At 45.0% G+C, this 135,440-nt stretch overlaps 1 protein-coding gene across 1 annotated transcript; it reads left to right on the top strand.

Annotated features, from left to right (window-relative positions):
* The first annotated feature begins 27,182 nt into the window (after nucleotides 1-27,182).
* On the top strand, nucleotides 27,183-88,321 carry BAZ1B (bromodomain adjacent to zinc finger domain 1B). The gene is made up of 19 exons (XM_069761392.1): nucleotides 27,183-27,561; nucleotides 30,608-30,724; nucleotides 34,223-34,367; nucleotides 37,866-38,058; nucleotides 38,934-39,055; nucleotides 46,029-46,226; nucleotides 47,779-49,432; nucleotides 51,166-51,304; nucleotides 51,556-51,674; nucleotides 52,752-52,863; nucleotides 52,975-53,073; nucleotides 56,429-56,606; nucleotides 56,686-56,871; nucleotides 74,288-74,435; nucleotides 80,430-80,577; nucleotides 82,802-82,926; nucleotides 84,997-85,136; nucleotides 86,242-86,345; nucleotides 87,074-88,321. Exons 1-19 carry the CDS (start codon nucleotides 27,443-27,445, stop codon nucleotides 87,396-87,398), a joined length of 4,371 nt encoding a protein of 1,456 aa, XP_069617493.1. The 5' UTR covers nucleotides 27,183-27,442; the 3' UTR covers nucleotides 87,399-88,321.
* The last annotated feature ends 47,119 nt before the right edge of the window (nucleotides 88,322-135,440 follow it).

Genomic DNA, 135,440 nt, shown 5'->3' with positions numbered 1-135,440 from the left:
TCTGGGTTGCTTAACAACGATGGAGTTACTGTCGGCTCTCTATCTTGCCACGGCTTGATAAGGTTGACATGGTATACTTGGAATGGTTTCCGTCTTCCTGGTTGGTGAATTTTATAGTTTACTTCACCAAGTTTCTCGACAACCTCATATGGCCCTTGCCATTTGGCCAAGAACTTGCTTTCCACTGTCGGAACTAACACAAGAACTCGGTCTCCCGGATTGAATTGCCTCACTCTTGCAGACCGGTTGTAGACCCTGGCCTGAGCTTCTTGTGCTTGGAGAAGGTGTTCTTTCACGATAGGCATCACCTTTGCAATCCTCTGCTGCATCAGGGCCACATGCTCAATGACGCTTCTGTGGGGCGTGACTTCGGCTTCCCAGGTTTCCTTGGCTATATCCAGGAGTCCTCGTGGATGTCGGCCATACAGAAGCTCAAACGGTGAGAAACCTGTGGAGGCCTGTGGAACTTCACGAATGGAAAACATCAAATAGGGTAAGAGACAATCCCAGTCTCTACCGTCTTTCTCTATAGCTTTTCTCAGCATGCTCTTCAGTGTCTTGTTAAATCTCTCAACAAGGCCATCTGACTGGGGATGGTACACCGAGGTCCTCAACTGGGAGATTTTCAGGGCTTTGCATAGTTCCCTCATCACCTTGCTCATGAAAGGTGTCCCCTGGTCAGTCAGGATCTCCTTCGGCAGACCTGTCCGGGAAAAGACATGGACCAACTCGCGAGCTATACTCTTTGAAGAAGAATTTCTCAAGGGAATTGCCTCAGGATAGCGTGTGGCGTAGTCCAGGATGACTAATATATACTGATGGCCCCTGGCTGATTTAACTAAGGGACCGACCAAGTCCATGGCAATTCTCTCGAATGGCACCTCAATAATGGGCAGTGGCACAAGGGGGTTCCGGAAATGAGGAGTGGGAGCAGTTAGCTGACATGTAGGGCAGGACCTGCAATAGTTCACTATTTCCCGGTGGCACCCAGGCCAATAGAACCTCTGCACAACCCGTTCCTGCGTTTTTTCCACCCCTAGGTGTCCACCCAAGATGTGTGAATGGGCCATGTCCAACACCTTCCGTCTATATGGACCCGGCACTACCAACTGCTCTACCAACTCCTCCCTTATTTTCGTGACCCGGTACAACAACTCCCTGCTCATTAGAAAATGGGGAAATCTTGTGTCTGCCCCCGGCTCCTGTACCACCCCGTCAATAACTGTGACATTATTAAAGGCTTCCCTCAGAGTGGGGTCCCTATGTTGGGCAGTCCCAAAATTTTCACCGGATACCTCTAACTCCAGAATGTCAGATGCAGGGGACACTTCCTCATCATCTCCAGCCAGGACACAAAAAGGAAATCTGTCTGACTCTGGGTGTGGCACCACCCTTCCCGGGTTCACTGGTTCCCTACTCTTGCTAGGGAGCTCAGAACCTTTCCCCCACAAATCCCAAAACAAACAGAAATCCCGGCCAATAATTATAGGGTGCAACAAGTCCTGAACGACGCCGACTATGTGGGACTCCGTGCCACATGTCGTTTCAATGTTCACACTGGCCACAGGGTAGTCCTTTGCATCACCATGTATGCACCGCACTCCGACCTTCTTTCCCGGGAGCAGGTGGAGAGGAAAAGTGGCCCTCACCAGGGTCACTAGGCTCCCCGAGTCTAACAGTGCCGTTACTGCTTGACCGTTCACCTTCACGGGACATGCTTGAGGTCCCTCGTTGGGCGGAGAGTTCACACTGCAAGCTGGATACGCATAGTATGAACAACGGCGTCCCATGCTGCAGTCCATCTGCTCAGTGGTTTGGGAACAACGGGCAGCTATATGTCCTGGCTTGTGGCACCTCCAACAAATAATATCACCCGTGGGGACCTTGGGCACCACCTCCCCCGCCCTTTGTGACCTTGGACGCACCACCCCTTTTTGGGACTCAGCTGCCTTCTGGGATCCCCAGTACGGCATGGGCTGCCTCCCGAAGGAGCCTTCCAACCCTTGGTACCTCTCAACCAGTCCGATCAGCTCGTCGGCATTCTGGGGATCACCCTGGGCAACCCAAGACTGTATAGGCCTCGGGAGGGAATGGACAAACCGATCCATCATCACCCGTTCTACCATCTGTGCAGGCGCAGAGGATTCTGGCTGCAGCCATTTCTGGACCAGGTGCAACAGATCAAACATTTGGGAACGAGGTGGTTTGTCCCGGTGATAGCCCCAGGAGTGAACTCGCTGTGCCCTGACAGTCAGTGTCACCCCCAAACGTGCGAGAATCTCGGCTTTCAATTTGTGATACTCTTTGGCATCCTGCAAGGTCAAATCATAGTACGCCTTCTGGGGTTCTCCCGTCAGGTATGGCGCAAGTACCTCTGCCCACTGCTCTGGCGGAAGTTTTTCCCTCTCAGCGACCCTCTCAAACACCGTCAGGAAGGCCTCAACATCATCCCCGGGAGTCATTTTCTGCAACGCGCGTCTTACCGTTTTCCGGACGTGGGTGTCATCAGCCAAACCTGGGGTTGGGGCGCTCGCCTTGCCCTGGATGGCGGTTGCCAGAAGCTGCATCTGCTGCTGATGCTCCTGCTGGCTCTGCTGCATCTGCTGCCGTTGCTCCTGCTGGCTCTGTTGCATCTGCTGCCGTTTCTCCTGCTGTGACTGCATCTGGACCAATTGTTTCAGCAGGTCCTCCATTTTCTCCGGCAATGCTTGCTGGCTTGCAACAGCCTTGACCCAGGACATTCAAAATAAACTCACGTCTCCGCTGGGAACGCTGCCCGCATTCTCCACCAATTGTAAGGATTTCACTCACTCAGCTGCGACGGCTGACACTCAGGAGACGTGTTCCTTTAAAGTTCACTGGGTTTATTGCTTCATAAACCATGTTGCAAACAACAGAAAACAAATAGCCTTTGGTTCAGGTAAAGAAAAACAAGTGTCCAGTTCATCCGGCTCAGTCCTGAAGCCGTAACACACTCAGGAGGGTTTCACCTCCACACATCTCTGCTGTGTAAAGGATTAGCCAGTCTTATAAAGAGCTAACCCCACCCAGTAACCCATCACATGATTAGCCATGTGGTCTGACATTACCACAGGTCCTGAAACACATATACAAGATTATGTGCAAGAAAGGAATACTCCGGGCTACATTACAGCAACCAGGCACTTATGTGGCACATACCTCCCATCGACTACAAACCCTTTAGCCATGCTACAGTATCCATGGTCACGACCACTCATATAGTGACTGTTAGTTGCTAGTGGTCGTAAACATGGATACCTAAGCTACTACAATGGCGGGCACATGGGGTAAGAGCCATAGGTTATCAGAACTATACTACATTTCTGATTGGAAATAATAAAAAAAAAATATGCCGGAGTGGTGCTTAAACATTTTAAGCAATTGGATGTGTGCTCATAAGCAGAGTAGATTACGGGAGAGGGCGACATGGCGCTATCTAAGTGCAGTATGAAGATGCGAGCAAACAGATAAGTTGTGACTGGACCAATAGATAGTGAGGCTGTGCTCTCACCTTAGCCTCTGCATTACACAGCAATTTTCGTTTTATTTTTGCTCTTCTGTTTTTTTTTTTTCCTCCCTATTTTTCAAAAACCAAACCTTTATTTTATGCCGACTTAGCCATATGAGCTTGTTTTGTGTGGGCCAAGTTGTTTCAATGTCACCATTCAATTTACAATACAATGTACTGCAGTTTACTTCGAGTGTATTCACGGGCATTTATACTGCATGACGTTTCAATTAGGGATTTATTTAGATCCATTTAGATATTGTATTATAATGATTTGATAATCCTGAATATTATGGGTTTTGACCCGGCTATCGCAATCTCATTTGCATTCATCATCTTGGATCTAGTCCTGTCTTCCTAAAGTAAAATACAAGAATACAATGTATACTAAAGTGTACCTGGCTACTTGTAATTTTCATTACCTGGCTACTTAATTTTAATATGAAGATTTCATTAAAGATACAATTTTAAAAAAAAATCAACAACAACAAAAAACTAGCAAGTAGGTATTTCCTTCCCTAGCATCAATTTCCTGGGTTTGTGTGTATATAAGTGATGAGAGCCCACCTAATTTACGGATGTGTTTCTCCAGAATCATGAGCTGGGCATAACGTACTGGTCACTACATCTTACTGGGCACTGCAACGTACTGGTCACTACATCTTACTGGGCACTGCAACGTACTGGTCACTACATCTTACTGGGCACTGCAACGTACTGGTCACTACATCTTACTGGGCACTGCAACGTACTGGTCACTACATCTTACTGGTCACTGAAACTTACTGGGCACTGCAACGTACTGGTCACTACATCTTACTGGGCACTGCAACATACTGGTCACTACATCTTACTGGGCACTGCAACGTACTGGTCACTGCATCTTACTGGCACTACAATGGCAGTTTGCAATTTACTCAGTAACATCCATTGCTTCTAGTTTCTGGAAAACACCCATGGAGTCAAATCATCACTGCACCTGTAGATAAATTTCCGAAGAGGTATAAATTCCAAAATGAGGGTTTCTACTCTTCTAGCACTTAGGGGCTCTGTATAAGGAGTCTGCAAACTATTCTAGTAAAATCCGGGCTCCAGTAGTCAAATAGCGCTCCGTCTCTCCTGAGTCTCGCCGTATGGCTAAGTAGTACTGTAGAGCCACACATGGGGTATTTCCACATTCAGCAGAAATTGTGGGACAAATTTTGGTGACATTTTTAACCATTTCTCTTTGTATAAATGTAATTATTCTTTCTTCCCTGCCAAATGGTATAAAATTGTGACACACCTGTGGTGTCAATATGATCACTGCAACCCTAGATTAATTCACCAAGATGTATAGTTTGTAAAATGGGGTCACTTATGAGTTCTGCTGTCCTGGCACCTCAGGGGCTCTCCCAGTGGGTCATGACACCCGCAAACCATGACAGTAAAATCTGCACTGTAATATGGCGCTCCTTCCCTTCTGATCTTTGCACTGTGCCTGAAAAGGATTTCCCATTTACATGTAGGGTATTGGCACACTCAGGAGATGTTTTTACAACAAACGGGTCCATTTTTTCCTATTAGCCCTTACAAAAATTTAAAACTTGAGGTTTAAAACAACATTTTAGTGGTAAAAATTTAATTATTCCTCTTTCACCGCCCAATAGTATAACATTTTGTGAGACAAATGTGGTGTCAATATGATTGCTGCACCACTAAATTAATTCATTGGGGAGTGTACTTAGTAAAATGAAGTCATATTTGGGGGTTTCCACCCTCAAACCAGTCCAGCAAAATCTGAATATGGCCCTTCTTCCCATCTGAGCTTTGCACTGTGCCTCAAAAGTAGTTTTCAACCACATATAGGGTATTGGCGTACTCAGGAGAAATTGCACAACACATTTTGGGGTTCATTTTATCTTGCTATCAATGTACAAATTTGAGGGGAAAACAACAGTTTTGTGGGAATTTTTTTTTTTCATTTTCACAGATCAATGTTGTAAAATTCTGTGAAGCACCTAGGAGTTCAAGATGCTCACCACAGGTCTAGATAAATTCCTTTAGGGGTCTAATTTCTAAAATGGGGTCACTTGTGAGGGTTTTCCACTGTTTAGGCACACCAGGGGCTCTCCAAATATGACATGACACTCGCTCACAATTCCATCAAAGTCTGCGGTCATATTTGTCATTCCTTGTTTACTGAGCTATGCCATGCACCCAAATGTAGTTTTCCCCCACATATGGGTTATAAATTAAAACAAATTTGATTTTTTTTTTTATTTTCATGACTTAACGTTACAAACTTCTGTGAAGCACCTGTGGGTTCAAGATGCTCACCACACATCTAGATACATTCCTTGAGGAGTCTAGTTTCCAAAATGGCACCACTTTTGGGGGGTTTCCACTGTTTAGGCACATCAAGGGCTCTCCAAGTGTGACATGGCATCCGCTAATGATTCCAGCCAATTTTGCATTCAAAAAGTCAAACGCTGCTCCTTCCCTTCCAAGTGCTTCAAACAGTACTTTTTCCCCAAAAAAATTTTTAGTATCCATTTTTCTCATGTTACCCTTGTGAAACTCTAAAAATTTGGGGCTGAAAGAACATTTAGAATTTTTTTTTCCATGGCTCAACATTATAAATATCTGTGAAGCACCTGTGTGTTCAAGGTGCTCACCACACATCTAGTTCCTTGAGAGGTCTAGTTTCCAAAATGGGTCTCTTGTGGGGGGTTTCCAAAATGGTCATGGCATCTGCTTTCCATTCCAGCCAATTTTGTGTTCAAACACTCAAAATAGTGCTCCTTCCGTGCTCCCAAACAGTACTTTCCCCCCACATATGGGGTATCATTTTAGGGTTCATTTTCTTCTGTTTCCATTGTGAAAATAAAGTAATTTGGGTCTAAAGTAAAATTGTGAAAAAAGTTAAATGTAACCTAACTTCCTAACAAAAAAAATAGTTTCAAAAATTATGCTGATGTAAAGTAGACACGTGGGAAATGTTATCAATATGGTTTAAGGGCATACAAATTAAAAGTTTGAAAATTGCTAAATTTTTGCCAAATTTCATTTTTTTTCCCCCACAAATGATTGTGGAAATGATACTGATTTTTGTACCGCTTGTTATGAAGTAATTATGATTTTCCAATGATGTGGTGAGAGCCGTCATCTTCACAACTACTACTTGGTCCTTTGCTGTATGATTTCAAGCAAAGGTGCTGTTAGTCAAGCAGGAGAAGTTGGCGCTAGGTGGGGAATAGAACTGGAGAGATAAAGGTTTGGGAAGTGCTTTGCACTTAAGCCTCATTTGTATATTGATTCAAGCAGCGATGTTCTGGTAACATAGGAACAGACTTGCTAGTTATAGGTTAAATGGGCTTTTCTTTGCAAGACCTACAGCACACTTAAACAGTTTGTGGATAAAATCATGCTGAGAGATACCCTTTGGGGCAGCCCCGAAACAATTTTTTTTGCTGCCTACACCCAGGGGCAGGCCAGGCTGGGTGGCGGCTATCATCCAGGCTGGCACCGTGTCTTCAAATGTGTCAGGTGCCATTGTGGCTGCACAGCATGGTTGTGTATGCTGAACAATGTCACGCAGTGTGCCCTGAGCTGTCTACACCTGCCAGATAGGATGGAACCGCACGGCAAGAGGTAAGTGTTAAGGGCGTATTATACTATATGTAGGGAGGCTGTAGGGCATTATATTCTATATAGGGGGGCTGTGGTAGCCATGATACTGTGTACAGGAGCTGTGAGACCATACTGTATGTAGGAGAGCTGTGGTATCATCATACTGAATGTAGGGGGGCTGTGAAGCCATCCTATTGTGTACAGAAGTGCTGTGGGGCAATGAGACTGTATATAGGGGGCTATATGGCCATCATGCTGTATATAGGGGATATACAGGGCCATCACATTTTATATATGGGGGCTGTGGGGTTGCAGTGCACTAGGCATCACAATTTGAAGCCATTTACTTGTATGACACTGATTAATCAGCTACACATAGCAATCTTTGGCCATGTAGCCCCACCCTAAATTTAACAGTGCAGCCGGGGTGTCCTAAGGGGATTTTCTCAAGTGGCCTCAGACCCCATTTTAGTTTGAGACCCCTGCTTTAAAATCTTCTAATCTCCCTAAGGCTGTTATAGGGCAGTGACAATAGCAAGGTGAGTGACAGCAGCGCTGCCCCATCGCTTCCATCACTGTCCTCAAATGAACTGACATCAGGGGCCAGCGCTGGTATCACTCACACTACTTCTATCACCAACCATGGATGATAATTCATTTCAGGGAAAGAGACTGCTTTATTAGAAGTGGTGACTATGACCGCAGCGACTGGAAATGTGGTTATTTCTAAATGAGATGTACTGAACCAGGATATCATTAATGGACGGCGGTGACAGTAGCTGTCGTATGTGACTACAGCACCATCCCGCTTCATGAGGGGTGATAGACTCTGCAGGAACTAAAATAAAAAAAACACATATGAGAAATAGGATAGGTAGAAGTGCAGGGAATAAAGCCAATTACAAATGTGACTTAGACTATGTTCACACTAAGGAGTTTTTTTTTTATACAAACTTTCAGTGGTGTTTTATATTACCAGCAAAGTCTTGAGATTTCACAAATCTCATGAAGACACCTTGTTTTTTTGTTATCAGAAATTACTACTTTGCATGATTTTTTTTTGCATAAAAGAGCTTGTCACTTCTTTCATTGCTTTTTCAGGGTTTCTCCCCCCTTTGAAGGTAAGGGTACGTGTCCACGATCAGGAATAGCAGCGTTTTGGACACCGCACAGTTGTGCTGTGCTCAAAATGCTGCATTGCACAGTACAAGCACAGTGGATGGGATTTCTATAAATTCCATGCCCACTGTGCATCTATATTCTGCTTCGTAAACTCTCCCACGGTGCGGGTTTACGAACCGCAGCATGTTAATTTCTGTTGCGGAGATGCTAGTCTCTACAACAGAAATTTCCACGATAGAATGTATTGAATGCGTTAAATCCGGACTGTTTAGTGAACAGATGGGGATTTACCGGCATGCTTAGAAATACGAAAATACGCTGTGTCCAAAGCGCTGCTACCTCCTGATCGTGGGAACGTAGCCTAATGGGTGGTCAAAAAAATGCAGGCATCATGTTTTGCAGTGTTTTTTTTGTGCTAAAATCTGATTAAATAGAAAGAGTTTTTGTTTTGTTTTTTTTTTGCACTAAACTTTATCAGCATGCACAAAAGAGAAATGTAGCATGACAAAAACGCAGCAAAAAAAACAAGCAAAACCAGCTTTCTTTCTGCAGCTTATTTCCTGCCAAGAGAGGTTTTGCTGCAGAAATAAAACGCTGAAAAAACACCCAGTGTGAACTTACCCTTAACCCCTTCCCGACCTTTGACGCATACGCTGCGTCATGAAAGTCGGTGCCATTCCAACCCATGACGCAGCATATGCGTCATGGCGGAATCGCGTTACTGCAGGCCGGGTGAAAGGGTTAACTGTAATTTCACCCGGCCTGCAGGGACAGGAGGAGTTGTACATTAGCTCAGGGGGGGGCTACGATCGCTGATTGGCTGTTAATATTTCACCTAAAAAAACTGGTGAAATATTACAATCCAGCCATGGCCGATGCTGCAATATGATCGGCCATGGCTGGAAACACTTATGTGCCCCCCCCCCCAGCCCTCCGATCCGCTCCCCTCCGTCCTGTGCTCCACTCCCCCGTCCTCCTGTCCGCTCCCCCCGTGCTCCAATCCCACCCCCCCGCACTCCAATCCCACCCCCCGCACAGCGATTCCCCCCGTGCTCCGGTCCACCCCCCCGCACAGCGATCCCCCACCCCGTGCTCCAATCCACCCCCCATGCTCCGATCCACCCCCCCATACTCCGATCCACCCCCCCGTGCTCCGACGCCCCCCCCTCCCCCCCCCCCCGTTCCCTGATCTCCCCCCCCTTATACTTACCTAGCCTCCCGGGGTCCGTCCGTCTTCTTTCCTGGGCGCCGCCATCTTCCAAAATGGCGGGCGCATACGCAGTGCGCCCGCCGAATCTGCCGGCCGGCAGATTCGTTCCAGAGTGAATTTTGATCACTGTGATAAAACCTCACAGTGATCAAAATAAAAAAACAGTAAATGACCCCCCCTTTGTCACCCCCATAGATAGGGACAAAAATAAAATAAAGAATTTATTTTTTTTTTTTCCCCCCACTAAGGTTGGAGTTAGAACTAGGGTTAGGGGTAGGGTTAGGGGTAGGAATGTGCACACGTATTCTGGTCCTCTGCGGATTTTTCCGCAGCGGATTTCATAAATCCGCAGTGCTAAACCGCTGTGGATTTATCGCGGATTAACCGCGGTTTTTCTGCGCATTTCACTGCGGTTTTACAACTGCGATTTTCTATTGGAGCAGTTGTAAAACCGCTGCGGAATCCGCAGAAAGAAGTGACATGCTGCGGAATGTAAACCCCTGCGTTTCCGTGCAGTTTTTCTGCAGCATGTGCACAGCGATTTTTGTTTCCCATAGGTTTACATTGAACTGTAAACTCATGGGAAACTGCTGCGGATCCTCAGCGTTTTCCGCAGTGTGTGCACATACCTTTAGAATTAGGCTATGTGCACACGGTGCGGATTTGGCTGCGGATCCGCAGCAGTGTTCCATCAGGTTTACAGTACCATGTAATCATATGGAAAACCAAATCCGCTGTGCCCATGGTGCGGAAAATACCGTGCGGAAACGCTGCGTTATATTTTCCGCAGCATGTCAATTCTTTGTGCGGATTCCGCAGCGTTTTACACCTGTTCCTCAATAGGAATCCGCAGGTGAAATCCGCACAAAAAACACTGGCAATCCGCGGTAAATCCGCAAGTAAAACGCGGTGCCTTTTACCCGCGGATTTTTCAAAAATGGTGCAGAAAAATCTCACACGAATCCGCAACGTGGGCACATAGCCTTAGGGTTACGGTTGGAATTAGGGTTGTGGTTAGGGTTAGGGGTGTGTTGGGGTTAGGGTTGTGGTTAGGGTTACGGCTACAGTTGGGATAAGGGTTAGGGGTGTGTTGGGGTTAGTGTTGGAGTTAGAATTAAGGGGTTTCCACTGTTTAGGCACATCAGGGGGTCTCCAAACGCAACATGGCGCCACCATTGATTCCAGCCAATCTTGTATTCAAAAAGTCAAATGGTGCTCCCTCCCTTCCGATCCCCGACGTGTGCCCAAACAGTGGTTTACCCCCACATATGGGGTACCAGCATACTCAGGACAAACTGCGCAACAATTACTGGGGTCCAATTTCTCCTGTTACCCTTGAGAAAATAAACAATTGCTTGCTAAAACATCATTTTTGAGGAAAGAAAAATTATTTTTTATTTTCACGGCTCTGCGTTGTAAACGTCTGTGAAGCACTTGGGGGTTCAAAGCGCTCACCACATATCTAGATAAGTTCATTGGGGGGTCTAGTTTACAAAATGGGGTCACTTGTGGGGGGTTTCTACTGTTTAGGCACACCAGGGGCTCTGCAAACGCAACGTGATGTCCGCAGACCATTCCATCAAAGTCTGCATTTCAAAAGTCACTACTTCCCTTCTGAGCCCCGACGTGTGCCCAAACAGTGGTTTACCCCCACACATGGGGTATCAGCGTACTCAGGAGAAACTGGACAACAACTTTTGGGGTTCAATATCTCCTGTAACCCTTGGGAAAATAAAAAATTCTGGGCTAAAAAATTATTTTTGAGGAAAGAAAACGTATTTATTATTTTCACGGCTCTGCGTTATAAACTTCTGTGAAGCACTTGGGGGTTGAAAGTGCTCACCACACATCTAGATAAGTTCCTTTCGGGGTCTAGTTTCCAAAATGGGGTCACTTGTGAGGGGTTTCTACTGTTTAGCCACATCAGGGGCTCTGCAAACGCAACGTGACGCCCGTAGAGCATTCCATCAAAGTCTGCATTTCAAAACGTCACTACTTCACTTCCGAGCCCCGGCATGTGCCCAAACAGTGGTTTACCCCCACACATGGGGTATCACCGTACTCAGGAGAAACTGGACAACAAATATTGGGGTCAAATTTCTCCTGTTACCCTTGGGAAAATAAAAAAATTGCGGGCTAAAAAATCATTTTTGAGAAAAGAAATTTCTTTTTTTATTTTCATGGCTCTGCGTTATAAACTTCTGTGAAGCACCTTAGGGTTCAAAGTGCTCACCACACATCTAGATTAGTTCCTTTGGGGGTCTAGTTTCCAAACTGGGGTCATTTGTGGGGGATCTCCAATGTTTAGGCACACAGGGGCTCTCCAAACGCGACATGGTGTCCGCTAATGATTGGAACTAATTTTCCATTTAAAAAGCCAAATGGCGTGCCTTCCCTTCTGAGCCCTGCCGTGCGCCCAAACAGTGGTTTACCCCCACATATGGGGTATCTGCGTACTCAGGACAAACTGGACAACAAAATTTGTGGTCCAATTTCTCCTATTACCGTTGGCAAAATAGGAAATTCCAGGCTAAAAAATCATTTTTGAGGAAAGAAAAATTATTTTTTATTTTCATGGCTCTGCGTTATAAACTTCTGTGAAGCACCTGGGGGTTTAAAGTGCTCAGTATGCATCTAGATAAGTTCCTTGGGGGGTCTAGTTTCCAAAATGGGGTCACTTGTGGGGGAGCTCCAATGCATAGGCACACAGGGGCTCTCCAAACGCGACATGGTGTCCGCTAACAATTGGAGCCAATTTTCCATTCAAAAAGTCAAAAGGCGCGCCTTCCCTTCCGAGCCCTGCCGTGTGCCCAAACAGTGGTTTACCCCCACATGTGAGGTATCGGTGTACTCAGGAGAAATTGCCCAACAAATTTTACGATCTATTTAATCCTATTGCCCATGTGAAAATGAAAAAATTGAGGCGAAAAGAATTTTTTTGTGAAAAAAAAGTACTTTATTCGGATTCCCATGACAGCACTACGAGAGAGGGGATCCGCCCTTCAGGAACAGGAAACCTACAGATACAAAAGGGCGGCACCTCTCCCTATGCATCAGTTGGTTTCCTGTTCCTGAAGGGACAGGATCCTACAGATGAATCTCGTAATGGATCCCAGGCCGGCCGGACCGAATCAGGTAGCGGGGGGGTCTCCTACCTCGGCCGGTGCGGAAGCCCCTGGAAGACGTCACGGTGGTCCTGGCTGGACTGCACGTCAGTGATGTAGACAGCAGGGAGCAGAGTCCGGAGGATTCCTGATCTCCTTCAGCGCCGGCGCCGGTAAGTATAGTGCTCTTTCGGTTCATGTGGTGGTGCAGCGCGGTGGTGAGGTAGCGGTGCCAGGAGGAGAACGCTATCCGGAGCGCTGCTGCGTGCTCTTCGGCGTCCTGCATCGCTCTCAGCGTTAGCTGGAGCGTTTCCGGGTGCAGTGACGTCGAGGGGGCAGAGTCAGCAGGCGCTTCCGGGTCACTGGGGAACTGCGCATGCGCAGTTCATCCAAGATGGCGGCGCCCATCGATCCTGAACGCCGGACTCCTCACACACTGCGCTGACCCCCCAGCTGTAGCCTCATCAGCAGGAACCAATGAGAGTGGCGCCAGGCAGCCTGCTGACCGGATCTGAGGGGGATTTAAGCAGGAGCTGGATTTAGAGCTCTGCCTTTGGTCACATCCACATCATGGAGAGTGATGGTGAGCGGCAGCTTCAGCTGTCGGAGGAGGTGCGACAAAAGCCCACGGAGAAGGAGCATGCCAGGAGTGACCAGTCCAGCTGTAAAAGCTCGTCCGAGCAGGGATCTAGAGCATTGACTGGCAAAGAACCCCCTCGTGTTCCGGTACCTTTGTTGGCGTACACTGGTAAGAGATCTACGTGAATGCTCACTCAGTGACGCGGGCCCCTTATACTTTGTCATTCTAGGGGAAGAAAAATGCAAAGTCGAAACATAAGGAGTGTGCCCTGTGTGAAGTCCCGTTACCAGATTCTTATACTAAAAAATTATGCGCCTCCTGTATACAACAGACGGTGAGGTCTACAGGAGTGGAGGGGTTGAGTGACATCAGGCTAGATAGATGGTATCACCCTTATTGTCCTCCCCTAGGTAGCGGAAGAATCTGCTTCTACGGCTAATCTACATGAGATGATCCGTACAGAAGTAAGGGAATCCCTGCGGTCTATGTCCCAGGCGGGAAGTTCAAAACAGAGAGCCTCGGTGATCTCTGATTCGTCAGAGGAAGATAAAGAGGAAGGTTCTTATGGCTCAAATCTCTCTTCCTCGTCATCAGAAGAGGAATCTGGCCGATTCTGTCTGCCTCTGGACCGGGTGGATAAATTAGTTAAGTCGGTCAGAGGTACGATGGGCCTAGAAGAACCTAAGACTCAGCTTTCCCGTCAGGAGCTAATGTTCAGTGGCTTGGAACACAAGAAATGTAGATCCTTCCCGGTGAATGATAAAATTCAAGACCTGATTCTCCGAGAATGGAAGAAACCGGAGAAGAAAGGCTCATTACCACCAGCTTTAAAACGCAGGTATCCCTTTGAGGATACGACTGTGGATACCTGGGACAAGGCCCCTAAATTAGATGCCGCGGTGGCAAAGGCATCAAAGAGAGCCGCATTACCTTTCGAGGACATGGGATCCCTTAAAGACCCTCTTGACAGGAAGGCGGATACCTTCCTTAAAGGTACTTGGGAGATGGCAGCCGGATCCTTGAGACCGGCAGTGGCTGCGACTTGTACAGCCAGATCCCTAATGGTCTGGCTGGAACAGTTGGAATCCCAGCTTAAAGAAGGCGCTTCCAGAAGTTCTATTCTAAATGCGCTTCCGGTGATTCAAGATGCTGCGGCTTTCCTGTCGGACGCGTCGGTCGATTCGGTCAGAATGGCGGCCAGAGCAGCAGGACTCTCCAACGCGGCTCGTAGAGCCCTGTGGTTGAAGTGTTGGTCGGGTGACATTCAATCAAGGTCCAAATTATGCGCTATTCCATGCAAAGGGGAATATCTCTTTGGGCCAACCTTGGATGAGCTGCTGGAAAAGGCCGGAGATGACAAGAAAAAATTCCCTAGTTTGTCATCAGCCTCTTATCGGCGTCCATTCAACAGGAGGAGATTTGGTCGCGGAAGGAAGCGCGCATCCTCGCCCTCTAGAGAGAATTTTAGATGGGAGGATAGACGCAGGAGAGGTACGGGTTACATGTTCCGCCGTTCCTCAAAAGAACGTAAGAAACCGGACCAATGACTAGCAATCCCTGTGGGAGGGAGATTGTCAGCCTTCTCTTCCGCATGGACTAACATCTCAAATAGTGACTGGGACCGAGGTATTATTTCAGAAGGTCTGAAATTGGAATTTATTCACTGGCCTCGGGATAAATTTATGCTAACCCCCTTACGCTCCTCCACTATTGAACAGACGGCTTTAGAGGCAGAAGTTGTGAGTTTATGCCTTAAAAACGTGCTGATTGAGGTCCCAGAGTCAGAAAGAGGGAGTGGATTCTACTCTCCTCTATTTCTGATTCAAAAACCAGACAGGTCATTTAGGACTATTATTAACCTTAAATCCCTTAATGAATTCCTGGTTAAGGCCACATTTAAAATGGAGTCAATCAGCTCTGCAATAAAAATGTTGTTCAAACACTGCTTCATGGTAGTTGTGGACTTAAAAGATGCGTATTATCATGTTCCTATCCATGAAAACTTTCAGAGGTTTCTACGTGTGGCGGTGTCTATGGGGGGTATTGTTCGACACTTTCAATTTAGAGCCCTTCCCTTCGGCCTCTCAACGTCTCCCCGAGTATTCACTAAAGTTGTTGCGGAGGTCATGGCGCACTTACGTGAATCTGATATCCTCATAATCCCTTATCTGGATGATTTCCTGATAGTTGGAAACTCAGCAGACCATTGCCTTGCTCAGGTAAAAACAGCTATGTCTAAACTAGAACATCTGGGCTGGATTATAAACTATGAAAAATCCCGATTACAACCCCTAAAAACCCAGAGATTTCTAGGGCTGCTGTTAGATTCCGAGTCCCAACAATGCCGTCTTCCACCTGATACACTGCTCCATATCCAACAACAGGTATTAAAAGCAATTAATAAACCAACCATGACTCTTAGACAGGCTATGTCTTTATTAGGTTCCCTAACTTCCTGTATTCCCGCCGTCTGTTGGGCACAGTTCCACTCCAGACCTTTACAGTTTGAAGTACTGAATTATGATAGAGTCTTACAGGGTTCCTTGCAGGGTCAGATGACATTGAGTCCAGAGGTTCTGGCATCTCTTAAATGGTGGCTAGAGGAAGACAATCTGTCAGAAGGAGTTCCCTGGGTGACTCAAGTGACTCGGGTAATTACGACGGACGCCAGCCCCACGGGGTGGGGGGCACACATGGGTGACGTAGTAGTCCAGGGGTTATGGGATCCCCAAACATCAGCCTCTTCCAATCAGAAGGAGTTAATGGCAATTGAATTCTCAATTAAAGAACTCCTCGTATATCTACAGGGTCACCATGTCAAAATCCTCTCCGACAACCAGGTGGCAGTGGCCTATGTGAATCACCAGGGTGGAACACGCTCCAAGTCCCTGATGGAAGTAGCGGATCGCCTGCTCCAGACAGCAGAAAACCATTTTCTATCTTTATCCGCAGTTCACATAAGAGGGAGAGAGAATATAAGAGCAGACTTTCTAAGTCGAAGCACCTTAAAACAAGGAGAATGGTCTCTGAACACAAAGATCTTCAACCGGATTGTCCGCATGTGGGGTCATCCAGAAGTGGACTTATTTGCCACCAAGCACAACAGAAAGACGATAAATTTCTGTTCCTTAAATCCCAGGGAATATCCACTGGCAGTGGATGCCTTCCTGATCAGATGGGATTTCCGATTGGCATATGTGTTCCCCCCGCTCAATCTATTGCCGCTGGTGGTCAGAAAGATAATGGAGGATCAAGCGAGAGTCATACTGATCGCTCCGTTCTGGCCCAGAAGAGCTTGGTTTTCCTGGCTCAGGACCATGTCCGTGAAAGACCCCTGGGTGCTGCCGGACATTCCGGACTTACTTCATCAAGGTCCGATCAACCATCCACAAGTGAAGGGTCTCCATTTGACGGCATGGTTTTTAAGAGGTCATTGTTAAAAAGCAGAGGTTTTTCTCCAAACCTAATTGATACCCTTATGAAGAGTAGAAAAAACATAACAACTAAGATCTACTCTAGAACTTGGAGGAAGTTTCTGGCCTCTTCAAATTTTAATATTGAAGAGGGTATACCAATCAACCAGATTCTAGAATTCCTGCAGAGGGGGCTAGAGCTAAATCTATCCACAAGTACACTAAAAGTACAAGTATCAGCCCTGGGGGCTCTATTTTCTTGTAACATTGCGGGTAATTATTGGGTATCAAGGTTTATCAAAGCATCTAGTAGATCCAGACCTATACACAGGAATAGGTCAATGCCTTGGGATCTCAATCTAGTCCTTTCAGCCTTTACTAAGGAACCATTTGAGCCCTTACATTCAGCCTCAGTTAAATTACTATCCCTCAAAACAGCGTTTTTGGTGGCAATTACATATGCTCGTAGGATAGGAGACATACAGGCTCTTTCTAGGCTGTCCCCTTATACAGAATTTCTACAGGACAGAGTAGTCCTCAGACCAGATCCAGCTTATTTACCAAAAGTGGCCTCAGATTTTCACAGATCTCAGGAGATAGTGTTACCGTCATTTCTCCCTAATCCTTCTAATTCCAAAGAGGAGTTACTCCATACATTAGATGTTAGGAGATGTCTATTAGAATATATATCAGTCACTGATGCTTGGAAGAGAGAGGATGCGTTGTTTCTATCCTTCCAAGGTCCCAGGAAAGGTCTTAGAGTTTCAAAGTACACGCTAGCGAAGTGGATTAGGGAGGCTATCTCTCTGGCTTATACTGCAGGTGGAGGTCCAGCTCCGCAGAATCTGAGGGCACATTCCACCCGCGCCATGGCTACATCCTGGGCTGAAAGATCTGGAGTGTCGATCGACCAGATATGTAAGGCACCTTTTTCAAGCACTATAGGTTGGACTTGGGGTTCTCTTCTGATCTCACCTTCGGGTTAAGGGTGCTGCAGGCTATAGTCCCTCCCTAAGGTAGTTTACATCTCTGTAATTCTCTCGTAGTGCTGTCATGGGAATCCGAATAAAGCATTAAGCTACTTACTGGTAGCGGCATTTTTCGGAGGCCCATGACAGCACCCTTAGTTCCCTCCCTGTTCACGTGGGGGTTGCACTTCCTATAGTATATATAATGAGATAGATAGATCTCACGTGTGGTATATAGTTCAATATGATGGATTATTTTTGTACATAAACTGTATATAATGTATATTTGTGTGCTACTAACCGCGGTAGTCCTCTCAGGCTCTGAAATACAACTGATGCATAGGGAGAGGTGCCGCCCTTTTGTATCTGTAGGTTTCCTGTTCTTGAAGGGCGGATCCCCTCTCTCGTAGTGCTGTCATGGGCCTCCGAAAAATGCCGCTACCAGTAAGTAGCTTGATGCTTTTTCATTTTTACGGATCAATTTGTGAAGCACCTGGGGGTTTAAAGGGCTCACTATGCATCTAGATAAGTTCCTTGGGGCGTCTAGTTTCCAAAATGGGGTCACTTGTGGGGGAGCTCCAATTTTTAGGCACACGGGGGCTCTCCAAATGTGACATGGTGTCCGCTAAAGAGTGCAGCCAATTTTTCATTCAAAACGTCAAATGGCGCTCCTTCCCTTCCAAGCCCTGCCGTGCGCCCAAACAGTGGTTTACCCCCACATATGAGGTATCAGCGTACTCAGGACAAATTGGACAACAACTTTCGTGGTTCAGTTTCTCCTTTTACCATTGGGAAAATAAAAAATTGTTGCTAAAAGATCATTTTTGTGACTAAAAAGTTAAATGTTCATTTTTTCCTTCCATGTTGCTTCTGCTGCTGTGAAGCACCTGAAGGGTTAATAAACTTCTGGAATGTGGTTTTGAGCACCTTGAGGGGTGCAGTTTTTAGAATGGTGTCACTTTTGGGTATTTTCAGCCATATAGACCCCACAAACTGACTTCAAATGTGAGGTGGTCCCTAAAAAAAATGGTTTTGTAAATTTCGTTGTAAAAATGAGAAATCGCTGGTCAAATTTTAACCCTTATAACTTCCTAGCAAAAAAAAATTTTGTTTCCAAAATTGTGCTGATGTAAAGTAGACGTGTGGGAAATGTTATTTATTAACTATTTTGTGTCACATAACTCTCTGGTTTAACAGAATAAAAATTCAAAATGTGAAAATTGCAAAATGTTCAAAATTTTCGCCAAATTTCCGTTTTTATCACAAATAAACACAAAATTTATTGACCTAAATTTACCACTAACATGAAGCCCAATATGTCACGAGAAAACAATCTCAGAATCGCTAGGATCCGTTGAAGCGTTCCCGAGTTATTACCTCATAAAGGGACACTGGTCAGAATTGCAAAAAATGGCAAGGTCTTTAAGGTCAAAATAGGCTGGGTCATGAAGGGGTTAAAGGGACACTGTCACCTGAATTTGGAAGGAACAATCTTCAGCCATGGAGGCGGGGGTTTTGGGTGTTGGATTCACCCTTTCCTTACCTGCTGGCTGCAATATTGGATTGAAGTCCATTCTCTGTCCTCCATAGTACATGCCTGCACAAGGCAATCTTGCCTTACGCAGGCGTGTAGTATGGAGGACAGAGAATGAACTTCAATCCAATATTGCAGCCAGCATGCAGCCAGCGGGTAAGGAAAGGGTGAATCAAAAACCCAAAAACCCCGCCTCCATGGCTGAAGATTGTTCCCTCCAAATTCAGGTGACAGTGTCCCTTTAATGACAGGCATTTATAAAGGGCTTTATAGGTATCGGACCAGCCTTCTAATGCATCAATATAAAGCTTAACATTTTGTTACACAATTATACTGGTGTAAACTTTTAGGTTCAATTATGACACTGCTGTGATCCATGTGTCTCCTAGTGGAAGCTATCAGATTCATAAGGCCATTGGTGGAAGTAGCTTCCTTGGTGTCTCTGATTAATAAGGGTGAGTCTGGTGAGTCCTTAAAGTGAGCTGGATTAGAAACTGTAGTGATGTTTTTCTAGAAAATGCAATGGGAAAGGCCAGGATAAGACGGCCATGTGTCAGTCTGTATATGGACTGCAGTGTAAATTCGAGTTGGGAGTCCCCTTCAGCCTATACGGTCCATATTCAGACTGTGAAATAATACGGCCTTGTGAACCTGACCTAAAACTGACGTACTTACTGAACCCTACAGTCCGCCCCATGTATGATGTGGTCCCTTCAACAGGGACCCTGTTCTAGTTGGCCTATGTGCAGCTCTAAATACTAATAAGGTTTGGGATACATCTAATTACTAATGGCAGACAACTAAACTTCTACCTGTGCCCAGATGGCACTAACCATCACAGCTACTTGAAGGCTGCAGCCACAGAACCTATTTATGTTGTATGTCATGTCAAAGACCATGAGCCACCATAATGGAATATAAATAGTAATTGTATTACAGTTTGTCCTTTCAGTCATGTGGAGCAGGTTGAGTCAGGTAATAACTCAGTGTGAGGATGACACAGTGACAGCTGCAGTGAAGGAAGTGCGGCCGATCATTGCAAATATCAGCGAGTTGTTACGGCTGCCAGATAGACATGTAAACGCTCCATGGTCCTCACCAATCGACTACCTCTGTTTATAACAAATCTGTTGCCTCTTCTTTGAATATAGAAACCATTAAAGGAACTCTATCAGCACAGAATGACTGACCAAACCAAGTACAGGCGCTCAGGACATCAGGGCGGGGCCAAACATTTAAACCCTTAATGACTGCCGATAAGCCTTCTAACGGCAGTGGTTAAGGGTACTTATTCCTCAATTACGCTTTGTAACGGCGCTGAGGAATGAGTATTGTGTTCCCAAGCGACGGCGACTCACAGCTGACATCAGCGGATGTGACAGCTGACACCCTGCGGTATTAGCCCCTGGTTTTGCTACCGATCGGTGCCGATTAACACCTTAAATACCACTGTCAATCACGATAGCTGTATTTAAGTTGTTACAAGGGGGTCACCAGACCCCCTTATTAACCATCGGTCCCCCGCAATGAGACTTGTGGGTCCCAATGGTTACCATGGTACGCTGAGGTCAAGTGATGACCCCAGGGTACGGTGGCCTATGAGATCCAGCTATAAGCGGAGTCTCATAGGCACCAGTAAGTGAGTCGCTGACCGTCTGATACAGCAGTGTATGAGACAAGTGATCAAAATAAAAATTCTACATGTCCCACAGTGTGACTAAGTAAAAAAAGAAAGTGCACACAAATCACTAAAGTCCGTTTCACCACTCAAAACGCAGCATTTGTGGTAAAACAAAAAGTACACAATTCCTATGGCCGCGTCCATAATGACCCTTCTAAACTTTAACAAGGATAAAACAGAATTCATCATCTTTCCCCATCTTATTCAATCCCCAACAGACCTATCCATCAAATGCATTGGCTGCTCTCTCTCCCCAGCCCCGCAAACTTGCTGCCCCTAACCATGGCATACCAAGCCATCTACAACCTGTCACCTCTATACATGTGACCTAGTCTCCCAGTACTTACCTGCACGCAACCTCTGTGCTGGCGGCTATGAGATTACAATTGCTAGCCCAAGCAGTGTGGTCCCTGGGAATAGCCTCGGGCCGGAGAAAAGGTCAATAAAGGCTGAAAACGACCCGTGGACCTGAGGTTCTCCATCCCTGCTCTACCACAATAAATCAGACTCTTGCCTACAGTGGAAACCTGAAGACCTAACTCTTCCAACAAACCTACAACGTGCAGTAACCATTGCTAAACTATACCGCTATACGACCTCACCTACTGTATTCTCACCCATCCCTTGTAGATTGTGAGCCCTCGTGGGCAGGGTCCTCTCTCCTCCTGTACCAGCTGCGACTTGTATTGTGTAAGATTATTGCACTTGTTTTTTTATTATAATACCAAGAAAAAAAAAGCGCATGGACAGTGCCTCCCAAAAAAAAAAAACATACACGTTGATCTAATGCCGCTAGGCAAAAGTGTATATTACTCAACAAGAGTTCTTAGTTTAAAGGGAACCTGTCACCCCCAAAATCGATGGTGAGGTAAGCTCACCGTCATCAGGGGCTTATCTACAGCATTCTGTAATGCTGTAGATAAGCCGCCGATGTTACCTGAAAGATAAGAAAAAGACATTAGATTATACTCACCCAGGGGCGGTCCCGCTGCGGTCTGGTCAAATGGGTGTCTCAGGTCCGGTCCGGGGCCTCCATCTTCATTCCATGACGTCCTCTTCTGGACTTCACGCCGCGGCTCCGGCGCAGGCGTACTGTGTCTGCCCTGTTGAGGGCAGAGGAAAGTACTGCAGTGCGCAGGTGCCGGAAAGGTCAGAGAGGCCCGGCGCCTGCGCACTGCAGTACTTTGCTCTGCCCTCAACAGGGTAAAGTACGCCTGCGCCGGAGCCGCAGCATGAAGACCAGAAGAAGACGTCATGGAATGAAGATAGGAGGCGCCGGACTGGACCTGAGATACCCATTTGACCAGACCGCAGCGAGACCTACCGACCTACCTACCGACAATCTGCAAAGACTTTGAAGAGTTGGGGAAGAAAGTAAAGGAACTGGATGCACAGGTAGTTTTTTCTTCTATCCTTCCAGTAGACGGGCATGGCACCAGGAGATGGAACAGGATCCTTGATGCAAACAACTGGCTAAGACGATGGTGCAGACAACAAGGATTCGGATTCCTGGACCACGGTGTGAATTACTTGTACGATGGACTCCTCGCCAGAGACGGACTACACCTCAACAAACCTGGGAAACACACATTCGCCAGAAGACTCGCTACACTCATCAGGAGGGCGTTAAACTAGAAGAAGAGGGGACGGGAAGAAAAACATTAGACTTGAACAAAGAAGATCCAGGAAAACATACTCAGAAGGGAGGTAAGAACATTTCTAAAACAATCCACAGCGAGGAGATTGGAACAAAACAAAATCCTCTAAACTGCATGCTCGCAAATGCCAGAAGCCTGACAAACAAGATGGAAGAACTAGAAGCAGAAATATCTACAGGTAACTTTGACATAGTGGGAATAACCGAGACATGGTTAGATGAAAGCTATGACTGGGCAGTTAACTTACAGGGTTACAGTCTGTTTAGAAAGGATCGTAAAAATCGGAGAGGAGGAGGGGTTTGTCTCTATGTAAAGTCTTGTCTAAAGTCCACTTTAAGGGAGGATATTAGCGAAGGAAATGAGGATGTCGAGTCCATATGGGTCGAAATTCATGGAGGGAAAAATGGTAACAAAATTCTCATTGGGGTCTGTTACAAACCCCCAAATATAACAGAAACCATGGAAAGTCTACTTCTAAAGCAGATAGATGAAGCTGCAACCCATAATGAGGTCCTGGTTATGGGGGACTTTAACTACCCGGATATTAACTGGGAAACAGAAACCTGTGAAACCCATAAAGGCAACAGGTTTCTGCTAATAACCAAGAAAAATTATCTTTCACAATTGGTGCAGAATCCAACCAGAGGAGCAGCACTTTTAGACCTAATACTATCTAATAGACCTGACAGAATAACAAATCTGCAGGTGGTCGGGCATCTAGGAAATAGCGACCACAATATTGTACAGTTTCACCTGTCTTTCACTAGGGGGACTTGTCAGGGAGTCACAAAAACACTGAACTTTAGGAAGGCAAAGTTTGACCAGCTTAGAGATGCCCTTAATCTGGTAGACTGGGACAATATCCTCAGAAATAAGAATACAGATAATAAATGGGAAATGTTTAAGAACATCCTAAATAGGCAGTGTAAGCGGTTTATACCTTGTGGGAATAAAAGGACTAGAAATAGGAAAAACCCAATGTGGCTAAACAAAGAAGTAAGACAGGCAATTAACAGTAAAAAGAAAGCATTTGCACTACTAAAGCAGGATGGCACCATTGAAGCTCTAAAAAACTATAGGGAGAAAAATACTTTATCTAAAAAACTAATTAAAGCTGCCAAAAAGGAAACAGAGAAGCACATTGCTAAGGAGAGTAAAACTAATCCCAAACTGTTCTTCAACTATATCAATAGTAAAAGAATAAAAACTGAAAATGTAGGCCCCTTAAAAAATAGTGAGGAAAGAATGGTTGTAGATGACGAGGAAAAAGCTAACATATTAAACACCTTCTTCTCCACGGTATTCACGGTGGAAAATGAAATGCTAGGTGAAATCCCAAGAAACAATGAAAACCCTATAATAAGGGTCACCAATCTAACCCAAGAAGAGGTGCGAAACCGGCTAAATAAGATTAAAATAGATAAATCTCCGGGTCTGGATGGCATACACCCACGAGTACTAAGAGAACTAAGTAATGTAATAGATAAACCATTATTTCTTATTTTTAGGGACTCTATAGCGACAGGGTCTGTTCCGCAGGATTGGCGCATAGCAAATGTGGTGCCAATATTCAAAAAGGGCTCTAAAAGTGAACCTGGAAATTATAGGCCAGTAAGTCTAACCTCTATTGTTGGTAAAATATTTGAAGGGTTTCTGAGGGATGTTATTCTGGATTATCTCAATGAGAATAACTGTTTAACTCCATATCAGCATGGGTTTATGAGAAATCGCTCCTGTCAAACCAATCTAATCAGTTTTTATGAAGAGGTAAGCTATAGGCTGGACCACGGTGAGTCATTGGACGTGGTATATCTCGATTATTCCAAAGCGTTTGATACCGTGCCGCACAAGAGGTTGGTACACAAAATGAGAATGCTTGGTCTGGGGGAAAATGTGTGTAAATGGGTTAGTAACTGGCTTAGTGATAGAAAGCAGAGGGTGGTTATAAATGGTATAGTCTCTAACTGGGTCGCTGTGACCAGTGGGGTACCGCAGGGGTCAGTATTGGGACCTGTTCTCTTCAACATATTCATTAATGATCTGGTAGAAGGTTTACACAGTAAAATATCGATATTTGCAGATGATACAAAACTATGTAAAGCAGTTAATACAAGAGAAGATAGTATTCTGCTACAGATGGATCTGGATAAGTTGGAAACTTGGGCTGAAAGGTGGCAGATGAGGTTTAACAATAAATGTAAGGTTATACACATGGGAAGAAGGAATCAATATCACCATTACACACTGAATGGGAAACCACTGGGTAAATCTGACAGGGAGAAGGACTTGGGGATCCTAGTTAATGATAAACTTACCTGGAGCAGCCAGTGCCAGGCAGCAGCTGCCAAGGCAAACAGGATCATGGGGTGCATTAAAAGAGGTCTGGATACACATGATGAGAGCATTATAATGCCTCTGTACAAATCCCTAGTTAGACCGCACATGGAGTACTGTGTCCAGTTTTGGGCACCGGTGCTCAGGAAGGATATAATGGAACTAGAGAGAGTACAAAGGAGGGCAACAAAATTAATAAAGGGGATGAGAGAACTACAATACCCAGATAGATTAGCGAAATTAGGATTATTTAGTCTAGAAAAAAGACGACTGAGGGGCGATCTAATAACCATGTATAAGTATATAAGGGGACAATACAAATATCTCGCTGAGGATCTGTTTATACCAAGGAAGGTGACGGGCACAAGGGGGCATTCTTTGCGTCTGGAGGAGAGAAGGTTTTTCCACCAACATAGAAGAGGATTCTTTACTGTTAGGGCAGTGAGAATCTGGAATTGCTTGCCTGAGGAGGTGGTGATGGCGAACTCAGTCGAGGGGTTCAAGAGAGGCCTGGATGTCTTCCTGGAGCAGAACAATATTGTATCATACAATTAGGTTCTGTAGAAGGACGTAGATCTGGGGATTTATTATGATGGAATATAGGCTGAACTGGATGGACAAATGTCTTTTTTCGGCCTTACTATGTTACTATGTTACCTCCCCTTGGTGAGTATAATCTAACGTCTTTTTCTCCTCTTTCAGGTTACATCGGCAGCTTATCTACAGCATTACAGAATGCCGTAGATAAGCCCCTGATGACGGTGAGCTTACCTCACCATCGATTTTGGGGGTGACAGGTTCCCTTTAATATTCTGGTCAGTGTATGAAGACCACGGCTGTGTCTCTGTGAACCTCTCAGTGGGTCTTTATCGCCTTAAAGGAGCAGCGTTGTGCACCAGCAGGACAGATGGCCTGGTTCCTCACAACGCCCATGCTTCTAGACTGAGTCCCCATGACTCCAGACCGCACAGCCCCACCAGCCAAATCCACAGCAACAATGGCCGCCACACACCACCAAATAAATGGATCACTGACAGCAACTTCCTCAAGTGAGAGCAATAAATTGGCTGGAGCCCTTCCCTTGCAGCCTCCTGCTAACTTAAAATGACCTGTGCCGAATGGGAGGAGTGATGGTGCAAGAAAGGGGAAAGAACATGCAATACACCAAAAAAAGGGGTCTTATTATGTATATACCATACCTTTTCACATGTACAGCGCCATGGAATGAATGTCGCGATAATTACGTGTTCTGGCACCTGCTGCCTCCTTAGGGTATGTACACATGTAGAATGGTCCACTGCAGTTTTTCCTGCGGATTTATCGCGTTTTCTATTGCGGATTCCGCTGCGGATTTTAATCTGCAGTTTTCTATTGGAGCAGATGTAAAAACGCTGCGAATTCCGCACAAAGAATTGACATGCTGCGGAAAATAAAACGCTGCGTTTCCGCTCGTTTTTTCTGCAGCATTGGCACAGCGTTTTTTGTTTCCCATAGGTTTACATTGTACTGTAAACTCATAGGAAACGCTGCGGATCCGCAGCAAAATCCGCAACGTGTGCACATACCCTAACAGCCCCACAAGGCAGTCACAGGGTGCCCATAGGTTTCCATAGTAACAAGGACCTACTGCCAATCCCCATTGTTCCCATATTGGCCCACAGGCTGGGCTTCAAATAAAATCAGCAATTTAAATTGCAGTTTATAAGACAAGTGATCAAATGATTGAAGGGTCAGGTCTCCAGGGGGTATAAAAAAAATGAATACAAGTTGTTTTTTTAAAGTTAAAAATAGTTTGTCATTGGTGTAATCGCACAGCTGGTGCCAGAGCGTTTTTACTGCTGCATGAATGGTGCCAAAACGTCAGCCCGCCCCGCGCACAACAAGCCCCAGACTGTCCTGTGGGAGAAAAATGTTAAAAAAAAAAAAGTTATGGCTCTTGGAAGAAAAAAACGAAAGTGCAGAAGTGAAACTCGTCCGCAGTGTGAGAGCGTGACGTCACTCCCAGCAATGTCACCGGAGAGAGCCTGACATCTGTGTGCCAATGGCAGCACGGGAGGCCCCGCCCCGCCGCAGGCTGTCATTGTCCCTGACAGTTGGGCAGCAGGCCCAGGACCGGCCTGTAAGTAGCCCGTGCGAGGGAAGAGGCGGCCTCACCGCCAGCCAGGAAGACAACTGTGAAGAAACAAGACCCGGCGCCGAAATACCCGGATGTAATTGTTTTCAAGATTTGTCCACAGCAATAAAGTTCCTCGCATTAAAAAAAAAAAAAAATCAATATTAATGACATCTGCGACTCCGTTGCGCACGCTGCAACCAACCTTGCTAAAGAAAGGTAACAAGGAAAGAGGCGTGCTCAAGCGGTCCTGATAGACCAATAGAAAGCGGGGACACAAACCCTGGGCTTCATTAACGTCCAATAGAAATTCTGGTTAGCGTCGTTGTAGGCGGTGTTTAATGTGAAGCGTATTCATGGTAGTATGCGCTTCTAGGAGGAGGCGGAGGGAGCCGGCGGCGGAAGGGATTCTCCCGCCATTTTTCAATCCGTGCTGTTCTTCTGTGTGAGAGGAGTCAAAGGCGGGAAATCGGTGGGGCTGCTTGTGTCGGGCAGCTCTACCTTCACCTCTGTGCTGAGGGGACAAGGATTGGGCCGACCGTTAACTCCGGAGCTGCGCACTTTTCTCTACGCTCGCTCTCAGGATGGCGCCGTTACTGGGCCGCAAACCGTTCCCGTTGGTGAAACCGCTGAGTGAGGCGCCCGGCGAGGGCGAGGAGGTGTTCGTGGTGGAGCACAGCAAGGAGGCGTTCAGGAGCCGGGAGTATCCTTATTGCTGTGTACCGGGTGGTGTGTCATCCGTGTGACGCCATCGCGGGCCGTGTCACTGGCTGAGCGCGGTGACTGGCGGCGGCGCTGCTGCTGCCCATCTGTCTCAGGCTGGTGTCAGTGGGGGCGGCCATTGCCGGCAGAGTCAGCCCCATTGTTCTGGTGGACGGGTGAGGAGTCCCGGGGTCCGCTGCTGTACGGCTGGGATAGTCTACGGGGCCGTTACTGTGACGGCAAGCACCGATCGTACGGGGGACACGGTGTGAGAAAGTTCTCACCTCATACAGTAAAGGCAATCTGTCAGCAGGTTATTGCTGTCCCATCAGAGATCAGTATGGTGAAGGGGCAGAGACCCTCATTCCAGTGATGTCACTTACTGGGCTGCTTGCTACAGGTTTGATAAAATCACTATTTTCTCTGCTGCACCCCAGATTGGCAGCTTTCTGTGGACACTGCATAGGCAGAAAGCTGTCAATCAGGGGTGGAGACGGGGCTATGCAGAGCTCTTGTATATGGAGACTATATGGCGGCAAGTTTACTAGTCCTCTAGTGAAAAAATGATCGAACAGACTTTATTGAAACTACAGCAAGAAGCCCGGTAATGTCACCTGTATCAGATTATGTAGTGAAAGCCTGATGAATGATTTCCGTTAAATGCTCTCCCCCCCCCCCCCCTTTTCAGAAAATCCTGGTATCAACTGCACTTATTAAAAAACAAGTCAGACTTTACACCCTCCCTCGTTGTAATGCAGAGTCACCGCCGCTCCTGGTGTCCTGTTTTATATATAAATAAATATTTTGTTTTTCCCCAGGCTGTTTGTTTTCTTAAAGGGGGGGCTACTCCTTTAAACAAGTCAGATGTCCCCTTTAATTCATTCTGATGATTCTAGATGATTTACCTTGGCTTCTTGGCCTTGTTGTTGGTGCATTGGTCGGTGTAACATGGAGGGAAAGCTCTATTTGTGCTCAATCTTAGGTTGCGTTATGTTTAATTGGTGAGAAATGCTTTTCTGTTCTCACTGTGTTTGCTGCCTTTACGTTGGAGAGGTGGTGAAGATTAGAGGGGGCAGCTGTGGTTATTGGGTCCTCTGCATGTAGGTGTATGAGGGAGGGCACAGGGCCGGTACTTGCCCCCGGTGAGTGGTCCTTTCATCAGCTTCTGTGATGTGCAGTGGCTCAGTACGATGGGCCTCGTGACATGAAGGAAATGGCAAGACCAGCAAAAGAGACTCCTACAATTTTGAGTCAGTTACCATAGGTCTTAATGAAGAGCTTGCTGAATTAATTCAGAGGTGCACACCATTTAGTGTGTCCAGCGTATTTCCAGTGGCATGCGGCTCCCCAATCTACTTTAGTGAGAAACCCAAGTAGCTTTTTGCATTTGAAAAAGGCAGTATTTTTGCAGAATATGACTTGAGCATAGACACGTCCGGCCCCAGCTCCACACTCCGGCGGTGTTGCTTCAAACTGGCGTGAAAACAGCAAGTGTTGCAAACTTGGTGACTTTTCAAAGTGTTTTATGCTAGTATTCTGGAAAAGTGTTGAATTGCTCACTTAGAATCCAAATGACAGGTCCCATCAGGCAATAGCCTGTGGTTGTAAAGTAATACTGGGATTTGTAGTTCTCAGAAGCTCTAGATTATCTGACTACTCCTTTTTATTTTTCTGTGACTTGTTTCTGACAATGTAACGTGTGGGAATGGTATGGTATCTTTCCGTTTTATCATAGGATTTCTATAAAGGGACTTAATATTTTATTGAATCTCCACACGTCCTGGGTGTCAGTCGGCCTGCTGCTGGATATGCTATCAAACACTGAAGCTGCCCATTTCACATTCACGATGAATTAGATGCTTAGTTCAGTGAGCGCCACACGATGTGTATGTGAGGAAGCCCAAGGATCGGACATGTTTGATTTCTTGCTCAATCCTTTGTGCCCCTGTTCTATGCCATCATTCCTTTTCTACTGCTGCGGTTGGGTGATGCCCAGCTACCAGCCAGAGAAATGAGAAACTGTCACTAATGTTGATTTGTAGAAAATTAGATTTCTAGTGTTCGGTCTAGTTGTGAAGTTTCTCTTCTACTTCCTGGACACTGATGTCACAGCCCTGAAGCTGATGAGTCACAGGGATGTGCAGGTAACAATATTGCTGTGTGCTGTTGCTTCAGTCTCCTGTTGTTCTGTGCGCACTTTTAACCCCTTACTGACATCGGTTATATTAGTACGCCGATGTCAGTATTCCTCCCTTTGATGTGGGCTCCAGCAGTTACACCCACACCTTTCCCGAGACATGTCAGCTGTTTTGAACAGCTGACTTGTGCCTGCAATAGCTGCTGGTGGAATCGTGATCCACCGCGGCTATTAACTAGTTAAATGCTGCTGTCAAATTCGTGACAGCGGCATTTAAATCGGTCCGGATATGCATGTACCAGTGAACCCCCTCACGTGATCGGGGAGGGGGTTTCATCGGCATGACAAATAGAGACCTGTCAGTGCCAGATTGCTGTGAGCGCCACCCAGTTGTTGGCGCTCATAGCAACTCAGCAATTCTACATGGAGGCAATCTTACCATCACCTCTATGTAGCAGAGCCGATCAAGTTGTGGCAGATTCTAGCCTCCTATGGAGACTGTTGACCCATGGTAAAAGTAAAACAAAAAAGTTAAAATCGCCCCATTCAAAATAAAACAATAAAAATAAAATCAAACCTACACATATTTGGTATCGCAGCGTTCATAATCGCCCGTACTATCAATAAAAAAAAGCATTAACCTGATCGCCAAACGGCGCAGCGAGAAAGTCAACGCCAGAATTACTTTTTTTTTGTCGCTGTGACATTGCATGAAAAGTCCTGGGAAGGAGGGGAACGAAAACGCAAAACTGAAAAAAGCTCCGGTCTTGAAGGGGTTAAGTCTTTTAGATGTCTGCATGGCAAAATACTAAAATGTTGTCTCTGTATATACACTGAAAATGAACTTGACACATTCTGCATTGTTATACACGGTATCACTGGCTGTTTTTCCTTAACCGCGGAATTGTAGAGAATATGAAGCTCGATTGCAGCACTATGCAGAGCGGGTTTGGACATGTAAAAGCACAGGTAGCAGTCAGCTGACTCACAAAGAGGCCTGGGATGAGGAACAAGAAGTGGCAGAGCTGTAAGTAGCGCATTTCTCTTATTTAACACTTTCAGTTTGTGTGTGAGGCTTTCATCACTGTGCATCTGCCTCTTAATGTTCTGACACTGCATTTCGGCACCTGTTAGGCTACGTTCAGACTAGCGTTGTGCTAGTGTGCGTCGCGTTAGCGTCGGGCGACGCACGCGTCATGCGCCCCTATGTTTAACATGGGGACGCATGCGTTTTTGTTTGTTGCGTTTTGCGACGGATGCGTCTTTTTTGCCGCTAGCGTCGGACCAAGAAAACGCAACAAGTTGCATTTTTCTTGTGTCCGATTTTCGGCAAAAAACGACGCATGCGTCGCAAAACGCAGCGTTTTTGCGTGCGTTTTGACGCGTTTTTCGTTGCGTCGCTGACGCAGTGGCGCACAACGCTAGTCTGAACGTAGCCTTAGTTGATCTGATCAGGGCTTATGTCTGAATCCCCCACAAAATGGGATTCTAGCTTATGCGGACACCCAGACGCAGTGTACTATGTCAGTGTCCACCCCCAGTAGGCATGCACGCCCGAAAATGATGCACGTCAGAGCACAAGTTCTTCTGTAGGCATTAATATAATCTATGGCCCCATATCCCGCTTTATGGGGGGAGGAGTGGAGGGTTTCAGACGTAGGCCCTGACTGGTATAATGAATGAGTGCCAAAATGCAGTGTGAAAGCACGCTTATTTATTCAATGTCCTTGACTTCTCTGGTTTTAACTTGCTACACAAATGGGGCATAGACTAGAGATGAGCATGCATGTTCTGATAAGGTGTTCTCCGAGCATACTCGTGTACTAATAGAGAACCTTCGGCGTGCTTGAATACTATGTTCGAGTCCCCGTGGCTGTGTGTCTCGGCTGCAGGGATTCTGTGTTGCATCCTCTGTTGCACAGCCATGAGACATGCAGCCACGGGGATTCGAACATAGCATTCGAGCACACAGGATACTCTTCACACACGAGCATGTTTGCTCATCACTGATCGAGACGCCACTGTATGCAGGTGACACACCCGTTGAGGCGACAGTCCGATGCCCAATGTGTAACAGGTATGCAACCTGTTCTTATCTATAAGATATGTGCATGATACACATTGTGTGTTGGACATTTGCCTCCTTGTACTGCTATTATGCTGTTGTCTCTACTTATGTCTGTCTGATCAGGTGTGAGTTTATGCCCTGCTAGGATCAAGTGGCTTAAATTCTCACTAACAGCAGCTTTGAAGGAGTTAAAGTGGCCCTTTAAGTTATGGCTTTTTTGGTTTCTTAATTACATGGAGTATCTCCTCCAATGGTCACTGCTCCCATTCTTATTTTTCAGTTCCAAAGTTATGACCTGTAGTAATGGTGGTAAATTTCCCACCAGTCATCTGGGCATATAGCACAGAACGTCTGTGGGTGGTGGCTTTTCTCCCTCTAATGCTGACGAATCGAAACAGCCTCACCCACAACAGTTCTGTGGTATACGCCCAGTTCATTGGAGGCAGAATTTGTGCCGTTTTTGCTGGGGCCACAACGTATGGACTCGGGGGCACAACAAAAAAGAAAAGGAATTACCAAAATCAGTAGAGTAGTGCTAATTAGGGTTAAAAAAAAAAGAGTAAAAACCTCCTAAAAATAACTTGTCACCATGATACATGATAATGCACTCTAATGTGCAGGCACCATGTTACAGAGCAGGAGGAGCTGAGTGGACTGATGTGTAGTTTTGAGAGAAGATTCAGTATATCCTGTCTTAATCATGAAAACGTCTATTTCTGTGATTTTTGTTCCTCTGGTTAATCCTATCAGTGACTGATTTCTTTGTATACCGTATATACCCGAGTATAAGCCGACACCCCCCCCACCCTAATTTTGCAACTAAAAACTGGGAAAACTAATTGACTCGAGTATAAGCCTAGGGTGGAAAATGCAACAGCTACGGGTAAATGTTAAAAATAAAAATAGATACCAATAAAAGTAAAATTAAGTGAGGCATCAGTAGGTTAAGTGTTTTTGAACATCCATATTGAATAAAGAGCCCCATATAATGCTCCATACAGTTCATTATGGCTCCATAAAATGCTCCATATACAAATATGCCCCATATAATGCTCCATGCGGTTATGGCCCCATATAATGCTCCATGCGGTTATGGCCCCATATAATGCTCCATGCGGTTATGGCCCCATATAATGCTCCATGCGGTTATGGCCCCATATAATGCTCCATGCGGTTATGGCCCCATATAATGCTCCATGCGGTTATGGCCCCATATAATGCTCCATGCGGTTATGGTCCCATATAATGCTCCATGCGGTTATGGCCCCATATAATGCTCCATGTAATACTATTACATACTCTCCTCTCGTCGCTGCTCCTCAGCGTCCCGTCTCTCCGCACTGACTGTTCAGGCAGTGGGCGGCGCGCACACGAATACGTCATCGCGGCCTCTGACCTGAACAGTCACTGCAAGAGGACGGGAAGACGAGGCGGCGGCGGAACGTGGAAAGGTGGATATGACATACTTAACAGCTCCTGGTGCGGTCCCTGCATGTCCCACGGTCTCGAGGGAGCGGCTGCTTCTTCCTGTAGTGAGTGGTCACGTGGCACCACTCATTACAGTAATGAATATGCGGCTCCACCCCTATGGGGGTGGAGGCCATATTCATAACTTTAATGAGCGGTACCAGTGACCGCTGAACAGGGGAAGAAGCTGCAGGCGCCCGAAGACCGTGGGACATGCAGGGAGCGCCGGGAGCAGGTGAGTATTTTGACAGGCGTCGCACCACCTCACCCGTCGACCTAAACCTCAGAAAGAGAAGATTAAAACACAAGTTAGACTGTTTTTTCACAAAACTATATATCCATCTACTCGGCTCTCTTTGCAGTTTAATCTGCAGACATGTTATAGCGCATTTTCATGGTGACGGGTTCCCTTTAAGAGTATCGCTTAGTCTGCTTCAGTAGCTGCTGTTTCAGATGGCATCTGTGTAATACAGCCAGTATCTGCCTGGTATGGAGCTTGCTCAGACTGAATACACAAGCTGTAATCTGCTGTGGCACCTTCTGAGGATCCTTCCATCTTGTGCCTAGGAGAAGACTAGTGAAATGCTGACGGTTTCCTGCGCCTCTGCTCCCTGTATGCATGAAGGCCTAGGGCATCTCGCTCAGCTCTCGTGCTGCCGCCTCTGGCTCTAGTTGGTGCGTTGTACAGAATACACATAGGTCATCTGTACAGCCATGGGCGTCTTAAAACTTGATTCTATAACTTTTGTGCGATGCAAGTCTTAGTACCTGTAAGGCTGTTTCCATTTGTCACAGATTCTGGCAGATGTAGTGGTAAGAATACTGCTGCTGCTCTGTTCTTATTTAAAATGCTGTAATTTGCTCATATAAGATGATGTTGGATGGTGGTTCACAAAAAACAAGATGTCAGTCTATCCCAATGGTCTGCAGTAAGAACAATTATCGCTGTATGCTTCCATCTGACTTTACCAATCTTTGCTCTTATAACAGATTAAAAGAAGAGTTCCCAGTGTGGTATGAGAAGCAGGTTTTGGAGATCGTGCACCATAACACCCTCTCCTTAGACAAGTTGGTGGACCAGGCCTGGATGGATATAATGACAAAGTATTCCATTGATGAGGAGTGTGACTTTGAGGTATCCTACACTTTGACTATACCCTGGAAATTAATCTACGGATGTTGTGATGCTTTCGACTTCCTGGGTGTTTTCCAGAAATAAGCACACAGTGAAAATTGCAAATATGCCATTGTAGTGCCCAATACATTGTGCCCAGCTTATGCTTCTGGAGACACGCACCGTGTAATCTGGGCTTCTACCTGCTTCAGTAATGTGAAACGTGGACTCTAAGAGTATGTATCCACGGTCCGGAAGCTCTGCACTTTGGACGCAGTGTAAACCCCGCTCCGCCCAAAGCGCCGCCCCTGTTGTACGTGTGGTGATTCCGCATGTGCTCATTGAACACATGCGGAATCCCCTCATCCTATACATAGACTGTGTTTATCTTGCGGAGACGGCATCACCGCAAGATAGACATGCTGCGGTCTGGAAAGACGCGCTGCATGTCTGGTTACGCAGGGCTGCCGGATGCGGCCCTGCACACATAGTGGAGACGGGATTTCATAAAATCCCCTCCACTATGCACTAACATTTGGACGCTGCGGCTGTACACCACGTCCCATCCACAGCAAATCCTGAAGGTTTCCTGACCGTGGAAACATACTTTAACTGAAGTTTAGGCACACAGACGTGGATTTGGGAGCTGATTTTTGCCGGATTTCTTTTGGAGGGAGTTAAGGGGGCAAGGAGGGGACTGCTGTCGTTTTCCTGGGACACTGAAATGGCAGTTTTGTGGAGACCTCCTATATTTCTGTTCACATATGACATACCTGAGTGGAGAACTTGTTTTTTGCTGGATATATTAAAGTTGTGGACTCTTTATTTTGGGGGTACATACCATATTGGATCAGTTTTAATACTCAGATTACATTCATCCTGTGCTTTACACTGAAAACTTGCATTGGGGTTTCCATCTAAATCCAAATATAGCCTCTGTTCAGAAATGTACAAACTGTGATTGACTGTGCTGTTGTACATACCATACAAAAAGCGGACATTGCTGGACAAAGGACATATACAGTCCAGAGCGTCTCCATCTGCCTCAATATAGTGAATGGATTCTGTGGTGGTTCTATTTGACTCGCATGTTTGATAGATTTACATTAACAATGATGTAAGTGCCCAGCACACAGGCTAAAGGTACCGGCACATTAAGCGACGCTGCAGCGATATAAACAACGATGCTGATCGCTGCAGCGTCGCTGTTTAGTCGTTGTGTGGTCGCTGGAGAGCTGTTACACAGACAGACAGCTCTCCAGCGACCAACGATGCCGAAGTCCCCGGGTAACCAGGGTAAACATCGGGTTACTAAGCGCACTACATACTTACATTCCAGTGTCTGTCGCGTTCCCTGCACTGTGTAAGCGCCGGCCGTAAAGCAGAGCGGTGACGTCACCGCTGTGCTCTGCTTTACGGCCGGCCGGCGCTGACACAGTGCAGGGAAGCTGACGCCGGGGGACGCGACAGACACCGGAATGTAAGTATGTAGTGTTTTTTTTATATATTTTTTTTTACAATTACAATGGTAACCAGGGTAAATATCGGGTTACTAAGCGCGGCCCTGTGCTTAGTAACCCGATGTTTACCCTGGTTACAAGTGAACACATCGCTGGATCGGCGTCACACACGATGATTCAGCGACGAAATAAAGTTCCGGACTTCTAGCTCCGACCAGCGATGTCACAGCAGGATCCTGATCGCTGCTGCGTGTCAAACACAACGAGATCGCTATCCAGGGCGCTGCACGGATCGTTATCATTCTAAAGTTGCTCAGTGTGAAGGTACCTTAAGTGTGAGCCGGCATTATTGTGATCTGTGGGAGGCAGAATGAACTAACAAAATCAACAGTTGTACAAACATTGCGTTTAATTTTTCTTTTCTATTTTGTTCACCACCCGGTCTAAGTGATAGGAAGGCATTATGTTGAGTCAGTAAAATACCACATTTTCTTTTTTTTTTTTTTCTAACTTCGCACAATAGAATCTTTTAGGTCACATTCCTACATTATTGTCACAATCACACTATCTGTATTTGGCGAGGTTTTTTTTACCTCAGTATTTTTAAGTCAGAGCCAGGAGTGGGACAATCAGAGGAAAAGTATAATAGGGACACATCATCACTTCTGTATTTATCACCCACTCCTGGTTTTGGCTTACAAATACTGAGGTAAAATACTGAACGTGTGAACATGGCCAAAGTGTGACTTTGGGTTGAAGGCAGTTTTATGAGGGCAAATTTCTGCTACAATAAGCTCCCATATAACAAATTGATTTCAGAGGGTTAAATAGCCAGCTTGTTACAGCAGGAGCTTGGTTAATGGTTATTCCCAGTTGAAAATTAGTGTGTGTGTATATGTGTATATATGCATGCATGTGTGTATGTATATATATGTGTATATATATATATATATATATATATATATATATATATATATATATATATATATATATATATATATATATATATATATATATATATATATATATAATTTTTTTTTTTTTTTCCCATGCCTGCTTCTAGCCAAAGGGGTACGTCAGTCTTCAGGCCAGTATGTCTAGTCTCAGAAGGAAGTTAAGAAATAAAATAATGCAGAATAGAATTTTGTGCACAATTTTTTTTTTTTTTTTTTTTTTTTTTTTTTTTTTATCAATTTACCGTACTTGAAGCAAAACATCTATCTTCTAGAAATCCACCAATGCAAATTAGCTGCAAGTGCCTTAAAGGCATTTTCCCACAAAGTTCATTTTAATCAATAGATCTTGGAATAATTTCACAATTGGATGTTTATTTTTTAAAATGTTCCTGTGCCGAGATAATCTTATAAATGTGTCCTGGGTACTGTGTAATGGCCGTGTCTGACCGTACAGGAACATGGTCTGATCATACCACAGCTCCTGGGCATGGGGGAGGAAGGAAAAGAAATTATACAGACAGGACAGCAGGGGATCACAAATAATTGTGGTATGATCAGACCATGGTCCTGTAGGTGAGACACAGCCATTACACAGTAGGGACACATTATCTCAGCACGGGAACTTTTTTTTTTTTTTAAACACCAAATTGTGAAGAGTATTTCTATTCCAAGACGTATTGATTAAAATCAACTTTTGTGTGAAAACCCCTTTAAAGTGTGTCGGCCACCTTACAACTGTCCATCACTCGCCCCTTATTCCCTACCCATCTTCTAGGACGGGCAGGTCAGTCCAGCCTTTGGCATCTTCTGTACATTGCCAAGAAACTCATGAAAGCACCATTGTTGCTTGATGAGGGGCTGGACTGATCTGTCAATCATGTGCAGGAAATAGGGGTTGAAGACCGGAGAGATGTGCTTTGACATGCCCCCCAAAATAACTTGTAGATTATTTGCATATAACATCAGTTGATTTCTACAAGAAGGGGGATTTTACTCAGTAACAGCACATATCCACCTATAACTATATGTTTAGTTTTGGGTAGAAACTGCTCCCGACAGGTTCCTTTTAATAGCTAACTATTCTTCTTCCACCCCACCCTCAGATTGCTCCTGAAAAGTATACACGAGTCAAAATTGTAAAGATTCATCCTCTGGAGCAAGATGAACAGTCCAATGTGGAGAAGAAGACTGATGGGGCTTGTGACTCTCCATCCAGCGACAAGGAGAACTCCAGTAAGATTGCCCAGGATAACCAGATGAAGGAAGAGCCCACCCGGAGAGACAGTCTGAGAGACAGTAGGTTTTCAGTTATCTTACCTGCTATACCTTGCTACCATCAGATGCTATAGATTTTTATCCCAATGTAACAAACTGACTTGTCTGCAGGAGGCCTTTTGTCACCTTCTCTAATTATGAACTTATAAAAGGGAGTCCCGATTTTAGATGTAGATTTAAAAAAGTATTAAGAAAATCCATATGTTTGCCATAATTCCATTACTATTCATGCTACTGTGGTTTTTCGTGTATTTTCAGCTGTTCTGGGTTTTGAAGGATTGTTATACAAGAATCGGCCAAGGTTGAGTGACTGTTAGACCTCTGTATTGTAATGTTATATACTTAATTTTGCTCTGGAGGGAGGTTTATTAACTGTACTGAACTTTGTCATGGGTTGTGCCAAAGTAAACTGTCTTTTGACTTGCACCATATTCATGCCATACCCCCAATGGACGATGACTTGCCATGTCAAAATGCACCAAAACTTGGCTGCAATTTTCAGGCATAAAGTAAGCCAACTAATAGGTTGGGTAAATGTATTAAACAGCAGATACCACTATGGTAACTCTGGTACATTTAAGATGGTCTCTAGTTTGTGTGCGCTGTCTAAGAATTTGCCATTAAAAATAAATCTGCCCCCAACCTTTGTGTGTTGAGAATTGAGGAGTATAGGCAAAACCTCTCGCCAATAGCTTCCATGTGGGAGCAAAGTACGCAGATAAATATTGAGCAACAGAGCCAGGCCGGCTAATCGGATGAGCTGTGGACGCTGTCAGGTACAGGGTGGTCCTCACGGCTCCCGGCCAGCCGTCACACCTCTCTAGGCTATGCACAACTCTATTGAGCAGTAGTGGTGTTTGTTCCTATTCTGGCTAAAAAAAAAATGTTTCCTCCAGGTGACAGAGCAAGACGCTCACCTCGTAAACTCCCTGCAACCCTGAAAAAGGAAGAGAAAAAATGGGCTCCACCTAAATTTTTGCCACACAAATATGATGTGAAATTGCTGAATGAAGATAAGGTGAGGCTGCACTTCCATACATCAGTTGTTTCTGTGCTATGTACCAATTGGGCTTGGTGGCACTTTTTTCCTTAGAATGTGTAAACTGACATTCACCATTGGTCTGAATTGCTGATGCATTGATTTTTGTGTAATGGTTTACCATGACGTTTGGTTAAAAGGGTGGTCCGAAACTCCCTGATTTTAATCCTGTAGTTAACGTAATCTTTTTTTTTTTTCTAATTTGGTTTAAATTCCCTACTTTCTCTGTACTGTAATATATTTAAAAAAAAAAGTTCTATTTTAGAAACTTCCTGTTTCATGACATTTTTGTTTGAGAAACTCCAGTACACGCTGGTATACTCAAACAATATCAGTGATAATTATTTTTCTTCATATCCTTGATAGGGACAGGAACACAGAAGAGGTTAAATAGCCCCTCCCAACCTCCACCCCTCAGTGTTTTTCCTGTCCCTATCAGGGACAGACGCAGGAGAGAGTTCTCCAGAAGACTAGGTTTTTTTTTTTTTCTTTACCTGATCCGAGGTCAGGTCTTGGAGCAGGAGCTCCGGAGTGCGGTCCATCCTCCTGGAGGGGGCTCTGGCCGTGAGAGTCTGGCGACTCCTGAAGTCGCACGATACCGCTGGAGGTCCCTCTGCGACTAGGTCGAGCTGTCTGCTCCCATGCGCTGCCTCATCCCCTCATCAAAGGGGGCGCTGAGGCTGCGGCGGCGGTGTCCGGCGCTCCCTCAGGCTCCACGTGCGGCCGGTGCTGGCGTCGCTCCCCTAACTTCCGGTCCGGCGCTCCAGCCGGGGGTGACAACTTCCGGGGGGCGTGGCCGGATTCCGGGGGTCGGCGGCGCCGGTTGTTTCCGGGGCGCCTGGGAGCTGCAGGGGGAGATCGGAGCGCAATGGCTGAGATTATGCGCCGGTTTCCAGGTCCCAGGCTGGTCTGCATGTGTTCCAGATGACGCATGCGCAGTACAGCTGGGAACCTGAAATCACCGTGGAGGCCAGCAGCTGAGCTCGGAAGGAGGACGAATCAGATGTCTTGAAGCTGGGTAAGATTGCTACTTAATGACTGACATCTGACAGCACACTTGACCCAGTAACATGGAAGGTGCTACTCGCCCAGACGTCCAATCCTTAGAGCTGCACACGGACCATGTGAGTAGTATGTGGTACGGGATGCATTCCAAAAAGTTAGTTCTGTACCTACAGGGATCTCCTTTACATTTCAGGATAAGGACATTCCCGAGAGGTCAACTACTAAAAAAAGGACTATTAGATGCCCACTGTGCGCCACCAAACTCCCAGAGGGCTATAACAAGAAATTATGCGAAAAATGCATCGCTAAACTTCTCAAAGACGAGCAGGCTTCGCTGTTAGATAATATTAAATCTATGATTAGAGAAGAAGTCCAAGCTACAGTGTCTACTATGGTGCCACCCCAATCTCCGCGGCCTAAAAGGCCTAGATGGGATATGGATGTGAGTTCCGAGGAAGGAGAGGTCTCAGGTTATTCCGATCCGGGCTCGGACGAAGAGAACAATACATTAACTGTGCTTCCGGAAGAACGGAAGAAATACTTGTTCTCATCCGAAAATACGGATATACTGCTAAAAGCAGTAAGAAGCACTATGAAAATAGAAGACTCGTCTGAGCCTTTATCAGTTCAAGACGAGATGTTTGGGGGCCTGAGAACTCGCAGGAATAGAGTTTTCCCGGTCAACAATCACATAACTGCAATGATAATGGAAGAGTGGGAAGATGTGGGGAAAAAATTAGTAGTCCCGAGAGACTTCAAATACCGTCTTCCCTTTGACCCAGAAGAGACTAAAGTCTGGGAGTCGGTTCCAAAGATCGACATTCCGGTGGCCAAAGTCACAAGGAAAACGGCTATTCCCTTTGAGGACTCGTCAGGGTTAAAAGACCCAATGGATAAGAGGTCAGAAGATCTTCTTAAAAAAGCCTGGGAATCGTCAGCCGCCATTATGAAGACGAATATAGCGGCTACCTCTGTAGCAAGGTCCATGAGTCTTTGGGTGGACGAGCTGGAGAGTCATATTAAAAATAGAACTCCAAGGGAAGAAATCCTTAAATCCTTTTCAGTTTTAAAGATGGCGACTGATTTCATGGCAGATGCTTCAGCGGAATCCGTACGCTTTGCTGCCCGGAATAATGCACTGTCAAACGCAGCAAGAAGGGCCTTATGGCTGAGATCGTGGACGGGAGATACCCAATCCAAGAACAAGCTGTGTTCGATTCCATTCTCAGGTTCTCACGTCTTTGGTCCAGTCCTTGACGAGCTACTTGAAAAAGCATCTGATAAGAAGAAAGGTTTCCCTGAGGAGAAGCCAAAGAAACCGCAATTCTTCCGAAAAACTCGCTCCCACCCAAGACAGGACTACAGAGGCAAGTGGAAGTCCGGTAGGTGGAGCTACCCTAAAGGAGGCAGAGGAAGAGGTTCCTTTCGAGACCAATCAACAGGACCCAGCAAACAATGACGCCAACAATATAGGAGGGAGACTACAATACTTCCAAGAAGGATGGCAGAACATAACTCAGAATCAGTGGATTCTACAGACAGTGGCACAAGGTTACAGGATAGAGTTTACTCATCTACCCCCCAAGAGATTCTGTGTAACACAGACAGAGTCATCGGCAGTACATCAAAGGCTGATAACAGACATACAGGAACTCTTAGAATTAAACGTCATAATACCGGTACCCCATCATCAACATTTTCAGGGGCATTACTCCAGTCTGTTCTCCATAAGAAAACCAAACGGAGATTACCGAACAATAATAAACTTAAAACCATTAAACAAATGGGTGGCGTACAAACGCTTCAAGATGGAATCTCTCAAATCAATTACACCGCTAATAAAAAAGAACTCTGTAATGTGCACGCTAGATCTCAAACATGCTTACTATCATGTTCCCATCCATCCCTCAGATCAAAAATTCCTCAGGTTCGCAATAAGAAACCACAAGAAAATACTTCATTTCCAGTTTCAGTGCCTACCGTTTGGTCTCTCCTCTGCCCCAAGGATATTTACGAAGCTCATGACGGAGGTCATGGCCTACTTAAGAGAGAAGGAAGTTCTCATCGCACCATATCTGGACGATTTGTTGCTGATCGCAGATTCATCCCAACAGATGGAAGAATCCTTAGGAATTACCACGTCACTCCTGAAACGTCTGGGGTGGGTAATAAATACAAAAAAATCGAGTCTCGAACCAGAGACGCAGAAGATATTTCTAGGGGTACTACTAAATTCCGAACTAGAATACTCCTTCCTGCCAGACCAAAAACAACGGTCAATAAAAAAAGAACTTCAATCAATAAAAAAACGGAAATACATCTCCATCAGGAAAGCAATGAGGATTCTAGGTCTCATGACCTCATGCATTCCCAGTGTACAGTGGAGCCAGTTTCACTCCAGAACGCTTCAAAAGGAAGTTCTTTCGGTATGGAACGGAAGAAAAGATTCACTAGACAACAGGATGTGGTTACCCAGCAGGGTAAAGCAGTCCCTCTCATGGTGGATCAACATAAAAAACCTCAAAAGAGGAAAACCATGGAAAATATCTCCATGCATAAATATAACCACCGATGCAAGCTCAAGGGGCTGGGGAGCCCACATAGAAGGTCGATACCTTCAGGGGACATGGCCACCATTGATACGCGACAGTTCCTCCAACTACAGGGAACTCAGAGCGGTCTGGGAAGCACTAAAAAGGTGCCAACACGAGCTTCAGGGACACCACATCCGAGTCTTCTCAGACAACTCGACCACGGTAGCTTTTCTCCTACATCAAGGAGGACCAAGGCACCGTCCACTTCAGGCACTAGCAGAAGAAATATTCTCCTGGGCGGAAAATACCGTAAAGTCCATCACGGCAGTACACCTAAAAGGTTCACAGAACCAAATAGCGGACTTTCTCAGCAGAGAGAAGGTACAGCCGTCAGAATGGTCTCTAAACGAAGAAATCTTTACTCAGTTAATCCAACAGTGGGGCACCCCACAAATAGATTTATTCGCCTCAAGGAGCAATACAAAAACGAAAGAATTCTTTTCGCTAAATCCAAGAGACAATCCAACTGGCATAGATGCATTGGCCCAACATTGGGATATGGAACTCGCATACGCGTTCCCGCCACTAGCCCTAATTCCCAGAGTTCTGAGGAAAATCCAGGAAAGTCTAGCGGTAGTGATCCTAATAGTGCCATATTGGCCCAAGAGGAGCTGGTTTCCTCTGCTGAAGTGGATGGCGGTGGAGGACCCAGTGTTACTACCACTGAGACGGGATCTTCTAATACAGGGACCATTGGTCCATCAAAATCTAAAGATGCTACAACTCTCAGCATGGATCTTGAAAGGGAGATCTTGAGATCAAAAGGACTGTCTGAGTCAGTTATCTCAACTATGAAAAAAAGTAGAAAGCCGGTGACCTCGGCTATATACCAGAAGATTTGGAAGAAATTTTGTGCACAGACCAATACTCCAATATCCATTCTCCAACAACCAGATATTCCTCAAATACTAAATTTTCTCCAAACAGGTTTTGATATGGGCTTGAGACCTAGTACGCTAAAGGTACAAATCTCAGCTTTAACTGCCTTTTATGACTATCCACTAGCAAATCATCCCTGGATAATGAGATTCATCAAAGCTACACAACGTCTTAGACCAACAATACGAAGCTCAGTACCCTCATGGAACCTCACTTTGGTGCTAAATGAGCTACGGAAAGCTCCGTACGAGCCACTTGATCAGGCAGACTTAAAATCTGTGACATTCAAGACTGTTTTCCTCGTCGCAATAACGACAGCAAGGCGAATAGGCGAAATTCAAGCCCTGTCCATAACAGATCCATACTTAAAGATACAGGAAGATTGCATCGTTTTAAAGTTGGATCCTTCATTTCTTCCAAAAGTTGTGACGGACTTTCACAGAAACCAGGAAATAGTTTTGCCTACGTTCTGCCAGAACTACAATAACGAAAAAGAACGTTCTCTTCATTCCCTGGATGTTAAGAGAACAGTATTGCAGTATCTAAAACTTACAGACAGCTGGAGAATTGACTCAAATCTCTTTATCCAGATGTCTGGGAAAAATAGAGGCAAAAAAGCCTCAAAAGCGACTCTGGCTAGATGGATCAAATCTACCATTTGCGCTGCGTATATTTCAGCCGGTGAATCTCCTCCAGATCACCTAAAAGCCCACTCACTGAGAGCAGTATCTGCTTCATGGGCAGAGAGTGCGGGTGCATCCATGGATCAAATTTGCCGGGCGGCAACTTGGTCTAGCTCAAATACCTTTTGCAAGCACTACAAGCTGGACGTTCTCTCAAAGCAGCAGACTAGCTTTGGGAGAAAAGTCCTCCAAGCTGTAATCCCGCCCTAATAGGAGTTATTTGGTATTTCTCCTGTGGTGCTGTCATGTGGACGACCTGGAAACTAGGAGTTAGTCATACCGGTAATGGTATTTCCAGGAGTCCATCATGACAGCACCCATTATTTGCCCCCCCTTGAACTCTTGTCTAATATGTGATACGAACATGTAGAGAGGAAGTTCAATAAAATTGTGTTGTATCCATCCTGATGTGGTACTTTGTAAAATCACTGAGGGGTGGAGGTTGGGAGGGGCTATTTAACCTCTTCTGTGTTCCTGTCCCTATCAAGGATATGAAGAGCAACCTCCTGTGGTGCTGTCATGATGGACTCCTGGAAATACCATTACCGGTATGACTAACTCCTAGTATTATGTGACCAACTGAAAGAATTTGGCCTTCCGTGTATCGTGCCTTCTGGGGTGCTCTTGTCATTGTGCTGCTATTAGAATGCCTGAAACTACGACACTTTCTTCTGAGTTTAATTATGGGCTATGTTGAATTGGCTGTTGGGTATAATTTATAGGTGAAAAGTACTGACTATCTCTTAAACATAGGATATTTATGCCCACATTTTTGTAGTGGATATATATTATAGAAGGTGACTTCTTTGGTATGCCCACCATATATAGAAACCAAGATGCGCCTATGCATGTGAAATGAGACATACTTTCTGATATGGTGTATGCTTTAAAAACTGCTGTGTGCTATTTAGCTGCTTGTATTCCTTGTATGCACAAAAGATTTCTTTGGATAGAAGACAAAGTAATATCTGTGGCTTGAACATAAACTGTGAATTTGACACGGTGTATGCTTAAAATTGCTTTGTGTGATATAGCGCATTATATTCGTTACATTCATAGAGATTTCTCTGATTAGTAATATCTTGACTAAATTTCTAGTATTGATCCATTTCCTCGACACAATAGTGTAAGATGCAGACTATTTAGCTAACATCTGAGTGTGGGCACTGACTCTACCATTTACTGACAGCACACCCAGCACCTTAGCTGTTACGAGAAGTTTTTTTTCACACGATTTGAGGCATTTTATTGTCTCCCCAGTAGGGGTTTTTCCTCGGTCATTTGTGTCTGTTTTTTTTTTTTCGGTGTCCCATTTTTTTTGGTATGCTAGGGTGACGTAGGGACTTGAGGGACACCAACATTAAGCGGGGGTGCCATATCGTCAACAGCTAGGGTGCCAACCTCCACAGGCAGGTAGGGCTTTTTTAGGGTCTACTAGGGTGAAAAGTCCCCTTCTTATATTAATTTTTTTGCTAATTGAAATGTCATTTAACGCCTTGTTAATACATGTGAGTGTCACTGTCACCCTTGTTTCGACATTTTTTTTTTTAACTATATCAATAAAAAGTATATTAGAGGTTTTTTCTTTTTGTGGTGCTTAAATTGATTTGAAAACCTCTACATTTTTCTTGGAGGTGTTTTTTGTATATCGACAGGCAATCTGATGCAAATATTATGTGCAGTTTTCTTCTCCATGAAGACTTTTGGCTATAATAGTTCCGCAACATTTAGAAATGAGGACAAACCCTGCACATGCAATATTGTGACTTTCTAATAATTTGTCGTCTTCAGATTATCAGCATGGTTCCTGTTGACAGCCTATACCGCTCTGAGCGGCCTCCCAATAAAGAGATACTTCGATACTTCATTCGCCATTACTCGCTGAGAATAGGCACCGGAGAGAACGCTCCCTGGGTGGTTGAGGATGAGCTGGTCAAAAAGTACTCTCTACCCAGCAAGTTTAGTGACTTCTTACTGGATCCTCATAAAGTAAGTAACAGAGGCCCACGTATTAACGTCATCACACAAGAGTTTGACGTTAGTCACATCAAAACTTAAAACAAATTACTTTCTCTTTTTTTGTGTTTTTAATTTTATAAAAGCAATGCCCACTCCAACCCTCCCCTGTCTCGCTGCTTACATAGTTTTGTCAGTAGTAAGCTCCAAATGACATGTAATATATCTGCCATGGGACCATTGCTTTTCTCTCTAAAGGAACTGAAACATTTGGTAAGCTACATGAGTCAAAAAAACATATTCTGCGTCACCTTCTCAAAGCCAAGTTTGCACTTTTATATGAAGGTCTAAAGGTACTGTCACACTAGACGATATCGCTAGCGATCCGTGACGTTGCAGCGTCCTCGCTAGCGATATCGTCCAGTGTGACAGGCAGCAGCGATCAGGCCCCTGCTGGGAGATCGCTGGTCGGGGAAGAAAGTCCAGAACTTTATTTCGTCGCTGGACTCCCCGTAGACATCGCTGAATCGGCGTGTGTGACACCGATTCAGCGATGTCTTTGCTGGTAACCAGGGTAAACATCGGGTAACTAAGCGCAGGGCCGCGCTTAGTAACCCGATGTTTACCCTGGTTACCATCCTAAAAGTAAAAAAACAAACACTACATACTTACCTACAGCCGTCTGTCCTCCAGCGCTGTGCTCTGCACTCCTCCTGCTCTGGCTGTGAGCGTCGGTCAGCCGGAAAGCAGAGCGGTGACGTCACCGCTCTGCTTTCTGGCTGCCCGGCGCTCACAGCCAGACCAGAGAAGCAGAGCGCCGAGGACAGACGGCTGTAGGTAAGTATGTAGCGTTTGTTTTTTTACTTTTTAGGATGGTAACCAGGGTAAACATCGGGTTACTAAGCGCGGCCCTGCGCTTAGTTACCCGATGTTTACCCTGGTTACCGGGGACCTCGGGATCGTTGGTCGCTGGAGAGCTGTCTGTGTGACAGCTCTCCAGCGACCAAACAGCGACGCTGCAGCGATCCGGATCGTTGTCGGTATCGCTGCAGCGTCGCTATGTGTGACGGTACCTTAAGTGGACATGGTGTAATTGGAGTCAGAGAAAGGTGGCATTGTTTGGTTGGCGAATAAAGCCACCTAGGCTTTTAAGTGCTTTGCTGCTCCCAGAGCACTTAAGCCTCATTTCAATATAAATTCAAGCTGGATTTTTTTTTTGTTTGTTTTTTTTCAATCCTCTGTTGGAATCTATAGATTTCATTTTTTCCCTCTCAATTGCTTGGCTTATTGCCTGGTTGTGACATGACAAATTAGCTTTGCACTTCCTTGGATTTGATCCAAACTACCAAGGTAGGTGCTACTTATTTGCTTGATCTCTATTGTGTGGAAGTCAGTCCGTCTTTATGGAAGCTATGCAATTAAAATACCTTTCTGCGATTGTTGCTGATCTTTATACTGGCAGGCATTTTTGTCCCCATGTAACATTGTGAGAACACAAAATGATTACTGTAAATAAAATCTGTACATGTGTAAACCACCATTATCTCTGTAATATGATGCATATTTTTTCCTTCTTGCTTTTTAGTATATGACTTCGATTCCAACTCCAGCAACTAAGAGGAAGAGTTTAGCATCTCCTGAACAAAGGTCATCAAAAAAGGCCAAAATTGAAGGTGCAAAACATGCTTTTAAAGGCATAAAATCCCCACTCGGTCCAACTTTATGGTGTCAAGTAAACCTAAAGAAATTATCCCCAGGCTCTCCCCTAAAAGGGAAATATTCTGAAGAGGAGCTCCAAAAGTTAATGAAAATAGTGAGTCCTTCCAAAGTGAAAGCCAATTTCAAGAAAAGTCTCATGGGCAATAGGAAAAATGCAATCAATGGGCAGAAAATGTCTGGCAGCGCTTGTTCCTCGAAAAAGAACCTGAAAAATTCTAAACTTAAGCAAATGACCTTGCTGGATATGGCAAAGGGTAGCCCAAAAGTTGCTCGAACAGCAAAAACTGGTTCCTCTACTCCGAAGTCTGCAAGCAAGTCGCACAAGCGATTTTCTGCTACAGCTCTCCACCTTATTTCTTACTACCGTGAGAACAAGAATCGTGAAGACAGAAAAAGTGCGCTTTCTGCTCTCATCTCCAGGGCGACCAGACTTCTTTCTGATGACGACCGAAAAAGACTTCCTGATGAGCTCCGAGAATTGGTGCAGAAGCGGTACGAGCTCCTTGAGGAGCGGAAGCGCTGGGCTTTGATGTCTGAAGCAGAAAGAGAGGAGCATATGCGGATGAAGCGAGAGGCATTAAAGGCTCGTATCAAAGAAAAAGCCCGCGAACGAAAGCAGAAAGAAAGACAAGAAAGGCAAGAAAAGCGGAAACGGTTTGAGGATCGTGAGTTGTCTGGCAAGAACCTGCCAACTTTTAAGCTGGTTGATACTCCTGAAGGCTTACCCAATACCCTCTTTGGCGACGTAGCTATGGTGGTAGAGTTTCTGAGCTGCTACTCTGACCTGCTGCTTCCAGATGGCCAGCACCCAGTCACGGCAGTTTCCCTAATGGAGGCCCTTGCAGCCGAAAAGGGTGGATTTATGTATCTGAACAGAGTGCTGCTTGTGCTTCTACAGACCCTCCTGCAAGATGAGATCGCAGAAGACTATGGAGAACTGGGTATGAGGTTGTCTGAAATCCCACTTACCTTGCATTCTGCTTCTGAGCTTGTTCGTCTTTGTCTCCGGAAGTCTGATTCCCCAGCTGGAGAAAGTGACGTTTCTGACAAAGGAGACGAGGACAGTGAAGGATCTGCTGTTTTCCAGGATGATGAAGTTGAAGATGAGTTCCTGGAGAAATTGGAAAACTCTGAGTTTTTTGAGCTCACAACAGAAGAGAAACTTCATATCCTGGCTGCTGTCTGCCACCGTATTCTCATGACTTATTCTGTTCAGGACCATGTGGAAGCTCAGCAGCAACGCACAGGTGAGCTGTGGAAGGAGAGGTTGGCAATGCTGAAAGAAGAAAATGATAAGAAACGTGCCCAGAAACAGAGGAAAAAGGAGCAGGGAGTCAAAGGCAAAGAGGACGATTCTCAGGCCAAACAGTTAGCTAAAAAAATTGAGAAGGAAAAGGAAACTGAACAAACAGCAGCAGCAGATCCTGAATGTGAGGATATGATAAGTGCTGTGAAGAGTAGGAGGCTACAGGCCATGCAGGCCAAGAAAGAGAAGGAAGAACATGAAAAACTCACAAAAGGTAACCATGCTGCTGTAATGGGGTTTGTCACGCTCTCCTAATTTTCCAGTTAAGATGTCCATTATTTTACTACAGCTCTACCACTCTGGGATAGTAACATCGTAACATAGTTAGTAAGGCCGAAAAAAGACATTTGTCCATCCAGTTCAGCCTATATTCCATCATAATAAATACCCAGATCTACGTCCTTCTACAGAACCTAATAATTGTATGATACAATATTGTTCTGCTCCAGGAAGACATCAAGGCCTCTCTTGATAGTAACATATGTGTGCATAGTATGTGTGCATAGTAAATATGGCATTGAATGGGGTAGAGCAGAATTTCATGAGATTTTTTTTTTTTGTCTTCACCATTTTAAAACCAATGTATCATTAAAACAGAAGCTAAATTTCTCTCAAATTTTTAGTTAAACTTGCATTTAAATTGACCATTTTATAGGGCTCCTATAATTTTTAACACGAAACCTGGGAGTTATTCCACAGGATACATCATTAACAGTAAGTCATGGTCACAGCCCACTACCTCCTCCTTTCTGCGCAGGTCAGAGTAAGCCTAGAAAACTCAATAAGAAGCTGACCCCAGAGATGACTTACTGACTCCTGTAGTCTTATGTCTGCTGTAAATCCTACCTCTGGCCAATCCTACCTACAATCCTACCATGGCCTCCCCTAAGATACTGTCTTGAAATAGAATAAGGCTATGTGCCCACGATGCAGAAATGCTGTGGAAATGTCCACAGCATTTCCGCAACTCCCTGCCACGGGTAAAACCCATGTGGAAATCTTATGCGTTTTCCCACAAAACACAAGCATTTTTAGCTTGCAGAATGCTTGCGCTTTGCAAGCTATTTGAAGCATCGCTTGGAAAAGTGATTGACAGGTTGGTCACACTTGTCAAGCATAGTTCTTGACCAGTGTGACAAACTTTTTACTATTGATGCTGCCTATGCAGCATCAATAGTAAAATGTTTAAAAAGAAAAAATAAATAAAAATATGGTTATTCTCACCTTCAGACGGCCCCCGATCTCCTCAGCAGTGCTCCCGGTATGTTCCGTTCCCAGGGATGCTTTGCGTGAAGGACCTCAGGTGATTCGCACACAGCATCCCCTGGGAACGGAAGCCACCGCATGCACCGCTGAGGCGGGAGGGCTCCGGGGGCCATCAGAAGGGAAGTATATCCCTATGCATATTTGCAGGAATATGGTACCCAGGGCCTGGAGGAGGTTCTCCTCTCCTCTAGACTCGGGTACCATTCACACACAAAGCGCTCACTTTACGCATGGTGTGCATAGCCACATGGGTAAAGTGAGCATTTCAATGCAATCCTATAGAGGCGGAGTCGCTGCGCTTCTGCAGAAATAATGAACATTCTGCGGGTTTTACTGCTATGCAATTCTGCAGCGGGAAGAACCGCAGCATGGGCACAACTGCGGAACCCCATAGGATTGCATGGGAAAGCGTTTGTTTTGTTTTTTTTTTAAAGCCTTTCTGCTGTGGCAAAAACACGGCTGAAGCGCAGAAAACAATGCACCGTGGGCACACAGCCTAAAGAATCTGTCATTTGCTGGCACACACAAAAAGTAGGATGAGTGTTTTTATTTTTTTACTTTTGTGATTAAAAACATTGCTGCATGTAAAGTTAAAGATCTGTGGTGTGGATCCTTACTACAAATCTACAGTACAGTTCATGTGTCAGGTGGCAACAAACATGTCACTTTGGATTGTTGCAGAAAGATTCCAAAAGGAGGCAGAGGAGGAGAGGGTGCGCAAACATCGAGCCTCTGCAGAGAAAGCATTTCATGAAGGTATAGCCAAAGCCAAGAAAGTACTGAGAAGGTCACCACTTGGCACCGATCGCAACCATAATAGGTATGTTTTGGCAAATGTTTCATGGATTCAGACTTGGGCTTCATTCACACAGTGTTAGTCCGTAATGCCCGAACTTGTAAACGTGTTTGGGTTGGGGGACCGCCATCTGCCCACCTTTCAGCCCAGACATCACTGTTTGTATATTGATCACGGAATATGCCATGTAAACCTGACCTTACAGATAGCTTTTAGAACGTGATTTTTCTTGTAGTTACTCTTCATAGCTCATCTGAATGAATGTTCTTTTACAGGTACTGGCTTTTCTCTGATGGAACTCCCGGACTTTTCATAGAGAAGGGCTGGGTGCATGACAGTATTAATTACAGCTTTAGTCCTCCTAAAGAAGAGGATGAAGAGCAAAATGAAGATGGTATTTTATTTCTTTATATATCTTCTTTATACTGTATTTTTCGGACTATAAGACGCACTGGACCATATGACACATCCCAAATTTTCAGAAGGAAAATGGGGTGGGGGGTGAATGCGTCAAATGGGGGGTCCGTCTTACAGTTCTGAATTCAGCTTACCCTGGGGGGGGGGGGACAGCAGCGCTGGTAGAGCGGCATCACTGGGTCTTTGGTGGTCCAGCGATAATATGACCCAGACTGGTGCGGGGGCTCCGACAACATTTCCTGAAAGCCTGGAGCCCCTCACTTCCATTGCCTTGATGCTGTGGCCTCTGGAAAAATCGCCGCTGGAGGCAGCACATGCGCAGATTGAGATCTCTGCAAAGATCTCGTGCACCTGCCGAGATCTGTCCGGCACCTGGCAACAATAGGAAATTGTTCCTATTGATACCTTTGGATCACTGTGATAGACCCTGTCAATGATCAAAATAGTAGATCAAATCCCGCTTTGTCACCCCCTTAGTTAGAAGGAAAAAAAGACAATTTGATTTTTCTCTTTGGGGTTGTTAGTACAAGGTCATGAATACAATTTTCGACTCTGTGGGAACCGTTGACATGTTCCAGAGTTGGTACCTCATAAAGAACAGGCTCAGGGGTGTGTATATATTTAGGTGATATGTAAATATGCAGTTTGCAAATTTCACCACATGATGGCAGCATATACATTCTAATTTAAAACAAAAACTGCTAAACCTTTTTTAGTTTTTTTTTTTTTTTTTTTTCCTTTTTCCTGATCACAGTAAAAATAAGTGTCACCATACTGACGCACTGTATCTTTCTGATTCCTCACTGCTTTGTCTATCTTTTCACCATAACAAACTCTTTAAGTATTAGATGGCGCCGGTTTTTCACTGGGTATAAATAAGAATATTTCCATTCACTGACAACATAGTGGTAACAAATTAAAAATCTAATTCACAAATTTCCTTTTTATACAACGTGTATAAACCCTTGAAGCAGAAAAAAGGTGTAACTGGAGATATATCAAAGTATACTTTGCTATAAATGTTTAGAGTAAAGCTTCTCTTAAACTTTGCCAGATAACGTGGAGAGCGAAGATGCCAACAGCAGTGTTGGTGGCCTAGATGATTCCATACCAAAGGAAGATGCACAAGTGGAAAGCACCGTACCTAAGCAGGGCCAGAACCTTTGGTGCGTATCACATGTTTTTCTTCCCTATTGGAGCTTTTGTTTGAGCTTTGCCCCATCAATCTCTGAGCTTTTGTTTGCTTACATTGAGTGAATATCCTTGTCTTTCTTTAGGTTTCTTTGTGATTCTCAAAAGGAGTTCGATGAGCTGATAGACTGTCTGCATCCTCAGGGTTTTCGTGAGAGTCAGCTGAAGGAACGGCTACAGAAAAAGTAATTTTATTTTGCTATACAGAGTCTTCATTTTCACAAATATTGGCATTTACAAGCCAGAACACTGAAGTGCCCCTTTAATTCTTAGCATCCCAAACATCGGACCGCTCCCACCAATTCTCGACTTTAGGAAGTGGGTATTCTCAAGTTAGTAAGTTATCCCTCATCAAAGAAAAATTACTAATGCTGCATAATCTACAGAAAAATCACAACTTTACAGGTATTAAAGTAAAATGGCTTGTCGTTTTTTTTTTTTTTTATCACCTGAAAGAATGGTTCTGGGTCAGTTTTGCCACTCGGTAAAGCCATGAAAACAAAGCTTTCAAAGCCATGGAGGATTTGAGGTTTTATTTCACCGCACTTGAAATTTTCCAGTACATCATATGGTACAGTAAATGTCTACAGTTAAAGGCTCTTTTGGTGACTTCAGGGACACATGACCATGATGTCATGTAAGGCCCTTAACCTCTAAATAGAAGCGTTAGGGATCCCACTCTTCGGGACCTCCAAGAAATTGCCCAGTTTGCCTCTCCACCCTGAACATTGGCCCTACATACTTGCCTGTCTATCCTCTAGACTCCTGCAGTTAAGGTGACATCATGATCACATTACCGTGATCTCACCAAAGATCCTTAAGCAGAGTTAATCTTAGAATAGAAATGCTGGGGGGCCCCTAAGGCCGGCCTCACACTCAGCGTATAAAAATACGGTCCGTTATTTACGACCGTAATACGCAGAAAAGTCCCCAAAATATATATATTTCATACAGCGCTAGATAGCTTAAAAGCCGGTAATTCAATTGCCGGCTTTTCCTATCTCCTTCACAAATCCGACATGATAGGAGTCATGGTTTACATACAGTAAACCATCTTATATCCTTTTTTTTTTTTTTTTCATATTCCACACTAGTAATGTTAGTAGTGTGTATGTGCAAAATTTGGGCGCTCTAGCTATTAAATTAAAGGGTTAAATTGCAGGGGGGGAAAAATGGCGTGGGCTCCCGTGCAGTTTTCTCCGCCAGAATGGTAAAGCCAGTGACTGAGGGCAGATATTAATAGCCTGGAGAGGGTCCATTAATTAGCCCCCCCGGCTAAAAACATCTGCCCCCAGCCTCCCCAGAAAAGGCACATCTGGAATATGCGCCTATTCTGGCACTTGGCCACTCTCCTCCCATTCCCGTATAGCGGTGAGATATGGGGTAATGAAGGGTTAATGTCACCTTGCTATTGTAAGGTGACATTAAGGCTGTGTGCACACGTTCAGGATTTCTCGCAAAAAATTCCTGAGAAAAAACGGACATTTTCTGTAAGAAGTCTGCATGCATTTTTTACGCGTTTTTGCTGCGCTTTTTTCCGGACACTTCCCAATGCATTTTGTAGTAGGAAATCCGCAAAAAAACACGCAAAATTAATGAACATGCTGCGGTTTTTACCGCAATGCGTTTTTTTCGCGGGAAAAAAACGCATCATGTGCACAAAACATGCGGAATTCATTCTAAATGATGGGATACTTATTGTATGCGTTTTTTTTTGCGGTTTCATAGCATATTTATCGGGAAAAAACGCAAAAAAAAAGCGAAAATGCAACGTGTTCACACAGCCCATGCCAGATTAATAATGGAGAGGCGTCAATTGACACCTATCCATTATTAATCCAATAGTATGAAATGGTTAAAAAACACACATTATACCAAAGTATTTTAATGAAATAAATACACAGGTTGTAATATTTTATTATACTTGTAATCCACCTGAAGACCCTTGTCACCGTGAACAAATGTAGAAAAAAAAGCAACAATATTCCATACCTTCCGATCAGTCTTGTCCCACGCTGTAAATCCATCTGAAAGGGTTAACTAATTTTACAAGCAGAAGCCTGTTAATGCAGCCTTTCCTGTCTGTAAAAACCCGGCGAATGAATGGAAAGCAGGTGAATGACCTCTAGTTCCCTTGAGTTGCAGTGATGCGCCCTCTGCTGGATGTCCTGATATGAACTCGAGCGTGGGAAAATATTCTGAAAAGTTCCCAGGCTCGAGTATCGTGCCCCTACACTATGTATAGACATTTATTCTACCTATTCTATTCTAACCTGTCAGTGTGATTTTACTGTACACCGCACTGAATTGCCGGCTTTTCTCTAACACCGATGCATTCCGTATTTTTCTCGCTCCATAGACTTTCATTGGCATATTTTTTGCGCAATATGGTGACAAACGCAGCATGCTGCGATTTTCTACGGCCGTAGAAGACCGTATGATACGGATCAGTAAAATACGGCAGATAGGAGCTGGGCCATATCAATCATTGTACCGTATGCAATCCGTATTTTCTGCACCTCTCATACGTCCGTAAAACTCGCTAGTGTGAGGCCGGCCTAAGAGTGTCTCCAGGTTGTCAAATGCCAGCCATGACTAGCTAGGGCTTATTTTTGGAGTAGGGCTTATATTTCTGGAGTGATGTTTCTTAGGTTGTTTCACTATGCTATGGGTATGTGCACATGATGACTTGGAAACGCGTACAAACATGTTATGTCTTTGGGAGGAAACCAAATCCTGATGGCAGCTTTTCAGATTTTTTTTTTTTTTTTTTTTGCATTGTCTTTAATCTCCAGATGTATGTGTATAATTTTTTTTATTTCTCCTTGTATTAAATGGAATCTGTCACCTGTGTTTTTTTTTTTTTGCTACCTCATCTAAGAACAGTCTGATGTAGGCAGAGAGAAGCTGAATTCGGCAATATATCACTTAGATTGCTGGTGCAGCCGTTCTCCTACAATTAGATTTTATCTTTAGCATTTAGCAGAGCTGAGAAGGCTAACCCCATCCATACCAGGTTCCTTATGTACATAGTCTATAGAGAGTGAGCTGCTTATCGCAACATGGGGAGTGGTCAGACTTGCATGTAGTCCAGTCAGTGATAATCTCCAGGTGATAAAACCTGCACAGTAAGTATGCAGCTCACAACCTGACATATTATTGAAATCTGTGTTTTAACCCCTACCTCATCCTGCCTCAAATTGCCTAGCAAAAACCTGCTGAGATTCCCTTTAAGAGTGGCTTCCAAGCAGAAGCACTTAATGGCTTCACGTCTTTGGAAACCTGAAGCGCTGAAAATAAGCTCAAAGGACTGAACATATGCATTACAGTGGAGATGAGACTTGTTGTACTTATGTTCTTTTTGGCACTTTGAGGCGTATCGGCATGAAAAAGATGTCATCTGCTCATGTCCTCTCCCTCCCAACCTGTTAGAGGTTTCAGGAGGTCTGTGTGCGATTACTGTAAATACTGCATATTCATTCCGTATCTGCTTTGTGGTGTCTCCGTTCAAGATGGATATCCATTCTCTCCTGTGTTCAGGTATCAGGACATTTTGCACTCTCTTCATCTGGCTCGTAAGCCGAACTTGGGATTAAAGACGTGTGATGGACACCAGGAACTGCTAAACTTTTTGCGCAGTGATATAATAGAAGTAGCGACAAGACTACAGAAGGGAGGATTAGGCTATCTGGATGATACCACAGAACTTGAAGACAAGGTAAGAGGTTATTCCTATGCACGTCAAGAACTTGACTGATCCCTTTTAAGATGTATTAAGTTCTCTTCTTTACACGCAGGTTCGTACATTAGAAAACCTCAAAGACTTTGGGGAGTGTATCATCTCTCTACAAGCAGCTGTTCTCAAGAAGTTCTTACAGGGTTTTATGGCTCCAAAGGAAAAAAATAAAAAACGTAAATCAGAGGAGACTGCGGCCAAAGCTGAAGAACAGAGTGAGGAAAAGAAAATGGCTGAGGCGGCAAAGGTAGGATAGACCGCCTAATTCTAACTTTGTCAGAAGGAACGTTATATTGCTTTAATACTTAAAATAAAAGCGATGGATGCTACCCCCCCCCCCCCCCCCCCCCCCCCATATGTCGATGCCACTATTTGTAGCAGGTGGCACTGGCTGCAGCAGACCTGTGATAACAATCAGTTTTCTGTCAGCTGACGCTCGCTTTCTAGAAAAGACTGCAGCCTTTATCAATCAGTGACACCACAGTCTCGTGACCTGCTTGGAATGCAGACAGTTAATGGCGCTGCGTCGGGAGGTGACTATCCACTGTTTCTATTGTAATAGGGGCCATGAAGTGACCAACCCTGACCTGCATTAGGATGTGAGTTTGTCTTGGATAGGGTTCAGTGTGTTTTGCAGGGGCTCATGATCCAAGCTCTTAATGCACAGCTGGTAACAGCCACTGCCAGGGCTGAACTGTAGCTGCTGCTATTAACAATTTAGATGCTGCTGTCAGGTTCTCACGGTCATCTAAATGGATTGAGCAGCAGTTCTTAAGCCCATTTTGGCTTCCATTGGCGTTTCCATGATGTGATCATACACTCGGAGGGTGACGCACAGCTCCACGTGATGGCCAACGATTCGTTGACTGCTGATATTCCATCCTGGTACCTATTGGCTACCATCAGATCTTGCAGTGGTGGATATTTCATCCTGGTAACCAGTGTGCAGTTCTAGAATGGTAATGCTGCCACTGACTAAACTGTCGGGTTACCCAGACGTCTTCCAGTCGAGAATCTATGGGACATGTATCCGAGCATTCGAGGCCTTCAAGTAGTGCAGCAAGGTCTGCAAAGCGAGACACACACACACACACACACACACACACACACACACACACACACACACACACACACACACACACTATACAATCTATTTAGGTAATCATTTTCTTTCATTTGAGAGCTGATGTGTGTTCCTTCCGTTTTTTGGGAGGCACAGTAGATGAATGCTTATGTACTGTACTGACTGTACTTCAGGGTTGAAATCGCACATGCAGAGTTTTTTTTTTTTTTTAGTCAAACTAGCCTAAGTGATTTCTACCAAAAAAAAAGTTTAATAAACTGGCTTATCTCTAGGAAATGCTGTCACTTTTACGATAAAAGGGCTCTGAATTATTCATTCTGCTCTTCCCAAGTATTTCTGTTCTTACGGAGATGTGCCTTCTGTAGGAGGACACGCTCATCATTCTCTTCACATTTCTGCTCACCGGGTGACTTTTGTCTCTGACTGCGATACAGATTGCATGAGGTTAATCATATTCTAATCTGCTGGAGTCCATTGTGCCGAATACTTCTGTATGAATGTTATGGGCCACACAGATTGGAAGCTGTCGGGTTATGTCCTTGTCAGGATGCTGCTTGGTTTACATTCTCCCTTGTAGGACACTTTCCGAGCCCCTTTGATTTTGCTCCAAACATTTTTCCATTCTAACATCCGTATCCTTGTGAAGGTGAAAATAACATTTGTGTGTTTTGGATGGGAGTTCCCCTTTTATGGCCATCCCAAAGTCCGCCTTTGAAGCTGTAAATATTTCTCATGGTTGGTGTATTCTTGGAATGTCCACAAGGTGGCAGTACATGGGTATTGCATCCTGTCTTTGCCCATGGAGAGTGAAGCCTTTTCTACTAAAGGTGGAAATGGCAGAAACTGCAGATATGATTCATTGTTAAGTCTGAGCACAATGCTTACTACAGGCTTTTGGTTGAGGTGGCATTAACTAGCTATCACTTTACAGGAAGAGATTTGAGAGGCTGAACATGCTTTTTTCTTTCTTGGATCTGTTATTTTAGTTCAGTGTCCATGTGCATTGCTTGCATGGTTGAGCTTGACAGATAGTGACAAGATAAGTCCATACTCTCTGGGTATTTCACCTTAACCCTGTCGAGTAATTCATTTTTTTAATTGTTGCTCGTAATGAGAAGGAAGAATATAATTATAGGCTTTCTTGCTCCTTTTTGTCATTACTTTCTATTATGAGTTATTCTCATCCTTGTTTACATTTATTGGGGCATTTGTGCAAGAAAGTCAATAATAAAGAAATATCCGGGTACTGTATAGCAGCACTGAGGCGTTCCTGTCCCATATCGAGACCAAATTTTCAGTACCATTGTATAATCCGTACACTGTCTCTGTCTTTTAGAGGACCCTTCTTTCCTTTTATAAATCTGATAACTTTTCTGTTTTTAAATACAAACCTTAATTTTCCAATAGCAAACATGGAGAAAATATTACGAATTTTAACTCCTTTTAAGACCCTTGACATACCCATTATGTAATGGTCGGATATGGGTTCCTGACTCATTTATGTGGGACATGAGAGCTGTGCCTGTGCGATCATCGCCAGGAGCTTGGCTTAAGTTAAAGCAGATACCCGACCATCACTTTTAGGAGTGGTATGGGCACTGCCCGGGCATTTTAGCCCCTAAATGCTGTGATCGACATTAAGAAGGCTGTGGGCAGGGCTGTGGAGTCGGAGTCGTGGAGTCGGAATTAGTTTTGGTTGGAGTCGGTAGAAATGTCCCGACTCCGACTTAAAAAAAAGTGTATTAATATTTATTCAGTCGCCATGACAGCACAACGAGAGAGGGGATCCGCCCTTCAGGGACAGGAAACCTACAGACACAAAAGGGCGGTACCTCTCTCCCACGTCAGTTGGTTTCCTGTCCCTGACAGCGGAACCTCTTCAGACAGGCCTGTGAAGAAGGTCGAAGGTATGACACGTCCCCACCCCTGGCAGGCTGATACTGGTAGCGGAGGCCCCCTACCTCGGCCTGATCAGGGGGCAGGAAGCACCACACGGCAGGGGGACTGTTGGTGTAGGTGGTAGCAGGAGGAAGCAGCCTCACACAAATAGGCTGGCTTCTATGGTGTCCGCAGTAAATGGGTACCTGTGGAGGATCTGGAGGAGGGAGTCTACGCTTGGTGCGGCTGCTGGGTCCTTGGAGTCCGTCTGTGCCTAGCGGGGGTCGGTGTCGGTCCGGTGAGGTGTCTGCTGCCGTCCCGGTCCGCGTGTCTGCTTGGCGCCGCTGCCGCGTCCGGAAGGGGCGTGTCCGGATGACGCGGCGAGCGGCGCGGCCGAATGACGTGGCCGGGCATGCGCAGTAGCGCTGGTTTCTTCCGACCAATGGCGGCGCCCAGCTGGGGGCAATCCGGGCTTCGGGGATGGTCTGACGGAGGTTTTTTCTGTCGGGCGGGGGCGGCGCAGCACGGAGCGGTGGCGGTCCCTCATAGATTAAGGCGGCACCTTGGATTCCCTGCTAACCCCCATCGGGGGCGGTACCCTGGGGACCTTTTTTTAAACGCTGCACACATGGTGGCTGGTGTTCCTGTTCCATTCCGTAATGGAGTCGCCAGAAGGAACACAGAGCAGCCAGCAGCAGCAGCAGGAGCTTCAGCAGTTAGAGAAGCCTCGGAGGAGCTCCCAGCGTCGGTCTAGTGGCAGTAGCCGCGCTGGTGGAGCTAAGGAGGCTCAAACTTTAAGACCAAAGTCCTCAAGCCGTAAGGAATTGCCGGCTGCGAAGGACCCCCCCCATCTACGGTACCACTCATTACTGGCGGGGTAAGTGATCTTCGTGAAAGTTCACTTAGTGATTATTTGTTCCCCTTATTTTCCCTCTCTCCTTATTAGGGGAGGAAAAGTTTAACTAAGGCCAAACATAGGCAGTGTGCCGAATGTGCAGAGCCACTTCCAGACGGGCATTTAAGGAAATTGTGCAAAACATGTATACAACGTTTACTGGAGGAAGAGGCTCCTGATCTGACCTCCACAATTAGAGAGATGGTTAGGCACGAAGTGAGAAGTTCTGTAAAGTCCAAGTCTCGGGTGACGGAAGTTGAAAGGTCATCCCCTTTATCTGATGAAAATTCGGACTCGGGTGAGCTGAGCTCTGGGTCCCTCCCGTCTTCCTCCTCCTCTGAAGATCTGGAGTCTAGTCGGGCCTGTTTGTCCTTGGATAGGGTTAACCATCTTGTTAAAGCAGTTAACAGTACAATGGGGATAGAGGACGCCCAATCAGAATGCTCCATTCAGGATGTAATGTTCAAAGGTATTGAGCGGAAGTCCCGTAGAGCCTTTCCAGTGGTGGACAAGATAAAATCACTAATTTCAAAAGAATGGAAGAAGCCCGAGAGAAAGGGGTCACTTCCGCCTGCATTTAAGAGAAGATATCCCTTTGAGGAGGAGGCTTCATCCTCATGGGATAAGGTTCCGAAGCTGGATGCGGCAGTCGCCAAAGCATGCAAAAAAACATCTCTCCCCTTTGACGACTTGGGGAACCTAAAGGACCCATTAGACAGGAAAGCTGATACTTTTCTTAAAGGAGCTTGGGAGACTTCGGCTTGGTCCTTGAGACCAGCTATAGCAGCCACCTGTACAGCCCGGTCCTTGATGGTATGGTTAGGACACCTCGAAGATCAGCTCAAGGATAAGGTTCCCAGAACTGAAATATTATCCTCTATGCCTATAATCCAGGATGCCGCAGCTTTCCTTTCGGACGCATCAGCAGACTCGGTCATGTTGGCCGCCAGGTCCTCAGCGTTATCTAACGCAGCCCGGAGAGCGCTATGGATAAAATGCTGGCCAGGGGACTTACAAGCCAGAACAAAGTTATGTAGCATCCCCTGTGAAGGAGCTCACTTATTCGGACCGGTCCTAGATGAATTATTGGAAAAAGCAGGGGATAATAAAAAACGCTTCCCTTTCCTAGGAAGACCCTTTTACAGACGGGACTACAATAGAGGATGGTCTAGCCGTAGAAGGCCGTATAGAGATTCTAACAGGGAATCTACCAGATACGACAGCAACAGAAGAAGGGGTAAAGGATTTATGTTTAATCCTTCACGAGAATTTAAGAAACCGCAATGACTGGCGGACCAGGTGGGGGGTAGGCTTTCGGCCTTCTACCCGGCCTGGGTACGGATCACGAGTAGCCCATGGATTCTAGGCATCGTGGAAAAAGGCCTAAAGTTTGACTTCTACCATATTCCTCGAGACAAGTTTATGTTGACACCTGTTCGTTCCTCCTCTACAGAGCAGTTGGCGCTGGAGTCTGAGGTCCGGGAACTTCAACAAAAGAAAGTTTTGGTCAGAGTCCCTACGGGAGAGGAAGGTAGCGGGTTTTATTCCCCTCTATTCCTGATCAAAAAACCTGACGGTTCATATCGCACTATTATTAATTTGAAAGGCCTGAACAATTTTTTTGTTGGTTCCCTCCTTCAAGATGGAGTCGGTTAAAACGGCAATAAAGTTACTCTTTAACCATTGTTTTATGGTTGTCTTAGATCTCAAAGACGCCTACTACCATGTTCCAATACATGTAGATCATCAAAAGTTTCTTAGGGTGGCGGTTTCACTAGCTGGCACGATAGAACATTTTCAATATCAGGCACTTCCCTTCGGAGTCGCAGTTGCACCCAGGGTGTTCACTAAAATCATGGTGGAGGTTATGGCACACTTACATGAACAAGACATATTAGTAATCCCATACCTAGATGATTTACTAATTGTAGGTCACTCAGATTCACATTGCAAGGACCAGCTAGAGAAAGTGATGAGAGCTTTGAACGACTTGGGCTGGATAATCAATCTCAAAAAGTCACGTCTTCAGCCCCTAAAAATACAAGAGTTTCTGGGATTTATTGTAGACTCTAGTCGGCAGGAGTGTCGCCTGCCGGACGCAAAGGTAGCTAAGGTTCAACAGCTGGTCACCAGGGCGATTGGCAATCCCTTAGTGTCAGTTAGAAGTGCAATGTCTCTTGGGCACTCTTACGTCTTGCATCCCGGCGGTCCTCTGGGCCCAGTTCCACACAAGGACACTACAATGGGACGTTTTACACAATTCCCGTCGTCTAGGGGCTCACCTCGATAGTAAATTTACACTTTCTGCGGAGACTACACATTCACTTGTTTGGTGGACTCACACTTCAAATCTACATAGGGGGGTCCCTTGGATAAATCATGTTTCTAGAGTTCTGACTACGGATGCTAGCCCTAAGGGATGGGGGGCTCACTTAGGGGAGGATTGGGTTCAGGGGCTATGGCCTCAGTCTGAAGAGGACTCCTCCTCCAATCTAAAAGCGCTTTTGGCTGTAAAACATGCCTTAAATAAATTCCTTGTACCCCTACAGGGTCGACACGTCAGACTATTATCGGACAATCGGGTAACTGTGGCCTACATTAATTGTCAAGGTGGTACACGATCCAGTTCTTTGAAGGTCGCAAATCATATTTTTCAGGTGGCCGAAGAACATCTTCTCTCTCTGACGGCACTTCATATAAGAGGAAGTATCAATACCAAAGCCGACTACTTAAGCCGCAACAGACTCAGACAGGGAGAGTGGTCGCTAAATCCAGCCGTCTTCAAGCAGATCATTCAGTTATGGGGTTGTCCAGAGATAGACCTTTTTGCCAGCAGGGGGAACAAAAAATTGCACCAGTTCTGCTCCCTAAATCCAAAAGACAACCCATATGCGGTGGACGCTCTACTAATATCTTGGCGCTTCAGTCTCGCATATGCCTTTCCCCCTCTAAACCTAATACCATTAGTTCTGAGGAAGATTCGGGAGGACAGGGCCCAGGTAATCTTGATAGCCCCATTCTGGCCCAAGAGGCCATGGTTTCCTTGGCTGAGGAAGATGTCTGTCTGCCAACCATGGATTCTCCCAGAACTGCCAGAGCTACTCTCCCAAGGCCCAATCCTCCATCCACGAGTAGCCAACTTACACCTAGCGGCATGGAACTTGAAAGGTCTTTACTGAGGGGGAAGGGATTCTCTCAGAATTTAGTAAATACACTCCTTAAAAGTAGGAAACCCTCTACAACAAGCATCTATGTTAGAGTGTGGAGAAAATTTCTGTCATGTTCAGGGGCTCAAATTGACCAGAAACCATGTATAAACCAGATTCTTGAATTTTTACAGAAAGGACTAGAGATGGGCTTGGCCACAAGTACTCTCAGAGTACAAGTGTCAGCTCTGGGGGCACTATACAATCTTAACTTAGCCAGTAATCACTGGATATCCAGATTTTTCAAAGCAGTCACTAGGTCCAGACCAATCATCAAACAAAGGTTAGTCCCATGGGATCTGAATCTGGTTCTCTCAGCCCTAACGCAAGCCCCATTCGAGCCTATCGATACCATTCCTATAAAAATCCTTTCAATCAAAACAGCCCTCTTGGTTGCACTCACATCTGCTAGAAGGGTGATCTGCAGGCACTTTCCAGACATCCACCATACATTTCAGGGAGGATAGAGTAATCTTGAAACCCGATCCCCTCTATCTTCCGAAAGTTGCGTCAAAATTCCACAGAGTACAGGAGGTAGTCCTACCCTCATTTTGCTCCAACCCTGCTAACGATGAAGAACGTAAATATCATTGCTTAGATGTAAGAAGATGCCTCCTTAGATATATTACAGTTTCAGATGCCTGGAAAAAAGATAACTCTCTGTTTGTAGCCTATCAAGGGGTGAGGAAAGGTCTTAGAGTATCTAAAAACTCTCTAGCTAGATGGATCAGGGAGGCAATCTCTCTCGCTTATACAGCAGGTGGCAACGAAGTTCCAGATGGTATAAAGGCACACTCCACGCGGGCTGTAGCATCTTCCTGGGCGGAGAGGTCAGAAGTATCGATCGAAGACCTATGTAAGGCGGCCACATGGTCTTCTCCTTCTACCTTTCTTAGACACTACAGATTAGATCTGGGTAGTTCCTCAGACCTTACGTTTGGGAGAAGGGTGCTGGAGGCTATTATCCCCCCCTAGTCTTCCTTGTTTTCTCTGAAAGTCTCTCGTTGTGCTGTCATGGCGACTGAATAAATACGTACGCTACTCACCTGGTAGCAGTGTTTTTTCAGGAGCCATGACAGCACCCTTAGATTCCCTACCCTATTTTCTGGATGATTCAATACCCTTTCGGTTTTCCTTATAATTTCTTGTTCACTTACATAATAAAATGTATTGGTTTATATGCTGCATCTGTGTTATTAACCTTGGTGGTCCTCTCATGCTCTGGAACCAACTGACGTGGGAGAGAGGTACCGCCCTTTTATGTCTGTAGGTTTCCTGTTCCTGAAGGGCGGATCCCCTCTCTCGTTGTGCTGTCATGGCTCCTGAAAAAACACTGCTACCAGGTGAGTAGCGTTCGTATTTCATAATTGAACTTTCATATGAATTTTATAAAATGTTACTCAAATATATATGTTCTATCAAACTATGAACAGTGATAAGCAGTTCTGCTGGAGATAGACATTTCTTCTTGCGTGTCACTGTTCTCCACTGCCCTTATCTAATCTTATACTTGGTTAACCTCATGCTGCCCCAACACCCCTACTTACAATGTATGAAAGTGTTGCAAATTCTCAGTAGTAAAGCTCCTCCTCTAGACTAGATGTTTGGTGTGAGTCTTCCAAGCAGCTCACAGCTGCTACTCAGAAGAGGAAGACTGTAAGAAGTATTATCCTTTCAACAAACTTTGCATCAGTTAACTGTGAGTACATGAGAAATAACAGTATTACTGACCACTATATCAGTTGTACGACTGGCAATAATTTTGTACAATTGTTTTTAGGAAAAACAATTGTCATTTGGATTGTGAATGCAGAATTAAAAACCTGAGTGTCAAAGAAGCGTCACATTAAATCAGCTGTATTTGAACATTTCACCGTCACTCAAGATAGAAAACATTGTCTGTCAGTGTATGACAAATAATCCAGACGAAAACAAATGCTGTGAAGCCAAGATCAGTGCATATTCAGGCAAAGATAAAAATGCTCCTACCAGAGCTTCTAATTTAAAGAAACATTTACAGCACTTTCATCCAGATGTACTGAATTGTACTGAAAGCAGTGGATGAGAGACTGCATCCAAACCAATGAACCAGTGCCCAGCTCTTCCAGCCAAGCAAAGGAGCAGAGAACTTTGCAGCCATCAGTTGCAAGATATTTTGTCAGTGACAAAGTTACTGTGACAATGACAGTAGATACATTTAAAAAACAGATCATAGAGCTTTTTGTAAACGATAGTGTGCCTATTTCATTATTTTCACGACCAGCTTTTGTGTCTGAACGGGGAAATGGCCCGCAAGCTTGGTGTTTCTCTGGAGAGGGAGAGTATTAGAAAATTAGTAATCGAAGAAGCTTTTAAACAAAAGGAAGAACTTAAAAAAACTCTCAAGGGACGCTTTCTATTTCTTAAAATGGATGCCTGCACACGTCAGAGTGAACTATTTTGCCATCAATGTCCGATTCGTTTGTGACAAAAACAAAATGGTTACCAAGACATTGGCAGTAAAAGACACCAAAGCTCATCACACCAGTGAGTTTCTCCAGGTCTTGGTGGAAAAGGTTCTGTAAGACTATGAACTTAAAAAAGAGCAAGTTCTTTCTGTCGTAACGGACAATGCTTCAAATATGATAAGTACTATTAAGCTAATGAATGAGAGTAATGATGGTGACCAGCAGCTAGAAGAACATTCTGGGTCCACAGACACAAATGTTTGAAATAGAGGAACACAGTATTATAACTGAGGAGCAAACTGAAGTTGCTTCAGATGAACAGCAACATGATAGTTTAGATCTTGCTGAAACTGTCAATACGTTCTTTCCTTCATCACATGCGCTGTGTTGTGCATACGCTACAGCTGGCTATAAGAGACAGTCTGCAAGAAGGACATGCTGCTGCACTGATTGGCAAGGTGAGATAATTGGCTACTGTTGCCAGAACCCCTAAAGTTGACTCAATTTTGAAGAGACGTGCTGGAAAAGGGGCAATTATTCATCAAGCCACATGATGGGGCAGTACTTACTTAATGATTCAGCGCTTGGTTGAACTGAAAACCTTTCTTGTAGACATGGCTAACCCTCAACTGATGCTAAATGAAAGTCAGTGGAATCAGGTGACTGAGCTGGAAAAATTGCTAGAGCACCCATTTACAGTGACTAAAAAATTACAAGCAGAGGACTTAACTCCAGGTATTTTCTTAAAGGAGTGGAAAAACCTGATGTTTCGCCTGTTCCCAAAGAGGAGGGTTAATTGCAAGTGGCATTGCTACATCAATGAAACGGAGAGAGGAGCTACTATTACAAAATAACATTCTTTTGGCAGCTGTTTATGTAGACCTAATGCATCGGATTCTTCTAGATCAGAGGTCCCCAACTCCAGTCCTCAAGGCCCACCAACAGGTCATGTTTTCAGGATTTCCTTAGTCTTGCCCAGGTAATAATTGCATCACCTGTGCAATGCAAAGGAAATCCTGAAAACATGACCTGTTGGTGGGCCTTGAGGACTGGAGTTGGGGACCTCTGTTCTAGATGATCAACAGCTAACTAAAGGAAAAGAAGCTCTGAAATAGCAGTAAGGATGAAAGGGTTGCAGAACAGTCAGGAGGAACAAGAAGAATTTGGTCGTCCTGCCACATCTTCACCCTCATCAACGGATGAAGAATTAAATTTCGAAAAATATTTGGATCACAAGGACCGTGCAAAGCGTTCCCGCATAGAAGTCATCCCCATCAAAGAACACAGCCAGTACATTTCAGCAGAATTTTTCATGTGCACTAAAAGAAATTGAGAAATTTGACAGTTCATCAAAAATAACAGTGCAACAAGCGATTCCTCTGTATCCTGACATTGTCAGAGATGTTGCCCGAGTGGTTACTGCTTTGCCACCAACCCAAGTTAGTGTAAAGAGGTTGTTCTCTGCTCTCAAAATTAGATCAGATTTGAGGGCATCCATGAAGGAGGATCTGACTGAGGCAATACTTTTTTTCTGTGGACAAATTTATAGATTTCTTCTTAACTGCATAAGGGTATGTTCACACGTTCCTGATTTCCATCCTTTTTTTTTCAGGACTGAAACCGCAGCTCTTGGCAGAAAACGCAGGTCCTTTTTTTTGGTCCTTTTTTTTGTGCTTTTTTGGTGCGTTTTTTGATGCGTTTTTTGATCCTTTTTTTTTTTTTATGCAGTTTTCTATGCAGAGTCTGTGTGTTTTCTAGGAAGTTTTTTTAGGGTTTAAATGGCTGAAAATACCCTACCCCTAACCCTACCCCTAAGGCTGGGGTCACATTGCGTTTTGGTCAGAGCGCTAATGAACAGCGTTGCACGGCGAAATTAACGCCATGCAACGCGTCCGTTAGCGCTCCCATTGCCCGCAATGTACCAGCGCATTGCTAGCGCGTGTCATTTTCGGCACGCGCTAGTCTTTTGTAGCGCGCCTCGGACGCTGCTTGCAGCGTCCGCGGCGCGCCAGAGGTCCGTTCCCCGCTCTCGCAGATCGGGGATCTGCGAGAGCGGGGACGTTAACGCGACCCCGAAATTCGGCCCTTTAAAAACATTGCGTTAGCGCAATCCGCTAGCGCTAAACGGATTGCACTAACGCAATGTGACCCTAGCCTAACCATACCTCTAACCCTACTGGAAAAAAAAAATTCTTAATTTTTTTATTGTCCCTACCTATGGGGGTGACAAAGGGGGGGGGGTGTCATTTACTATTTTTTTATTTTGATCACTGATAGGTTATATCTCAGTGATCAAAATGCACTTTGGAACGAATCTGCCGGACGGCAGATTCGGCGGGCGCACTGCGCATGCGCCCGCCATTTTGCAAGATGGCGGCGCCCAGGGAGAAGACGGCCGGACGGACACCGGGAGGCCGGGTAAGTATAAGGGGGGGGGAGATTAGGGCACGGGGGTGGGGGGGGGGAGGGGTGGCATCGGAGTACGGGGGGTGTGCATCGGAGCATGGGGGGGTGGGATCGGGGCAGCCACACTCCGCCCACGCACTTCCGCCCGCTTCCCCGCACTTCCTGCTGCAGCGGTTCGGCACCACAAACCGCAATAAAACCCGCAGATATATTTTTGATCTGCGGGTTTTACTGCGGGTTTGACCTCACAATGGAGGTCTATGGGTGCAGAACCGCTGCGGCTCCAAAAAAAGAAGTGACATGGTACTTCTTTTTTACCGCGGCTATTCAGCGCGGCTTTTTTTCCCGATTCCCGCATCATGTGCACAGTGGTTCCTGTTTTCCATAGGGTACAGTGCACTGTACCCTGCATGGAAAACAGCTGCGGAACCGCAGTGGCAAAAACGCTGCGGTTCCGCAGAAAAAAACGCACTGTGTGAACATGGCCTAACGGTGTTTATTGCATATTTAGAAAAGTTTATAAAAGTTATTTGCTATATTATAATTGTATTCTAATATAGTTTTTGCTCTAAGTGGTCTGATTACTTATATGATGGTGAGAAACTGAATAAGCACGATGTTAATATTTGACAACAGTAAATTTATTGTTACGAATTGGCCATTTATGAAGGAGTCGGAATTTGATAAAATCCAGGAGTCAGTCGCAACTGTGGCTTACCGACTCCACAGCCCTGGAGCAGGGGGCTCCCTCATTTTACGATCGGCACCCTCGTGATATCATCGTGAAGACCAGATTTTGCCATGGCCTCTGGGTCAGCCAGCTATGGCAGCGAAAAGCTGTAAGTGCAGCACTGATGGGTATAATGCCTTATACCAAAGGTTAGAGTTAAAAAAAAAAAAGTTAATCCCATACAGGGACTCGGTAAAGGAAATGAGTGAAAAATTGTAACAATACTTTAAAAAAAAAAATTCATAAAGACCAAAGGATAAAAGCAATTATACTGAAATGCTTATGTAAAACAAATAAGATACTTTAGTATCTGTCAGAAACGAGCCAACCTAGAAGTCATGCTAGTTAACCCCTTCAGTGAACACCATAAAAGTTAAACATGGCAAAAAAAAAAATGCTTTTCATCATACCCTTGAACAAAAAGGAATAAAACGCAGTCAGTCAAATGAAATTAGAAATGGTATCCCTGAAAACATAATCTGGTCCCACAAAAAACAAGCTGCCATACAGCAGAGAAATTATAGCTCTCAAAAAAGAAATGCAAAACAACTTTATCAAGTTTACTACACTGAGCGGCATAAAAAAACTCCAAAATCGATTCCCATGTCCTACCTCCCAAAAATCTGACTAGAAAGCAATCAAAACATGTCATGTGCCCTAAAATGGTGGCAATAAAAATGTCAACTCGTCCCGCAAAAAAGCTTTATATACGGTAACTGTCGGCAGAAATATAGAAAAATTATAGTTGCCTAAATATGGGATGCTTGGGGCTAAAGCAACATTTTAGTGGAAAAAATGGTAACGTTTTATTGACTCAACCCATGTTATACAATGTCAATCGCTTGAGTAAAAATGCTCACTAAACCTTTTGAGGAATTCATCTAGGGGTGTAGTTTGCAAAAGGGAGTTTCTGTTTTGCCATGTCAGGGACTCTTCACATGGCATCCGCAGTCTATTCCAGCCAAAGTTTGCTCTCCAGAATTCAATTGGGGCTCCTTTCCTTCTGAGCCCTGTTGTGGTTTTCCACCACATATGGGTATCTGTGTAGTCAGGAGAAATCGCACATCATATATTGGGTCTATTTTCTTATGTTACCCTTGTGAAGATTAAAAATTTGGGCTGAAGCAGCATTTTTGCAGGGAAAATGTATTTAATTTATTCATTAACGTTAAAAAAATTCTGTATAGCCACTGCGGGTTCAAGGTAATCACCAGGCATCTAGAGATGTTCCTTGATTGGTATAGTTTCCAAAATATGGTCACTTGTAGGGGGGTTTCCACAGTTACATAGTAACATAGTTAGTAAGGCCGAAAAAAGACATTTGTCCATCCAGTTCAGCCTATATTCCATCATAATAAATCCCCAGATCTACGTCCTTCTACAGAACCTAATAATTGTATGATACAATATTGTTCTGCTCCAGGAAGACATCCAGGCCTCTCTTGAACCCCTCGACTGAGTTCACCATCACCACATCCTCAGGCAAGCAATTCCAGATTCTCACTGCCCTAACAGTAAAGAATCCTCTTCTATGTTGGTGGAAAAACCTTCTCTCCTCCAGACGCAAAGAATGCCCCCTTGTGCCCGTCACCTTCCTTGGTATAAACAGATCCTCAGCGAGATATTTGTATTGTCCCCTTATATACTTATACATGGTTATTAGATCGCCCCTCAGTCGTCTTTTTTCTAGACTAAATAATCCTAATTTTGCTAATCTATCTGGGTATTGTAGTTCTCCCATCCCCTTTATTAATTTTGTTGCCCTCCTTTGTACTCTCTCTAGTTCCATTATATCCTTCCTGAGCACCGGTGCCCAAAACTGGACACAGTACTCCATGTGCGGTCTAACTAGGGATTTGTACAGAGGCAGTATAATGCTCTCATCATGTGTATCCAGACCTCTTTTAATGCACCCCATGATCCTGTTTGCCTTGGCAGCTGCTGCCTGGCACTGGCTGCTCCAGGTAAGTTTATCATTAACTAGCATCCCCAAGTCCTTCTCCCTGTCAGATTTACCCAGTGGTTTCCAGTTCAGTGTGTAATGGTGATATTGATTCCCTCTTCCCATGTGTATAACCTTACATTTATCATTGTTAAACCTCATCTGCCACCTTTCAGCCCAAGTTTCCAACTTATCCAGATCCATCTGTAGCAGAATACTATCTTCTCTTGTATTAACTGCCTTACATAGTTTTGTATCATCTGCAAATATCGATATTTTACTGTGTAAACCTTCTACCAGATCATTAATGAATATGTTGAAGAGAACAGGTCCCAATACTGACCCCTGCGGTACCCCACTGGTCACAGCGACCCAGTTAGAGACTATACCATTTATAACCACCCTCTGCTTTCTATCACTAAGCCAGTTACTAACCCATTTACACACATTTTCCCCCAGACCAAGCATTCTCATTTTGTGTACCAACCTCTTGTGCGGCACGGTATCAAACGCTTTGGAAAAATCGAGATATACCACGTCCAATGACTCACCGTGGTCCAGCCTATAGCTTACCTCTTCATAAAAACTGATTAGATTGGTTTGACAGGAGCGATTTCTCATAAACCCATGCTGATATGGAGTTAAACAGTTATTCTCATTGAGATAATCCAGAATAACATCCCTCAGAAACCCTTCAAATATTTTACCAACAATAGAGGTTAGACTTACTGGCCTATAATTTCCAGGTTCACTTTTAGAGCCCTTTTTTAATATTGGCACCACATTTGCTATGCGCCAGTCCTGCGGAACAGACCCCGTCGCTATAGAGTCCCTAAAAATAAGAAATAATGGTTTATCTATTACATTACTTAGTTCTCTTAGTACTCGTGGGTGTATGCCATCCGGACCCGGAGATTTATCTATTTTAATCTTATTTAGCCGGTTTCGCACCTCTTCTTGGGTTAGATTGGTGACCCTTAATATAGGGTTTTCATTGTTTCTTAGGATATCACCTAGCATTTCATTTTCCACCGTGAATACCGTGGAGAAGGTGTTTAATATGTTAGCTTTTTCCTCGTCATCTACAACCATTCTTTCCTCACTATTTTTTAAGGGGCCTACATTTTCAGTTTTTATTCTTTTACTATTGATATAGTTGAAGAACAGTTTGGGATTAGTTTTACTCTCCTTAGCAATGTGCTTCTCTGTTTCCTTTTTGGCAGCTTTAATTAGTTTTTTAGATAAAGTATTTTTCTCCCTATAGTTTTTTAGAGCTTCAATGGTGCCATCCTGCTTTAGTAGTGCAAATGCTTTCTTTTTACTGTTAATTGTTGCCTGTCTTACTTTTTTGTTTAGCCACATTGGGTTTTTCCTATTTCTAGTCCTTTTATTCCCACAAGGTATAAACCGCTTACACTGCCTATTTAGGATGTTCTTAAACATTTCCCATTTATTATCTGTATTCTTATTTCTGAGGATATTGTCCCAGTCTACCAGATTAAGGGCATCTCTAAGCTGGTCAAACTTTGACTTCCTAAAGATCAGTGTTTTTGTGACTCCCTAACAAGTCCCCCTAGTAAAAGACAGGTGAAACTGTACAATATTGTGGTCGCTATTTCCTAGATGCCCGACCACCTGCAGATTTGTTATTCTGTCAGGTCTATTAGATAGTATTGGGTCTAAAAGTGCTGCTCCTCTGGTTGGATTCTGCACCAATTGTGAAAGATAATTTTTCTTGGTTATTAGCAGAAACCTGTTGCCTGTTGCCTTTAAAGCACATCAAGGTTTCAGTAAATGCGCCATGGCGTCCGCTATCTATTCCAGCCAATTTTGCATTCCAAAAATTGAAGGGTGCAACTTGGCTTAAGAGCCCTGCCGTTCTCCCAGTTTTCCACCACATATTGGGCATCTGCATACTCGGGAGGAAATTGCTCAACATATTGTATTGTCCATTTTCTCCCATTACAATTTTGAAACTGCAGAATTTGGGGCTAAATCAATTTTGCTGTAATTCTTGTGCAGCCCCTAAAGGGGTAATAAACGTCTTGAATGTTGTTTTGAACCCTTAGAGGTGTAGTTTTAAAATCTTCACTTTTGGGTATTTTCTGTCTCATAAGGCCCTCAGTCACTTTAATAGGGATGTGGGCCTAAAAAAAAAAAAAAAAAAAAAATTCCAAGTGATGATGTAAAAATGACATTTGATAAGTGTTAAATTGTGTGGTATAATGTTCTGGTTAAAGGACATAAAAATGTTCAATTTTTTTTTTTTCACTCGTTTTTTTTATTTTCATGAACTCGGAAAATATCAGCAAATTTACTATTAACATTAACTACAATGAGTCACAAAAAGACAAACTGAATCACTGGGATCCATTGAAACGTTAGGTACCACATAATGTGACACAGGTGATAATTGAAAAAAAAAATTGGGCTAGTCAGAAATGTCTTAAAGACTAAGGGGCGAAGTGGTTAAATGGGGTGCCACATAAAAAGGGTAACAAACCTGCGTACAGCACATATCCAGTAGCAATGGGAAGGCTCTGGTCTACAATCGTGCATTCGTTCTTGCTACTATAGAGATGCTGGACGAACACAGAACAATGGACAGTGAGTGAAGGCGCCATCTGATACTTTATTATTCCGACTTTCATAGAGATCGCTTGGGCAACTGTAAAGCAACTTGCATTGAACCAGACTACACCTTGTTCCTAATTTAAGCAATTAGTCGAATGATCCTGGAGTAGGATATTGGGTGTTAGACCCGGTGTATCTCTTCAGATATTTGTGCGCATCTCATTTTTGGTGTATTCTTTTTTTTTTCTTTTTTTTTTTTTTAAATGTATATATTTATCACCCCTGGCTCCTGAGATTCCACTATAAATCTTATATTTGTAGTTTATCCTCTTTGTTTATAATCTACAAGGTTAGTGGACCAGCTGTGAGAGCTGTGTGGTCAGCTGTCCCTCTCCTGATATGACATCCTTATGACAGGGATTATGCCTTGCTCATTTTATTATATTTTTGTTGTTAATTTCCTCACATGAGTGATTTGTGCCCATGTGTTTTGTCTCACAGGTGGCATCAGCGGTGGAGAAATGGAAAACTGCGATTCGGGAGGCCCAAACCTTCTCGCGGATGCACGTGCTGCTTGGGATGTTAGATGCGTGCATCAAATGGGACATGTCCTCTGCAAATGCCCGCTGTAAAGTTTGTCGCAAGAAAGGTATTGTAATAGGCTTTGGGAAACACTTTTTTTTTTTTCTCTCTCTATGCGATAGAGGTTTTTCCAGAATAAGAAGGTCTCGCTTATTCATAAACGAAGGACAACTTACTGATTTTTGTCAGGTCCTGGGACCTCTAGTAATCCTGAGATCAGTTCCAGACCAGGGTATTGTGGAGCCACGGTACACATGCTCTGCATCTGCCATCCTCTACTCTGCAGTCACAACGCTTTCTCTATCGCCTCTCATTGGGGGACACAGGAACCATGGGGTGTATGCTGCTGCCACTAGGAGGCTGACACTATGCACAAAAAAAATTAGCTCCCCCTCTGCAATGTACACACCACCGACTGGCATTAAGAACCTCAGTTTAGCTTAGTGTCAGTAGGAGCTGGACACGGGTCTTTCATTAGACCCTTATCTACCTCAATGTGCGTCGTTTTTTTTCTACATGTTTTCCGGAGGGATACAGGGTGAACAGCCACACCTGTTGTCCCACAATACGGACTATGAGTACAGCGTGTACTGCCACCCCGTATCCTCATAGATCCGACAGCAGGATCCTAGCAGGACCATAGCACACAAGCGTGTTTTAGAAGTTCGGTCCTAGCTCCGTTCCCCCACCCACTCGCCCACCAGAGCCTGTCGGTTGGAAGAGACGAGGACATCCATCACAGCTCCCTGAACGTCTGATACCTTCCCCAGTATGAGGTTAGTAATTGACGGCGTGGGATGTTTAGGCGAGTATCCCACTTCCCCTTACCTCATTATGGGGGGGTCCCTAGGATCTCCTTTTAATATCGTTTTCAGCGGGCGGGGAAATATGGTGCGAGTGTCTTTGCTCCGTTCGGGGCCTTCTGGGCGTCCACGTTGCTTTCCCTGGTGGCCTCATTGTTTCAGGTGGCCACACTGTTCCAGGCAGCCACACTGCCTTTCTCGCAGCCGCACCTTGCTCTGAGCGATGCGGCAGCCCTACATGTAGCCGCGCTGTTTTTGCTGCGGCCGCATCTTTCTCTATCTGTGCGGCGGCCTTGCAGGCAGCCGTGCCGTTTTCCCGGCGTCCGCACCCTTCCAGAACCGCGGCCCTCTCAGGCGGTCGTCGACTTCTAATTTAGGCCCCGGCTTCTCCCGGGGCCTACTTCCGGCGACGCGACCCTACCCACTTCCTGTTTCTGCGGGCTTTTCTCCCGCCCGCTCATCACTCCCTGACCACCGGCGCCATCTTAATGCTCCACACCCATGCGACTAGCTCCGCCCCCTTCTTCCACTGTGCGCTGCTGAGTTGCATTTCAGCGCCACACTCGCCCCCTTTTCAACGCACAGTCGGGCGTCCTTCTGCCCTCCGGATGACATCTTGACTGGATTGCTGCAGGAATCTTCCCTGGGGGATCATCTACAAGCTGGGCAGCTTATTCTGTCTGGAACCACTTAATCTGCCGTGAGTAACTCTGCTCTGCAGACTGACACTCCCCTGCCCTCCTGTCCCCCAACCTTCTGGCATTACTCAGGGTTTCGTTTCCGCTACTCCCAAGGTAGATCTTCCAGGTCTAGGACTGGAAGATCCACCTCAGCATGACTTTCGGCAAGGCCCCAGCGCACTTCCCAATCTGGGCGTTCGTCTCCTCTTTTTCAGGGACGTCTGGATCTCCTCAGTGGAAGGACGCATGGGTCAGGGAAGTGATATCCTCAGGATACAAAATAGAGTTCATTTCTCAGCCCCGAGATAATTTCTTCGAATCCTGCCCTCCAAGAGACCCCGCTCTAGTTCCGGGTTTCTTTGCGGCCATCGCTTCCTTACTCGAATCCGGGGTAATTGTTCCCATTCCAGAAAAAGAGCGGTTCACAGGGTTCTATTCGAATCTTTTCGTGGTACCGGAAAAAGATTGTAAGGTTCGTCCCATTCTGGATCTCCAATTGCTGAACAAGAAGGTTCGCCTGAAACACTTCAGGATGGAATCCCTTCGTTCAGTAATTGCTTCCATGGAGGCTCAGGAATTCCTGTGCTCCATAGACATCCAGGACTCCAACCTCCATGTCCCGATCTTCCTGGGACATCAGATTCCTGCGTTTTGCAGTACATCAGGAGCATTTTCAGTGTGTCACCCTGCCGTTCGGTCTCGCAACCGCCCCCAGGGTTTTCACGAAGATCATGGCAGCGCTGATAGCCATCTTGAGGGTCAGAGGCCTGGTTCTCTTTCCGTACCTCGACGACATCCTCATCAAGGCCCCGTCTTTTTCTCAGGCTCACAAGTGTCTGTCCATCGTCCTCGACACCCTAGCCCGTTTCGGGTGGCTTGTCAACTGGAAGAAGTCCTGCCATATTCCTTCTCAGCACCTCGTTTTTTTGGGCATGCTCTTCGACACTCGTCAGACCAGAGTCTTCCTTCCTGAAGACAAGAGATCCATTCTTCGTCGGGAAGTTCGCTTGCTCCGGGGCCCTCGGCTTCCCTTCTTCCGATTGGCCATGAAGGTTCTGGGAAGGATGGTTGCCACAGTGGAAGCGATTCCCTTCACCCAATTCCACTCAAGAAGCAGGCCATCCTGTCACAGTGGGACAGGTCTGTCATCTCCCTGGATCGTCTGATCTGACTTTCTCATCGGGTCAAGCGGTCACTCAACTGGTGGCTGACATCACCTCTCATCTCCCAGGGCAGGTCCTTCCTTCCAGTTCACTGGCAGGTGGTGACAACGGACGCCAGCCTGCTCGCCTGGGGTGCTGTTTCGCCACCTGACTGTTCAGGGTCATTGGTCGGCGCAGGAATCAACTCTGCCGATCAATGTCCTCGAGATCTTTCTGTCCCTTCGTCACTGGGAAAAAATTCTCAGGGGTCTACCAATCCGAATCCAAACGGACCAATTCCACAGCGGTGGTATATGTCAACCATGTGGGGGGGGGGGACCCGGAGTTCTCTGGCCTTGGCCGAAGTATCCAGGATCCTCCTCTGGGCAGAGGCAACGGTTCCGGTGATATCCACGGTGCATATCCCCAGCGTGGACAATTGGGCCGCCGACTTCCTCAGCCGCGGGGACCTCGTGGCAGCGGAGTGGTTCTTGCATCAGGAGGTCTTTGTCTTCAATGGGGGACTCCGGACGTGGACCTCACGGTGTCACGAATGAACAGGAAGGTCCCTCGGTTCGTCTCCAGGTCTCGCGACCCTGTCGCAGTGGGCGTTGACACTCTGGCCATTCCTTGATCGCAGTTCGTGCTTCCCTATCTGTTTCCACCCCTTCCCTTGCTTCCCAAGCTGTTGAAAATGATCAAGGCGGAAGGGGTGTCGGTCATTCTGATTTATCCGGATTGGCCCAGGAGATCTTGGTTTGCGGACATCGTCAATCTTCTCGCGGATGCCCCCTGGCGCCTTCCAGACAGACCCGATCTGCTGTCCCAGGGTCTGATCTGCTACTCGAATTCTCGGTTGCTCAGTTTAACGGCGTGGCTGAGACCGCAGTTCTAAGAGCGTCCGGCCTTTCGGACCGGGTGATTCATACTATGCTCCAGGCTAGGAAACCTTCGTCTTCCAGGATCTACTATCGTACCTGGAAGGCTTACTTCCGTTGGTGCGTGTCTAACCGCGTTTCACCCATCCCTGCCTTCCACTCTGGCCTTCCTTCAGGCAGGGCTGGACTCTGGCCAGGCTCTTAGTTCCCTAAAGGGCCAGTTTTCTGCGCTTTCTATCCTTTTTCAGAAGTAGTTGGCTTCTCGGCCACAGGTTACAACCTTCCTTCAAGGAGTAGCCCACGCTGTCGCTCCTTACAAGGCCCCTGTGGATTCATGGGATTTAAATCTTGTGGTCCTCAGGCCTCCGCCTTCCTTCCTAAGGTGGTTTCTTCCTTCCACCTCAACGCGGACATCATTCTACCTTCCTTTTGCCCAGCTCCGACACCTCCTCTGGAGCGATCGTTGAACAAGCAGGACCTTGTCAGGGCAGTGAGGATCTACCTGGCTAGAACGGCCGCTTTCCAGAAGACTGATTCCCTTTTCGTCATTCCTGATGGCACGCGTAGAGGCCTGCCAGCTTCCAAGGCGACTATTGCTCGCTGGATTAGATCGGCAATTTTGGAGGCTTATCGGGTCAAGAACAGAGTACCCCCTCCCGGGATTAAGGCTCTACCCGGGCAGTTGGTGCCTCCTGGGCGGTGCACCACAGGGCTTCCGCCCTACAGCTTTGCAAAGCGGCAACCTGGTCTTCCATCCACACGTTCGCCAAATTTTACAAGGTCCATACTTATGCTTCGGCGGACGCCAGCCTAGGCAGAAGGATCTTGCAGGCGGCAGTGGTGAGTCCTCTGACCTGATGGAAGTCTGTTTTTCCCACCCCAGAGACTGCTTTGGGACGTCCCATGGTTCCTGTGTCCCCCAATGAGAGGCGATAGAGAAAATAGGATTTTTGGTTGCTTACCGAAAAATCTGTTTCTCGGAACCTTCATTGGGGGACACAGCACCCTCCCATGTTATTCAGTTTCTGTTGTTCGGTGTTCTATGACTGTTCTCATGTTTACAGATCTCATGTTTTGTGGTTAGGGTTTAATCTTATTGTTTTGTCTCCTACTGCTTTCTCACTAACTGAGGTTCATAATGTCAGTCGGTGGGGTGTACACTGCAGAGGAGGAGCTAATTTTTTTTTGTCAGCCTCCTAGTGGCAGCAGCATACACCCATGGTTCCTGTCCCCCAATGAAGGCTCCGAGAAACAGATTTTACGGTAAACACCCAAAAATCCTGTTTGCTCCACCAGACTCTGTAACAATGAAGGAAGCTGAAGTCGAGCATGTGTTCATCAGATCCAATTTAGATAGATCTTTGCAGAGCTTATTCTTGGTGACTGGGGGATTGTCCACTTGAGACCCCAAGCGATCAAGAAGTTATTCCCTATCCTATCTGACCTCTCCTCCTTGCTTACCAAAATCCCGCACTGTCTGTCTGCCATTTCAGCCTTCTTTTCTGCTCGCTTTCTACAACTGAACATGGACAAAACAGAATTCATCATCTTTCCCCCATCTCGCTCTACCCCTCCACCAGACCTATCCATCAATGTCAATGGCTGCTCACTATCCCCAGTCCCACACGCCCGGTGCCTCGGGGTGATCCTCGACTCTGCCCTCTCTTTCAAGCCACATATCCAAGCCCTTGCCTCCTCCTGTCGTCTCAAACTCAAAAATATTTCCCGGATCCGTGCTTTCCTTGACCGCAACACTGCAAAAACGCTAGTGCATGCCCTTATCTCCCGCCTCGACTACTGCAACCTCCTACTCTCTGGACTCCCCTCTAGCACTCTGGCACCACTCCAATCCATCCTACACTCTGCTGCCCGACTAATCCACCTGTCCCCCCGCTATTCCCCAGCCTCTCCCCTGTGTCAAGCCCTTCACTGGCTTCCTATCGCCCAGAGACTCCAGTTCAAAACCCTCACACTGACATACAAAGCCATCCACAACCTGTCTCCTCCATACATCTGTGACATGGTCTCCCGGTAGCTACCTACACGCGACCTCCGATCCTCCCAAGACCTCCTTCTCTACTCCCCTCTCATCTCTTCTTCCCATAACCGCATCCAAGACTTCTCCCGTGCTTCCCCCATACTCTGGAACTCTCTACCCCAACACATCAGACTTGCGCCTACCATAGAAACCTTCAGAAAGAACCTGAAGACTCATCTCTTCCGACAAGCCTACAGCCTGCAGTGATCCTCAACCTACTGAACAGCCGTACAGCCAGCTCTTCCCTCTCCTAGTGTATCCTCACCCACCCCCTGCAGACTGTGAGCCCTCGCGGGCAGGGTCCTCCCTCCTTATGTACTCGTGTGCCTTGTTATCTGCTCATGTTTAATGTATTTGTCTATATTTGCCCCGTATTCACATGTAAAGCGCCATGGAATAAATGGCGCTATAAAAATGTATAATAATAAAAAAAAAAATAATAATCCTATGCATTTTAGGCTAATTTTGCATTATGTAATTTTTTGACTAATATTTAAATTTTGCCTTTGGCTCTGCCCAGGTGAGGATGACAAGCTGATCCTCTGCGATGAGTGTAATAAGGCATTCCATCTCTTCTGTCTGCGACCTGTGCTGCTAAACTTACCTGAAGGAGAATGGCTGTGTCCCGCTTGTCAACCAGCTACATTTAGACGCAGCTCTCGGGGCAGGTAATTTACCTACAGATAACCAAAGTTCTCACATTTCGTAACAGTTACAATAAATCCCTTTAAAGTGGTATTCTCAAGTTGTCTATTGTGCAGCTCAGACCTATTCAGTTTCCTTATGCCCTGGTTTCTAGCAGGCCAGGTTCTCCTTGAGTGACAAGTCTGATACGTAGCTTATCTTTAGTATTGGAACTATAAAGCTCAGCACAAGTTCTGCTTTAACAAATTCAGCTTAGTGGTTTGTCCTGGAGTCGTCACTGCTATCACTGTATTTGCACATACATAACTGGGCAATTGAGCAAGCAGAAAGCTCTGGACAGTGACTTAAGACATGCCATGAAGGGTGCGTGATGGTGACTTTGCAAGATTACCGTATATACTTAAGTATAAGCAGACACCATAACCCCCCCCCCAAATTTTGCCACAATAAAATGGGAAATCTTAATGACTAGAGTACAAGCCTAGGGTGGAAAATGCAGCAGCTACTGGTAAATTTAAAAAATAAAAATAGATACCAATAAAAGTAAACGTAATTGAGACATCAGTAGTTTGTGTTTTTGAATATCCATATTGAATTAGCCCCATATAATGCTCCATACAGTTCATGATGGGCTCCATAAGATGCTCCATATTAAAATATGCCCCATATAATGCTGCACAAATGTTGATTTTGGCCCCATAAGATGTTCCGTAGACACATTTGCCCCGTGTAATGCTCCACAAATGCGGATTATGGCCCCATAAGATGTTCCGTAGAGATATTTGCCCCATATAATGCTGCACAAATGTTGATTATGGCCCCATAAGATGCTCCATAGACACATTTGCCCCGTATAATGCTCGAAAAATGCGGATTATGGCCCATAAGATGCTCCATACAAACATGTGCCCCATATAGTGCTGCACATGGCCCCATAAGATGCTCCATACAGATATTTGCCCATATGCTGTTGCTGCGATTAAAAAAAAAAAAAAGAAATCACATGATCACCTCTCAGGCCCCCGGCACTTGCTATATTCACCTTTCCCGTTCCACCGTCAGTGCCGCTGTGTCTTCACCGTCCTCTGCACTGACTGTTCAGGCAGAGGGCGGCGCACACTAATTGCGTCATCTCGCCCTCTGATCTGAGCATCCGTGCAGAGGACTGGGAAGACGCAGCGGCGCGGACGGTGGAATGAGGGACAGGTGAATGTCGCGCACTGTGTTATACTCACCTGCTCCTGGCGCGGTCCCTGCATGTCTGTTCCCTGGCGCCGGCAGTTTCTTCCTATAGTGAGCGGTCACATGGTACCGCTCATTACAGTAATGAATATGTGGCTCCACAGTAATATTCATTACTGTAATGAGCGGTACCATGTGACCGCTCACTACAGGAAGAAGCTGTCAGCGCCGGGAGGAACAGGGACCGTGCCAGGAGCAGGTGAGTATTATTAGACAGCTGCCGCTCCCCCTTCCCTGCTGACCCCTGGGAATGACTCGAGTATAAGCCGAGAGGGGCAATTTCAGCCTTAAAAAATGGGCCGAAATTCTCGGCTTCTACTCGAGTATATAACGGTAATATCATATTTTCAGAAGGTGACGGGCTGACAGCTGCATAGAAGCTCTATGGAAACACTCTGGACCATGCTCCATGTGAATGAGTTGTACACCATAAAAGCTCTCAATGAAAGAGTGACTGGAGTTGACTTGGTCTTTCTATCTGCTAGCTTGCTGCCTTTCATGCTGTCTAATGCAATAGAAGAGCTTGAGAATACCCCTCTAGGTTATAAAGCCTTCCAAGTAAGGGTAGGCTTCTAAGTACATGTGGGAGTTTGTCTTGTAGTCCTCCCCCCTCCACATAGTGTGTGAATACGGTTTGGTACCAGACCATTCACTAGTGCTTTACAGCCCTGAAACAGAACATTTGCAACATGTAAGCCCTGTAGGGACTTATCACTACAGTACCTTCACCAGTTGTGTAGTGGCTGCATTTGGTGGTCTGACTCGTCTGCGGTTCCCGGCCCAATGTTGGTCTCTGAACCTGAGCCAACAGCCTCATGGATAAATGTCCCTCCACACAGAGAACCGCTGTGTGTCCAAACAAAGCATATTCCACGCCATTTTTAACTGAGTACCCAGGTTAGACAAATCCTGCACTAACTATATTCTGGGATAGGCTGGGTTTTTTTTTTTTTTACTTTTGTTTTTTTTATTGGCACAAAAAAAATCTTTTTGCTTTGGGTAAAGGAACTATGCTGAGGAAGCCACTGATGAGGAGGAGGAAGAGGAAGATGAAGAGGACGATGATGAAGAGGAGGATGATGAAGAGGAAGCAGACAGTGAAGATGAGCAAGAGGTGGTTGGACTAAGGTGTAAGTGTACATTATGTTTTATGAAGAGAAATGGCTTTTTATATTTCCACAGGGAGTTATCACTGAGATTGCGTATTTGGTTTTCAAGAACTATGGAGGTTTAATAATTACAGTATTGACAGACTGATACAAAAGTCTAACCAGCAACACAATCATGACTGAGAGATCATATAACCCTTACACCAATGTTGGAAAAAAATAAAATTAAAATTATGTTATCATGACCCAACATTAAGTTCCTGTGGTAAACCTGCTCAGTTATACATGATTATAGATTATATGTTGCATTATATATTGCTTTTTTTTTTTTTTTTTTCTTCCCTCAATGCTGGTATTGGCCCACGTTACATGAAGAATGAATCTTCCTGGCTCTTCTGCAGGGCTGGAGTATGGTAGCACCCAGCATCTGCTAGCGCTTCCTATACTATATAGACCTGGCCTGGTCCGTGCTGTGTATAGAGCGCTCAGGAACGCAGAGATGGTAATAAACAGTATCTGCCTTCTGTGGGTACCCACTCCTGCAGCTGCAGAGTCGGCTATTATGTTTTCAAACATCATTGCAGAGTAATAGGCAGAGACTAATTCCCCTATCCCCCTCACCCCCCTCTTTCCCCTTACTTTAGACTTTTAAGTCTATAGCCAGCCGAAAGGACTTGGAGCCCAGGGACAAGTACTTGTATTTCACTGATGGGGTTGATAACTAGTCCTTGCTATTGGATGTTTATTCTTAAGGCTCTTCTCTTTTTTCATAAAAGCCACACTTGTGTAGTGTTCTCTGGTTCTGGGTTGTTGGTTAAGCCTGTTGTATACATAAAATGGCAGTCGGCTGAGGGCTCCTATGTTCTGAGAGCTGTTGCCAGGTGTGTGTCTCCAGGAGATGATACAATCGGCAATGTGACATCCTGGATTCATATTCTTCGCCTCCCTTCACAAATGGTCTGGGGCTCCAGTACACACTAGATCATGGCAGACTTGGCAAAATCTCTGTGTATGGAGAGGTATTAGTGTGTTTAGCATTTAGCATTCCTACGCTTGTTCACACAAATCATAGTGTAAACCAGGCTGCCCATCACCCACTGAGCAAAACACTCATTTGTCTGGTGAAATGATTTTTCTGCTTTGTTCTTTGCACCATATTGTCCTGTATTGGGCTAGGCCTACATGGCGACTGTCTTTCTCTATATTTATTTCTGATGCTGGATGGTTTCAAAGTTGGTAGCAAGTGTGTGGTATCAGCGACTGATCCATGCAGAGTGAAGGATAAGGGGGGCAATAACCAGTACATGGTGTAGAGAATATATCGCTACATCTGCTCTTCTGTAGCTCTTCTGTAGCCATAGGCTTGATGTGGATATGCTCTGGATGCCCAGTCTCCGATTATTGTTCCCGATTATACTTGTGCTTCTTTCTTGCTGAGAAGGAGTTAAACCAAGCAATAAGCTTTGCAATCCTGTGGGCTTTTGGAGAATGGTGAATTGTTGGCCCTCGCACACACGGAGCGCCTGCATGGCATGCTGTCGGCCGTCGTTTCATTTACAAGAGACACGTTTGTATGCGAGTGTGGGACATGAAGATGAAAGCAGAGTGATCGAACAGGATCAGCATTTGTGACAGCCGCCCCTGTGTAGAATGCAGTTACCGGGAGGCAGAGACGTTAAAGTTCACTGTTTAGACCCATGGTAGTAACCCGACACGTGTTTGCCCCCCACTCTGTCAGTTACGTTCTCAATGATTAACTTGGCAACTGTGACCTCCCGCTGTGTGGCCCTCTTTTTGTTTTGCTGCCTACTCATCTCTCACCGGCAGCAGCTGTGTCACAGCCATTAATTCAGGAGGGGATAATGTGGGGAACAAATGTGTTACATTTATTTTTTTTTTCCCCTCCTTCTATTCCTCCCATTCCCAGTTGTCTACAAGGATCAATTGTAATTCTATGGAAACTTTCAGCTCCATCTACTGTGATGCGTTTTAGTGGTAACGTTCTTGCTATTTCAAGTGTCTGAAGTGACTTCGGTAGCCATATTGAATCTATTATTGACTGTATTTTTTTTTTTTTTTTATATATTTAAGTGAGATCACACAAAGCAGCGAAAGCAAAGTCTAAAAAACCTATTCCCCCAAAACGTCGTGGGCGTCCACCAAAAAATCAGTCCGTCAAAACGTCACGGCAGAGCACTGCACAGGAGAATGGAGCAGATGTAGATGAGGTGGTACGTAAAATCAATTTACTTCTATGCTTTAGGTTCTTTGTCAGATGGACCTTATGAACTTGGTAGAAGGTGTGGAGGTACAGCACCTCGTATGTGCTGTTAGGCACAAAAATTACTAACAGTGGAGGAAATAAGCACTCATACAAATTTTTTTATAGAAATGTTAGAAACCTATTTTTCAACTCCTTCATGGAGTAACCTTGAGTAAGCAAATTATTTCTGTCTTTGACCAGCATCCTAATCTGTGCCAGTCAGTGTTATAGGGGTGACTCTGCCAGTCCCTGCAACCCTTGTTCTTATCAGTGCTGATGTGCCAAGCATTTCACTTTCTGCCAGTTCCAAGCCTTGTTTTCTCCAGCCTGACTCCTGAGTAAAGAAAGCCCTGTGGGCGGCTCGTTATAATGAATGCATTATTATTATTATTTATTGTTATAGCGCCATTTATTCCATGGCGCTTTACATGTGAGGAGGGGTATACATAAAAACAAGTACAATAATCTTAAACAATACAAGTCATAACTGGTACAGGAGGAATGAGGACCCTGCCCACGAGGGCTCACAATCTACAAGGGATGGGTGAGAATACAGTAGGTGAGGGTAGAGATGGTCAGGCAGCGGTTTGGTCGATCGGTGGTTACTGCAGTTTGTAGGCTTGTCTGAAGAGGTGGGTCTTCAGGTTCTTTTTGAAGGTTTCAATGGTGACAATGGTAACGACTAGTGATGAGCGGAAGTGCTTGGATATGATGGTTAGCACCAGAGCATGCTGGGATAACAAATGACTTCAGCGAACTCGAATAATATGTTCAAGTCCCCACACCTGTATGTCTGACAGGCATACCCTACATGTGTGACAACTGTCAAACAGCCGCAAGACATGCAGGTTCAGGGACTTGAACATATTCGTGCTCCCCGAAGTCACTTGGTTCGCACCAAAGCATGTTTGGATAACGCCTTATCCAAGGACATTCGCTCATCACTAGTAACCAGCCATACTAGAGCCGAGCCAAGCTTTGTAATGCATAGACTGGCATTGTGTGGTGGTGAGTGGGTAACCCTACTTATCCAGGTCCTATCCTTAATGCACTCCATTTTTTTTTTCTGCCAGATAAGACAAAGCAAACCAACCTCCAGGCGCCAAAATCAAGAGCTTCAGAAGTGTGATGAGATCTTGAGTAAGCTCATAAAGTATCGGTTTAGTTGGCCTTTCAGGTGAGTGCATCTTTGTTGAGAAGTGCAAAGATTGCAATAGACATTAAGCTTTTGTTAGAGTGTAGGTTAAAAAAAGGATCTTTTTTTGGTCTCCTGTTGTGGTCGGTTTACATTAGAATACTATAGGAATATTCATAGTTTTGCATCTGTGCGTTTATAGCACCATCCAGTATTTTTTTTTTTTTTTTTTTTTTTTGGTGTTGGCGTGGTGCTACTAATTTTAAGATCCATGACTATAGTCTTATACTTGCCAACCTCTGCTTAACCTGTTCATGGTGCCGCCGCCATCTTTTGTCTGCAGCTTCACTGGCCCCCAAACTACCGTACTTTTTTTTTTTTTTTAACGATCTGTTCTTTTACAGCAATATCTTATGCTGGGATTATTAAATGTCTGCAAGTTTTTAACCAGAAGTGGATTTAAAATGATTTGAGAAATTAAGGGGAAGAATTTTGTTTTTTTTTCCTCTCCCTTCTTCCTCTTTCCTGCTTTATCCACAGGCGAGTTATCAAAAACTGCATACATTCAGAGCCCTATGTAATTCTATTGTGAAATAAAAATTTACTTGTAGACTTAAAAGCATTGAAAAAAAGAATACATAAAGACCTTGTAAGAAAAGTGAAATTAATGCATTTCTTTGGTCCTGTTGACTTGTTTCCTTTTAGCTACAGCTCACATTAGTAATTTAGATTACATGCATTTTTAAGACTTCCTTCTAATTGTCATTCAGAGAGCCTGTGAATACCGATGACGATGAGGCCTATCTGAAAGTAGTAGCCACACCTATGGACTTCCAGACCATGCAGAGCAAGTGTTCCTGTGGCAACTATCAGACCGTGCAGGAATTTCTTAATGATCTCAAAATGGTATTTGGAAATGCCGAGCTGTACTACGAGCCTGGAAGCCAGCAAATATCCTGCCTAGAAAAAACTGAGCAGTGTGTTAAAGACCTCCTCGGCAAACACCTTCCAGGACACTCTTACCAGAGGAGACATCGTAAGCACCAGGCTCCAGAGCCAGAAAGTAATGGCAGGGAGCGCAAGCGGAAGAAATAAGAGGGTGTTAATATAGAGGAGAGGGAGTGTGGGCAGATTTCGGAGAGGGATAGGATCTGTATGTTAAGGGAGAACTGGAAGTTTACCCCGATTTTTAGAGACCAAACATGTTTTCTTCAGTGTGGGAGATTCAGTGAGGATTCGGATGTATGGTGTCATCCCCCTTTCCCCTCTTGGATGTGTGCTGCTCCCATGTGACCCTCAATCACTGTAACATTGAAGACCCTCACTGGCTTCTTGATTCTGAAACTCTTGATAGTGTTACTGATTGAATCACTTAAGGTTAAGTCTTAGAACCGCAATCAGCTCCATCTTTGTTGTGTGGAAGCTGTGCACACTTCTGTTAAAGGCACTTACTGGGGGTGTCCAGCCAGAGAGCAACACGAAAACGGATATTCAGAGCTGTGGGTTCTACAAATCATGACCTCTTACACTTCTGCATTACGGGCAATCAACTCCAGGACTCTTCATTGTGTTTTTAAAGATGGTCTGCACTCCACACACCTATAGTATTTAGAGACTTCATGCCAACTATTTGTAAGTGTGCCCCATATCCCCATAGGGAGGTGTCTCTGAAGCTGGATAACACCCTAATAGAATCACCAGCATCCCCAACTTTACTGGCCTCCCTGTATGTAAATGTTACCAGCAAGGACTGATTGAGATTGGAAGATTCCTAAGTTCTCCTCCTTCACGGAAGTCATTTTTATTTTATTTTAATCTTTTCTGCCGACATAGCTATCCAACCATCAAAGAGAAAATTAATTGCATTTTTTTTTGTACTGACTTTCCCTTTTCTAGATATTCAATGTTCGCTTGTGATCTTGTATAAAGGGACTTTGTCTGGGTTTGGCACATGTACAGTACAGTTTATATGAAAACAAGTGTTTGCCTTTATTAATATTAAAACAGAAGGAACCACGTACTCCTGTTGTCTGGATCATAACTTTCATCGTTCGATTGTAACATTTTTATTCGTTTACTGCTCAGTTCATTACATTAAGAGTAGAGATGAATGAACCTGAACTTAAATGGTCGGTGTTCATACCAGACAGGTAAGTGTCCGCTGCTAAAAGCCGAACACTGTTTGGCGTTCCTGGAGGAGAGCGAGAACCTTGATCTTTAGATGAATGCATATGAGCAAGCCAGTGTTTAGGGAGGGGGTGTGTGTACTCGAAAAAGTTTTTAAAGAGAATTTACCAAGTTTTTGCTACCCCATCTGATCTCATCTCATGACTGGCGTATGATATAGGAGATGCTGACTCCAGGGATTTATCACTTGCTGGACTGCTTGCTGCATTTTTTTTCTTTTGGTTATCTTTTGGTTATAAAATATTTTTCTATCCTTTCTGACCATGCTGACCATCCATGCACTGCCTTCTGGTGATCTGATAACTTTTTACACCTGCCAGCGGGGAGAAAGCAGATCTTGTCGGATCAGTCACTTTAAAGTGACTCCCTCATGATGCAGAAACTACGCGCAGCATGAATCTGGCACTGTCATTTCAGCCAGGTATGTTTTACTCTGCAGTATTTGAGAACCTGGCCATGGAATATTGTCATGGCTTATTTAACCCCTTTCTGACATTTGTCGTAATAATACGTCCCTGTGCCCTCTGCCTATATGACCAGGGATGTATCATTACGGCGTGGTGATCGCCTGCGCACACAGCGCTCCTGGCACTTTAACCCCCTAAATGCAGCATTCTGGGAGCCAGCAACCCCTCTACTTTATGGATCAGAGTCCCCACGTTGTGCCATAGGACCCAATGTCGTCATGATTACAGCCGGGTTACCAAAGCTAGGAAAGTTGCAACTTTCCCTGTTGGTGCAGAGTTCAGTTTATACAGCAGGAGGATGCTGCTGCATCCCCATGCTGTACAAGCGATCAGCCTGCAAAAAATTATAGTCCCATATTTGGACAAAGTTTAAAAAAACATTACAAATATTTATTTAAACAGTAAAAGTATACTTATTTGGTATCCCCGCGTCAGCCACGACCCGACCTATAAAACTGTCCCATCTAGCCCTTTAGTGAACACCATAAAAAAATAAAAAACAAACCAAAAAACAATGCTTTCATACCGCCAAAGAAAGTGGAATAAATGCGATAAATACGAATATAAATGAACAGTGTGCTGCTGAAAACATCATCTTGTCCCACAAGAAACAAGCTCCCTCTTTGGAAAAAGTTATAGCTCTCAGCATAGAGATGCAAAAATATTATTTTCCTATAAGTTTGAGTAAAAAGTGCCAAAACATGAAAAAAATAATATAAATGAGGTATCGCTATAATCGTACTGACCCGAAGAATAAAACTGCCTTATCAATTTTACCACACATATAACGACATAACCCCTCCACCCCCACAAAAAGTAAATTCCTGAATTGCTGTTTTTTGTTCCTTCTGCCTCCTAAAAATCGTAATAGAAAGCGATCAAAAAGTCGTGCCCAAAAATGGTACTAATAAACAAAATGTGGTGATGCAAAAACTATTTTTTGCAATTTAGTGTCTTTTAGTGTGACAGCAGCCAAGCATAAAAACCTGATATAAATCAGGTATCGCTGTAATTGCGCCGACCTGAAGAATAGTCACTTAACCACTTACACTGCATGAGGAACCGCGTAAAAATCAAATCCATTCTTAACCTGCTGTTTTGTTCATTCTTACTCCCAAAGATCGCAGCAAGGCTCTGTGCACATTTATTCTGAGCTCTGCGCTGAGCACTTACGCCGGGGTTTCCATGTAAATCTCTAAAATACGTGATTCAGACGGAACCTCTGGCAGAAGATTCCCTATAATGAGGCAGATGGAGGCACTGTGGACTCTCTGGCCTATGATCCGGGGGTGTCCATCTTTTTTAGGATTACATAAAAGTGCTGTCAGTTTTGTGCGCTTCTGAAAAGGACACCACTGAACAGAGTCCAGAGTAACTCTGCTGCCTCATTATAGTGAATGGACCCCTCAGGGTTTCATCTGAATCACATCACTCAGAGATTTAGATGGAAACCATAAAGTGCTCATTGTAGAGTGCCGGTTAACTGTGATCCCAAACATTCTGTAAAATGTTCCCAATTAAAGCTTCAACGCAACACACAAGAAAAAGCCAGTTCCTACTCAGGTCCGTCATCCGTTAACGAAAATATAGGTGGTTTCCCCCTTACTGGATGCACAAAGGCTCTGGAAAAGCAAAATAGCTCCTCACCCGCCAAAAGAAACTCAGCAAATTCTGTGCTTCCAAATACCCCCCTTTCTTCTGAGCCCCACAGTGTACTAAAACCACATATTGCGTCCACGTTTTGCATTTATGAAGCGATGAGTGCCTGGGTACATGCCTCTAGATGCATGGGCTGTTTGCAGTTTTCACTCGGCAACAGTCATTGCTGCTTGTTTTTGGAAAACGCCCATAGTCAAAATCGTCACTACACCTGTAGATTCCCAGGGGGTATAGTTTCCAAAATGGGGTCACTTGAGGGGGGATTCTGCTCTTCTAGCAATTAGGGGCTCTGTATATGAAGTTGGCAAAATGTTCAGCAACATCTGCATTCCAGGAGGCAAATGGCGCTCCTCCCGAGTCTCTCCGTATGGCTAAGTAGTACTGTACCGCCACATATGGGATATTGCCACGTTCAGTAGAAATTGTGCGACTAATTTTGGTGCCATTATTACCCACTTGTGTGAAAATGTAAAATTTGGAGCTAAAACAAAATTTTGTTGGTAAAAATGTAGTTATTTTTTCATCACTGCCCAATCGTATAAAAATCTGTGACACACCCGTGGGGTCAATATGATCACTGCACCCCTAGATGATTCATTGAGGGGTGTAGTTTGTAAAATGTCGTTCTACTGTTCTGGAACCTCATGTGTTCTCCCAGTGGGTCATGGCACCTGTAAACCATAACGGTAAAATCTTGCGCTCCTTGCCTTCTGAGCTTTGCACTGTGCTGAAAAGTATTTCTCGTTCCTTTGTTTGGATTCCTTACTTTCCTAAGGCTATTGCGTACGCTAACGGAATTCGCTAATGCAATGTACAAAAAGGGATTGCGTTTAGCGATCCCGCTAGAGCAGATGCCCGATCTGCGCTAGCGAGAAACGGACCACGAATGCTGCAAGCAGCATTCGAGGTCCGTCAGAAAATAACGGGACATCGCTAACGCATGCCAAAAATGGCATATGTTAGCGATGCGTTGGATACATTGCGGTCAATGGGTGTGCTAACGGATCCGTTACATAGCGTTAATTGCGCCATGTAACTGATTCAGTCAGCAGACACCCACTAGCACAATGTGAACCCAGCCTAAGCCATTATCCCCATTATTGTAAAAATCCCCTAAGGGTATCTGTCCACGTTCAGGATTGCATCAGGATTTGGTCAGGATTTTACGCAGTTAAAATCTGCACCTGACGTCACTGGCAGGTCACCTGCGTTGTCCTTGCGTTGTTTCAGCAATGTAAGGACATGCTGCGTTCTTAAGACGCGCCGCATATCCGTTTCCGCAGGTCTGCCGCATGCGTCTTTTAATGTACAGTGGAGACGGGATTTCATTAAATCCCTTCCACTATGCTGTAACATCTGGACGCTGCGTGTTTGTTGCTGCTCAACGCAGCGTCAAACGCAGCGTTTCCTGAATGTGGAAACACGCCCTTATAAAAATAATTGTGACAGAAAAGTATTTCTCGATTACATGTAGGGGTATTGGTACTCAGAATTTTTTTTTTTTTTTTTTTCTTATACAACAAACCGGTTCATTTTTTTTTTTTTTTTCTTACTAGCCCTTAGAAAAATTAAAAACTTGGGGCTAAAACATTTTAGTGGTAAAAATTTAATTTTATTCTTCACCGCTCAGTGGTATAAAATTCTGTGAGGCACATGTGGTGTCAATATGATTACTGCACCACTAGATGAATTCATTGGGGAGTGTAGTTTCTAAAATTAGTTCACATATAGGGGGATTCTGTTCTGGCACCTCAGGGGGCTCTGCCAATGTGACATGGCACCCTCAAACCATTCCAGCAAAATCTGAGCTTTACACTGCCTCAAAAGTAGTATTCCCCTACATACAGAGTATCCGTGTAATCAGGAGAAATTGCACAACAAACTGTATGGTGCAATTTCTCCTGTTACCCTTATGAAAATGCAAAATTTGGGGCCAAAATAACATTTTTGTGGGGAAAATGTGATTCTTATTTTTCAAATTTATATCACAGCTCAATGTTATAAACTTCTTTCTCCTTCACCTCATTGGAGGACACAGACCGTGGGTGTATGCTGCTGCCACTAGGACACTAGGTGATACAAAGAAAGTTAGCTCCTCCCCTATATACACCCTCCTGCTAGCTCTCAGCTAACCAGTTCTTGCTTAGTGTCTGTAGGAGGCACTTGGGTCTGTGTTCAGACCCCAACATTTTTATTTTTTGTAAATTTTTATTAATTAACGGAGTGAAGGGGCGACATTCCTTTCTAGGGTCCGCTCTCCCTTGAACCATCAACAGGCAAGCACGGCGAGTATACCTCCCCGTACCTTTCCTGCGACAATTGGGGCACGCCTAATCTACGCTAGGGCGACTGTTACTATACTTTCCCAATCTCACCCCTGCAAGGTGACTAGCACATAGAGTATAACTCTTATGTGCTTCTCCCGGGCTCCTCCGTAATTAACGCCTCACCTGTTGGCGTCATGTAGTCCCCACAGTAGCCGTAAGCTCCCTGCGGCAGGCACATATGAAGATGGACAGAGCCTCTCCATCCCCCAGCAAAGGGAGGATCGATTGAGCTTATTCCCTCGCAATAGAGGCTGCATCTCTGCTCGGTGGTGGTGAGTAGTTTCCTTCCTCGCGCTGCCTGCGTGGAAGGTGCAGTCCTGGTCCCTGGGGAGAGGTGCCACTGGCCGGATGCCAGCGGCAATCATTTGGTGCTACGTAGCGGCCCGTCGACGCGCTACATCGGCAGGCTCCATAAGTTAAGTCCCTGGCTTTTTCAGCCAGATTAGGCCGCAGTTGAAATCCCCGCCAACCGCCGGAGCCCAGCTCACTTTAGGGGCGACGGTTCCTTCACAGTCCCGATCTCCCCACACCAGCAGCAGGCGACCACATGGAGTGTCGCCTCCATGTATCCTCTCCTGGAGCCAGGCCTAATGCCGGACAACTGGCCCTGTTCACCCGGACTGAACTCCGTGGCTGTACAGAGGCCCCTCTCTATGGCGTCCAAGCAGCCCCCACTGTGTCACCACTGTGAAAGCGGATGGCACAAGGAGGCGGACGGGTCCTCTCCACCTCCCTAACAAAGGGATGATGGATTGAGGTTTAGCTCTATCCCTGCACTGTCCACGCTGCAATACCCAACATCCGCGGCAGCTCTATGCCGGGACGCGCATCGCTGGTGAGTGGATCCTGCCAGCGATGGGCTTCTGCAGCGGGATATTCACAGGCAGTCTCGGGCTTCCCTGTGGCCCACTTCCCTGAGGTAACGCGCCGGCTACAAAAATTAAGCCCCTGGCTTTGGCCGATGTGTAGGCCGCACCCCGGATGCGCACTATGGCCCCCTAAGGTGGCTCTGCCAGTTTTCCTGGTGCTTTTCGCCTGGCACGGAAGTGCTCAATTTTTTCGGCCACTGCAACGCCCCTCACTTCTACGCTGGCGCCGGCTGCAGAAATTTAGGCCTGGCTTGGGCCTATTCATGGAAGTCTCGAGGCTCCGCCCACATCGTGCCTGTGGATGCGCCCCCGAATTGGCGCTTCTCGCTCTCTGCTAGATTTTATCTAAAGGCACATGACCAGTATTCCCTGGTCTTAAAGGCACATGACCAATCCGAAGCCAGTCATAAATGAGGATCCCTCCGCCGCTGATCCCAGTTTATCCCAGTGTAACTAGTTCCCTCAGTGGACTTCGTCACTGCAGCAACCCATGGTTTATCTAACCAAGAAATTGAACCCCTCCGTGATTCCCTGACACCCCCCCCCCCCTCCTCTTGGTGCCTCGGAGTGCTTGCAGGACTGATATACATGGTCCCTCTCCTACATGGGATCTGTCGGCTAGCAGGGGCTGCGAGTATTCTAGAAACGTGCAGGCATCTACAAAACAAGTTTTCATTTCATGATCTCTCTCCAAGGATTTGCTGACAACAAGACTCTGAACACGGATCGGATATTGCCTTGGACATGGACTTGCCAGAGCTTCAGTAAAGGATGAACTCTCCTATTTATGTGATCATCCAATCTCTGTACATTGACGAGGACTCCGGTCCTGCTCTAGACTAGTGTCCCTCATAATGAGACTAACTCCCTCGAAGAGCATTTGCCATCCAGTCCGGATATGCGATTCACTGGTCAGAAGCCTCTACGTGGGATGCCATGCCTGGTCTGATTTTTAAGGGCGACGGGCGACTAGTTCGGTGCTAATGGGTCCTTTCAGACTTTTTTCCCTTATTTCCTTCAAGGCAAGGTTGTCCTCAGGCCATCCCCGTCCCTTGTTACCAAGGTGGTATTGTGTTACCAAGGTGGTATTGTATTACCACTGTTATGAGGGCATATTTCTTCCCTCATCTCTTTCGGCACCAGTCCACAAAATGGAATGCGTTCCCCATATTCCGGACGAGGCGAGTGCTCTGAGTAGGTATGTCTCGAGGACGGCGTCCTTCCGAAGGTTGGACACTGTATCTCGGGCTTCCTGACTGTAAGAGGAAGGCTTCCTGACATTTACAGGAAGGGTTTAGCAGTCTTCATCGGCCATTTAGCCTGGTGTATTCCTTTCTCCTTCGCCTCATTGGGGGGGGCACAGGACTGTGGGTGTATGCTTCTGCCGCCAGGAGGCTGACACTAAGTAGACATGAAAAAGTTAGCTCCTCCTCCGTCATATACACCCTGACACTGGCTACTGGAGAATACAGTTTATGCTTAGTGTCTCAAGGAGGCACACCTCTGGGTCCTGGACCCTTTGGACCCTATTTTTTCAACATCTATGGATTGAGGGGGCGACGGACATTTTTGAGGGTCCGATCTCCCCAAACCATCAACGAACAAGCACGTGCGATCTCTCCATGTATCCTTTCCCGCTACGTGGGATCCTTCACCGGACTTGGCCCTGACCACCCTGAGGTAGTAGACCCCAGGCTGCACAGGTGCCCTTAGATGTCCGTGTGACCCCCCCCCCCCCCCCCGATTCCTACACCCCTGCTCTGCTTCGGTGATAGATGGGGTGGTGGTGACTGTCCCTCTCCTTATCCTGGGCTGATAATGGAGATAGGTTTACTGCACCGTCATTTGCTTCCCCCTTCGCTGGATACTCTGGGGGGGCTCCTGACTGACAGGGCGCGCAATGCATCTTTTTTTTTTTTTTATGCAGATTTACCTGGTGCTGTGGCTTCCTCCGGCCGTCTTGAGTTCTATTAGCTGGTGCTCTGCGGTACTTTCTCTGCTCTGCGGCGGTGCTGGGGATGCCGGCTCTGTGGCAGTGCGGTGCCGCTGACGCCGTTTCTATCTCGTCAGCCGGCACTGCGGTGGTATGGTGCGGCCGGCGCCGCTGTCTTTCCAGATGCTTCAGGCTCTGCCTAGCCTCCAGCAGGCGTGGGGAAACTTCCGGGTAGCTCATGGCCCGGACTTCCGCCCAGCAGACCGCACTGGGAGGCCCCGCCCCCTCCGGCGCGTCCACTTCCGGTTCCGCCTTTCCTCTCGGAGGACCTGGTGAGAGGGGAAAAATCGAGGCCCCGGCTTCAGGCCTACAACAGGCCGCTTCGCTTCATGGCGGTCCCGCCCCCTGAGGTCTGCTGGAGATAAAGGTAGCTCATTTGGCTCCGCATCGTGCGTTCGGATCCGTCGCTGTAATCGTGGGGACACAGGACTGGGGTAAGTGCTTCTCCCTCCTGCTGACAGAAGCATTTTTTTTTTTTTCCCAGTCTCAGGCCCTGGGTATAGTTTACGGATCACTGTCTAGAAGAGTTAAAACTCACACGGTCTTATATACCAGTTGTGTAGCTTGTCGTGCCCCATTCCTGCATGCCCAGAGTAATCGCCTCTGCGCCTTACTGAAGCAATCAAATCCCTTCAGACCCCGGCGGTCAGGGCCAGCAGTCCTTCTGTCTCGGAGAGGGCCTTGGGGTCTCGGGAGCCTTCGGCCTGTAGGGGCCGTGCCCGCACTAGACAGACGCGTGGAAAGCGGATTTGCACAGCGTCGCCCAGGCCCTCAGGTGCTTCTGCATCCTGGAGTTCCGTATCACGTTCTCCTTCTCCAGCAGAGAGCGGGGAAGTTGAGACAGCCTATGAGTCAGAGGGGTCCCTTAATTTTGAGAATCCTGGTTTTCAGGAGTCGGTAGCCTGATTGAGGCTGTCAATCAGTCCCTGGGGATAGAGGACGAGCTCGCCTCATCCTCAGATCATAAGGTCTCATTTAAGCGGGCCAAACGGGCCCATAGGGTGTTTTCCTCTCACCCGGAGTTTGAGGACCTGATTCGGCGTATCCGGGAGCACCCGGACAAGCGTTTTTCGGGGCAAAAGGCCCTGAAGGCTAGGTATCCCTTTGCTACTGAACTTTGTAGTAAATGGGCAGAAAATCCTTCTGTGGATCCTCCGGTGTCCCGTTTAGCCTCTAACACGCTGCTATCTCTCCTTAATGGCTCGTCGATTTAAGGACCCTACGGATCGTCTTATAGAGAGCTTGGCTCGTTCCGTTTTTGAGGCTTCAAGTTCGGCACTTTTCCCTTTTGCGGCAACTTGGGTTGCCAAGGCTATGATGTCTTGGTCAGAGTCTTTAACAAAGGCTCTTCAAGAAGGTGATTTGTCAGCAGAATTGGCGGAAATGTCATCTCAGATAGCACTTGCTGGTAGCTATCTGATTAATGCATCCTTAGATGCTGCAGATTGTGCCTCTTCGGCTGCGGCTAACGCTATTGCTATAAGAAGGGCTCTCTGGTTAAGAACATGGCGGGCTGACTCTACCTTTAAGAAATCGCTTACAACCCTACCATATCAGGGAGGTCGCTTGTTTGGAGAGGAGCTGGATCAGCTTATTTCTGACTCCACAGGAGTAAGTTTCTTCCTCAGCAGAGGATTAGACCGCTTTTTCGTCGCCAATTTCAGGCCCGTTTCAGACCCTTTCGCAATGCTAGATGGGCCCCAGCATTGGGCTCTGCTGCGCAGGGTCGACCCAATCAGGACCGAGACGTTCGGACCTCTTATACGGCCAACCAGGGGGGAAGAATGCGTTCCCAGTCAACTAGATCCAGAGGATCTAGGACTAAAAGGTTTTCGGCCAAATGACTGGAGGCCTCCTTGGAGTGTCTCCAACAGAGTAGGTGGACGTCTACTTTTGTTTCGACAGGTCTGGCTTCAGGTAATCCACGACCAGTGCCTGGGAGAGCTCGTGTCTTCAGGTTACAAGATAGAGCTGGTCCGTCTGCCTCCTCCCCGGTTCTTCCCATCCCGCCTTCCCAGGTCCGAGTCCCTCCGACAAGACCTGTACAATTCTATAGAATACCTTCATCTCAGCGGAGTCATTGCTCCTGTTCCAAAGGAGGAAAGGTTTCAAGAGTTTTATTCCAATCTTTTTGTAGTACCCAAAAAGGACGGAACAGTAAGGCCTATTCTAGATCTAAAACTCTTAAACAGGTTTGTCCGCGTTCGTCACTTTCGGATGGAATCACTCTGGTCAGTCATCGCCTCACTGGAAAAGGGAGAGTTCTTGGCCTCAATAGACATTCAGGATGCCTACCTACATATTCCCATTTTTCCTCTTCAAAGATTTCTCCGGTTTGCCTTAAACAATCTACACTTCCAGTTCACGGCTTTACCCTTCGGGCTGGCCTCCGCTCCCATTCTTCACTCCCGGGGCATAGTTGTCTTGCCATACCTAGACGATCTTCTGATCAAGGGGCCGACTTTTCAATCTTGCAGGGAAAATGAAGGTATCGCTCTAGACACCCTTTCTCGTCTAGGTTGGCTAGTAAATTTAAGGAAGTCATCCCTGCAACCATCTTGGAGGATCTCATTTCTAGGCATGATCTTCGACACCTCTCAAGCCCTATCAATCCTTCCCCAGGACAAGGTCCTAGCCCTTTGGCGGGAAGTGAGGAATCTTCAGCAGCCGTACTCTCATACAATCCGGTCCTGCATGAGGGTGTTGGGAAAGATGGTTGCAACTATAGAGGCAGTTCCATTTGCACAGCTTCATCTTCGACCTCTCCAACAGGCAATCCTAGCAGTGTGGAACAGAAATCCACTCTCCCTCAACCGCAGATTTCGGTTGTGTCTCCAGGTCAGGCAGGCCCTCTCTTGGTGGTTAAACAGCTCATCCCTACTCGGGGAGGGGGGGAGGGAGGCCCTTTCCCCCAACCAATTTGCGGCCCTTTCCCCCAACCAATTTGCTAGTGGTTACAACAAATGCCAGTCTCCTGGGTTGGGGAGCAGTGTTCTTTCACCACACAGCTCAGGGGCTCTGTTCTCCTCGGGAATCATTCCTCCCCATCAATCTCTTAGAGATTCGAGCAGTTTGGCTAGCCTTGCAACATTTCCACCATCTTCTGGCGGGTCGCCTTGTCCGAATTCAATCAGACAACACCACAGCGGTGGCCTACATAAATCACCAGGGGGGCACCCTCAGCAAGGCAGCCATGCAGGAGGTAAAACAAATACTGTCGTGGGCAGAGAAAAATCACTCGGTGATTTCAGCAGTCCACATTCTGGGCGAAGAAAACTGGGCGGCAGATTTCTTAAGCCGTCAGGGTACCGTAAATTCCTTTTCTCCGAGACGCTCATTGGGTACCATAGCTCCCTCCCTGGTAGCCTGATGGCTGCTTTGGCTATATCTGATTTCATTAGTCGGTAGGATCTTTTCTAGACATAAGTTTTCTGTATTTCTGCTGTTATATTATTTCTCGTGTTTTGTTCTCCTACTGCTTTTGCACCAAACTGGATTCTCCGGTAGCCAGTGTCAGGGTGTAGATGACGGAGGAGGAGCTAACTTTTTTCACGTCTACTTAGTGTCAGCCTCCTGGCGGCAGAAGCATACACCCACAGTCCTGTGTCCCCCAATGAGCGTCTCGGAGAAAAGGATTTTACGGTGAGTAACACAAAAATCCCTATTTCACCATCCTGGAGTCCTTCCGTGTTAGGCTGACATCTATCTCCCTGTCTATCGTGGCTTCTAGGCACCAGGCGTCGACAAGACATGCCTGCAAGCTTGCGGATTTGTCCAGTCCACATGCATTCTTGAAGCACTATAATTCCCACACTTCCATTGATGGGAGTCTGGGCAGGCGGACTCTGCAGGCCGCGGTGGCGCACTTGTAAGTAGCGGTTACACAGGGCTTGATCTGATGTTGTCCCCACCCAGGGACTGCTTTGGTACGTCCCACGGTCTGTGTCCCCCAATGAGGCGAAGGAGAAAGAGGGATTTTTGTGTACTCACCGTAACATCCTTTTCTCCGAGCCAATCATTGGGGGACACAGCTCCCACCCTGGTATTAGCTTATGCTTGTTTTTATAATTTGATATGCTATACTCTCATAATATGACATGCTGTAAGCTCATATGTTGTTACTGATCTCCTATTGCTTTTACACCGAACTGGTTAGCTGAGAGCCAGCAGGAGGATGTATACTGCAGGGGAGGAGCTAACTTTCTTTGTATCACTTAGTGTCCTCCTAGTGGCAAGCAACATAACACCCACGGTCTGTGTCCCCCAATTATTGGCTCAGAGAAAAGGATTTTACGGCGAGTACACAAAAATCCCTCTTTTGAAGCACCTGAGGGGGGGGGTTCAAGGTGCTCACCACGTATCTAAATACATTCCTTGATGGGTCTAGTTTCCAAAATGGGGTCCCGAGGGGGGAGGGGGTGTTTCCATTATTTAGGCACATCAGTTGCAAATGGGACATGTCCACTAATGATTACAGGAAATTTTACATTACATAGTTACATAGTAACATAGTAAGGCCGAAAAAAGGCATTTGTCCATCCAGTTCAGCCTATATTCCATCATAATAAATCCCCAGATCTACGTCCTTCTACAGAACCTAATAATTGTATGATACAATATTGTTCTGCTCCAGGAAGACATCCAAGCCTCTCTTGAACCCCTCGACTGAGTTCACCATCACCACATCCTCAGGCAAGCAATTCCAGATTCTCACCGCCCTAACAGTAAAGAATCCTCTTCTATGTTGGTGGAAAAACCTTCTCTCCTCCAGATGCAAAGAATGCCCCCTTGTGCCCGTCACCTTCCTTGGTATAAACAGATCCTCAGCGAGATATTTGTATTGTCCCCTTATATACTTATACATGGTTATTAGATCGCCCCTCAGTCGTCTTTTTTCTAGACTAAATAATCCTAATTTCGCTAATTTATCTGGGTATTGTAGTTCTCCCATCCCCTTTATTAATTTTGTTGCCCTCCTTTGTACTCTCTCTAGTTCCATTATATCCCTTCTGAGCACCGGTGCCCAAAACTGGACACAGTACTCCATATGCGGTCTAACTAGGGATTTGTACAGAGGCAGTATAATGCTCTCATCATGTGTATCCAGACCTCTTTTAATGCACCCCATGATCCTGTTTGCCTTGGCAGCTGCTGCCTGGCACTGGCTGCTCCAGGTAAGTTTATCATTAACTAGGATCCCCAAGTCCTTCTCCCTGTCAGATTTACCCAGTGGTTTCCCGTTCAGTGTGTAATGGTGATATTGATTCCTTCTTCCCATGTGTATAACCTTACATTTATTATTGTTAAACCTCATCTGCCACCTTTCAGCCCAAGTTTCCAACTTATCCAGATCCATCTGTAGCGGAATACTATCTTCTCTTGTATTAACTGCTTTACATAGTTTTGTATCGTCTGCAAATATCGATATTTTACTGTGTAAACCTTCTACCAGATCATTAATGAATATGTTGAAGAGAACAGGTCCCAATACTGACCCCTGCGGTACCCCACTGGTCACAGCGACCCAGTTAGAGACTATACCATTTATTACCACCCTCTGCTTTCTATCACTAAGCCAGTTACTAACCCATTTACACACATTTTCCCCCAGACCAAGCATTCTCATTTTGCGTACCAACCTCTTGTGCGGCACGGTATCAAACGCTTTGGAAAAATCGAGATATACCACATCCAATGACTCACCGTGGTCCAGTCTATAGCTTACCTCTTCATAAAAACTGATTAGATTGGTTTGACAGGAGCGATTTCTCATAAACCCATGCTGATATGGAGTTAAACAGTTATTCTCATTGAGATAATCCAGAATAACATCCCTCAGAAACCCTTCAAATATTTTACCAACAATAGAGGTTAGACTTACTGGCCTATAATTTCCAGGTTCACTTTTAGAGCCCTTTTTGAATATTGGCACCACATTTGCTATGCGCCAGTCCTCCGGAACAGACCCCGTTGCTATAGAGTCCCTAAAAATAAGAAATAATGGTTTATCTATTACATTACTTACTGTAGTTCTCTTAGTACTCGTGGGTGTATGCCATCCGGACCCGGAGATTTATCTATTTTGATCTTATTTAGCCGGTTTCGCACCTCTTCTTGGGTTAGATTGGTGACCCTTAATATAGGGTTTTCATTGTTTCTTGGGATTTCACCTAGCATTTCATTTTCCACCGTGAATACCGTGGAGAAGAAGGTGTTTAATATGTTAGCTTTTTCCTCGTCATCTGCAACCATTCTTTCCTCACTATTTTTTAAGGGGCCTACATTTTCAGTTTTTATTCTTTTACTATTGATATAGTTGAAGAACAGTTTGGGATTAGTTTTACTCTCCTTAGCAATGTGCTTCTCTGTTTCCTTTTTGGCAGCTTTAATTAGTTTTTTAGATAAAGTATTTTTCTCCCTATAGTTTTTTAGAGCTTCAATGGTGCCATTCTGCTTTAGTAGTGCAAATGCTTTCTTTTTACTGTTAATTAACATTCAAAAAAGTCAATGGCGCTTCTTCCCTTCTGAGCTCTGCCGTGTGCCCAAACAATGATTTTCTCCCTCATATGGGGTATCTGCGTACTCAGGAGAAATTACACAAGAAATTTTGGGGTCCATTTTTTTTTTTTTTTTTCAATTTTGGATCTGAAGTAATTATTTGTGAAAAAAGTGAAATGCTCTTTTTTTTTTTTTTCTTTCATTTTTTTCCGCTTTCCAAAAATTCCTGTGCAGCACCTGAAGGCTTAATAAATTTCTTGAATATGGTTTTGAGTACCTTGAGGGGTGCAGTTTTTAGAATGGCGTCCTTTTGCGGTATCTTTTATCATATAGACCCCTCAAAGTGACTTCCAATGTGATGTGGTCCCAAAAGAAAAGTTTGTAAATTTTGTTGTAAAAATGAGAAATCGCTGGTCAACTTTTAACATAGTAACATAGTTAGTAAGGCCGAAAAAAGACATTTGTCCATCCAGTTCAGCCTATATTCCATCATAATAAATCCCCAGATCTACGTCCTTCTACAGAACCTAATAATTGTATGATACAATATTGTTTTGCTCCAGGAAGACATCCAGGCCTCTCTTGAACCCCTTATAACTTCCTAACAAAATTTTTGTTCCAAAATTGTGTTGATGTAAGGTAGACATGTGGGAAATGTTACTATTTTGTGACATACAGGTGCTTCTCACAAAATTAGAATATCATCAAAATGTTAACCCCTTCATGACCCAGTCTATTTTGACCTTAAAGACCTTGCCGTTTTTTGCAATTCTGACCAGTGTCCCTTTATGAGGTAATAACTCAGGAACGCTTCAACGTATCCTAGCGGTTCTGAGATTGTTTTTTCGTGACATATTGGGCTTCATGTTAGTGGTAAATTTAGGTCAATAAATTCTGCGTTTATTTGTGATAAAAACGGAAATTTGGCGAAAATTTTGAAAATTTCGCAATTTTCACATTTTGAATTTTTATTCTGTTAAACCAGAGAGATATGTGACACAAAATAGTTAATAAATAACATTTCCCACATGTTTACTTTACATCAGCACAATTTTGGAAACAAAATTTTTTTTTGTTAGGAAGTTATAAGGGTTAAAATTTGACCAGCGATTTGTCATTTTTACAACGAAATTTACAAAACCATTTTTTTTAGGGACCACCTCACATTTGAAGTCAGTTTGAGGGGTCTATATGGCTGAAAATACCCAAAAGTGACACCATTCTAAAAACTGCACCCCTCAAGGTACTCAAAACCACATTCAAGAAGTTTATTAACCCTTCAGGTGCTTCACAGCAGCAGAAGCAACATGGAAGGAAAAAATGAACATTTAACTTTTTAGTCACAAAAATTATTTTTTAGCAACAATTTTTTTATTTTCCCAATGGTAAAAGGAGAAACTGAACCACGAAAGTTGTTGTCCAATTTGTCCTGAGTACGCTGATACCTCATATGTGGGGGTAAACCACTGTTTGGGCGCACGGCAGGGCTTGGAAGGGAAGGAGCGCCATTTGACTTTTTGAATCAAAAATTGGCTCCACTCTTTAGCGGACACCATGTCACGTTTGGAGAGCCCCCGTGTGCCTAAAAATTGGAGCTCCCCCACAAGTGACCCCATTTTGGAAACTAGACGCCACAAGGAACTTATCTAGATGCATAGTGAGCACTTTGAACCCCCAGGTGCTTCACAAATTGATCCGTAAAAATGAAAAAGTACTTTTTTTTCACAAAAAAATTCTTTTAGCCTCAATTTTTTCATTTTCACATGGGCAACAGGATAAAATGGATCCTAAAATGTGTTGGGCAATTTCTCCTGAGTACACCAATACCTCACATGTGGGGGTAAACCACTGTTTGGGCACATGGTAAGGCTCGGAAGGGAAGGAGCGCCATTTGACTTTTTGAATGAAAAATTATTTCCATCGTTAGCGGACACCATGTCGCGTTTGGATAGCTCCTGTGTGCCTAAACATTGGCGCTCCCCCACAAGTGACCCCATTTTGGAAACTAGACCCCCCAAGGAACTTATTTAGATGCCTAGTGAGCACTTTAAACCCTCAGGTGCTTCACAAATTGATCTGTAAAAATGAAAAAGTACTTTTTTTTCACAAAAAAATTCTTTTCGCCTCAATTTTTTCATTTTCACATGGGCAGTAGGATAAAATGGATCATAAAATTTGTTGGGCAATTTCTCCCGAGTACGCCGATACCTCATATGTGGGGGTAAACCACTGTTTGGGCACACGGCAGGGCTCGGAAGGGAAGGCGCGCCATTTGACTTTTTGAATGGAAAATTAGCTCCAATTGTTAGCGGACACCATGTCGCGTTTGGAGAGCCCCTGTGTGCCTAAACATTGGAGCTCCCCCACAAGTGACCCCATTTTGGAAACTAGACCCCCCAAGGAACTTATCTAGATGCATATTGAGCACTTTAAACCCCCAGGTGCTTCACAGAAGTTTATAACGCAGAGCCAGAAAATAAAAAATAATTTTTCTTTCCTCAAAAATGAGTTTTTAGCCTGGAATTTCCTATTTTGCCAAGGATAATGGGAGAAATTGGACCCCAAATATTGTTGTCCAGTTTGTCCTGAGTACGCTGATACCCCATATGTGGGGGTAAACCACTGTTTGGGCGCACGGCAGGGCTCGGAAGGGATGGCACGCCATTTGGCTTTTTAAATGGAAAATTAGCTCCAATCATTAGCGGACACCATGTCACGTTTGGAGAGCCCCTGTGTGCTTAAACATTGGAGATCCCCCAGAAATGACACCATTTTGGAAACTAGACCCCCAAAGGAACTAATCTAGATGTGTGGTGAGGACTTTGAACCCCCAAGTGCTTCATAGAAGTTTATAATGCAGAGCCGTGAAAATAATAAATACGTTTTCTTTCCTCAAAAATAATTATTTAGCCCAGAATTTTTTATTTTCCCAAAGGTAACAGGAGAAATTTGACCCCAATATTTGTTGTCCAGTTTCTCCTGAGTACGGTGATACCCCATATGTGGGGGTAAACTACTGTTTGGGCACATGCCGGGGCTCGGAAGTGAAGTAGTGACGTTTTGAAATGCAGACTTTGATGGAATGCTCTGCGGGCGTCACGTTGCGTTTGCAGAGCCCCTGATGTGCCTAAACAGTAGAAACCCCCCACAAGTGACCCCATTTTGGAAACTAGACCCCGAAAGGAACTTATCTAGATGTGTGGTGAGCACTTTGAACCCCCAAGTGCTTCACAGACGTTTACAACGCAGAGCCGTGAAAATAAAAAATCATTTTTCTTTCCTCAAAAATTATGTTTTAGCAAGCATTTTTTTAGATTCACAAGGGTAACAGGAGAAATTGGACCCCAGTAATTGTTGCGCAGTTTGTCCTGAGTATGCTGGTACCCCATATGTGGGGGTAAACCACTGTTTGGGCACACGTCAGGGCTCAGAAGTGAGGGAGCACCATTTGACTTGAATACGAGATTGGCTGGAATCAATGGTGGCGCCATGTTGCGTTTGGAGACCCCTGATGTGCCTAAAAAGTGGTAACCCCTCAATTCTAACTCCAACACTAACCCCAACACACCCCTAACCCTAATCCCAACTGTAGCCATAACCCTAACCACAACCCTAACCCCAACACACCCCTAACCCTAACCACAACCCTAATTCCAACCCTAACCCTAAGGCTATGTGCCCACGTTGCGGATTCGTGTGAGATATTTCCGCACCATTTTTGAAAAATCCACGGGTAAAAGGCACTGCGTTTTACCTGCGGATTTTCCACGGATTTCCAGTGTTTTTTGTGCGGATTTCACCTGCGGATTCCTATTGAGGAACAGGTGTAAAACGCTGCGGAATCCGCACAAAGAATTGACATGCTGCGGAAAATACAACGCAGCGTTTCCGCGCGGTATTTTCCGCACCATGGGCACAGCGGATTTGGTTTTTCATATGTTTACATGGTACTGTAAACCTGATGGAACACTGCTGCGGATCCGCAGCCAAATCCGCACCGTGTGCACATGGCCTAATTCTAAAGGTATGTGCACACGCTGCGGAAAACGCTGTGGATCCGCAGCAGTTTCCCATGAGTTTACAGTTCAATGTAAACCTACGGGAAACAAAAATCGCTGTACACATGCTGCGGAAAAACTGCACGGAAACGCAGCGGTTTACATTCCACAGCATGTCACTTCTTTTGTGCGGATTCCGCAGCGGTTTTACAACTGCTCCAATAGAAAATCGCAGTTGTAAAACCGCAGTGAAATGCGCAGAAAAAAACGCGGTAAATCCGCCATAAATCCGCAGCGGTTTAGCACTGCGGATTTATCAAATCCGCAGCGGAAAAATCCGCAGAGGAACAGAATACGTGTGCACATACCGAAACCCTAACCCTAACCCTAGCCCTAGCCCTAACCCTAGCCCTAACCCTAACCCTACCCCTAACCCTATTCTAACAGTGGAAAAAAAAAATTTTCTTTATTTTTTTATTGTCCCTACCTATGGGGGTGACAAAGGGGGGGGGGTCATTTATTATTTTTTTTATTTTGATCACTGAGATAGATTATATCTGTGATCAAAATGCACTTTGGAACGAATCTGCCGGCCGGCAGATTCGGCGGGCGCACTGCTCATGCGCCCGCCATTTTGGAAGATGGCGGCGCCCAGGGAGAAGACGGACGGGACCCCGGCTGGATCGGTAAGTATGATGGGGTGGGGGATCGGAGCACGGGGGGGGGGGGAATCGGAGTGCGGGAGGGGTGGAACGGAGAACGGGGGGCGTGGAACGGAGCACGGGGGGGCTGGAACGGAGCACCGGGGGGGGGTGGATCGGAGTGCAGGGGGGGTGATCGGAGCACGGGGGGTGATTGGAGCACGGGGGGAGCGGACAAGAGCACGGGGGGGGGAGCGGAGCACTGGACGGAGGGGAGCCGGAGCAGTGTACCGGCCAGATCGGGGGGCTGGGGGGGCGATCGGTGGGGTGGGGGCACATTAGTATTTCCAGCCATGGCCGATGATATTTCAGCATCGGCCATGGCTGGATTGTAATATTTCACCCGTTATAATAGGTGAAATATTACAAATCGCTCTGATTGGCAGTTTCACTTTCAACAGCCAATGAGAGCGATCGTAGCCACGAGGGGGTGAAGCCACCCCCCCTGGGCTAAACTACCACTCCCCCTGTCCCTGCAGATCGGGTGAAATGGGAGTTAACCCTTTCACCCGGCCTGCAGGGACGCGATCTTTCCATGACGCCACATAGGCGTCATGGGTCGGAATGGCACCGACTTTCATGACGCCTACGTGGCGTCATGGGTCGGGAAGGGGTTAATTTATTTCAGTAATTCAATGCAAAAAAGTGAAAAATCACTGTTTGTAATGACCCTATACGAGTTTCACTTTTTGCATTAAAAAACTGAAATAAATGAACTTTTTGATTAATTTTGTGAGAAGCATATGTATCTCCGTACTTTAAGGGCGTGAAAATTCAAAGTTGGAAAATTGTGAAACTTTTGCCAGATTTCCTCCCCTTACCCCCCCCCCCCCCTTCCCAATTAAGCGCAAGTCATATCAAAGGAATTTTACCACTATCATGAAGTACAATGTCATAAAAAAAACACTTGGAATCCCCACATCCTTTTGAAGTGGTCTAGAGTTATAACCACATAAGTGACAGTGGTCAGAATTGCAAAAATTGGCCCTGTCATTAACGTGCAAACCACCATCAGGGTAAAGGGGGTCATGGGAGTGATTCGGGGTGCAACCTCCTGGACTATTCACCCTGGCAGCATGGACCCCAAATGACTTTTAAATGCATGTTTTCGCTGAAATGACTGAGCTGGACTTGTGGTTCTGTTACCATTACAGCACTCCTCCCATCAAAATTTTTATTCTCTTAATATATGTCGTCATATTATACAGTGGGGGAAATAAGTATTTGATCTCTTGCTGATTTTGTAAGTTTGCCCATGAACAGACATGAACAGTCTATAATTTTAAGGGTAGGTTAATTTTAACATTGAAAGAATATCAAAAATAAAATCCAGAAAATCACATTGTATAAATTATATAAATTTATTTGCATTTTGCAGTGAGAAAAAAGTATTTGATCCCCCTACCAACCATTAAGAATTCTGGCTCCTACAGACCAGTTTGATGCTCTTAATCAACTAGTTATCTGCAATAAGACAGCTATCTTACATAGTCATCTTTAATTGAGTCTGTGGACAGGAGTCTTTTATAAACAGTGAGACTGTAACCTCTACTCCTGCATGGGCAAGACCAAATAGCTTTAGAAGGATGTCGGGGACAAGATCATGGACCTGCACAAAGCTGGAATGGGCTACAAAACCATAAGTAAGTTGCTGGTGAGAAGGAGACAACTGTTGGTGCAATAGTAAGCAAATGGAAGAAATACAAAATGACGGTCAATTAACATCGATCTGGGGCACCATGCAAAATGTCACTCGTGGGGTATCCTTGATTATGGAGGAAAGAGAGAGAGATCAGCCTAAAACTACATGGGGTGTTTCTCTGCTAAGGGTACAGGACTACTTCACCGCATCAATGGGAGAATGGATGGAGCCATATACCGTAAAATCTTGAGTGACATCCTCCTTCCCTCCCTCCGGACACTAAAAATGGGTTGTGGTTGACCCAAAACATACAGCCAAGGCAACAAAGGAGTGGCTCAAAAAGAAACACATTAAGGTCATGGAGTGGCCTAGCCAGTCTCCAGACCTTAATTCCATAGAAAACTTAAGGAGAGAGTTGAATCTCCGAATTGCCAAGCGACAGCCTCAAAATCGTAATGATTTAGAGATGATCTGCAAAGCAGAGAGGACCAAAACTCCTCCTGACGTGTGCAAAACTCATCATTGCCTACAAAAAAAAGTCTGACTTCTGTGCTTGCCAACAAGGGTTTTGCCACCAAGTATTAAGTATTGTTTGCCAGAGGGATCAAATACTTAAACATTTGCATTTTGCAGTGAGACATATTATGTATACAATGTGATTTTCTGGATTTTATTTTTGATACTCTATCTCAATGTTAAAATTAACCTTTGCTTAAAATTATAGATTGTTCATGTCTTTGTCAGTGGGCAAACTTACTAAATCAGCAAGGGATCAAGTGCTTATTTCCACCACTGTATAGTATTGTGTACTTACAATGGCTCATTTTGCCTTTCTACCCAGCTAATTCTTATGTTTTCCATTAGGTCTATGACATCACGCGACTAGAAACTGACTAGCTGAATCCTTCTAACCTCTATGTAGAAATAAAATACATTTTCCTGAATGAGTCCATTACAAAAACGTCCCTGGCAGGGGGAGGAGGGATCAGTTGGGTCAGGAGTTGAAGAGGGGGATAAATGCAGGGACAGGATACTCCTGTTTCTACAAAGCAGAGAAGAATTGAAATGAGCAATTGTAAGGCTAGGGTCACATTGCGTTAGTGCAATCCGTCTAGCGCTAGCAAATTGCGCTAACGCAATGTTTTTACCGGGGCCGCGTTCCGGGGTCGCAGTAACGTCCCCGCTCTCGCAGATCCCCGATCTGCGAGAGTGGGGAACGGACCGCGGGCGCGCCTCGGATGCTGCAAGCAGCGTCCGCGGCGCGCCACAAAACACCGGCGCGTCGCTAGCGCGTGCCGAACATGGCACGCGCTAGTGCTGCTCGTTCCCATTGCCGTGAATGGGCGCGCTAACGGACGCGTTGCACGGCGTTAATTTCGCCGTGCAACGCTGTCCGTTAGCGCGTTCCCATTAACGCAATGGGAACCTAGCCTAAGTGCAGTGCTATATAATGGGAGTGCTTCTTTAATCAGTAGTGGGGGTCCCTTTTCAAAGAGATCTGTCCAACCTGGCAGAAGTCAGTTAATGTTTGTTTCACAGAATTAAAGATGCATTCTCATATTGTCTCTTCAGCAGCTAACATCAGTGCAATCTCCTTACTTCCTGGTGTCTAGAAGGATGAGCTCTTCTTGAGTGACTGATATCAGGAAGAATAAAGGTATAGTATTAGTGGAACTGTTAATCTCAGCACATTTTCTGCTGTAGCACATTCAGCTACCAATGGTTTGTTCCAAGTCTACATTGACATCACTGTGTTTACACACGGAGATGAAAAAAAAAAGCATTTGAAGAAGCTCATGGCCCCTGACAGCTCAGCCAGAAAGCAGTGATTGGACCTGCACTGAAAACTGTTGTCTGGTGGTGTTGCAAGAGATGGAGGGATGTGATCAGAAACTGCTTCACAGAAATCAATATGCAGCTGATAGGTGGCTGGTATGTTGAGAGTTAACCTCTCCTGCATTGTGGCTACTGCACACCCTGGGCTTGGCTATAAGAGGCTCCATGGAAACCATTCTGAACTATAAGGGTATGTGCACACGATGCAGATTTAGTGCAGAACTGCAGCAGATTTTTCTGCAGCAGAAACGCTGCAGAACTGCACTGTGATCACACTACAATGTAAATCAATATGAAAAAAAAAAGCTGTGCAGAAAAATCTGCGCAGAAACGCTGCAGATTTCAAAGAAGTGCATGTCACTACTTTTGTGCAGTTCTGCAGCGTTTCTGCACCCCTCCATAATAGAAATCCGCAGGTGCGTTTTTTGTGCGTTTTTGATGCGTTTTTTGTGCAGATTTGTGCATTAAAAACGCATAAAAAACGCACCTGCGGATTCTGCCAGGAGATGCAGATTTAGTGCAGATTTTATGCAGAAAATTTGGCACCAAATCTGCATCGTGTGCACACAACCTAACTCTGGAAGCTCTTGTTCCCAGAGAGAGATTGCAGGTAGAAAAAGCAAGTCAATTGCAAAATTGCTTATTTTCCTGCTGTCCAACTAAAGCAATTTTAGAACTTGGGACACCCCCTGACATTGTCAGGCTATATTTACCAAAATTTATGTTGTCCTGCCACAACCAGATCTTTTAGATGAGGCGCAAATGGGACTTTGCCATGGCAAAAATCCAGAAAGTTTGATGGTAGTTAGGGACCCCGAAATCTGTGTATCTGGCTGAATCATTTTCTGCACTTTTAGATTGCATACTGAAACAGAATCAAGTCGTGCTTACTGAAAAAAAAAAACCCCACGCTTTTGCAAGTAAGGACCACCCTGGACCCGCTCCTTAGACACTTGGACACAATAGCTGGATCTCGACCCTGACTTTTTGTATTTTTGTACATGTGGTGTTTCAAAACAGATTTGTTCAGAGCGGCCTATCACGTTCACTAATCAGTCATTTTATGTTTGTGTGTGTGTAGCCCATTCACTATCCCCATCTATTCCCCTACCCCTGAAGATGGACCATCATTGTAAATACATCATTGTAAATACACCATTGTAAATACACACCTGTACTTTGTATCTCCCCCACCTCATTCCTCATTGTAGATTGTAAGCTCTCACGAGCAGGGTCGTCTTATTTCGCTTTAATTATTGTATTGTTAACGTTGTTACTTATGACTTTTGTGTTTGAAACTGTTAAACTGTAAAGCGCTGCGGAATATGTTGGCGCTATATAAATAAAGATTATTATTGTTTCCTGAAATAGGAATAAGCTCCACTAGCCAGTGTACAAGTTATTTATTTTTTTTTTTTTGTCTTCATGTTTTGACTATTAAGGTTGCTTTCACACATCAGTTTTTTGCCGTCAGGCACAATCCGTTGAATGTTGGAAAAAACGGATCCGTCGCAGATTGTGAAAAACTGATGGGACGGATCCGTTTAGCTGATCCAGCTAATTGGATCCCAAAAAAATTGAAGCATGCTCTGTTAAAAAAAAAAAAAAAATTAATAAAAAAGGATTCAGTCACCGGATTCTGTCATTTGATGGAGCCGGCGCCATAGGGTTCCATTGTAGCAAATGACGGACGGCGATGGATCCGTCACTGTCTGTTTTTTCTATGGACACACAACTTTACTATGTCCGTTTTTTCCGGCCGCCGGAAAACCAATTTTTGACGCATGCAGCAAAAAATGGATGAAACGTGAGACCATTTGTCGCAATCCGTCGCTAATACAAGTCTGAGAAAAAAATGGATCCGGCGGCAACTTTTGCTGGATCAGTTTTTTGCAGAATTCGCCGGATTGTGACTGACTGCAAAAAAGTGAAAGCAGCCTAAGGGTAAGTTCACACAGGGCGTTTTTTGCTGCCTTTTTTAGTGCAAGTTTTCAGCTACTTTTTAGAATACCAGCAAAGCCTATGAGATTTCAGAGATCTCATGCACACATTGATTAGTATTTTGTGCTTTGCTACGTTTTTTTGAACATAGAGCATGTCACTTATTTCAGCGTTTTAAGGCGTTTGGAGGCGCAGCATACATCTCTGATGTGATTCACACACACACAGAATCTTTTCCCATATGCCTCCTGAGGGACCATATCATGGGGGGGGAAACGCGTTGAGGCGAGATATGAACACAGATAAGTGGATCAGTGTTTTTTAACTTTAATTTTGCTTTTTTCAACATTTGTTGGTTCACAATCTTTGTCTAGGCATGGTGTTTTAAGTGACATCTGGACACATTAAGAGTATGCTGTAAAAATCAAAACAATACAGATCTTACGTATATGTATTGGGGAGAATACGCTGTAATAACCAAAATACTATCTATATTATTTCATTTTCTTTAGGGTCTGTCAAATGTTGTCCGTGGGCATGGTTCACTAGTGTTAGCCCCTAAGGCACCCACCCCTGCAGTGTCCCGGTATAGAAAGGGATTTAGTAGGGCCACCAGGGTGAGCCGCCGAGGAGCGGGGGCACCATTTTGCGTTCAAGAGGGTGCCAACCTCCGCTGGCAGGTAGGGTTGCCTGGATAGGGACTCTTGAGGGTGTAAGAGCCAGTAGAGCAGGACGACTATATATAGGGTACGGTCAGACCATACAAGGTTTGTGTAACACTTTGGTGAATTGTTACTTGGCATTGATTTGGTTTGTTTTTGTTTCTTGGGCCCTGCATTTTGGGCAATTCAAGGTTTAAAATTATACCATTAGGAGTTTAGGATTCCCATGTATGGTGAGGGACCCATAGGGTTGGCAGGGTGAGCCGTCGAGGAACAGGGGCGCCATATTGCGTCCAAGAGGGTGCCAACCTCCGCAGACAGGCAGAGATCAGTTAGGCTGGTTTCACATTTGCGTTTTTTTGCATGCATTTTGATGCGTTTTTGCAACGCATGCGTTTTTTCTCTGCATGCGTTGTGTTGCAGAAATGCAACATGTAATCTTTGCGGCGTTTTTTTTGCCGCAAAAAAAGCATGCGTTTTTTTCGCGGCAAAAAAAACGTATTGATGTCTATGTAAACGCATGCATTTTTAAGCACATGCGTTTGCATGCGTTTTTATAGAAAAACACAAGAAAACACCCTAACACAAACCCTAACCCTAACACAAACCCTAACCCAAACGGATCCTAACCCAAACGGATCCTAACCCAAACGGATCCTAACCCAAACGGATCCTAACCCAAACGGATCCTAACCCAAACAGATCCTAACCCAAACTGATCCTAACCCAAACGGATCCTAACCCTAAGGGTTAGAGTTTGGGTTAGAGTTTGGGTGTTAGGGTTTGGGTGTTAGGGTTTGGGTGTTAGGGTTTGGGTGTTAGGGTTTGGGTGTTAGGGTTTGGGTGTTAGGGTTTGGGTGTTAGGGTTTGGGTGTTAGGGTTAGGGTTTTAGGGTTAGGGTTTGGGTTTTAGGGTTAGGGTTTTAGGGTTAGGATCCCTAGGGATCCTAACCCTAGATATTTCTGTTTATAGTGGGTTTTCTAGTTGATTTTGATGATTGGCAGCTGTCACACACTTCTCATCGTGCGTTTCAAAAACGCAAACGCAGGAAAAAACGCTTGTAAACGCATCAAAATGCCGCGTTTGCGTTAAAACATGCAAAAAGGCATGCGCCTAAAAAACGCAGCGTTTAAACGCGTTTTTGCACCAAATGCGTTTAAATACGTTTGCGTTAAAAACGCTGCAGATCAAAACGCAAGTGTGAAACCAGCCTTAAGGACAGGTAGAGTAATAACATATACATCCCTACCTGCCTTCTTCCACTGATCGGGCCAGGTTTTTATTGACCCACTCTTTTTGAAAGCTGTTGGGTGTTGTGTATGCTTTTATAAGTCCTGTTTTGTGTATTTTTGATGAAATAAAATTATTGTTAAGGTATTAGTTTTTGTTTATTTTTGCGATGTAACAGGAGTAAGCAAGATTTCTTGAGAAAAGAACACTCATTAGTCTGATGAGGACTTGCTTAAAGGGTCGGTCGTCTTCTCCAACGTAGGCGCCAAAAAACAGTGGCACTTGTCGTCCCTCTGTTGTCCGTGAGCTGAGTAGTCTCTAGGAGCCTGCTGCCTGGGGTTTCGGGCTAATGTGGTATGCACAGGCTCTGAGTCTTTAGCTTTTACAGCACAGCCAGGAATCAGGGGCTCTACACTGTTAAGTCTCTGTACCAGGAATCACAGTCTCTGTACTGATACCGCGGAGACCAGGGGATAGAAGTCCCTTCTCTGTCTCCTGGAAACTACGGGGTTAAGCCTCTGCAGCCTGTTCTCCCTGTGCAGCTGGAAGCAGGAAGTCACGCAGCCACTCTGCTGTGAGTCTCTGGATATCAGGCCGACAGTCTCTCTCTCTGCAGCACGAACACACACACACACACACACACACTGAGCAGTTTCCTTAGTCACACTCAGAGGTCCTGGCTTGTCAGTGCGGTAACCGGGGCTGCGCGCTCAGGTCACTGTAAGGGGATACGTAGTCTCAGATTATGGAGGCTTCCAAGTCCCCACTCTCACTCCAGCCTTAGTGCCCTCACGGAGAGCACTCTGTCATGGAGAGCGCGGCGCTGCAGCCTGCTTTCTCTCTGGCACGCTGTCCCCTCTGTCTGGCACGCTCTGCTCTCCCGCACTTTTCTGACCACACCCCCGTCTCTTCCTCCCTGCCCCAGCCATCACATGGTCCCTTCTGTCCAGGGCAGAAAGTCTTCCCCCGACAACCCAGCTGTCTGACTAAGTGGTTCCAGGTAAGGAGCAGGGAAAGCAACCTCCTTACAGTTACCACACATGTGATTGCACACCACAGTACTGCAGAGTGTTAAATAATATACTAGGGGCACAGAAAGAGTAAGTCCCCAAAATAAGCTGTACTTATCTGCTACAATGTGGCACTGCATGCAGGCGGCTGGAATTCATGATAATAAAACTCCTTAGATGAAGGAAGCAAACTCTCGACACGTAGACCCCAACCGGGTTCATCAGGAGAGATTTATAATGTCTTGGCAGTAAGGAGTCATGATAAGAGTTATGTTGGGGACTTACTCTTTCTGTGCCCCTTGTATATTATCTAACATTCTGCAGTACTGTGGTGTGCAATCACATGTTAGACAATTTGTGCATCTTACCAAAATATTGTATCTCGAGTGTATGGCCAGCTTAAATCTGTTCTTCTCTAACTCCTATAAAGCCAGAGCTGTCAGTCCAAAAAAATAAATAAAAATGAGGCAGGGTGGCAAGAGAGGGAAAAACAAGTAGATGTTGCAAGTAAATGTTTGGCTCCATCATGGTGAACCAAACGCCTCTAGTTGATTTGCGCAGTCATCTTGTGATGACAGTCCCTTTAAGGCACCAGTTACTAACCTCTCTTTATTTTGCCATAACCATTTTTTTTCTTCTTTTTCACAATTGGCAACAAGTGGGTAATGTGGGAAAAACATGGTAGAGGTCCACCATAGTGTGTACCCAATATATCACCGAGAAAAGGGTCCTCTCTGATTACACTCCTAAGTGTCGCTCTTGGCCACTTGAACCGCTGGAGCTACAGTGTGAAAAGTATGCTGTCTCCTTAAAGTCTCGTGTGTTAATGTGATACCGGTGGAGAACCTCGGGGCACAAAGCTCACACAACCTTCTGCAGACGCACTTCTAATCACAGCTACTGTGAGAAGAGCGCAGAGTCTGCCCAATCTACACAAAGGCAGTTTGGCCTGAAACTGATCAGGGCCCCAGAACAATAGCGGACTGTTTTTAGCTTATCTCCCGGTAATAGGATCGAAAGGAGCTTCATGCCATATCTACTCTAATGTTCATGCCTCACAGCTTCTCCCGGTATCATTGTGTCCACTACCGGCTGATAGGTGAATTGCAGAAAAAGAGAAATTGAATACCCTGCCAGAGTATAGAATACAAATAGGGAAACACTTCTAGATAACAAACACTTATCCAGTCCTTCCATTTCCTTAGTTTCCAATTAATAAACCTATTTTGTGCCATGTAATGCTGGATTAAATATTTTTAATTTTTTAAAGAAGTTTTTTCAGGCACACACATTATTAAAACATTCAAAACTCTGAGAAATAAAGAAAGTTAATTATTTAGATGTTAAAAACTCTGCTTTATTTATGAACAGTCACATGTGGTGATGACATCCATCTTCTTCCCGCTGCCATCCATACAAAGTACAGTACAGAAATGTATCCATCTTGAGACTATGTAGGAGTCTCTGGATGATGCTTTGCAGGTGGCATGGGCAGACACTGAAGCTGTGAGTGTATGAGCTGTAGAACAGAGAAGGCTCTGGGAGGCAGAAGTCAGAGAGCACTGTATCCCAGCAAATGTAGTCTAGAGGCACAGATGGAGAATTCAGTAGGTAAACAAAGAAGGTTTATGGGGAGCTAAATGAAAATAAAAGTAGCTGGAAGGTTGTGGAACTCATTACAGGGGCAATGAGATTGTGTTTTATTTTTCCGTTTTTTTTTGTGTGCCCAGAAAACCCAAGTAATGATACCATGTTGGACAATTTTTTTTTTTTTTTTTTTACAGTTTTTGATAAATCTCAGTTGCCCATAGGAGTCAATCACATTGCTCCTTTGGAAAATGACAGCTGGAATCTAATTGAGGACTATGAAAAAGTCCTCCATTTATCACTTGCACTAGTTTTGCTAGATCTCCCTTATTCTTTTCCTCCCAGACACCTGCTTATGACCGATATTGAAATAAATCCAGATAAATAAATGGCTGTTGTCCATAAGTTCCTATGATACTCGATCAGTCTTTGTGACATTCTTGGCGTGAGGAGGTTGAGGTGCCAGTGTTGCATTGCCAGGTACTGTAGTTCTCCCATTGATCACGCATTACAGCACAATGGAGCATATGATAAATTGCTCCTTAGCGAACTGCCCTGCAGGATGATATCCACAGACAAGGTTGTAAGAGAAACTCATCCTGAAGAATCCGCCAGGGCGTAGATTCTGTCACTAATCATTGTAAATCTGCACAATCGGCATTTCCCAAATTTAAAATTATTTTGCTTATAGGAAAATACAATTTCTTTGAATTACCGTCACTAGATTGAAAAATATTTAGAATTGAGAGTCCTCAGTAGTTCATACCTTTTAATGGCTATCTGAAAAGATGGTAACAAACTGCAAACTATAAAAAGGTATCAACCACTAAGGACTCTCAATTCTAACTATTTTTCTATCTGTGGCACCCCGGGAGTTCGGGTACCACAGTAGTGCTGCCTTCCTCTCGGGGAGGGTAGTGCTATGCCTGGAGACAAGTGAGATTCCCTTTGGCAGGTTATCACACACACACCTTCCAAATCCAGGCCAGGAGGGGAGCTCAAAACCCTGTTTTAGGGCAGCTTCCCTGGATAAAGATCCTGGTTTGGAGGAGAAGTCAGTGTAGTCTGTACAGAAAGTCTGTGAGCAAGGACAGACAGGGACGGAGCACAGTGGAGATACAGGACTCCAGGAGGCCTCAAGTAGGCCTCCAGGGAGTCCGTGCGCAGAATCCGGGTACCGGGAGACCGAGGCTTTTGTGGAACTATAAGACACTGGAGGGCAGAGGATTACATGGACTTTACCCATATTCACCTGTGGTACAGCAGTACCTTGGAGCCTAGAGTCTCTGTGAAAAGACCCCAGTAAGCACGACTTGAGCTGCCTACCATACAGGTACCTGTCCCAGGACAGGGGAACAAATTAGGACTTTGCTGGGAACACTTAGTGGCAGCAGGGACCTCAGTTACAGCTAGCGCAGAGTGAAAGGCTTCTACCTGACCTGCCAAGGGGATTCCGCTTGTCTATGGACTGCCTGGATTCCTAATTCACCTGTTGCCGGTGCCCTGGACTGTGGCCTGTCACCCATAGTAGACCAGGTAAAGACTTAGTTTGTCTCCTCCATTTATTTACCGACTATACCATCCACGCCATACATCATAGGACCCCTGGGGACCCCGCTTCACCTGTGGGAAGTGTAACATCTGTGCTGCTGCAACATCCCCCAGGGGACCCTTTCAAAGCAGCGTCGGTCCTACTACTGACCGAACTCCACAGGTGGCGTCACAACAAACTTTGAACATTTTCCCCTTTAACGTTGAGGCCCAGGGCCACGGACCAGGTCGCAGCCACCCTGACATCCCCCTTGCGACCGTACCCGGTACAGAGTACCCCACTGCCCTGTGGGCGACTCATATCCACTGGCTAACACGGTACCAAGATATATATCTTTCCTGCGTCACTAGGTCGGTGACCTTCAGGCTTAAATAATTCACTTCTGTGGAGATAACATCAGTGGAGTTACTTGGGGTAAATTGCAGGGTTGTGGAATCAGAGTCGGTGTCCATTTTGGTGGAAGTGGAGTCGGATTCTGGATAAAATGGACCGACTGTACTCCTAAAATATATAATACATTGGCTTCAGTGGTGTAATGCAGGATGTGCTAGAAATGGTTTCATAAAAATATGGGAAAGTTATGAAATGCCTTATAAATATCTGTTCCTGATCTAAGGACCTCGGCTTTTAGATTAGATGACTTTGTGCTGCACTTTATGTACATGCTCAGTAGTGAAGCCATGCTGTGAGGTCGGCGTCAGGGAAATTGAGGAGACGGAGGTTTGGCTTACCGAATCCACAGCCCTGGTAAATTGTGCCATCCATTTAAAATACAATTTGTTTCGTTTTTTTTTACTTCTGAGCCACCAATTTTTATACCATTTCTTTTGATACATCTGGCACTAATAAATAATGATGTCCTTCACTGAATGGAAAGATCGTTCTCACTGAAATGTTTTAGATCCTCTACACGACTTTTTCTAACCAATGAAACTTTATGGGATGTTGTCCCTTTTAAATCATGTGCCATTTAAATCTACATCTGCTATCAGTGGTATGATATATGCCTTTTGCTGTCTTAAATTCAAGTAAATATCAATCTGCTCGAGGCTTTGCCTCTTCCATTAAACCGCATCCAATTTTTTTCGTCCCTTTTTCAAAGGGGTAACGAAGGGCACAACATTTAAATACTCAATTTTTTTTAATTTTTTTTTTGTATATACAGTATAGCAACAATATGGTATGCACGAGAAAACAATGAATTACACTGGTTAATAATTTTATCCCAGTCTGATTTAGTGGAGCAATAATGAAAAAGATTTGGTGGACACCCTCTCTGCAGTAGCAGCATAATGTTATAGAAACTCTAACGCCATGACCACTATTGTCTTATAATGGGATCCTTTGCCTCAAAAATGGAGTAATTTCCAACAGAGGTTACTATGTAATCAAAGCCTAATATGTAGAGGGACAACCCCACCGTCCCATTGCTTCAGCTGTTAGGGGAAACGAGGTTTGGAAAAGTACCATCTATTTATCCTCATCTCAGTATGGCAATAGGCACGCACACTCCACCACCACATTTCTTCTCGTTAGCAGATAAGGCAGAAGAATCGAGCCCTGACCCCGAGTTACATTGTTGAAGAAACACTTTAAATCTATTCTTTAAGGTACTGTTACACTAAACGATTTACCAACGATCACGACCAGCAATACGACCTGGCCGTGATCGTTGGTACGTTGTTGTGTGGTCGCTGGGGAGCTGTCACACAGACAGCTCTCCAGCGACCAACGATGCCGAAGTCCCCGGGTAACCAGGGTAAACATCGGGTTACTAAGCGCAGGGCCGCGCTTAGTAACCCGATGTTTACCCTGGTTACCATTGTAAATGTAAAAAAAAATACACTACATACTCACATTCCGGTGTCTGTCACGTCCCTCGCCGTCGGCTTCCCGCACTGACTGTGAGCACCGGCCAGCCGTAAAGAAGAGCACAGTGGTGACATCACCGCTGTGCTTTACGGCTGGCGCTCAGTCAGTGCGGGAAGCTGAAGGCGAGGGACGTGACAGACACCGGAATGTGAGTATGTACTGGTTTTTTTTTTCTACATTTACATTGGTAACCAGGGTAAACATCGGGTTACTAAGCGTGGCCCTGCGCTTAGTAACCCGATATTTACCATGGTTACCAGTGAACACATCGCGTCACACACGCCAATTCAGCGATGACAGCGGGAGATCAGCGACCAAAAAAAAGGTCCTGATCACTCCCAGCGACCAACGATCTCCCAGCAGGGGCCTGATCGTTGGTCGCTGTCACACATAACGATTTCGTTAACGATATTGTTGCTACGTCACAAAAAGCAACGATATCGTTAAAGAAATCGTTATGTGTGACGGTACCTTTACACATTTGTACGGTTTAAGGGATGGATGCCAACTGGCCATTTTTCTTTTTTGCTGTTCACACCAAACATCCGGATTGTTACATTATTTTGATTCATGAGTGTGTAGACCAGGGGTCACAAACACATGGTCTGGGTGCAGCATATGACACCTGGAGCTCTAGAGACATCCTTAGAACTGCAGAGCGCAGGCCGAATGACAGGTGGGGGCACAGTGTGTCAGATCAGAGGCATTTATTTCCTGCTTTGCTAAATATGGAGAAGAGGATTTTATTTGAACCCTTTTCCACAAAATGCCACTTATGTGCAATGTGATGATGGTGCTGGTTCACAAACAGAGCCGGCACCGTTAACAATAGGGGGGTCAGTTGTATAACTTAGCTTGCTGCAATGGTATTCGCTTCAATCACAGCTGTTTAGCCCTTAAGATACTGCTGATTATAGTCACAGCGGTATATAAAGGGTTATTATAGGGACCCCCTTTTAAAGCCCATAGGCAGCCTGCCATGGCAACCCGGAGACCAAGTGGTGGCCTTTTTTCCAGCCAACTACTGTGGCCTATAAGTCTCTGCAATAAGCATGTAGTAGGCGGAGAGTCAGTGCAAGGTTGGGGTCACACAGTCGTCGAATAAGATGGATAACTTGATTTCTGCCTCTTGTCAATTGTCTGCGGAAATCTTACTGAACTCAGATGACATCCGATGTTCTACTCTCACCCATAGCCTTGTATTGGTGCACATGATGCGATTGTTGGATGCATCCACAGAATGCTGAGATTGTTTTCTCTTGCTGAATCAACATGACAAAAAAACCTGCAAATCTGCATGGGGCAAACACTATCTGATAAAACTTGTTATGCGCTAGTGTGAGTGAGCCCTAAACCTAACAGTAGTATAGAAGTATTGCAAGATGATATGACAGCGATCAGGCACATTAAAGTTATAGGGACTAAGGAAAAAAAATTGTAAAATTAAAAATAAAACTTTAAAATAAAGTATGAAAAAATAATAGAAAAGTATTTTGGCACTAAAAATGCTGTTTTATGTAAAAGCAAAAGATTTTTAAAAAGTATTGTATATACTGTAGTTGTACAAGCCGAGCTTTTCAGCACTTTTTTTATGCTGAAAAAGCCCCTCTTGGCTTATACTCGTGTGAGGGTCCCACAAGATAGAGGGGGAGTGGCAGCGGCGGAGGCAGCTGGTCACAGGAGGGAGGAGCCAGCTGCTGTGGCTAAAGCCTGTGCTGCCGGGCAATCACGTGTGCCCACTACTTAAGGGAAATGAATATTCAGTTCTCTCTACTCCCATGGGCGTGGAGGGCAGTGAATATTCATTGCCTTAAGCAACAGACCCACCTGATTGCCCAGCAGCTGCAGGAAGCCGGCTGCTGTTGCTACTATGCTCGCTACTAAATAGCAATACATGTTTGGTATCACTGCATCCAGAACAACCCAAGATATAATAATACTGTAGCATAACCCATACAATGAACACTGTAAAATAAATAGAAAAATAAAAAACATGACAAATGTTGCCTTTTCATTATACTGACACACAAAATGGAATAAAAAGTGATCAAAAAGTCGTATAGACAAAAATTAACACTGAAAATGGCATCTCATCCCACAAGGAATGCGGCCCAGTGACTTCAATGTTTTTCTAAGTGCTGCCCATTTTCCCAGCTGAATTTGAGACCCCCAAGGCCATAAATGAAAATTAGCCAATATAATGTACAGGATTTATATGCAAAATGGACGTTTCTCACTAACAGAGATTAACAAATGGAGACTGAACATCTGCGATTAAACTATAGCGATCTTCGCTATGCAAATAATTCTATATGTTGTTTCATATGCCCAAGATTAGGACATGGAATATGCGGTATATTGTATAAACAGTCTGAGACCCCCTTATCTACTAAGCTGGAAATTCCATCACACAAATGATTTTCTCATTCATGCGGCATCTGAACATGTCTGAGAGGCTAAAGTAACACAAATGTGAGCACATCGTATAGTGAGAGCCAGGAGCCTTCCAGAAGGACGGTCTACTTCTTCAAACACATCATTAGCCCAGAGCTCCAGCATTTCCTTGTTATCATTAGCGCAGCGCTGCGGCATTACTAGTGCTAATATTTATATTGAGATGAGCAGATGATGACGACATGAGCATTCCTCGAGACGATCATTATTTTTTATTTTTTTGGTCATTTGTTAACACTTTCACATTTTAGCTTGTTTTGGCACAATGCCAGGATAACTTATATAAGGCAGAGACAAAAGCGGGTCTGGGTGACCCAGGTGTCATCCCCGTACATACATTCCGATTTATGAGACAGTCGGCAGCTGTTCTGTGTATGGCGGTATGACCTTATATACACGGATATGTCTTTAATAGGAAGTCACTCATGCTCAGGGCCGGCGTCAGCACCCGGCGCACCGGGCAAATGCCGGGGCCCTGGGGAGAGAGGGGGGCCCACTCAAGCTGTCATAGATACAGCTGGGAGAGCAGAGCAGGAGATAACATGCTCTCTCCGCCCACAAAGTCACTGCTGGCTGCGTTCTCTTAACCCCTATGTGCCAGCTCTGACACAAGCATCTTCTCACTCAGTCAGTGCAGCCAGGCAGGCACACATAGGGGTTAAGAGAAGGCAGCCAGTGTGACATTGTTTGTGGGCGGAGAGAGCACGTTCTCTGCTCTGATCTCCGCCCCTGGCTGGCTGCCGTGCTGCTGAAGTTATGAGGCAGATTCAGGAGGAGCTCCTAGTCCTACCAGTGCCTGAGTGAGTGGCGATGCTATATACTACGTGGGCTGCGCTGCTATATACTACGTGGGCTGCGCTGCTATATACTACTATATACTCCCTTTTGTATCAGCAATATATAACTATTCTTGCTAATGCATTGATGTCTTTGCTACGCCATTTAGACTGTTCACACTATTATAATCACATGTATATTTTTCATATGTTCTTTTGACTTTGTTGACCTGGCTACGGGTTGTTCCTAGCGTATTTTAGGGAAGAATTTTTCTGTTGTGTGTCTATTTTATCTTTATCAATAAATGTTGAATCTTTTTTATTTTCTGCTATAGCCTCTTTTTTCCTGTAGTAATTTTGGTATGGGAAGGTGGTTTTGGATATGAAGTATTCGAGGTGTGCTTTACACTGTCTATGGACATATGAGATTATTATATACTACGTGGGCTGCGCTGCTATATACTACGTGGGCTGCGCTGCTATATACTACATGGGCTGCGCTGCTATATACTACGTGGGCTGCGCTGCTATATACTACTTGGGCTGCGCTGCTATATACTACGTGGGCTGCGCTGCTATATACTACGTGGGCTGCGCTGCTATATACTACGTGGGCTGCGCTGCTATATACTACATGGGCTGCGCTGCTATATACTACGTGGGCTGCGCTGCTATATACTACTTGGGCTGCGCTGCTATATACTACGTGGGCTGCGCTGCTATATACTACGTGGGCTGCGCTGCTATATACTACGTGGGCTGCGCTGCTATATACTACGTGGGCTGCTATATACTACGTGGGCTGCGCTGCTATATACTACGTGGGCTGTGCTATATACTACATGGGCTGCTATATACTACGTGGGCTGCTATATGCTACGTGGGCAGTGTTATATACTACATGGCTGTGTTTATATGCGATCATCAATCGGGGTATGTGTTAAAGGGGGGGCCCACTGAGACTCTTTCGCCCGGGGCCCTCAAAAACCTGGAGCCGGCCCTGCTCATGCTAAATGGATATTGTGAATGTGACCAGAAAACACACTTTGGTTATTCATGTGAGAGCAATGTGTGTTATTACTGAGAGAGATCTAGGCAGACAGGAAATGGCACTTTGTATTTGTAAATTTGTATTTTAGTAATTACCATTTATAGTCTAGTGTTTCACGCACCCGACCTTTAAAAATGATTTGCTATTGTTGCAATTATATTTTTATGAAGCCCCCCCTACAGCATTTTGTCTATTAATGAACAAGTCTGTAGGAACCTGTTCACACACCACCAAGAAACTTGAAGTCACAAAAGTGCACAGTGAGGTCAACAATACTGTTGTAAAAAAATCACAGTAATAAGCAAATGCTAGTCAAAAAGATGGAAAAAACAGGGTATTTAGTTGATACGTTTTTTTGCAAAAAAATGTATACTAAGCTGCTCCACCAATCGTCAAGGTATGCCTATATCAAGCAGTCCTGCCTAATGTATATAATCCCTATCTGATGTATTTAAAAACCTGTTCATCTGTATAGTACCTGTATAAGCAGGGTTCAAAGAGGGAATTTTCATGTGGACATGCTGGATGGAACAGCTTTGATGCAAATGACCCATAAGGAGTTGTGGACTCCCTAGTCTTGTAGAAACAAGAGAACAATTACAGAACCAGGAACACATGGGCTACTTGCACAATGAACAAGTCTGTAGGAACCTGTTCACACACCACCAAGAAACTTGAAGACACAAAAGAGCACAGTGAGGTAAAAAAATCACAGTAATAAGCAAGTGCTAGTCAAAAAGATGAAAAAAAAGACAGGGTATTTAGTTGATACTTTTTTGCAAAAAAATGTATACTAAGCTGCTCCACCAATCGTCAAGGAATACCCATATAGAGCAGTCCTACCTAATGTATGTAATCCCTATCTGATTAATTTGTATTTTAGTAATTACCATTTATAGTCTGGTGTTTCACGCACCCGACCTCTAAAAATGATTTGCTATTGTTGCTGCGGAAATTTGGTGGGTTCCAGAAATTATATTTTTATGACGCCCCCCCCCTACAGCATGTTGTCTGTGGATTCCAAATTAAAAGGGTGTTATTTCCCTTAGGTGTTAGGGAGTGGCCAGCCAGAGAAACATTAAAGCATCTTTCTGGGGGTTAAACCTGTGGTACCTCCTTTATTGTAAGAGTAGGTGTTAGAAAATAGCCAATGCGATTTTAACAAGACCTAGAATATAAACTAGCCCATCATAGCACATAAAACATGAACCAATCAATGTGTATGTTCCATATTATATTCATATTTAGTGATTTTTCATTAATGCCAAGAAGCTTCCCTATAATATATTTTTGGATATTGTAGGTTGGTTCGGTTCTCCATTGGCATGTCTACATGCGTAATGCTGTGGTTAGTTGTTCCAGGTGGCTGAATTAGAGCAAAGGGTCAGATATTTATTAGCAGAAGTGAGAATAAAGACAAATAAATCGAACAAAGTTGAGATATGTGTAAGAAGTCAAATAACGGAGATTGTGTTGCATGAAATATTATGTTCACATACAGATATTTGGTTTCACTCACATTTCTTCCTCTTGAACATAATTCTCACTCTGCAAAGAATTATCTGCCATTTGACTACTTTCTGGTCAGTTCCCCTCAACCAGGGTTCTGGGAGCCATTTGCCAGCGGTGTAAAAACCCCAGCAATTTTCTTCCGAGACAGCGCAGGTGCATAGGGAATATATACATCCTCATTTGTCTGTGACAAAAATCACACCATGCTGCGGTTTGACTCTGAAATTGGATGAGACTCAGCCACTCAAATCTATGGGTGCGAGAGAAAAATTGATGCCACAGTATAACTTCCAATAACTTTTTACGGTAAAGCCACGTTCACACGGTCAGTATTTTACCTCAGTTTCTGTAAGTCAAAACCAAGAGTGGAACAATCCTAGGAAAAGTATAATAGAAACACATCACCACTCCTGGTTTTGGCTTAGAAATACTGAGGTAAAATATTGACCAAATACTAGACGTGTGAATGTGGCCTAACTCTGAAATTCAGTAACATAGGAAACTGTAAATGTTCCTTTAGTTGACTAAGGGTACCGTCACACTGAACGATATCGCTAGCGATCCGTGACGTTGCAGCATCCTGGCTAGCGATATCATTCAGTTTGACACGCAGCAGCGATCAGGATCCTGCTGTGATGTCGTTGGTCGCTGCAGAAAGTCCAGCACTTTATTTCGTCGCTGGACTCCCTGCAGACATCGCTGAATCGGCGTGTGTGACGCCGATTCAGCGATGTCTTCACTGGTAACCAGGGTAAACATCGGGTTACTAAGCGCAGGGCCGTGCTTAGTAACCCGATGTTTACCCTGGTTACCAGCGTAAAAGTTTAAAAAAACAAACACTACATACTTACCTTCCGCTGTCTGTCCTCGGCGCTGTGCTTCTCTGCACTGGCTGTGAGCGCCGGCCAGCTGGAAAGCACAGCGGTGACATCACCGCTCTGCTTTCCGACCGCTGTGCTCACAGTCGGTGCAGGAAAGCACAGCGCCGGGGACAGACAGCGGAAGGTAAGTATGTAGTGTTTGTTTTTTTTACTTTTACGATGGTAACCAGGGTAAACATCGGGTTACTAAGCGCGGCCCTGCGCTTAGTAACCCGATGTTTACCCTGGTTACCGGCATCGTTGGTCGCTGGAGAGCTGTCTGCGTGACAGCTCTCCAGCGACCAAACAGCGACTCTGCAGCGATCGACATCGTTGTCGGTATCGCTGCAGCGTCGCTGAGTGTGAAGGTACCTTAAGAGCTGCAGTAAAAATAAACGAATTACATACTGAATGATAAGTGAGAAAAAAAATCGTCCCGCTTTTTTGGATGAAAACTGGACTGATTTTTTTTTTAAGCCTGTCACATGACCCGAGCCTAAAGGTGAAAAAGTTTTGAACTGATTCTTGGTAATATATATATTTTTTTACACATGACAAAATACTGACATTTTAATGGGTGTGATGACACTTCATATCTACAATTTTACCCTTCTTCTATAGATGCATACATCTCTGAAGAAGTCTTGCATGACCTGCACGTAATGTCTTCACTCTACAGTTAGCCTATGAAGAGTCTTCTATGTCCCACCGCGACTCCATTGGAGCTTTAAGGATGAGGAGTTACTGAGTGACAACCACTAATGGTAAAAGTGCTTTTTATAAATACGTAATGTTATCCACTGTCCGAGAGATGGAAAGGCTTTGTATTATGTGAAGGAACTGGAAATCCAGGATCATCCCTGTATGTTTTGTGATACCAGGTCCGGATTACACACAGCATTTCAGGTGGTGTTACTGCTGCCGGTGTCAGATGGCTGGCAGGGAATTGGGCCTTAGCCATACCAGTTCTTTTCTCCTGTCTGTTCCTGGTCCTCAGGCCTGTTCAGTATCACACCCTGCTTTGTTCTGCAGACGCTTACCATCTGTGGTCTGTCCTCTGTACAGGCAGCTGGTGTCTGAACCTGCAATTTTAACTCTTCAGTAACTAATGATAGGGAAAGTGTATCTGTACCCAAAGAGCCAAAAACACAGCTGTTAAGAGAAAAGGAGCATGCCTCTATTAGGAATATATCATCAAGGTTCACAGCTCAGTTTTATAGTGGGTTCCGTATTTCTGTGATATATTTTCTAGCAGATTTGTCACTGTTAATGGTCTGAAATAAGTAACACAATATTCCTCTCCCATGGCACTCTTGTAGCAATGCTCTTCTGGTCCCCCGTAGGTTTCTGTACAGCCAGCCACTGACGATCCCACATCATCACGTCTGTTATAGCTTATGATTGGCTGCAGCAGTCACATGTAATGTCGGCCCTCCCCCGCAAATAATAAAAGCATTATAGGGGGGGTCTCATGGCCTCACAGGCCCTGAAGGAACCATTATTTATTATTGTGAAGGGTCTATGGTGTATTTTTGAGGTAAAGTAAGCTGTGGTGTTTTTACTTCACGAGGAGCTGGAACCAGTTTTATCCAGTCCTTTGGCGCCTGAAATAACGGCTGTTCATTGGCTGGTTAAGTGTTTGGCGGGCTTTTATTTGAATATAAAAAGCCCTGTTTGCGCTGAGTTACCTCACTCAGCGGTGGTTTCTGAAGAAACTGAAGTCGACTGACCTGGATGGAGAACCTTTTGCAGCAGCTGTTGTCGAGGGCCGGCCAGGAGGATGGGGCGGACTGGATTAAGAGCTGTCTAGCTATAAAACCTCTGCCGGCAGTTTCTGACTCCGTCCCCCCTACTTCTGAGCCGTGCTTCCCGGTCCAGACGCCGGGCCAAGAGGCCTCTACAGCGACGGAGTGTTCCAGCCGGGGGAGGAGGAAGACGCTCCGGAAGTCCTATTCACCGCCGTCCTCGCTGTCAAGATCCGGTCGCCGCGCACCGGACGTGCGCAATAGGCCCCGCCGCCCTTCTTCAGCAAGGTCTCGCAGTCCAGCGCGAGACCGTCGGAACGGCTATCAAGCGGCGCGGTCGGCGTCATCAGAAGTTGCCGGCAGGCCGCCCATCCCCCGTGGCCGTAAAAGCGCTGCGTCGGCGTCGGCCTGCCAGGCGACATGTTCCGGTACAGCGCCAGCTTCGGGGACCCATTCTGCAGCATCGCCTGTCAACCTGGAGGAAGAGGAGTCTGACGATGGCCAGATCCCTGCTCAGACGGAAGATTCACAGCTGTGCTCGCCCTCTCTTCAGGGCTGGAGCGCTGGCTGCCCAACTGAGCGAACATCCACGAGACAACCGACAGGAAGGGGTGAGATTTTAAATGTGCCCCTGTCTGTGCCACACAATCAGCTTAGGGACATTATAAAAAGTATTGTGATGGAATAATTGGGGGAATCAGTTTCCCCCTCCTCAGCTCCTTTAGTTAATCCGGTAATAGATTGTGTACCTTGCATACAGAACCCATTTAAGGAGGCTTTAACATGTGAGCTTTCACCTCTAGGGTTCCATCTGAGCTCCACGATTAAGGATCTCATTTGGAGCAATGGGTATGTAGATTTATTTTCTTTACTTCCCCGCAAAGACAACCTGAGTAGATTGGAAAAGAGGGATGATAAGCCTGATAGTGAGGATTCTAAGCGCGGTTCTTTTAAGTCGTTTAATAATTGGGTCCAGCCTTTTTCAATTTACTCAGCTGTTTTGGGGGAAAAGTTTCCCAACCTATGTAGTAAACTTTTCCAGCATTTAGATATTATCCTGGAGGCCTATCGCAATTTTGGTGGCCTAGCTTGGCTTCACTATGATGAAGCTTTTAGACAAAAGTTGGCGGTTCACCCTGATATTAATTGGGGTGTGAAGGATGTGGGATTGTGGATAAACCTTATGCTCCCACAAAGGCAGTTCAGTAGCAAACAACAGCCCGCCAGTTCTTTGAGGAAGGGCGTATGTTTTGCGTACAATGAATCAGTGTGTAAATGGAATAATTCATGTAGGATTCGCCATGAGTGCTCCTTCTGCGGAAATTCTCATCCCGTGTTTAAGTGCTTTCGGAAGCAGTCCTCTCAATCATCTTCCAGAGATTCTATCCCAAAGAGCTCCGACTCCGGTGAAACTAGCAGAAATGGTTTGGTGGCTAAGCAGGTTACCAAACAAGGAGATTAGTTCACTTCTATTTGATGGCTTTTCCAGGGGTTTTGATATTCCTGAATTTAAAGGCCCCGGTTGTTCAATTGTAAAGAATTTATCTTCTTTAAATCTTCATCAGGAGGTGGCTAGGAAAAAGATTGCTGAGGAACTAAAGCTTAGTAGGATTGCTGGCCCTTTTTCTTCCCCCCCTTTTGCTAATTTCCGTATTTCCCCCCTTGGCATTGTTCCTAAGAAGGAGCCGGGTAGTTTTCGTATGATACATCATTTATCTTACCCTCCCGGTTCCTCCCTAAATGACGAAGTGGATAAATCTGCATGTTCAGTTTATTACTCCTCTTTTGATTCGGCTATCGAATTACTCAGAAAATTTGGCAGAAATGCGCTCATGGCAAAATCTGATATTAAATCCGCTTTTAGGTTACTTCCGGTCCATCCGTCAGGTTTCAATTCCCTGGGTTTTCATTTTGATAACCAATTTTTTTTCGATAGATGTCTACCTATGGGTTTCTCCTTATCCTGTTTTTATTTTGAAACGTTCTCGTCATTTTTACATTGGGTTTTAGAATCTGGCACTAATGGAGCAGGCATTCTCCACTACCTGGATGACTTTCTTTTTGTTGGTCCTCCTGGTTCTGGTGATTGTTTAGCAACCTTAAACAGCTTTATTAGTATGTGCAACAATTTTGGGGTTCCCCGGCTCACGACAAAACATGCTTCCCAACGACCGTGATTGAATTTTTGGGCATTACCCTGGATTCCAGAGAGATGGAATGTAGGTTGCCTAAGGACAAAATTTTGAAGTTACGCGATTCCTTGCAGACATTTGTAGCAAAGAAAAAAGTGACGCTAAAGGAAATGCAATCTTTATTAGGCCTCCTTAATTTTGCCTTACGCGTTATCCCCATGGGTAGGGTGTTTTCTTGGCACCTTTATAATTCAACTGTGGGTGTTTTAACTCCTGGGTCCCATATCAGAATTTCATCAGATTTAAGAGAAGACGCAAAAATTTGGCTTTCGTTCATTTCGGATTTCAATGGCAGATCGTGTTGGCAATCTTCTTTTGTTTTGTCAGACACCTTGCCACTCGCTTTTTCCGTTGATAGCAGCTTTGGCGTTGGTATTCTTTTTTCCACGCATTGGTTTGCTCACCCGTGGCCAAATTCATGGGTAGCCAACCATATTACGGGAAACGCAATGGTATTAGAACTTTTTGCCATTCTTGTCAGTTTAAAACTATGGGGTCCGCAATTAAAGGATGCTAGATTATTGATTCTATCCAATGACAAAGGTGTTAATATGTCTATTAATACTCTTTCCTCCAAAAATTTATGGGCTACCAGGATCCTGAGACAGTTAGTTTTGTTATGTTTGAAATTTAACATGGTTGAAAGCCAAAATGGGGTCAAGTGCTTTATCCTCAGTAACGGAGTCGCTTTGTTATCATCAATGGCAAATCTTTCGCCAACAGGTTCCCGACGCGGATCTGGAAGCGACGCCCTGCCCACAAGAGCTTTGGGACATAGTTTTGAAATAATTCCTCATTTTATTGAACATTCTTTGTCGGCACGAACATGGGCTGATTATTCGGCTGCATGGCAACAATGGGTAGCGTTTTGCAATCTGAATAATTTTAATTTCTGTATCTCTAGTACTATCTCTGGGTTGCGTTTTGTTGAGTTTTTATGCAGCAAGGGGCTATCTTACTCGGCGGTGGCCAAATCCCTTGCGGGCGTTTCCTTTTTTCTTAAGTTATTTGGTAAACCCCCCCTAACGAGTTTATTCCCAATCAAGCAATTTTTGAAGGGATTTAAGAGAGTTAATTTTACACCAGATTCTAGGCGCCCTATTTCCCTTCCACTTTTAAAAGACTTATGCCTAGCTCTTCGAGAAGTTTGTATTAATTCGTTTGAGGCGCTTCTGTTCGCTTCAGCTTTTTCGTTAGCCTTCTTTGGGGCATTGCGGATAGGCGAGTTAGTATCAATTAAGAAGTCTGATCCGTCGGGACTGTCAGTTTCGGATGTCACTTTATTTGATACCCATTTAATTTTATTTGTTAGGAGATCCAAGACCGATCAGCTGGGTAGAGGGTTTAGATTAAAAATTGACCCCACATCGGAACAGGTTTTTTGCCCATTAGCTAATGCCAGGAATTGGTTACGCGCTAGGCCTTGTTTTCCTGGCCCGCTTTTTATTCATGCTGATGGGACCCCCGCAACTGTTTTTCAGTTTAATTCTGTTTTGAAAAAGTGTTTAGAATTTTTGGGAAAAGGTCATTTGAGATTTACCTCGCATTCCTTCAGGATAGGTGCAGCAACTGAGGCGTCAAGATCGGGTCTTCAGGACTCTCAGATAATGCAATTGGGCAGATGGGAATCGGGTAGATTTAAAATTTATGTTCGTCACGATTTATATGTTAATTAACTCTGAATTTGTTTTTAGGTCCCAAAGTTGTGTGGATCATGGGACACTCCTATGTGTTTTGGGCGCAGAAGGGAGCCAGTCAACGCTCATATTCTGAAAACCTTTCGTTTAGCCAGGAAATCGTACAAGTTTTTTGGCACAGTATTAGAGGAATTTCTTGGTTTAATTTAGTTCTGGAGTTCAAAAGATGTGTTTGTAATCTGCCTTTTCCGGATTTAGTTATCTTTCATTCAGCGGGAAATGATCTCGGGAAAATAATCTTTTATTTTTTATTTTTTATATAGCGCTAACATATTCCGCAGCACTTTACATTTTGCACACATTATCACCACTGTCCCCAATGGGGCTCACAATCTAAATTCCTTATCAGTATGTCTTTGGAATGTGGGAGGAAACCGGAGTGCCCGGAGGAAACCCACACAAACACGGAGAGAACATACAAACTCTTTGCAGATGTTGTCCTTGGTGGGGTTTGAACCCAGGACTCCAGCGCTGCAAGGCTGCAGTGCTAACCACTACGCCACCGTGCCGCCCCTAATCAAAACTCTGGATTTATTGGCTATCCTTAGATCCGACTTTATTCACTTAAAGCAGTCTTTTCCATCCGTTTCTTTTGTTTTTTCGGAGATCATCCCCAGATTACTTTGGAAAAAAGGTAATTTTTCCTTTTTGGAGAAAATACGCAAGAGGGTTAACAGGGAGATGTCTAAATTTCTCCCTATGCTGAATAGTTTTTCATTCAGGCACGAGGATTTAGAAGGATTCTTACCCGGCTTTTACAGGAATGATCTAATTCATCTTTCAGATATTGGTTTGGATATATTCAATTTGAATCTTCAGACAATGGTGGAGAGATGGCTGTGGTTCAATGGGGGGGCCACGGCTCTGTGAGCCTTGGCGGTTGGAAAGTCACCCTTATTGGGTGGATTGGTTCTATGGTGTTTAAACTGATGGTTATTTTAAAAGTAATTTAAAGAATTTGGTGTATATATATATGGTGTATATGGATTTTAAGTAACTCAAAAATAAATGACACGGCCATTTCTTCCAAACATTGTCTGGAGTATTTATTTATGGTATGAATGGGCCTTGTTAGGCCATGTCGGCCCTCCCCCGCAAATAATAAAAGCATTATAGGGGGGGTCTCATGGCCTCACAGGCCCTGAAGGAACCATTATTTATTATTGTGAAGGGTCTATGGTGTATTTTTGAGGTAAAGTAAGCTGTGGTGTTTTTACTCCACGAGTAGCTGGAACCGGTTTTATCCAGTCCTTTGGCGCCTGAAATAACGGCTGTTCATTGGCTGGTTAAGTGTTTGGCGGGCTTTTATTTGAATATAAAAAGCCCTGTTTGCGCTGAGTTACCTCACTCAGCGGTGGTTTCTGAAGAAACTGAAGTCCCCGCCCTCCCTCCCTTATTTATGTATTCTTCCCTGTCGTGATCATTTTTTTTGTGGGAAAGTCACCCTTATTGGGTGGATTGGTTCTATGGTGTTTAAACTGATGGTTATTTTAAAAGTAATTTAAAGAATTTGGTGTATATGGATTTTAAGTAACTCAAAAATAAATGACACGGCCATTTCTTCCAAACATTGTCTGGAGTATTTATTTATGGTATGAATGGGCCTTGTTAGGCCATGATGTCATCACTTTAATAGGTGGCTCAGTGGTTAAGACTGTTGTCTTGTGGCACTGAGGTCCTCGGTTCAAATCCAAGGACAACATTTGCAAGGAGTTTGTATGTTCTCCCATGTCTGTGTTGATTCCCTCTCCCCCCCCAGGCGTTTTTAACTAAAAAAGCCACCTTGTGCTGCACTAATGCTGCATTCTGTCAAGGTGGCTCTTTTAGTTCGGGTTACTTCGAACGCTGCAAAAATCGCTTTTATAATTTGTGCCAGATACCTTGAAATAGACCTGGGGGCATGTCTTTTTCCCTGGACAGAAACGCCTCCCAGCCCTCACTCAGGGCCTTTGCGCGCCGGGCGCCGCCTCTTCTTTCTTCATTAGCATCCCCGGCGCGTGCGCTGTAAGTTCGAAGGGCAGCGCAACTGCGCATGCCCGAAAAAAATTTACAGCGCATAAATAGATTTTATGGATAAAATTAGGTAAAATCTAATCTACTTTGCCGGTACTGTAATACGCCATGGATTTTCCACCCAGCAGATACAGATGGAAAAAATAATGGCACATCCAACCCTTGTGGGCATACCCTCCGACTCCAGTATAATGTTTGCATGGTGCATTGGCACTTTCAAGAACCAGCAGTACTATAACTGTTCCAAAGACTATTTTCTCAAATCATTACCTATCTGTTCATGAACAGAGCACTCCATCAGACATATCGTAATAGGTCAGTAAAATATTCTGACATCATCCTCATCTTACTATTCTTATTGATGCATAGAAGTAACGGAGAATGTCTCTAGGTGAAATCTCATACACACTTCTGCAGGATAGGAATGTGTGAATGACTCTTGTTTCCCATAAAATAATGACACCATATCTTCAGCTGATTCTGAAATCCCTGGATAATTATGAGTGGGTGATAAAGAAAACAAGAGCAGTTGCATTTTTTAGATAATTAGTTGGCTGGCTGACATGAGTGAGTGCTTTGAGAGAATGTCCAGCTACCTCTGGACTTCTGGATCCATGGTGTGAAAATGTAAGAGATGCACCTCTCATATCTCTTATTGGAATTCTTCATGGTGTCTGTGTTTTATGCAGGATCCCCAACTTCAACATTATTACCACACTCAGTAATTTAATCCATTAAGCACTAGTCCGTTTTGGGACAAAGCGTTTTTGTTTCTTAATTTTTTTCATCCATTAATAATATACATT

The sequence above is a fragment of the Ranitomeya imitator genome, chromosome 3 (genome assembly GCF_032444005.1).
Source record: "Ranitomeya imitator isolate aRanImi1 chromosome 3, aRanImi1.pri, whole genome shotgun sequence".
Classification (NCBI taxonomy): Eukaryota; Metazoa; Chordata; class Amphibia; order Anura; family Dendrobatidae; genus Ranitomeya; species Ranitomeya imitator.
Note: the sequence above shows the minus strand (reverse complement) of the source record. Positions and strands in the feature narration are given on the sequence as shown.

Excerpts from the sequence above, each read along its gene's own strand:
- BAZ1B (XM_069761392.1), top strand. The coding sequence starts at position 27,443 with ATGGCGCCGTTACTGGGCCGCAAACCGTTCCCGTTGGTGAAACCGCTG. Across the intron at positions 27,562-30,607 it reads GAGGCGTTCAGGAGCCGGGA|AGAATATGAAGCTCGATTGC; the intron begins GTATCCTTATTG and ends GCGGAATTGTAG. Across the intron at positions 46,227-47,778 it reads TCTTACTGGATCCTCATAAA|TATATGACTTCGATTCCAAC; the intron begins GTAAGTAACAGA and ends CTTGCTTTTTAG.